The following is a 144,179-nucleotide window of genomic DNA, read 5'->3' on the forward strand; positions in this document are numbered from 1 at the left end:
AAAAAAAAAACACGAGGAAATTACTCTTACTGTCATTTTAAAAAGATCACTCTGGCTAAGACGAAAAGCCTAGCTTGCAGGAGAGTAAGAATGGAAGAAGAGAACCCGTTAAGACAATATTGCAGTTATCCGGGAAGACGACATGGGCAAGACAGATTTCTCTGAACTTCCCTGAAAGCCTGTTCTAAAACTCCACTTTTCTGAATCAGTAAGAGTATTTAATAAGACAGCAGTCTCTGACCACAAGATGAAAGAAGAAATGGCCTTTTGCACTACAGCTGCAGAGCAAGCCGTCAGATTTAATAAACTGCATTTACCTGAAGAGCAGAAGGGAAGTGTCTGGATAGAAGCAGAGATTAGCTTTTTAAAGGGCTTATTCCCTCCTCCTCTAGCCCCCTCCAATTGACTTGGGCATGGTTAAAGTGGATGAGGCCAAATATTATGGATTCTGTTGGTTGCCTTGGCAATAGCTCATTCCAGCTTTTCCAAAGTTGAGGAAATCCTCTTCCAAGATGGAAAAGCAACCCTTGAAATATTTGGGTAAGATACAAACTGTTAGAAAATCATTGGGAAAGCTTTTAAAGTGTAATGGAAGGGAAAACTTGCCCCTTCTAGTTCTGCTGATTTCTTTTTGGATGTCAAAACAGGTAGCCCTGAGCATTTCCCCCTTAGGTATTCTCTCCAGGGGCCTTGCCTCACAGGCAGACTCTGGGCAGTGAGCAATGAAGAGGGTGCCCACCCACTTCACCACCCTGATTCTCAAAGCATAAAAATAGGCCCTACCTGTCAGCCTAAAAAAAAAAAACAGTTGTCATCAAGTCAGCCTAGATTCCCTCAGTAGTGCAAATGGTGAATGTGCTTGCTGCTAACCAAAAGGTTAGAAGTTCAGGTCTACCCGGAGGTGCCTGCAAAGAAAGGCCTGGTGATCTACTTCTGAAAAATCAGCAATTGAAAACTCTAAGGAGCACAGTCCTACTGTGACACACATGTGGTCACCATGAGTGAGAGTCAGCAACTGGTTTAGTTGTTGTTGTTATTGTTTTGGTTTACTTGTCAGCCTAGGAGTTACCCCACTGTAGCCTGGAGTGGGGAGGATGTTAGTTAGCATCCTGCCTCTTATCATCAGGAGCAGACCAAACCCATGCCTTGCTGCCTGTAGACTTAGGATGTGTCAAGACAGACCACCATAACAAATAACAAATATTTGAGACCCTATCATTATGGGACGATTACTGTACTAAGTGCCGTAGATACAGCAGTAAACACAACTACGTGTCTGCACTCATGGAGCTTACCCTCCAGTAGGAGGGACCCACACAGAAAAAGTTCCCCAGAAATGATCTGGCACCCACCCTTCTTATCAACCCCACTCCTCTCTTCAGATGGAGCCACCCTATCATGATGGCCTTGTGCCTCTGTGGGGTTGTATCCTGATCCTCACATCCCCAGACACTGTTTGCCCAGAACCAGAATACTAGTACCCACCTGACTTCCAACCTCTCCCTCCACGGGGCCTCCCTGCTGGGTTTAATCTCCAGAGTACTAGTACTAGTCCAGCTCCCTTTTGAGTTTTCCAAGCTCTTTGGCTCACCTGGCTGCCACTTGAACTAGTCCAGCCCACCAGTTTCTGCCTGGCTGTGATGAAGCTGAAGGCCAAGTATACTTCCTGCTTGAGCCTAAATTGAAACAGTTCTGGTCCTTGACGCTAGGCCTTCTACCTCTTTTTGTTTTCCCCTTAGCTGTTTTTTCAAAAAGACAATTTGTCTAGAATTTTCTTTCTCAACAATATCTCTCTTTTTCCTAGGGTAGCGTATCTCAATCCTGACTACACATTAGAATCGCCTGAAGAATGTTATAAAAATACTGATGATTTTACCCTACCCTAGGCTAAACGAGGAGCCCTGGTAGCAAAGTGGTTAAGCATTCGGCTGCTAACAAAAAGGCTGGCAGTTCGAATCCACCTTTGTAAACCCTATGAGGCAGTTCTACTGTTCCATAGGGTCCCTAGGAGTCGGAATTGACTCCACAGCAATGGGTTTAGGTTTTCTGTTTGTTTGTTTAGGCTAATTTAATCAAATGGTTGGGGGTGGGCCCAAGCATCTGCATTTTTAAAAGCTCACTGGGGGATCTAATGTGCAGCCAGGCTTGAGAGCCACTTCGCTAGGAGACTGTATCCAGTTGGAGTGAGTGAAGGGGAAGGGCTGGCAGGAATGCTGCGGTCAAGATTGCAAAGATGGGTAAGAACAGTCAGTGGGCCAAAAGTCAGCCAGGAAAATAAACTACAGCCTGATTTCCCCCAGTGGAAACACACATTGCCACTGCTTTGCTCCATTAGGGATTTCTTTTTGGCAAAGTTTTTTTTGTAGAAACTAGAGTCTGAAGACTCATTGAGTTCTATCCTTGGAAGCTCTAACAGAGGAGCAGAGCTGTCCTCTGCGATCTAGGCCAGAGTCCTCATGGACCAGGAAGCTCCAGAAGGTCCATGCAAAGAGTGGGAAAGAGGGAAGAGGAGTATTCTCCTCCCTCCCCTACTTTACCCAAACTTCACCAGCCAGATCAGGGGCTACTACCTAGAGAGCAATGGGGTCACTGATGTCTCAGCTGGATTTTAGAGGCAGAATGACCTCAGTGGTCAGGTAATACAGGCATTAGCAAACCTGGCTGCACATTAAAAATTTTAAAGACCAGAAACGAGAAAAAAAAACAATTCCCAATTCATACCCAGACTAAATGAAACAACAAATTTGGAGTAAAGGCCAAGCAACCGTGCATTTTAACAGCATGCCAGGTGATTCTAATGTGTAATAAGATTTGAAAAACACTTCTAGTCTAATCATCTCATTTTGCAAATGACAAAACCAAGACCCAGTGAATTAGAGAATAGAAGGTGTTAGTTAGGCTGGTATATTAGTTGTGTAGGAAGAAATCAAATCTGATCCTTACCTCACACCATACACCAAAATAAATTCCACTTTGATTCTAAAATGTAAAAAGCTTAATTGTTTAAAAAAAAAAAAGAGAGAGAAAGAAAGGCAATGTACAGGAATATTTATTGGTTAAAAAACATATAAAGAAATGCTCAACCTCTTTAGTTAGGAAAAAAATGTGAATTCAAGCAACACTGAGCTATACTGTTCTACATAATATATAAACAGGATACTAAAAAGATGAGTGCCAGGTGATGTAGGTGAGACAGACACTCATAAACTCTGTGCTTTTCCTTTGTGAGTTGTCTGTTCATGTGCTCTCATACATTGCTGGTGGGAATATTCATTGTAAAGCTTTTTGGGAAGCAATTTGAAAGTAGTTATCAAAAGCTTTGAAAATATTCTAGCAAGAGAATGTATTTTGGAATTAAACCAACCTGTATTTCATCCCAATTTTGCCACTTCATAACTGTGTAACTCTCTGGGCATTTTTTCATCAAAATATAAACAATAATACAAATCTTGTGGAATTGCTATAAGAATTAAATTATAGGGTGGAGCCAACATGGCACTATAGGCAGAAGCACCACTCCATTCTCCACTACAAAAACCTGAAAAACTAAGTAAAACAGTGACAAATGTCAATCCTGGAACCCAGAGTGTCAAATGAAGAGATAAAGAACTCAATTAAGCACCAAATGGAATGAAAAACTGACAGAAAACAGAGTGAGGAGAGAAATGGAGCAGAGGTCCCATACCAGCTAATGCAGCACAGATTTGCCATCTTGGACTCCTGTTGGAGATCTGCAGACAGGAAATACAGGAAAGCAACTCCATGGAACTCTCAGCAGGAGACAGTGCACCCGGTAACCAGCATTACATACTTTCCCATGCCCCATCCTTCTTCCCTCTGCTCAGCTTCCACTGCTTCCTGGTGGGCTGCTGTTGCTTGTTTGGGGGGCACCCGGCTCTGTGCTGCTTGGATTCACAATGCCCACACCAGCCGTCTCCTTCAGTGTCATTTCTTTGTTGCTGGTGTTGCTTTTTTCAGCTTCTTTTGGTTTTTCCCTCTCTCTCACCTCCTCACCTTCCTTTCTCTCAAACACCTGGATCTGTTGGCCATCCCTGCTTCTTCTTGACAGGCTGTGAAGTGACACTTTGCTGAGGAGCTGCTTACCTGGTATGTGATGCCACACTGGTGGGATCCCTGGGGCCTTTTTTTCTTTGTTTTCTTCATTTCTCAGTTTCTCTTCTCTCTCATCTTTATTCCTGACCCCTGAATACTGGCACTGTGTGCCATCTCCACCCATTCTAGCCAGGCTGTACCTTGAGGTTTGGGAGCCACTTCCCTGGTCTGTGCAGCTGCATCAGTGGGATCCCTGGGAGCACTTCTTTTTTTTCTTTTATTTTTTCCTTTCTCGGTTTTCCTGTCTTTCTCTACTTTCCTCCTTTTCCTGTCTCCTGAATACCTGGTGCTATGTGCCATCTCTGCAACATCTAGACAGGCTGTGCTCCAAGGCCTCAGAGCCACTTCCCTGGTTGCTAGTGAGATCCCTGGTGGCATTTCTTTCTTTCTTTTTTCTAATTAACTAATTAATATTTTTCTTTTCTCTTTTTCATCTTTCATTTTTGTTTTTCTTCATTTCTCAGTTTCTCATCTCTCTCTACTTTCCTTCTTTTCCTGTCCTCTGAATATCTAGTGCTGTGTGCCATCTTCACCTCTTCTAGACAGGTTGTGCCCCGGGACCTGGGAGCCACTTCTATGGCCGCTGGTGGGATCCCTGGGGGCATTTCTTATTTATTTATTTATTTTCTCTTTTTCTTTTTGTTTTTCTTCATTTCTGGGTTTCTTGTCTCTCCACTACTATGGCAGGCTACCTCAGCACTTTTATTTTTTTTGCTCCTGTTTCTCTCTCCTCTTTTTCTTCTTTCCTATACCAACATAGCTCCACACATCAAAACCTCTGCCCCCCCATCCTGCCTATCTGCACCTTGCACTGAACATTGCACCTCTCAGCAGCACAGGCATGGCCTACCAGTACCTGCCCTGCACTGACCCCCAGCTCACCCTGTCAGCCCCAGTACCTGGCACAAACAACCTGTCCCAGGCCCTCTCCTTGATCTGGGCCTGTCCTGTTGTGCCATCACTAAGTGACTAGCCCTGCCTATTACACAAGAAGTTGAAAAGGATCATCCTCACAGATGAACAAACAATAAAGAATGCACAGCCCATCTGCTCAGAAAAAAACAAAAAAGCAGGATGAAACAAACATCTACAATCAATAAATGAAGAAAATTATCACTGAATATCCCAAAGACAGTAGATAATATGAAAAAATATAGAAAACAGTACAGAATGGTTCTAGTAGGCACCCAAAATAAAACAACAAATACTTTCCAGTAGAAGAAAAGGCACTGGAAGTACCTGATAGGAAATTCAAATCTCTAATATTCAGAGCTATTCAAGAGTGGAAGCAAAAAACAGACAAAAATGAGGAAAAAATAGACAAATTCATGGAAAAGGCAGAGAAAACAATGGAATAATTCAGGAAAGTAATACAGGAACAAAATGTCAAAATAAATTCTCAACTAGAAATCACACAAAAACAACAATTAGAAATCCAGAAGATAAACAACAAGATTTCAGAAATAGACAGTGTCATAGAAAGTCTGAGGAGCAGGTTTGAAACAATGGAAGACAGGATAAGTGACGTTGAAGACAAATACTTGGACACTGCTTTGTTTGAGGAAATACCAGAAAAAAGAATGAACAAAAATGAAGAGACCCTGAGAATGATGTGGGTGGGATACAATCAAAAGTAAAAATAGCAAGTGATCAGAGTTCCAAAACAGGGGCAGAAAATGGAAAACTCAGAGAGGATCATTGAAGAATTGGTGACAGAAAACTTCCCTAATATCATGAAAGATGAAAAGCTGACCCTCCAAAAAACTGAATGAATACCATACAGGATAGACCCAAAAGGAAAATCTCTAAGGCATATCATAATCAGACTCACTAAAATCAAAGAAAAAGAAAGAATCCTGAAAGCAGTTTGAGAAAAACAAAAAGTCACATACAGAGGAGAAACAATAAGACTAAGCTCTGATTATTCAGCAGAAACCATGCAGGCAAGAAGGCAATGGGATGACATATATAAAGCCTTGAAAGAAAAATATTGCCAACCAAGAATAATATATCCTGCAAAACTCTCATTCAAATTATGATGATGAAATTAAGACATTTCCAGATAAACAGAAATTAAGGGAATATGTAAAAACCAAACCAAACTTACAAGAATTATTAAATGGGGTCCATCGGTCTGAGAACAAACAACATCAGACCACAGCCTGAAGCTAGGAAACAATATTATACCAGCCAGATACCAACCTAGGAAATGAACTCTCAAGGACTATACAGAAATCAAAAGAATCACAACAGGGAACCAGAGAGGTTAATCTGTAAGTGACAATATTAGAACAATAAAAGAGGGAATAAACTGTGTATGTATAGAACTTTCTAATGGAGAAGAAGGCAAGGCGATACCAGGTAATAACAGACTGGTTCAAACCTAAGAAGACAAGGGTAAATTTCAAGGTAATCGCAGAGAAAATTAACAAACCTACTTGTCAAAATAAAGAAGAAAAACATAAAGTCTCAGCAAAAACAAAATCTAGAAAAACAAAGAAAAAAAATCCACAAACAAAAATAATTCTGCACAGGAGAGTAAGAGGAACAAAGAAAACATCAGCACCACACACACACACACACAAAAGGCACTACAAAATGACACCAATAAACTCACACCTATCAATAATTACACTGAATATAAATGGTCTAAATGCACCCATAAAGAGACAGAGTGACACAACAGATTTGAAAAAAAAAAAAAAGGATCCATCAATATGCTGTCTACAAGAGACACCTTAGAAACGAAGATGTACATTTATTAAAAATCAAAGGATGGAAAAAATATACCAAGCAAACAGCTATCCAAAAAAGAGCAGGAGGGACAATACTAATCTCAGATAAAATAGACTTTAAAACAAAATCTACCATAAAAGACAAAGAAGGGCACAATATAATGATTAAAGGGATGATCCATCATGAAGATATAACCACAATAAACATCTATGCACCCAATGAAAGGACTCCAAAACACATAAACTCTAACAGCACTGAAAAGAGAAATTGTCAGTTCCACAATAATAGCAGGAGAGTTCAACACACCACTCTCAGTAAAGGTCAGAACATCTAGAAAGAAACTCAGCGAAGATAAAGAAGAGCTAAAGGGCACAATCAGCCAACTTGACCTCATAGACATGTATAGAACACTCCACCCAACAGCTGCAAGGTACACATGCTTTTCCAATGCACATGGAACATTCTCCAGAATAGACCACATCTTAGGCCACAGAGCAACCCCACCAATCCAAAACATTGAGATAACACAAAGTATTTTCTCTGATCACAACACCATCAAGGTAGAAATTAACAGGAAGAGCAACAACAAAAAAAAATCAGTTACATGGAAACTGAATAATACCCTACTTAAAAACAACTGGGTAATAGATGAAATCAGAGAGAGAATCAAAAAATTCCTAGAATCAAACGAGAATGAAAACACATCATACCAAAACCTTTGGGACACAGCAAAGGGAGTCCTCAGAGGTCCATTTACAGCAATAGATGCACACATCAAAAAAGAAGAAAGGGACCAAATGAAAACATTAGTGACACAACTTGAACAAACTCAAAGAGAACAGTAAAAGAAGTCCACAGCCACCAGAAGAAAGGAAATAATAAAGATTAGAGCAGAAATAAATGAAATAGACATTAGAAAAACAATACAAAGAATCAACAAAACCAAAAGTTGGTTCTTTGAAAGGAACAACAAAATTGACAAATCACTGGCCAAACTGGCAAAAGAAAAACAGGAGAGGATACAAATAACCCAAATAAGAAATAAAATGGGGGACATTACAACAGACTCAACTGACATAAAAAGGATCATAACAGTGTATTATGAAAAAGTATACTCCAACAAATTTGAAAACCTAGAGAAAATGGACAGATCTCTAGAAATACACCACCTACCCAAACTAACACAAAATGGTGTTGAAAATCTGAACAGACCCATAACAAGAGAAGAGATTGAATAGGTAAAAAAAAAAAACTCCCAAGAAAAAAAAGCCCTGGCCCAGATGGCTTCACTGTAGAATTCTATCAAACATTCAGAGAAGAGCATATACCAGTACTACTCAAACTATTTCAGGACATAGAAAAGGAAGTGATACTTCTGAATTCATTCTATGAAGCTAACATGACCCTGATGCCAGAATCAGACAAAGACACCACAAAAAAAGATTACAGACCAATATCTCTCATAAATATATATGCAAAAATTCTCAACAAAATTTTAAACAATAGAATTCAGCATCATATCAAAAAAATAATACACCACAACCAAGTAGGATTCACACCAGGTATGCGAGGATGGTTCACTATTAGAAAATTAATCAACGTAATCCACCACATAAATAAAAGGGGAGAAAAGAATCACATTATCATCTCAATCAACGCAGAAAAGGCATTCAACAAAGTCCAACACCCGTTCCTCCTAAAAATTCTTAATAAAATAGGTATAGAAGGGAAATTTCTCAACATAATAAAGGCATCTATGCAAAACCAACAGTCAACAACATTTTTAATGGAGAGAGGCTGAAATCATTCCCCTTAAGAACATGAACAAGACAAGCATACCCTTTATCACCACTCTTATTTAACATTGTGCTGGAAGTCCTAGCTAGAGCAATCAGGCAAGAAGAAAAGGGGGGGGGGCATCCAAATTGCTCATGAAGAAGTAAAACCGTCCCTATTTGCAGATGATATGGTCCTATTCATAGAAAACCCAAAAGAATCCACAAGAAAACTACTGGAACTAATAGAAAGATTCAGCAGAGTTGCAAGATACAAGATAAACATACAAAAATCAGTTGGATTCCTATACACCAATAAAGAGAATGATGAAAAGGAAATCAGGAAAACAATACCATTTATAATAGCCCCTAAAAAAGTAAAATACTTGGGAATAAATTTAACCTGGGATGTAAAAGACCTATACAAAGAAAACTACAAAACACTACTACAAGAAACCCAAAGAGATCTACATAAATGGAAAAACACACCATGCTCATGGATAGGTAGACTCAACATTGTGAAAATGACAATTCTACCCAAAGCAATTTATAAATACAATGCAATCCTGATCCAAATATCAACAAAATTCTTTAAAAGAGATGGAAAAACTAATCATTAACTTTCTATGGAAAGCGGAGAAGCCCCAAATAGGTAAAGCACTACTGAAGAAGAATAAAGTAGGAGAACTTGCACTAACTGACATCAGAAAGTACAGTAGTCAAAACAGCCTGGTACCGATACAATGACAGATACTTTGACCAATGGAACAGAATTGAGAACCCAGATGTAAATCCATCCACCTACAGTCACCTGAACTTCGGCAAGGGCCCAAAGTCCATCAAAAGGGGAAAACAGTCTTTTTAACAAATGGTGCTGGCGGAACTGGATGTCCATCTGCAAAAAATGAAACAGGAACCATACCTCATACCACATACAAAAACTAATTCAAAATGGATCAAAGACCTAAATATAAGATAGATCACAGAAGAAAAAATAGGATCAGCACTAGAAGCCCTAATACATGGCATGAACAGGATACAAAACATAACCAACAACACACAAACTCCAGAAGATAAGCTAGATAGCTGAGATCTTCTAAAAATTAAACACTTATGCTCATCAAAAGAGTTCACCAAAAGAGTAAAAAGAGAACCCATAGGCTGGGAAAAAAAATTTGGCTACTACAAATCAGACAAAGATCTAATCTCTAAAATCTACAGGAAAATCTAACACCTCTACAACAAAAACACAAATAATCCAATTAAAAAATTGGCAAAGGAAACGAACAGACACTTCACACCAAAGAAGACATTTGAGGAAATGCTCTCAATCACTAGCCATTAGAGAAATACAAATCAAAACTATAGTGAGATACCATCTCATCCCGGCATTACTGGCACGAATCAAAAAAACAGGAAATAACAAATGTTGGATAGGCTGCAGGGAGGTTGGAATTCTTAAGCACTGCTTGTGGGAACGTAAAATGATACAACCATTTTGGAAAATGATATGGCGCTTCCTTAGAAAGCTAGAAATGGAAATCTCACATGATCCATCAATCCCACTCCTAGAAATATATAAAAAAATATATATATATCCTAGAGAAATAAGAGCCATCACACCAGTAGACTTATGCACACCCATGTTCATTGCAGCATTGTTCACAACAGCAAAAAGATGGAAACAAGCTAGATGCCCATCAACATATGAATGGATAAACAAACTATGGTACATACACACAGTGGAGTAATATGCAATGATAAAGAACAATGATGAATCTGTGAAGCATCTTATAACGTGGATGAATCTGGAGGGCATTATGCTGAGTAAAATAAGTCAATCACAAAAAAGCCAAATATTGTATGAGACCACTACTGTAAAATCTTATGAAAAGGTTTACCCACAAAAAGAAACAATCTTTGATGATTATGAGGGAGGGCTTGGGTGGGGATGGAAAAACAGTAAATAGACAATAGAGAAGTGGTAACTTTGGTGAAGGGTAAGACAGTACACAATACTAGGGAAGTCAGCACAACTTGTACAAGGCAAGGTGATGGAAGCTCCATAGACACATACAAATTCCCTGAGGCACCGAATTGCTGGGCTGAGGGCTGTGTGGACCATAGTCTCGGGGAACATCTAGCTCAATTGGCATAACACAGTTTATAAAGAAAATATTCTACATTATACTTTGTTGAGTAGCATCTGGGGTCTTAAAAGCCTGTGACTGGCCATCTAGGATACTCCAGTGGTCTCACCCCCTTCAGGAGCAAGGAAAAATAAAGAAAACTAAAGATACAAAGGAAAGATTAGTCCAAAGGAGTAATGGACGACAACTACCACGGCCTCCACCAGACTAAGCCCAGTACAACTAGATGGTGTCCGACTACCATCACTGACTTCTCTGACGGGGATCACAATAGAGGGTCCAGGACAGAGGTGGAGAAAAATGTAGAACAAAATTCTAACTCAAAAAGAAAGACCAGGCTTGCTGGCCTGACAGATACTGGAGAAACCCTGAGAGTATGGCCCCCAGACACCCTTTCAGATCAGTAATGAAGGCATTCCTGAGGTTCACCCTTCAGCCAAAGATTGGACAGACCCATAAAACAAAAAGAGACTAAAGGGGCACGCCAGCCCAGGGGCAAGGATTAGAAGGCAGGAGGGAACAGGAAAGCTGTAGTAGGGAACACAAGGTCGAGAAGGGAGAGTGTTGACATGTCGTGGTGTTGTTAACCAATGTCAAAAAACAGTATGTGTACTAACTGTTTAATGAGAAACTAGTTTGTTCTATAAACCTTCATCTAAAGTACAATAAGAAATTAAAAAAATAAAATATAATAATTAAAAAAATAAAATATAATAATAAAAAAGTAAAAAAAAAAAAAAAAAAGAGAGAAATCTCCTATCTTCAAAATAAAATATGGTAATATTTTGGACTTGATATGACAGGTCTAGATATTCAATGATGTGAATATATTGCTGAAATTGGGCTATTTGAACCTGCTGTTTGAAATCACTGGAATGTTCTTTAACAGCACGATCAGTGTCAGGAAGCAATGTGGTGATCTCACTCTTCATCTGAAAGCCCATAAGATCTTCTTTCCCCGTGATAGTTAACACACCTCAGTACCCCAAGCCAGCCTTGTATTCACTGCCCATTTCTTCACTCAAGACAGTAAAAAGGCAAGGTAATGCTAGTCACAGTTTTTATTGTTCTTTCAACACTGAATCAAGTTCAAGCGGCATTATACTTGACTCTTAACTGTTCTCAACGAATAAAAATACGTATATTGGCAAAAAAAAAGAATGAAATTATATAATGAATATATAGTGTCTGGCTCATAAATAGTAAGTGCTTACTAAGTAGCTGCCATTTTTATCGTTTTCATTCGTAAACCCCTCTTTTGGTATTCTATGCTAAGGGAATAGCTTGAAACGTGAAAAAAGTTTTATGATCAAAGATATTTACTGCTGTACTACTCATAAAGTTGAAAAAAAGAAAAGAAATGCCCAACCATAGAAGAATAGCTAAAGAAAGTGGCAAAAAAGCCAAACCCACTGCTGTCAAGTCGATTCCCCATGGCAGCCCTACAGGACAGAGCAGAACTGCCCCTAGAGCTTCCAAGGAGCGCCTGGCGGATTCCAGCCGCTGCAGCCGCAGGTCTTAACCACCACACCACCAGGTTTCCGAAGAAAGTACGGTAGGATAAAATATTTCTAAAACTCAATTTCCGCTGAGTGGATTCTAAGTCATGGTGGTCTCATGTGTGTTAGAGTAGAATTACGTTCCATAAGGTTTTCAAAGACTGATTTTTTGGAACTAAATGGCCAGGACTTTCTTCCAAGGCACCTCTGGTTGGACTCAAACCTCCATCCTTAGCAGCCAAGTGTGTTAACCATTTGCAACATCCAGGGACTCCAGGATAAAATCTAAAGCACCCATTAAAACTGATGACTGCAAAGTGTTCGCTACACTACAGGAAAATACTCCTGTAATAAGAGCAATTTTTTTTTTTTTTTAATAAGAGCAGGACACACAAAAATCATACACATTGTATGGGCTCAGTCAAGTTAAAAAAATGACATAGGCATAATATTAAAAGATAATACTCCAAAATATTAGCCATTTTATGAATTTTTTCATTCTCTGTTTTTTCCAAGCAACCATGAGTTTGCACGTTTTCATAATCAGGCAAAATTAAAGTCTATTATTTTTAAAACATGCAGCTCCAGTTGCCTACAGTGATAACCTTTCTTTGGCATGGTGGCCGAGTGGTGACTGAAAACCTCTTTCCCAGGGCTGGACCTTCTCCCCCCGCTGGGCCTGCGCTCCCCACAGACAGGTAAGGTGGGCTCACACCCCAGGCTGTCTGTCAGCTTTCTTTGGATGGTTTACAACCATGCTGCCCCCTGAAAACGCCCAAATATTTTTTCATCAGTTGGCTCCCTCAAAGATGGAAGCCCACATTTTCTGCCCTGCAGCCTATGTTAGCTTTGTTTTGGTTTCTTGAGAAAAAGTGCAAGGATCCTGTCATGGATTGAATTGTGTCCCCCCAAAATATCTGTCACCTTAGAGAGGTTATGATTCCCAGTATTGTATGACTGTCTACCATTTTGCCATCTGATGTGATCTCCCTATGTGTCATAAATACTATCACTATGTTGTAATTAGATGGGTTAGTGGCAGTTTATTGATGAGATCTACAAGATTAGATAGTGTTTTAAGCCAATCTCTTTTGAGAGACATGGGGACCCCATACCACCAAGAAAGCAGTGCCAGGAGCAGAGTGCGTCCTTTGGACCTGAGGTTCCTGTGCAGAAATGCTCCTAGACCAAGGCAAGACTGATGCATCACAAGGACCTTCCTCCAGAGCTGACAGAGAGAGAAAGCCTTCCCCTGGAGCCAGTGCCCTGAATTCGGACTTCTAGCCTGCTGGACTGTGAGAGAATAAATTTCTCTTTGTTAAAGACATCCGCTGTGGTACTTCCATTACAGCAGCACTACATTTCAAAGGGCAGCTCAAGAAGACAAACTAAAGTATTATGATGACATGTGCAATGACCTGGAGATAGAAAACCAAAAGGGAAGAACATGCTCAGCATTTCTCAAACTGAAAGAACTGAAGAAAAAATTCAAGCCTTGGGTTGCAATACTGAAGGATTCTACAAGGAAAATATTAAACGATGCAGGAAGCCTCAAAAGAAGATGCAAGGAACACACAGAGTCACTAGACAAAAAATTGGTTGTCGTTCAACCATTTCAGGAGGTAACATATGATCAGGAATCCATGGTACTGAAGGAAGAAATCCAAATTGCACTGAAGGCACTGGAGAGAAACAAGGCTCCGGGAATTGACAGAATACCAATTGAGATGTTTCAACAAATGGATGCAGCGCTGCAAGAGCTCACTTGTCTATACCGAGAAACTTGGAAGACAGCTACCTGGCCAACCGACTAGAACAGATCCATATTTATGCCTATTCCCAAGAAAGGGGATCCAACTGAATGCAGAAATTATAGAAAAATATCATTAATATCACAGGCAAGCAAAATTTTGCCGAAGATCATTCAAAAGCGGTTGCAGCAGTATATCGACAGTGAACTGCCAGAAATTCCAGCTGGATTTAGAAGAGGATGTAGAACCAGGGATATCATTGCTGATGTCAGATGCATCCTGGCTGAAAGCAGAGAATACCAGAAAGATGTTTAGCTGTGTTTTATTGACTATGCTAAGGCATTTGACTGTGTGGATCATAACAAATTATGGATAACATTATGGAGAATGGGAATTCCAGAACACTTAATTGTGCTCATGTGAAATCAGTGCATGGATCAAGAGGCAGTCGTTCGAACAGAACAAGGGGATACCGCATGGTTTAAGGTCAGGAAAGGTGTGTGTCAGAGTTGTATCCTTCCACCACACTATTCAATCTCTATGCCGAGCAAATAATCTGAGAAGCTGGACTATATGAAGAAGAATGGGACATCAGGATTGGAGGAAGACTCATTAATGACCTGCATTATGCAGATGACACAACCTTGCTTGCTGAAAGTGAAGAGGACTTAAAGCACTTATTAATGAAGGTCAAAGACCACAGCCTTCAGTATGGATTACACTTTAACATAAAGAAAACAAAAATCTTTACAACTGGACCAGTAAGAAACAACATGATAAATGGAGAAAAGATTGAGGCTTTCACAAATTTCATTATACTTGGATCCACAATCAACACCCACGGAAGCAGCAGTCAAGAAATCAAAAGACACATCACATTCGGTAAATCAGCTGCAAAAGACCTCTTTAAAGTGTTAAAAAACAAAGATGTCACCTTGAGGACTAAGGTGTACCTGACCCAAGCCATGCTGTTTTCAATTGCCTCATATACATGTGAAAGCTGGACAATGAATAAGGAAGACTAAAGAATTGACGCCGTTGAATTGCTGTGTTGGCGAAGAATATTGACAATACCATGGGCTGCCAAAAGAACGAACAAGTCTGTCTTGGAAGAAGTGCAGCCAGAATGCTCCTTAGAAGCAAGGATGGAGAGACTATGTTTCATATTCTTTGGACATGTTATCAGGAGGGATCAGTCCCTGGAGAAGGACATCATGTTTGGTAAAATACAGGGTCAGCGAAAAAGAGGAAGACCTTCAATGAGATGGATTAACACCGTGGCCACAACAATAGGCTCAAGCATAGCAATAATTGTGAGGATGGCACAGGACTGAGCAGTGTTTCGTTCTGTTGTGCATGGAGTCGCCATGAGTTGGAACCCACTCAACAGCACCCAACAACAACAGCACTAGATGACTAAGACAGTGCCCATGGACACTAGGGCTGTCTCTGGTTTCCTAGCCTTAGAGGTACAGCTAGTAGACAGAAGTTTGATACCCCGAGACACAAGCAGAACTCCTGTCAATATGGCCATGTGCCCCATCCATTGTGCTGATAGTCTAATTAGTGTGATTAAGCGAAATGTCCAGCTAAAAATACCAACCCCTCCAGACAACAACAGTTGTCTGACCAGACATCAAGTACCCCAAAACTGAGATAACTCCTTGCATTGCCTTCTATCATGAACTGCACGTGATTGTTGTTGTTGTTAGGCGCTGTCAGGTCAGTTCCGACTCATAGAAACCCTATGTACAACAGAACAAAACACTGCCCCGTCCTGCACCATCCTCACAATCATTGCTATGTTTGAGCCTATTATTGCAGCCACTGCATCAATCCATCTTGTTGAGGGTCTTCTTTTTTTGCTGACCCTGCATGTGGTTAGGAAAGTGAATCACTCAGCCCCACAGAGTAAAAGAAGATCAGGAAAAGAGAAAAGAGGAACATTGTCTTCCCCCTACAACTCAATGTGTACAAATGAAAGCATAAACCAGGGTCAAAAGTTATTCAGTTCCATAAAAGCTGAATTTCTGCTTGGGGTGGAAGATCAGGGAATGACTTTTGCAGTTTATTAGTAATTTAACATGATCTTCACAATTACTGTCATAAATGAACAATACCTTTTCCCATGGTCTCAAGTCAAAAAGAAATGTGTCTGGACACCATGGGCATAAACGGGCATCCATCTTGGAAGACTCTGCACAAGATGGCCCCAGATTTTCAGCAATAGGCTGGTTGGACTTGCCAACGTGAGGGTGGGGGAAGGGGGAGTGAATGCTATGGCTGGACTTTTTCTTTTATCACTCTGGAAGGAGGGGGACTCCACTTCACATGAGGCTCTACAGCATTGGATTGGAACTCATTTTCCTACCAACTCCTATACATGTGTACACACTGTCTCAGGGTCACACTCGGGTTTGGAAGCTTGCTAACTATGACTTAAGAAAGTTTTTCCTTCCTCCTTCCCTCACTCCTTTCCTTCTTTGTCTTTTCTTTCTTTCCTTCCTTCCTTCTGCCTACTCTCTATCTTCCTTTCCTTTCCATTTCCCCTTCCTCCCATCATTCTTTTTCCTCTGTCTCTCTTCCTTTCCTTCCTTCTTAAGTGCTCTTTTGGTAAATATGAAAATCTATAATCTCCCTAGCCATGCTTCCTCCAAGACTTGTGTATACCATTGGAGGGAGAGCTCCTCTCACTTCTAGAGTCTTATGATTCACACAAGGTTGAGGTACCAGTTCGAAAGTTCTATCTACTTGCTTCCAAAGCTGTAGAGAAGGCTTTTGGCTTCTGAAGATTCCTAAATTTTGCCCTGTCTGTACTTTTTTATATGGCCAGACTCTATCTCATATTCTTTGGTTCAACCTGGGTAAGGAATGGAGCGGTCCATAGGACAAGGATTCTGTTTTATTTTTCAGTGGTTTCCTCACTACCTGAGAACTTTCTGTACCTATTGCGGTCCTTGTGTCCAGGAGGAACTGAGCAACAGGATGACACAATATATGCTCCAGCTAAGGTTTGGAACCCCACCTCAAGAGAAAAGCAAAATGAACATATAAACTACAGCCACCAAAAAGAGGAGAATTAGCTTATTTTCACAGTCCATTTCTTCTAGGAATGATTCTGCTTATTTTCAGAAAAGAAAATTATTCTTCTTGCCTTGAGCCCCACGCAGAATAACTTTCATTTAGGGGTGGGACCCTGGTTTTCCCTGAGAGCCCTCCTTCCAGAATCCACAGCCTCCTCCTGAACCCTACATTGGAGCTCGATATTTGGAGTATAGAAAATGGTTCTCTTTGAATCGAGAAACATGAAGCAAGGTACTTCATGGTGTGCTCAGGGCTCTTTTCCTGGCTTTAACTTATTCAACATTTTTATTAGTGACTTCCTGGAGGACACAGAAAATCATGAAATTATGATAGCCAATGTGGCAGAGAAAATCAAGGCTCACCAAATATTTCAGATATTCATATATATTCATGTATACTTCCCAGCCTCCCTTGAAGTTAGGTTGGAGCCATGAGGTCAATTCTGGCCAGTGGATTATGAGCAGGACTCTTCCTCCATCTTTTTCTTCCACTGCAGTGGTTAAGAGCTATGGCTGCTATCCAAAAGGCCTGCATTTGGAATTCGCCAGCCGCTCCTTGGAAACCCTATAGGGCAGTTCTACTCTGTCCTCTAGGGTCACCATGAGTCAGAATTGACTTGAAGGCAATCAGGTTTGTTTGTTTTTTGTTTGTTTGTTCAGCAGAGATCTTGGAGACCTGGCAACAGTATGGAAAAGGATCCACATTGAACTTGATATGAATAAGAAATAAACCTTTTTGTGTTAAGTCACTGAGATTTAGGGGTTTGTCTGTTGAGGCAGCTACTATTAATTGTGTCAGTAAACACAGCCAAATTTATTAATGCAATTTAGAAACAGTCTCTTGGCATAATGCTGAATTAGGATGAGGAGAGTTTTCAAGCAACAGTGGCTGTTAGCTAAAATGGAGGGAGGTACCGGGACCACCTTTTTGTCTTAGGTTTATCTGAGCTAGCAGTGAAACTGAGCTTACAGACACTACTCAGACAACATTGACGTTGACCAAAGGAGGTGGGAACAGCCCTATTTGTGATGATGTGTTGAAGTAGGAATTTCAGAAACACCTCTCAATGAAAACCTTGTTGTTGTTACCTGCCATTGAATCGGCCCTGATTCATGGCAACCGTATGCACAATGGAGTGAAACGCTACCCGGCTGCAGATCAGTTTGGTTGTGATCCATAGAGTTTTCATTGTCTGATTTTCAGAAGTAGATTGCCAGCTGTCTTAGGCTGGGTTCTCTAGAGAAGCAAACCAGTGAAGCGTCTATATACATATAGAGAGAGAGAGATTTATATCAAGGAAATGGCTCACATGGTTGTAGAGGCTGGAAAGTCCCACATCCGTGGGTTGGACTGGAGGCTTCTCCTGACTCACAAAGCAGCAGGGCCTTGTGAACCCAAGATCAGCAGTTCAGACAATAGGACTCTGGCTCACAGGCTGCAGAGGCTGACAAATCCCAAGATTAGCAGGTAAGCTACAAGCTCAAGTCCCAAAACCAGAGATCAGATGAAAAGTAGCCGGACAAGCAAAAGCCCTCGAGCCTTGCCAGAAAGTCCACCTATATTGTATGCAGGCCACACCCCCAAGGAAATTCACTTCCAACTGATTGGCTACTCATAGCAGATCCCATCATGGAGGTGATTACATTATTATACAACTGCCAAACTACATCATAACTGCCACTGAGAATCATGGCCCAGCCAAGTTGACACACAACCTTAATGATCACACCAGGCCTTTCTTCCTACTCTGGAAGTTCCACTGAAACCTATTCAGCATCACAGCAACATGCAAGCTTCCACTGACAGACACGTGGTAGCCATGCTTGAGGTACATTGACAGGGAATCGAACCCGGTCTCCCACATGGAAGGTGAGCATCCTACCACTGCACCACCAATGCCTCATAAATGAGAACTTTATCACCTACTTATTTATTGTGCTTTGGATTGCAGACTTCTGCCAGCCCCTAGGCAGTGTCCAGATAAGCAGGCTTTTCTTGCCAGAGGCATAGTGATTTCCTAGTCATGCAAAAGTGTGACATGGAAACTTTCCTACAAGAAGAAAAAGCAGAAAGTAGCTGCCTGCTCACCACTGACAATCTGCAGCTTTTTAGGAGAAAGGTGGAAACTCCCCCGCAACTGAAAGACTGGAGGTGGTTTTTATCTGATGCAGTAGTTACATAATACTGCCTCCCTTGCAAATTATATTGTCATAGCAATATTGGCAGCACTACCAAAAAAAAAAAAAAAAGAGGGAGAGAGCGAGAGAGTGCCTTCTCTCTGGCTCCAAGCTTGCCTCAGATGTGCCTTCTAGTAATCACGAAGAATACTTCAGGGGATTGCACCAGGGCTGGAGGCCCCTTCAGGAGGGACTGATATTAATCTACAGAGAGAATTAGTAAGTTGCAGCTTAGCCATATTTCCTTCTATACAAGGATTACTCACTTTTTGGAGGGGTGGTGAACCAATCTATTTAGAGCTAATTGCTTCAGTAGCAAAGTGAGCTCTAGGTGAAAAGAAGGAAAGGAACTTTCAAACAGCACAGTATCTCATAATTATGAAAAAAAAAAAAAAAAAAAATCCATGCCTCCAAGAAGGAAAATACTCAGAACCATCTTCTGCTCACCATACAGCTCTGGTATTTTATAATGCCTTCAGACTCGAAGTATGGAGAACTTTTGAAAAGTTAGCCAAAATGATGCCTAACATGACAGGACCAAGTGACAATTTAGTCAAAATGGGCTCTTCTTCTTTTGCTGTTCTGCCTGTACAGCTGCTAAAGCTTACTATTGTTACTTCCCAGTTACAATTGCTTGGACTCTGGCACATGGCAACACCACGTGTGTGTGTGTGTCAGAGTAGAACTGTGCTCCGTAGGGTTTTCAATGGCTGTGACTTTTCAGAAGCAGATGGCCTTTCTTCTGAGGTGCCTCTGGGTGGTCTCGAACCACCAACCTTTCAGTTAGCAGCCTAGTGTGTTAACCCTTTGCAGGAACTCCTTCATTACTTAAGGGAGACCCATTCTAAAGAGGCCTCAGTGGCCTCAGAACATTTCCCAGAAGAATAATACCCTGGTTTGTTCTAAGTAATGGTTGGAGTGTGTCACACGCACTGAGTTTTAGGCCTGGAGGCAGGTCCATACAGGGAGATCCTGACAGGGCTGTGGTTTGGAACAGCCATCCCAGGCAGCCTTATCCAGGTTCGCTGCTCGAGCCTCTGCCGCTGTCAGTTTGCCTTCTTATTTGGCAAGCAGGATGCCCAGCTGTCATTCTTTCCCCATCTCCAGTGCCTCCGGAAGCCTGAACAGTATCAGCTCACCAGTGGGGCAAGAAATGTTGTTCAGAAGTTTGCTTAGATTAGAGTGAGTTCAGACATGGTGAGGCCACAAAAATGTATTAAAATATATTGGCAGATGAAATGATATTCTATCTGGGGCTTGCTTGAAAATAATCGGTGCATGTACGTGTATGTGAGACAGGGGTGCGTAGTGGAGAGGAGGAGGGATGGAGGTTATAGATGAAAAATGATCACAAGAAGTTGATACTTGTTGAAGCTGGGCGATGGGTACATAGGAGCCATAATCTTACAGGAGGGCTGTGTGGATCACACAAGCTAATGTTTGCGAAGTACACAGTGCCTGGCATATCGTAGCAGGTAACCCAGTTGCCATGAAGTCGATTCCGACCCAGGAGCACCCCTGTGTGCAGAGGAGAACTGCTCCACAGGGTTGTCAGGTCTGTGAGCTTTCGGAGCAGATCGCCAGGGCTTTCTTCCAGGGGGCCTCTGGATTTGTTCAAACCTCCAATCTTTTGATTGGCAGCTGAGCGCTTAACTTTGTAGGCCACCCAGGGACTCCTCGCATACAGTTAAACAAACAAACAAAAAAAAAAACCCATTGCCATCAAGTCGATTCCAACACACAGTAACCCTATAGCACAGAGTAGAACACCCCACAGGGTGTGCACTTTGTACGGACTATCTTCTTTAATGAGCGCAACAACCCAATGATGCAGGTTCTATTAGAATAGCCATTTTACAGATGAGGAGACAGAAGCAGAGAGGGTTTGAGCACTTTGCCCAAGAAAAGGGTCCACGAGGAGTAGAAGTAGGAATGGAGTCCCGGCACTCTCACTCTAGAAGCCACCCGCCTAGCCACTGTGCTGTGCCACAATGTTTGCTCTGTGTCAGGCCGTGAGCAGAGCCATTTCCAGAGTTGGGTGAATGGTGAGGATGGCCCTGGGTGACCCCTGGGCTGTCTCTGGAAACTACCAACAAAAACTGCATTGTTTAGAAACAATTAACACTTATCCTCTTCTCTATACTTTTCTTAACCCCATTACTAAGGCAACTTTTTCTGGTCCCCACCATTCTGCTCTCTCTGTGTCTCTGTACAGTATGTGCTTCTTTCCTCTGCCTTTTTTCAACTTTCCATTGTGTCTCCCCCCTTGGCTCCTTCTTCCCTTTCAAGGTTTTATTTGCCGAATCCCCCTCCACTAGTAGCCCTGACTGAACTGAAGCCTGGTTATAAAGTCAGATTTCTCCATGATTCATTCAATTAGCACTCAGGAGACTGGCATTGAGCAAGGTGCTCAGCCTAGTGAGGCAGACAGAGGTTAATTCAACAATGGTTTGTTGAGCATCTACCATATGCCAGGTTCTTCTGGAGAAATTTGGCATGGAGCCTATGTGAACATAATACAGACAAAGCCCTTCCTCTCCCCGAGCTTCCGTTCAAATCAAGCAGCATGAGGTAAGGGTATGTCCTTTGAAGAAAGTAAAGCAGGAAATGTGATAGATTAGCCGGATAGATAGACCAATTAGATAGATTAGATGGATGAATGGATGGACAGACGGACAGACGGATGGATAACTGCTGTCAGATCAACTCAGACTTGTGGTGACCTTATGCACAACAGAACGAAACATTGCTGGGTCCTGCATCGTTCTCACGATCGCCAGCATGTTTGAGTACATCGCTGCAGCTATTGTGCCAGTCCACCTCACCAAGGGTCTCCCTTGCCCTCAATGGCCCTCTATGTCACCAAACATGATGTCCTCTTCCAGTGATTGATCCCTCCTGATGACGTGTGAGAGGAGACAGCCCTTTGGATGGCCTAAACAGCTGTAATTACTCTCCATTCCTTCCTCCCTGCTAGCATTATAACAAACCATTCAGCTTTGGAACAAACCATTGCACCTCTCCCTCTGAAGCCTAATCGTTTGTCTAAATAAGCAGCAGGGCTAGGGATACAATTCTGGGCTAATAATTCTGGGCTGGCACCCCCAGGTAATCAGACAGAAAGACTTGCATTGTACCCTGTGCAGTGAAATATACAACTGCTGGAATATAAAACTGGGTGGGGGAAGACCCTCGGGGTCCTTCATCCACACTGCAGAGAGAGGGGGCACCCGCAGAAGTTTTCCATTCCTCCCAGACAGCTTTTGAGCCAGGGAGCACTGCTTGTGATAGAACTTTTCCTGTTGTACGCTCTGTTGTCTTTGAGTAATTAAATGGCTTTCACTATTGCCAACACTGTAAGTCCCCCATGTGTACGACTTGATCAAGATAAATGCACATAACACCCATGGAGTGGTTGGCAACACAGAGTGGGATTCTTATCCCAGTACTCTGGTGGGTGCTTGGGATCTGGAGACAGCCTTTAAGTCAACCTGCATGTGCAACACAATGTGTCCAAAGCAAGTGAGTTAGACAATGTTCTGTTGTGATTCACAAGGTTTCCATTGGCTGATTTTTGGAAGTAGATTGCCAGCCAGACCTTTCTTCCTAGTCTGTCTTAGTCTGGAAGCTCCACTGAAACCTGTCCCTTATGGGTGACCCTGCTGATACTTGAAATATGGGCGGCATAGCTTCCAGCATCATAACAACATACAAGCCACCACAGTACAACAAACTGACAGATGGCGGACATGTGATAGTGGCAGGTAAACTGACGATTTTAATAAGTTTTGTTAAGTGCCCCTCGTGTGTTAGAAGCAAGAGGAGGGTGCTCCAGTAACACAAGGAAGCTGAGCTTAGACTTAAGGCACATGGAAGCAATGAGCAAAGGCCTGGAGTCGTGAAATAGGGTGGCAAACCAAAGGTGGTATTTCTGGAGCCAGGAGTGTAAGCAAGGAAGGGTGAAATTTGAAGCAAGGGCCGGGTCACAGAAAGCCTTGTCTGCAGTTATAAGAGGCCTGGACTTCAGGGCAGATTAACGAGTAAGCAAGGTAGGCACGGGCTTACTCGTGCATATTTACTAATCTGTAGTGAACAATTTCACATGGGTTTCACCCCATCCTTGATGTGGTGAAAAACAGGTGAAACTGCTCACTATAGATTAGTCAATATGCGTGAGGAAGCCCGTGCCTACCTTGCTTATTGGGGAACATGGCCCTTCCTGAACTCAATCAACCCTGTTGGCACCCATGTTTCCTAAATTTGCCTGATACAAATCACCTAGTGTGCTTGCTAAAAGCTGCTTTCCAAGTCCTGGGCCGCACCTACTGAATCAGAGTCTTCAGAGGACTTTGAATCAGGATTTTTGACAAGCTCTCAGCTGGTTCTTATGATCAAACAAGTTTGAAAACAGCCTGGGGATGATGTCAGGTAATGGAAACTCATTCCAGGCCAGTTCTTAACTTAATGTTTGTGTCCTGACCCCTGGAGGTGCCCCTTTGCAGAACTTTGTGACCTTGAACTTCCATAAGTGTGGGCATGGTGAGTGGGGCCCACAGGGGTCTATCTAGTGTTGCACCATCCCTGGGTGTGTGGCGCCTGCCATTGAGCAGTTTCTATTAATCGGGTGCGGCCCCACATCCTTCCTCAAGCACCGTGATGTGTTACTTAAAAGGTTAACAAGCCTGACTTGTATTTTTGACCTGATACTATGGTAAAGTTGTCTAAAAGAGGGGTGTCAGAAGTTTGGACGGGGTGCAATTACAGTGTTTGCCGTAGGCGCCATTTTCTGTAGATACGCCACTGGTCACAGCAGGTTAGCAGACACTGCTCAGTGGCCCCATGCGTCCAGGGCTGCTGTAATACGTGCCATAACCTAGTACCACCTCTGATGAGGGTTCATAGGTTGGCCTGGCCAGACTAATAGGCTGTGTGTGGACTTCATCACGTGAAGCACCTCTGCAAATCAGTACATTCCTGCAGGCAGAAATCAAACAGCAGACACAGAAGAAATGAAATTCTGTTTCTATTTTGGGGAGTTCCCGGATGGTGCAAACGGTTAACGTGCTCAGCTGCTAACCAAAAAGTTGGAGATTCAAGTCCACCCAGAGGTGCCTGGGAAGAAAGGCTTGGTGATCTACTTCCTAAAAATCAGCCACTGAAAACCCCGTGGGGCACAGTTCTACTCTGACGCACCGGGGCTGCCACGAGTCACAATCGACTTGACAGCCACTAAGTTGTTTGGGTCTTTTTGTTTCTCCTTTTCACTTTTCTTCCTCTTTTTATTTTACTAGGTTGTTAGGAAGGTTTGTGTTTGCAATGTGCAGTGGCTATAGACTGATCGAACATTGCAATAGTACAAAGGGTAGGAAGAAGAGAATGAATCCAGGAAGAGAGGCTGGCACAAGTACCATATCTGGCCAATAGAAATTTTTACGGGTTAAAAGATTATTTTTGCAGCCATTTGGTAAACTGTCACAAGACGTGCCTGGATGAAGAGACAAATAAGTATCTCCTCCTTCGAGAATTCTTAGGCATGCTGGCAAAATCTTCCTTACAGAAAGAGTGGTGAGATACCTGACAACACAAATCCCATACATGTGGTGCGAAAGTGGGCCAGGGATTAGGGTTCACAATACCAAATTAACCACCCACCCACTGCCATCGAGTCAATTCTCACTCATAGCGACCCTATACGACAGAGGAGAACTGCCCCATAGAGTTGCCAAGGAGCGCCTGATGGATTCGAACTGCTGACCTTTTGGTTAGCAGCTGTAGCACTTAACCACTACATCACCAGGATTTCCTAATACCAAATTAGTGTTCCTAAATCTTCCCTTGATGGAAAATGCTCTCTGTGCTGGGTATCTTAGCTTGGGACAGTTCACAAAGGATTAGTGAGAAATTCTATCGCAATTCATGGTTGATACAAAAAAAGGGGGAGGGGGAGAGGAGAGGAGAGGAGAGAAGAGAAAGGGGAGAGACAATGCCAAAAAATGAAAACTCATTTTAGCTCTTCTATTAAAGCCAGATGTATTTTAGGCCCTGTTTCTAGGCAACTGCATAATGGTAATATTCTTGAATCCTTTTTTTAAAGACTCACAACTGTCAGAGTCAGTAAAGGTCAGAAGGTAATTATAAAGTAATAAATATGACATAGGAGAGGTAGAATCACTCCAGCCCTGCTTGGGGAACAGTGACATTTTGCCTTTTGTATTCATTCTCAGAAACTCTAAGATGATCTTCCTTGGGGCATTTAGTCATGCCCCTTTGGCAAGACCAATGACCTAATCAAACTTGAACATGACATTGGCATTTAGCCTGACCATGCTATCATCACACCTATGGAATCACTGGGGATCAAATTCCTATAGTGTGCATAATCCCACCCCCACCCCACTAACTGCTGGGGGGGTTAACAAATACCTCAGACAATGTAGAATCAATAAGGAAATTTGTAACTAGAAATTGCCTTAGAGAGCAGTCTAACAGGCTCAGTGTCTAGATAAGGAACCTGAGACCCAGAGACGGGGGCAGCAAAGAGAGAGAAGGAAACTGAAATGTATTAAGTGCATTCCACGTGCTTTCTTTCTTAGTCACTGTGTGTGTGGCCGAGGGGAGAAGATGGAAATTAACATTTGAGTCCTCGACCTCTTCACTAGGCCCTTTATATACACTAATATTTGATTGTAATCATAATTGGGTGGGGGTATAGGTATCATTTTCATTGTGCAGAGGAGGAAACCAGAGTTTCAGGAGGTTAAGCATTTTCCTGGTTCCTCCACTTTCTGCCTACTAGACCTTGGAGTAAAAAGGAAAAAACAAACCCATTGCCACAGGGTCAATTCTGACTCACAGCGACCCTACAGGAGAGAACGGAACTGCCCCACAGGGTTTCCAAGGAGCAGCTGGTGGATTCAAACCACCATCCTTTTTGTTAACAGCCGACCACGTAACCATTGCATCACAGGGCTCCTTATTCAAAGAGCTCATCTGCTAACCAAAAGGTCAGCGGTTTAAATTCATCAGCTGTTCCTTGGAAACCCTATGGAGCAGTTCTACTCAGTCCTATAAGGCTGCTATGAGTCTGAACTGACTTGATAGGGTTTTTGGTATTTCCAGTCTGGGTCTATCAGGTGACCAAACTGAAAAATTATTTCAAGACTAATAAGTCCTAGCAATAAGCTTTCTCCTGTTACTTACTCGATGCTAGTATTTGGTTAGACATGGAAGATCCCTTGGGATAGGAGGACATAATAAGCGCTATACAAAATGCATTCAAATTGTGATGTCGGCAAAGAATGTTGAATATACCATGGACTGCCAGAAGAATGAACAAACTAGTCTTAGAAGAAATACAACCAGAATGCTTCCTTAGAAGTGAAGACAGTGAGACTTTGACTCGCTTACTTTGGATCTGTCATCAGGAAACACCAATCGTCAGAAAAGAACATCATGTTTGGTAGATGGTCAGAGAAAATGAGGGAAACCCTCAACCAGATGGGTTGACACAATACTCACAACAATGGACCAAAACATCATGAAAATGGTACAGGACTTGGCAACATTTTGTTCTGTTATAAAGTAGCCATGAGTTGGAGCAAACTGGACAGCAACTAACAACAACATACAAAGTCAGAGAGCACGGTAGGGCCAGGTGAAGAGTGAAGATAGGCAGAGCACTTCAGAGGACTGAATAGGCCTTGAAGGACCTGGATAGAATATAATAAAAGTAAAGCAGAGGGTCAACAAAGAGGAAGACCCTTAGCGAGATGAATGTCATGGTGGCTGGCAATGGGCTCAAACAGAGCAAGAATTGTGAGGATGGCACAGGATGGGGCAGTGTTTCGTTCTGCTGTACATAGGGTCGCTGTGAGTCGCCATCAACTTGACAGCACCTAACAGCGTCAACCGGGACGGGGGGGAGTGGATAAAGGAGTAGGGGAGGAGCTAGAACAGTGTGATAGGGAGGGATTCCTTTTCCTTGCAAGCCCCTTGGACTAATTTTTGAAAGAAAAAAAACATTAATAGCTACGTACTTTTAAGTTTTGTTACTAATTAAAACTTAGCATGGTTGGGAGTTTTGAATGAGGTGTTAAGTGCAAAGTATGCTAACTTGGGCAGGGGTGAGCCTTTTCCGATTCAAAATTAATGCCCTTACAAAAAATTAGGAGCAGAGGAATGTTTCATCCAGATGGTTTGGCTCTTTGCTATCTACATTTTGAAAAGACTTAAACTATTCTTCCAATGCTCTGCACAGTCGTACTAGGTGATGACTGTTGGCTTACTTATTTCCTGTTTAGATTTTCCTTTTCTCTCTGTCCAAACAACTTTTGGCCTGAAAGGCTGTAGTCAGTCCACGAAATTGAACTTGTGGCATGAAAAATGTGGGTAGTGATGGACACACCAGAGTGCAACAGGTGGTTTCACAGTCTGACGCCTTGTGATAAATTCTGTTCTCCTGCCATTTGGCTTGAACTCTGAGCTTGGTGATGGATTTTTTTTTACTTTTAAAGTGTAATATTGGGAGGATTTTTTTTTTTTTTAACTTTTATTGAGCTTCAAGTGAACGTTTACAAATCAAGTCAGACTGTCACATATAAGTTTATATACACCTTACTCCATACTCCCACTTGCTCTCCCCCTAATGAGTCAGCCCTTCCAGTCTCTCCTTTTGTGACAATTTTGCCAGCTTCCAACTCTCTCTATCCTCCCATCCCCCCTCCAGACAGGAGATGCCAACACAGTCTCAAGTGTCCACCTGATACAAATAGCTCACTCTTCATCAGCATCTCTCTCCTACCCACTGTCCAGTCCCTTCCATGTCTGATGAGCTGTCTTCGGGAATGGTTCCTGTCCTGGGCCAACAGAAGGTTTGGGGACCATGACTGCCGGGATTCCTCTAGTCTCAGTCAGACTATTAAGTATGGTCTTTTTATGAGAATTTGGGGTCTGCATCCCACTGATCTCCTGCTCCCTCAGGGGTTCTCTATTGTGCTCCCTGTCAGGGCAGTCATCAGTTGTGACCGGGCACCAACTAGTTCTTTTGGTCTCAGGATGATGTAAGTCTCTGGTTCATGTGGCCCTTTCTGTCTCTTGGGCTCATAGTTATCGTGTGACCTTGGTGTTCTTCATTTTCCTTTGATCCAGGTGGGTTGAGACCAATTGATGCTTCATAGATGGCCGCTTGTTAGCATTTAGGACCCCAGACGCCACTTTTCAAAGCGGGATGCAGAATGTTTTCATAATAGAATTATTTTGCCAATTGACTTAGAAGTCCCCTTAAACCATGGTCCCCAAACCCCCGCCCTTGCTCCGCTGACCTTTGAAGCATTCAGTTTATCCCGGAAACTTCTTTGCTTTTGGTCCAGTCCAGTTGAGCTGACCTACCATGTATTGAGTATTGGGTGACGGATATTTTGAGGTGTACACATTAACCATATCAAGATGAGGCTATGTTCCCCCAAGGATGGGGTGTCACTGGGGCTGCAGGAGAGCTCCAAAACTGCCTGATTACTGCTGCACAAAAGAAACCAGCCGGTTGGCTGAGAGCTGGTGCAATGGTTGGACAAAGGTTTTTGTTCCTGGTGGTGGAAGAAAAAGCCAGGAAAGTCAGCTTCCTGGGGCCACTCTCTTTGTCCTTTACAATAAAAAAAAACAAAAACAAAACAACTCTTCAGTATCCTAAAGGTGTACCACTTTGGCAGTGCACCCCAGAACACAAGTAGAAGCTGGCAGAGGTGGGTACCAGGTTAAAATACATTCACGCCACTGTTGTGTATATGAACACTTTCCAGTTTTATGAATTCTGGCAGTGTTCTTAAAAGAAGTAATCATTGCGTTCTCCCAGAGAGTTCAACTGTCTGGTAAAAGCAATAAAGATTAAAAAACACTTCAAAGTTTGTCTCATTATCCTGATAAGAGCTACAAGCCCAGATTTTAACCTCCCAAGTTTGATGTGTAACCTCTTTGCTTTTCTGTCTTGGTTTAGCTGCCGCATTTAACACAGTCACACTTACTAATCAAAAGCTGTAACTCAACATTTTCTCCGCCTGAAGCTGCTGCTGTTTTATCCCAGAAGCCTTTAGGGGTACGACGGTGGACAAAGGAAGTACGTTTTTCATAGTAGATTCAGTCAACAAATTCAACCAATATTTTCTGACCGCCTATTATGTGCCAGGAGCCCTGGTGGTACAGTGGTTAAGCATTTGGCTGCTAATCAAAAGGTCAGCAGTTTGAATCCACCAGCCAGTCCTTGGAAACCCTACGGGGAAGTTCTACTTTGTCCCATAGGGTCGCTGTGAGTTGGAATCGACTTAATGGCAGCGGGTTTGTTTGTTTGTTTTTGGTACTATGTGCCAGATACCTCTCAAGGCATTTGGAAAAAAGCAATGAAAGAGACTATTTTAAAAAAAACAACATAGGAACTGTCACTTTTGATTTATGTAATTCAAATCTGATCTTAGGTAGAACACATCACTTAAAGAGAAATAACTGTATACAGGAAAATCGTCTTGGCAATTGTGCTTGGCTGTACAAGACGCAGCTCTTTTCCAGAGCATCCAGAGCTGCTAGCTCACCCTGTAGCAGAATTACGTTAACTGGAACACTGCTGTTATTGAAACTTTCCCCAAAATGCTGTAGCTTATGCTCAAAGAATGGTTTATCTACCATGCAAGATTTACTCAAAGATTTACCATACTTCAAAAAATTAGGTTGGACTGTCAAGAAATATGCAAAAAAAAAAAAAAATCGAACTTGATTTCTTTTGAAAAAAGTATTTAAATCCTTATGTATGCCTCAATTTAGTGGGTGGAGGACAAGCCGACGATGGTAGAGCACTGACCCCGCTCACCGCAGCTCTCTATGTGGCCATTCGTTTGGGAGTATTACAACGAACTTTGTGGTTTGAAAGAACCAATGTTGCTCTAAAAAGTAAACAATTTATTTCCATTTTCAGCCACAGGTACTTCTTTCTTTTATTTTTATGAGAAGTATGAATCCATTCCTGCCCACTTCCAAACAATACACTACTGTATTATTTGCTTGTTCTTCTAGTTATTTATAGCCTAGAAAATTTTTCAACTTGTAACAACTTCTTGTGGATTTAATATAAGATGGTTATCAATGGAATACTTCTCTAACATAAAATACTGTAACAAAACACTTCCATTTTGAGTACAGGCAGTCCCCAGGTTACGAACAAGATCCATTCCTAAACCTGTCTGAGGAGGAACAGGTACATATGGTTCTTATTTAGCATCAGTTAGTCAAATGTAATTATTCTGATTACAGAAGTAAAAAAAAAAAAGTCAAAAGTCCCAGTTTGCAATTCATACATGTGTCAATGATTTATTTAGCCAGGGGACCAACAGGATGACAAAGATAGTTTAAAAGAGAACATAAGAAACACACAGAGTCAATGGGGAAAAAAGAATACTATAATGAGATTGCAAAGACAGACACAAAACTGATTATGAGGCAAGAAGAGCACAATTCTTGGAATATCAATCTTCTCTAATATCTAACTTTACAGGTTTGAGTCCTAATCAACAGTAAGTAGTAAGTCAAATTACCTATTGGGGTGTCCGAGTTACCTTACTCTAGAGCAGGGGTCGACAAGCTTTTTCTATATAAGACTAGATTGTAAATATTTTAGGCGATATAAGCCATGTGGTTGCTTTTGCAATTACTCAACTCTGCTGTTACAGTGTGAAAACAACCATAGGCTATACTTAATGAATGAGCAGGGCTGGCTGTGTTCCAATAAAACTTTATTTACATAAACAGTAGCCAGATTTGACCCACAGGATATAGTCTGCTTTATTTCCAAGGTTTGGGTAATTTTTAAACAGTACCCAGACCTTCAAACTATAAATCCTACGCTTTCTCTTCACTACACAAGAGAGCTTACTTTTCTATCTCTCTGAGGTTCACTCAGTCTTCAGACTTTAGAAAAGAAACAAATAAGGCTCTTTTAAAGAAAAAATAAGCGTGTTTCTCAATATTTCTCAGTCCTTGGCTTGCTTTAATGGGGAGAAATATTCTGTGAACCACCTTCCCTCTGCCTAGAGGAATTCTAAACAGAACCAGTGGGAAGACTAATGCTGATGTGAAAAACATAATGACAGACACTTTCAAGTGATGGAGGAACACTCATTTGCAAGCATGGTCATGACAATATCACAGTGACTCAAGGGGATGAAATGCATGTACCACTTACAGGTCCTTCAGCACTCTTACTTCAAGAACCATTGACCTGCAAGATCCAAAACCAGAGAGATCCTGGTGAATAGCAGATTCATTCCTGAATCTAGAAAAGGACTGATCTCTTACTCTGCCATTCTACCTACGTCCACGTAGGGAATGGCCCTGGCCAGAGTTTTCCTCTTCCAAGTACATTTAAAAAAATGTACAATCAAGGCCCTAAGATCTATCCAATAGGGCACAGGCAAAATGATTTTGGTCTAGGAAGTTCACTGTAGAAGTTACTAGGTGCCCACAGAAGCCACTAAAAAGTTCAATAATGTACCTAGGAAAAATGCACAGGCTTCCTGGTGAAGCCACCGGGGTGAAATGGTTATAAAATGTACCATAACTCAGGAAACTAAAGGTAATAAGCCAGTGACTGTAATTTCATTTTCCAAATAGATCTGACAAAAACAGACTTTGGTTTCAAAGCAGATCTTATACCTTCCTTCCTCGTAACAGAAGAACTGATTATTTCTTGATATCACATAACTGAACAGAATTCTTGCCTATTCTTCACAGCAAAGGGACCTGCATTCACCCCATTCAAAAGTTATTTAATCCAAATCATTACCCCTCACTCCCTGACTCATAGTGACCCTATAGGACACAGAAGACCTGCCCCATAGGGTTTCCAATGAGCGGCTGGTGAATTAAAACTGCTGGCCTTTTGGTTAGTGGCCAAGCTCTTAACCACTACGCCACCAGGGCTCCATCCAAAGGATTTATATTAAAAAAAGAAAGGTGACAAGCTGAAAACGGTCCTTTTTAATGCAGTGGAAATTATTCTCTCTCTCTCAACATTCTGACTTACCTTGACTCCTTCTGAGTTAGAGTTAAGATACAGGCTCGGTATATAGGCCTGTATTGAGCTCATGTATTTTCATCCATAACTGGTGCCTGCCAGAGAGCCAAAGGCTAAAAATATATTCCTTGTAGGACCAGGTTTTAATTCAAACATTTATTGTACACTACTGTGGGCTAAATACTGTGATAGATTTTGAACTTAGGAAGTTACAAGTCTATCGGGAAAATGTAGGAAGTGCTTTAGGCACAAGTAATTTGTGCTTGACTATTAAAGGCTGGTGGTTTGAACCACCCAGTGGCACTGTGGAAGAAAAGAAAACCCTCTAGTTCTATCCTGTAACGCGTGGGGACCCCAGGGGTCACAGTCAGCCCAGCAGCAATGGTTCTGGTTTTTGATCTGGTGCTCTATGTACTAAGTGTCCTATATGCCACAGGTTTATGCCGTATTAGTAAATGCTACAGAGGGCAGTCTGAGGCAGAGTAGGTGGGGCAGATGAGGCAGTGATTCAGACCACTGGGGTAAATCGAGCTGAGTGTTGATAGTTTCAGAAATGGTTAACACACCAAGGAAGAAGCCAGAAAGGCATAATAGCTCTGCTTCATTTTATAACATTCAAATCAAGTCTAAAAATTAAATGCCAATTGAAGCAGTTAGGCTGAAAAAGGCTACATACTGTATGGTTACAACTATACCACACTCTGGAAAACGCAAAACTGGAGAAACAAGTGGTTGCTGGAGGTTTAGGGTGTTAGGGGAAGAGATGAATAGGCAGGACACGGGGCATTTTTAGGGCAGTGAAACTATTCTGTAAGCTACTATAATGGTGGGCACATGGTATTAAGTATTTGGCAAAACTCAGTAGGACAGTACAACATAGTGAACCCGAGTGTAAACTATGTATTCTAGTTAATAATATATCAATATTAGCTCGATTACAACAAACATACCACACTAACCCATGACATTAATAAGAGAAACGGTACACAGGGGTGTAATGGTTAAGATCGTGTGTCCACTTGTCTGGGCCACGGTTCTCGGTGGTTTGGCCGTTGCAATGTAGCCTGGCAGTTACGTAATGATGTAATCAACTCCATGATAGATCTACTCTGAGCAGCCAGTCAGTTAAAAGGGAGTTTCCTGGGGGAGAGGGGAGTGTGGCCTGTCTCCAGTATATAAATGGATGTTCCAGTTAGACTCTTGTTCTAGATCCTGCAACCAGCTCATCATCATCTGACCTCTGGTTCTTGGGACTTGAGCTAGCAGCTTACCTGCCGATCTTGGGATCCATCAGCCTCTGCAGCCTGTGAGCGAGCAGCCTGCTGTCTTACCTACCCACCTTGGGATTCATTGGCCTCCACATCCTGTGAGCTAGCAGCTTGCCATCTGACTTGCCAATCATAAGCCCCTGCAGCTACATGAGTCAGGAGAGTTCTCCAGCCTGATACCTGACCCACGGACTTGGGACTTGCCAGCCTCTACAACCAGGTGAGCTATTTCCTTTAGATAAACCTCTCTATATATATACAGGCTTCATTGGTTTTGCTTCTCTAGAGAACCCAGCTTAAGACAAGAGAGTAGAGGTGGCTTATGCGAACTCTGTACTTTATATACAATTTTTCGGTAAACCTAAAACTGCTCTAAAAAGTAATGCAAAAAAAATAAATAAATAACAAATAATACATCTCAGATAAAAGATAAGCAAATGGGAGTCAAAAAGGAAAAAAGAATAAGGTATCTATTAGGTGATTTATTACTAACAATTCTTGTAGAAATGATACTCCTTGGTGTAAAGAGCCTTCTGGTCAACTCCTAAGTTGCTTCTGGTAGATTGAAGTAAATTGTCTTTTAACCCTCCATTCCTATTCTGTTATAGCTGCATTTATTTGTATATCTGCTGGTGATCGTGCTTTCCTCCTGCCAGCTGGTTTTCTAATTTTTCAGTTTCTAGAAATTTATAAACAAGAGAATCTGATAAAAATAACTTGGTAACATGTGATGTGTTGACACATTAAAAGAAGCTGGTTGCTGCCTAACCAAGATTATATTCCTAAATATTTCTCTAATGGGAAATTTAATTAAAGTTTCTGTGTAGTACTTGAACATCTTATTGTGGCTTACATTTAAAATAAAGTTTTATATGCTATTTTTATGCTATTTTTAGGGATGCACATACATAATTTTTATTTACAGAGTGACAACAATTATCTTACAATTTAATAAGCCATTGAACAAACTCTCATCCAAAATATACTTTACCACAAAATTTCTGGTAGTTTAAAGTAAGGAAAAACAATTGTAAAGAGATGTATAAAAAGAAGAAAAAGATGGGAAAACACATAGTGAGTCTAAGGCTCACAATTTTCAAGTGAAATGTAATTGTTCTAATAAACGCTGAATGACCATTTCAGAGACCATATGGATCGTCATACAGTACTTAAATAACTGGTAAGAAAAATAGGAAAGCTGTCTTTTAAGACAATATCTTTACAGTGAAAGTTAGGCAAAGGGTTATGGAAATTCTTAGAATGGTTCACTTAAAAAACAAATTCAATAGTTCTGAATTACTACGTAATTACAGGTTGACTTTATCTGTGAAAACCAAATACGATATTAAGTTTTAGCATATAACCAACAATTACATAGAGTACTGTACCAAAAGATGCCTTTCTTGATGGCAAAATGACTAATATAAACTAAAATTACATAGCACTGAAAGGGAGCCCACCATTTTTTCCCTTCATTTAAATCAACTGTCAAGAAGAAAAATGTTGGGAGTTATAGAAGAAAACAAATGAGCCATCATAATAAAGGAGACGTGAGATTCTGTCAGTAAAAAAAGAAAAAAAACTAGCCTCTCTCGAAAAATTAAGAAATCTTTAGTTAAAAAAAAAAATTCTCACAGGAAATAAAGTTATCCTAGAAGGAGCCCTGGTGACTCAGTGGTTAAGCACTTGGCTGCCAACAGAAAGGTTGGCAGTTCAAACCCAGCAGCCACTCTGCACGAGAAAGATTTAACAGTCTGCTCCCATAAACATTACAGCCTTGGAAACCCTATGGGGGCAGTTCTCCTGTCCCCACTATGAGTTGGAACTGACTTGATGGCAACAGGTTTTAAGTTATCCTCAAAGCAATGGTTACCACAGTGGCTTTAAAACATCTCTGCAAATTCTGTGATTCACCTCCCAGGAACTGGCGTGCCCGAGTTCGTGCCTCACTTTAATGAAAATGAGTAGAATTGATGCTGTATGATTTCTAGGACTAGGTTACAAAAAGGACACAGCTTCTGCCTGGTGTTTTTTATCTCGGGACACTTGCCTTTAGAATCCAGCCACCATGTTATAAGAAAGCCCACGTGTGGCCCCTGCAAAACCTCCAGCCAACATCAGCATCAACTGCCAGACATGGGAGCAAAAGAGCCTTCAGAAGACCCAGCACCTGGCCTTTGAGTGGCAGCACCCGGTTTAGACACTGTGGCGTAGACAAGCCATCCCTGCCATGCCCCCTCTGAATTCCTGACCCACAGAAACTGTCCAAGGTAAAGAAAGATTGTTGTTTTAAGTTACTAAGTTTTAGAGTAATTTTTTTTGTAGTAACAGACAACACAGTTGCCTAAGTACACATGTATAAAAGAAAAGGAATGATTTTTTTAAAACCAAAAAAATAAACTTTTTACAAATCAATTGCAGAGTACACCTTCCATTTAATGAGTTCAGCAGGTTTTATTTAAGTAATGCAATTGAACTTCATTAATTGAACTTCCCTAATTTGAAATCTGAAACAATTCTGACTACACTTTAGTGTTTAGGCTGAACGTCATCATAGCTCTGGAAACACGAGCTTAGGTAATCTGTGCGAAAAAAGAGAGAGGGTACTGAAGTTAATTAAAAAACCAATTGTTCTGAAGGACTCTAGGAGTATAGCACTCTCCACAAAGAAGGCACTCAACAGTTAACTAAATGCCAAGTGAACGTCAGGAGCCTCAAATTCTTCCTAATCACTTTTTACTGATTAGTTTAAAAGTACATTTATTTGTACATGTAGAAACTGACGAATAAGTATATATTCTGCTCTGTATATCCTCAACAACAAAAAATAAGTTACAAAAAAATTTTTAAAGGTATCTTTATTTGGCAAATTGGTCAGTTTAGCTCAAGCAAATTATTTGTGTACATGCTTTATCTTTTATTAATGAAAGGTGATATTTCCTAATATCTTTTCCCTGAGGGCATTCCTTGGTCTTGTTCATGTCTCTATTCCCCAATGGGCTTAACACAATGTCTTATATTAGGTACAGTACTTGACAAATATTTGCAAAAATGATCAAACTATTATGTACTTGAAGCTAACTCAAGGGTCTTAAATTAACCTGGTTTTTACTAATTTATCCTGATCTTCCTCACAATTAATCTAAGTTCATATTTTACTATATTTCAAAGAGCATACTGTGTACACCTTTCCTATCTTTTATGAATTATACTAAAGATAAGAATACAAATATTTTCTATAACCCACCACCAAAGTAAATGATAATCTGTGGCACTCAAAATCATTCCCAAATTTCTGGGACTAAAGCAAACCGTGCTACAATTCCACCTTATTTAAGAGAATGGCGCCCCCCGGGGCTATGAAATGTGGTGGCCAGCTCATTTCTTCTGGCTCAGAACAGAGAAAACCCAACTCATCAGAACATTTCCATTCTGCTTCAGGTGGACATTATAAATCAGCATTATTTTTGAAGGATTAAAAAGACCATACTGCTTAGAAGAGAAAGGAATGAAGACGTAGGGCTTTTAGTTTATTCCTCCAGTTAGAACAGAGATCAAATTTCATTTACAGTATATAATCCCTATACTTTTCAATGAACTAAAATTTTAAAATATTTCTATATGAGAATAATAACTGTCTCTGAAATTAAGCAGTTCATCGAGCAATTAAGTCCTTTTTATTTTTTTTTTTTGGTCCATACCTATTCATGTTCCATTGCTTTTACATATAAGCCATACTTCCTCCAGTCTGGGCTCTAGTACCAGATCTTCTAATTAGCTGTATGGACCTAGACAAGCCATTTTAGATCCCTGCCTTCATCCAGACCAAATAGGGAACAATCATACCTTTTTAAAACCTACGTTATTGGTAAGTAGGCATAAGATTTACAAGAAAACATTTTGCTAAAGTTGCTAAACAGTCATAGATGGTTTTCTAATATTTGGTTGACATTTTATAATTGAACCAAAGTAAAGATTGCATACTTTCAGAACTACAAAATCTAGTAGTTATACAAGGTGAATTAAAATAGTAAAGCTGGTTATAATGAAAACCCATTCATTCGTGTTCTCATTTAATTACATTAAGAAATAATAATTATAAAAATAGGTAATGTTTCATGAAAATATTCCTATTTATTCTATCTTAGGATTTCTTGCTTATATCAATGGACTGTCTGGCATCGGCCACTGCATCGGGTACTCGAACGGTCATATTGTCCATAGCCTTTGTCAAACAGATTTGGCAGCCCAACCGTGATCTGTATGAAAAGGGGGGAAGGCATGTTTAGTAAGAGGCAGACATTATTCACAAGGCAATGCAGCTGTTTAGGACATTTTTATATTTTCTTACCAACAAACCAACCCATTGGCTGGTGACTTGATTCCGGTGACTCCTAGCAACCCTACAGGACAGAGAGAACTACCCCACAGAGTTTCCAAGGAATGCCTGGTGGATCTGAACTGCCAACCTTTTGGTTAGCAGCCATTGCACTTAACCACTATGCCACCAGGGTTTCCAAAAGCAGTCGGGAATTTATTTAGTTTTTAAATTTTCATTAAGTTGAAACAGATACACTGAACCTTATCACAACTATGTAAAACAAAGAACCTTGCATACCAGTTCCATTTTAGCCTTTAGTTTCTATCATCCACTAATCTCTTCATCAAAAGCTACTGCTCTTTCCGGTGAAATGGCTGACAAGCAATGAAGACACTCAAAAGGTACAACAAACAATGGAGAAAAGAACTGAGATTAGCATGCCCCAAAAATTCATTAATGAATTTCTAGATAATTAAAACCATACAGACATTAAAAAATGAAAAGACAAGGCAAAGACTGGGAGAAAATATTTGTGAAACATATCTGATAAAGGACTTGTATCCAAAATACAACAAAAAACTCTTAAAACTCAACAATAAGAAAACAAGCACACCAATTTTTAAATGGGCAGAAGATGTAAATATGCACTTCACCAAAGAAGAGATACAGGTGACAAATAATCATATGAAAAGATGCTCAACGTCACAGGTCACTAGAGAATTATAAACTGAAACGAGATACCATCAGAGAACTATTAGCATGGCTAAAATCCAAGTTACTGACAACGCCAAATGTTGGAAAGGATATAGAGCAACAGGAAATCTCATTCATAACTGGTGGGAATGCAAAATGGTTGAGCCACCTTGGAAGACAGTCTGGCAGTCTCTTACAAAGCTAAATATAGGCTAATCATATGATTCAGCAACTGAGCTCCTAAGGTATTTATCCAAATGAGTTGAAAACTTATGGCCACATAAAAATTTGCTCACAAATGTTTCATTATTAGCAAACTTGGAAGCAATCAAGATGTCCTTCAACAGCTGAATGGATAAACTGTGGTACCTTCAGACAATGCAGTGCTATTCAGTGGTATGAAGAAGTGAGCTATCAAGCCACAGAAAGACTTGGAAGATCCTTAAGTGTGTATTGCTAGGTGAAGAAGCTAGTCTGAAAAGGCTACATACTGTACGATTCTAACTACATGGCATTCTGGAAAAGGCAAGACCATAGAGACAGTGAAAAGATCAGCGGTTGCCGGACAGATGGGGGATGAATAAGTGGAACACAGGGCATGTGAAGGCAGAAACTATTCTATACGATATTGTAAAGGTAGACACGTAACATTTATTTTATGCATTTGTCAAAATCCATGTTGTCACCGTTAGGTGCCGTCCAGTTGGTTCCAACTCATAGTGACTGCACATACAACAGAACAAACTGTACACAGAACTGTACCAAACTGTAGAAAGAAGTGTACAAAGAACTATACAAAGGATGAATCCTAGTGTAAACTATGGACTTTGGTTAATAACAATGTATCAGTATTAGTTCATCAATTGTAACAGAGGTATCATACTACCATAAGATGTTAATAGTAGGGGATACACAGCAACTGTGTACTTTCTGTGCAATTTTTCTGTAAACCTAAAAACTGTTCTAAAAAATAGTCTATTTAAGATAAAAAACCATGCAGACTATAAAAGAAAGCTATACTTTCTGAAGCCTCTGAAACAAGAAATCTGAAATACATTTAAGAAATAGATACCATAAATCATCAATTTGAAGATGCATATTTTTTCCCACATTTTTAGTGTCACTAAAATCAAGATTCATCTTAAAATCAATGGCATCTTACAGTCACTGCTATGCTGTCAGATCTGAGGAAAAAGCACTTCCTTCTGGCCAGAGAGATGGTATTTAGGACAAGCTTTGAAAGATGGGTAGGATTTGATATTTAATAGAAGATAAAGAAGAAAGGCATTTGAGGCAAAGGTAATATGACATAAGAAAGTTCAAGACACCCCTGAGGAAAGACAGATCCGCAATTCAGGACAAGGATAGGGGTAGGTCGAAAAGTGGCCAGAGCCACAGACAGCTTTCAACACCGATTATGGAGTTTAGGTTTTAACTGGTGAGCAATGAGGGACCCCTGGGAAGTTCTGGAGTAAAGAGGCAAATTTAACCATAGGAAATACTGATCGCTGATAGAGAAAAACTCCCTCTCACCAATAGTTTCTATTTTTTGAATTAAAAACATCCCTGGCAATATTCAATTATGCATTAAGTTCAATCTGCAAACAGAAAATGCGACAGGCCAATTTTGACAAATTCATTAGGATTGTAGTGAGCGCTTAGGGAGACTGTTGGTTACACTTGGTGTTCCTATAAAGATAAGTAAGATAATGCTAGTCTTAAAGAACTTTGAATCTAGCAAAGGAAACAGAGATGGAAACAAATTATCAGTGCAACAAGGCAGAATATAATAAATGTAGTGACAGAAGAATAAGAAGTGCATCATGGGAATACAGAGGGTGCTCTTGCTTGCTCTATGTCCCAAGAAGACAAGGCGGAGTGCTCTGTGGCTGTTTTCTTACTTTCCTGCTTCCTCTTAGTTCTTAAAGGTCTCGGCTCTAAGGTCTACCCCGTTTATAAAGCTAGTTGCTACAGAGTCAACTCTGACTCATGGGGAGCCCAGATGATCGGAGGAGAACTGTGCTTCACAGGGTTTTCAGTGACTGACTTTTCCAAAGGAGATCACTTGGCCTTTCTTCTGAGGTGCCTCTGGGTGGACCTGAACTTCCTACCTTTCAGTTAGCAGCCAAGAGCATTACCCATTTGTACCACCCAGGGACTACACCCAGTGTATAAGGTATCTTATATCTATCAAGAAGGACATAGCAACTGTTCCCTGATTTCAAACCATTAGTCCCACAATATTCTGATACTTGTACAAACCTTGAAGACATGTTCTCACATCACCCTTGCTGTATATATCTGCAAACATACTCAACACTGAGTTTACTTTACTTCCAAGATTTGGTTTTCAATTTAGAAACGCAGCTTGAAACAGTAAAAAACCAAGTGCTTTGGGGCCCAACATAACAGAATTCAAATCAAGGCTCTGTCACCCACTAGCTGCGGAGCTGGGACAAATCTCTAACTAAACCTTCATTTCTTGTCATCGCTGTTGTCGTTAGTTGCTGTCGAGTCAATTCCAACTCATGGTGACCTCCTGCGTGCAGAGCAGAACTGCTCTATAGGGTTTTCAAGGCTGTGACCTTTCAGAAGATCACCAGGCCTTACTTCTGAGGTGCCTCGGGGTGGTTTTGAACCACCAACCTTTTAGTTAGTAGTCCAGTGCTTAACTATTTGTGCCACTCAGGGACTCCTTTTCATCTATAAAGTGGTAATAATACCGCCTAACCCCTGACAGTCAGAAATAATCCTTGTTAGGTGCCTAGGCATTATAGTAGTAGGTACTTGACCTATAAACGGATATTATTGTAGTTATAATACTAATGGCTACTATTTAATGAATGCATTCTCTACCAGACACCGTCCTAAGAGATTCATACATGTTTATTCATTAGCTCCATACAACAGCCCTATGAGATGGAGACTATTATTATCCTCATCTTACAGATAAAGAACCTGAGGCTTCCATGTAAGTTATTCATGGAAATTGGTGGCAGGGAGCAACGACAATCAGAATTGCAGATAATTCCAGAATCTCTCTTTCTGACAAGCATTCATTCTAGAAACAGTTGGTGACTCCCTGTTGTGAATCTGGCACTATGCTAAGCATCAGAGACACAACTTTGAAATAAGGCATGGCCCCTACTCTCAGAAAACTTATAATTTCACAGGAAAAAAGGAGACAAGTAACCACCATGATAGATGTATCATCAATCCATCAAAAATCAAGGTTAAGTGCATGTGACGGTTAAGGCTGTGTGTTAACTTGGCTGGGCCATGATTCTCAGTGGTTTGGCAGTTTATGACGTAGTCTGGTAGCTATGTAATGGTGTAATCATCTGCATAACGAGAGCCGATACAATGTTATCACCTCCATGATGAGATCCATTATGAGCCACCTAAGACACCTGGTACTTAGAGTGGTTTTAAGGCAGTACACCCTTTAAATGATAATGTTTTATCATAAAAATTAAAGATATTTACATAGCACAACTTTAAACTTAACTAAATATATGAGCTAAAAGACTGAATTTTCTTACTCATTTTTGAACTGTACGGTATTCTAGAAATAGGAGTTTACAGGCAGTTGCTAACTTTAAACAAAATTCTTTGCATTTCAAATATGTCAAAGTGCTTTGCAAATGCTACCTGTGAAAAGCATTATACACTCTCTTCCCTCACAAAGCACCTCTACTTAATTCTCTACTCTATAACTCTAAAAGCTACTGCCTACTCTCTATTATCCAGTTCCTAGCTCCCAAATTTTATTATCAATGTTCTTGGCTAGTTTATAGCACGCCTTTTATAGCTTATTAAATTCTTGCATCTCTTCTAACTGTGGGGCCCTGGTGGCATAACGGTTAAGCATTTGGCTGCTAACTAAAAGGTTGGTAGTTCGAATCCACCAGCTGCTCCTTGGAAACCCAATGGGGCAGGTCTACTCTGTCCTATAGGGTCGCTGTAAGTCAGAATCGACTCGACAGCAACGGGTTTAATTTCTTCAAACTGTAACTCCTCTTCTCCCTGTTTTCTTTTCCTTTTCACTTAGAATATTACCTGTTACATGCACCTACAAATTTTATCTGAATAAAAGGGCAAGCAGCTGGCTAAGATTTACCCATCCCACCCCATTAAGAGATGGGCCAGTTATCAGAACCAAATTAACACAGTCACTGAATATATTCCCCATGTGATGATCCTTTAGAAAGAAAGAGGGCGGAGATAGAGGATGTGGCACCTGAAGAGGTGAGGGACAACAGGCAGATGGCAGCTGTAATCTGCTTTGAAGTCTAAGAGAAGCTACCTTTCCCAGTTTCTCCTTCCAGGGTATCAGTCACATCTCTGCACCAAGAGGGAAAAGAACCACAAAAGGAAGAAAACGATTTTTCACCTTTAATAAAAATACCGATAACCTCAACATTTTTTGTGAGGATTAAATGAGACAGTTTGTGTCTCCCCAAATTGTGGCTACACAGTACACATGAAATAAACAAAGCTATTTTTTTCTTTTTTATTATTATTATTACAATTTTTAACTAAAAAAATTTCATCATCTTACCCTTGAAACAGTAAATTAACTACTTTCCTTGATTTCAACCAAAAGACTAAATTATTAAAAAATAATTTAATTAGGCATCACCTGATGTCACTTGCTATTGTAAACTATACCACTTTTAAGAGTAACTTTAATATACACGTATAAACAGAATTACTCAATTTAACATATTCTAATTAAGTTTAAGAATTCTGTTCTCTCAAGTAGATAAAACTTCTCACCCTAATTCTGTTCAGTTATCAAATCTGTCCTTCAAGAATTCTGTAAAAAGCATTATATTTAATCCCAACCCAAGTTAAATTGTGCTAAACATTAATTCTTAGAGTAAGGACAGACTAAATAAGATTTACTAGGATCTAAAACTTATGGTTTCAATAATTCCAATTAAATTTTTTACTCTTATGAAAGGTTTCATAAAGGTAGAAACAAAGAGAAAGAATAAGAAAATAAAGACAAATGCCATATACCGGTACTGAAAATGTGTCACTGTTACCTAAGCTGGGAAAACACTATTACATCCACGGCTCTAACTTCTGTCTTCCCAGATTATTAGTACCACTGAAGTAGCCCTACAACCTTACCTGTCTGTTAGTCCAAACGCCAGATCAAGCATGTCATTCTCTTCATCAGTGATTGCATCTAACTTCTCATATACATGATCTTCAAAGATGAGGTGACAGGTAGAGCAAGCCAAGGTTCCTTCACACGCACCTAGAAAAGCAACAAACAATGAACATCCTCCCTTCTATGTAAAACCCCAGTCAAACACAGCTCACCAAAGTTCATTTTTTAGAACCAGCCTTGGGAATACATAAATGATAGGACTTTATTTCTAAATAACAGTGAGAATCCCAGGGACAATCCCCCATATGCAGTTTGAAAGCACTTTGTTCATATTATTTCAAAAAGATTCTGGACTAGGTGCTGTAAAGGGAAACAAAAATATACAGTCCTAATATCAAAAAAAATAATAATAATAATATCAAAGACCTTACAAATTCATAATCTGAGACATGCATGCATATACAAACCAGTACATTTTTAAACTTAAATGGTAATAATTTATTTTATAGCTATTCAAGTTATTTACCTTTTCCTAAAGAGCTCAACACAATTAATGAAGCATGTGGTATACAAGAGGAACTAGAAAGCAACATGAACTACTTCATAAATAAAGTATTCTTCCCTCTCAATCTCTCTTATAATCAGGGCAGAATCAAATATGTCACTTAAAGCCACACTGATTTTAGGTAACGAATATTTCTGCTGCTCCATTTTTTAAAGTCGTTCATTTAACAGTTACTTGGCGAGTGCCTATGACGTGCCACGCACTGTGAAAAGGGAACTGAAAAGCCACACACTACAAGAAACCATGACAGAATCCACTCTGCAACAGCCCTGTCCCAAGGTGACCCAGCCTTCGCAGGAAACCCTCCTGACAAATCTACAGCACGTATGTCAGCCAACACACCAGCCAATTCACATCTGGCCCCTACTGAGCTCACATCTGTCACTCTGCAACTTCTACTTACGGACCCAACTCTACTCCACGGAGTCGAATCCTTTTTCTAACAATAACCTTTCTTATATTTGAGACTTCTTCCTCTCAAGGCTGAGCATCCCCAGTTCCTTCAAAATTTCCTTACATAACCCAGTCCTAAATCTCTTCCCTCATCTAGTTAGGCTTTCCTTAAAATATGACGTCCAGAAAATAAATCTGTATTCCAAGAGCAATGTGACAACACAGTACAGTGTAGAACTACGACCAATCATATTCTGGATTAGATTCTACTTTAAAAACAGATATTGTGGGGTTTTTTTTAAACAGTTTTTAAAAGCCATTATATGACTTCAAAGAACGTAAAGTCCTAGGAATAACTTCAGTTTGATATAGATTCTCTTTTAGCCAATAAACACTATATAAAAATGTGAAAAAAAAAAAACCATTGCCATCAATTCTGACTGACAGCATATTAAAAACTGGTAACATTAATTTTCTGCTGAATGGACTGTTTTAACACCATTTGTTCCTGCCTCATAATTTAAACAAGTGTTCCTCATATTTTACCATCTGAACAAACATTAAGAAAGAAAAGAGAGTCAATTCAAAGCAGGAGCAGGATTACAGCAGTGAGAAATCACACAGCAAAGTACCGGAGTTAAGGACGTGGGCTCTGGAGCCAGACTCCAAGCTTCGATCCCAGCTCTACCTTCTACTGTGTGATACTGAGCTACTTTACCCTTCATGCCTCAGTTTCCTCAACTATAAAACAGGGATGGTAACTGCACCAACCTCACATGGTAGTTGCAAGGATTATAAATAGGTATTTCACATATGGAATATATGTACTTGCAACCAGGAATGGTAATTAATAAGCACCATGTAAGTGCTGGCAATTATTTTTTATCAGTTGGCAGTTCTAAGAAATTTTAGAGCAATTCAGCTTTCTTTTAAATATGAGGAACTAAACCTAAGAAGTTAAATAAATGGACTATAGTTCTGCTGCTAGTTAGAGATGAGTTATGACTTCAGCCAAGTTTCCCAATGCAAAGACAACTAGCTCCTGCCACCGAATAATCTAATCGCCTTATTAAATATTTTAAAAATATGCATACACTCACACATACATACACACGCACACACATCCCAACTGGTATTTGAAGTGGCTTACTTTCTATTTTTGTGTAGATTTGAAATATTTCACACAAAAAAAGTGAATGTATGTATTTTAACTTAAAAGGGTGAGGAGGATTCCACTGCTTAAAAAAAAAAAAAAAAAAACTGAGTTTGAAAAACCACTGCAGTGAAAGGAGGACAGTATAACATGACCTTGGGGCCAAGGCTCTAGGCTCTAGATGGACCTACACACAGCTGTCTGCTTCGTCCTGGGTACGCCTCAAGGGCCTGCTTTCCTCTCCTCTGTACAAAGAGAGATTGAGGTAGATGATCTCTAAAGTCTTGTTTGGCTCTAATATTTTATGATTCCACAAAGAGGAATTACAATTCTTAATGGATTTGTTCACTAATATTCAAAAAATATATACTTGTCTCGATTTTTTATCAATACCCAATCCAGACAAACTCCAAACTAGAATGACAAATATGGGACAAAAATCAGACACTATGGGACAAAAATAAAAAAATTCAGCCTCCTTAAAAGCTAAGTAAAACAATCCTTAAAAAAATCTCAAGCAACTTTCTTAATTTAAAAGGCCCGCATTGCCCTTCAGCTTTTTGTGATTAAACAAATCCTGAGAACTGGATGCCTCGTGTAAAGGAAGATGCAGGGAAAACAAAACTCACAATCTAGGGTAGGACCAATTCGGTGGGAAGGGACGGGGGCAGGGTCAGGGAACAGTGAGGAATGGCGCTGGAGAGGCACATGGGAAGGAGCATGGTGGGTCTTCCATGCTCTGTTAAGGAGTTTGAACTTGTAAAGCCACTGTTCTCCACCTTGTTTCTGACAAGCTGTGTGGGTAACTCGCATGCTCAGGTGAGTAACTGTCTTCCACAGTGGGTTTCCATGGAGATGACATGGACACCTGTCACCATACCCGCCCCCCGCCCCCCAAATCCAGCTCCTGGAGAGATCATGGTTGTGAACCTCTGTAAAGGTTATGGGAGGCCAATAAAAGATTAGCAGAAAAGTGACATGGCACATTTTATTTTGGATAGATCTTACTGGTGGCTGTGTGTGGGAAAATGTATTTGAAATGAACAAGACAGAAGCAAGAGCCATGAGATTTCAACAAGGAGGGAAAGAGGGAAAGATCAGAAGCAGAGAGCCAAGGTGAGATCCCTCCTACAAGGGAAGTGAAAATAAGAATGGGCCAAAAAGTAGAGACAGAACCAAAAAGGTGCAGTGTCAGAAAAGCCAGGGGAAGAACAGAGTGTATACAATATGGTCTCAATTATCTTGGAAAGGAGAAAAAAAACACCTATGTCAATGAATCCCTGCAGAAAAATTTAGGACATTCCTTTTTATACTACCTGGTCAACTGAAATTAAGAGTTACTAGTATCCACGTTCCAGCTTTTCATATGCTTTAAACTCCCCCGCTCCCTCTTCCCTAGGAAAGTTTCATTCTTTTAACCTTCTCACAAAGGTCTTATTTTTATTCTCTAATAATTTTCATTACTCTTCTCAGGAACCTTGCCAATTGTTTCCACATCTTGCTTTAAGTTGCCAAGCTCAGAGCTGAAGAGAGTATTCTAGTAAGAATTTGACAAATGTTGGCTATACACTGAAGATTAACTTCTAGTTGCTACATTCTAGTTTCTAGTATACCTTCTAGTCCCATATTTATTCTTTAATTAAATGCACCACATTCATGATCCCTACTTATGGCCTCTTTCTGACTTTTTCTGTCACAAGTTGTCAACACGTTATGCTTTTCTTATTCTCTGTACTAGGAAGAAACTCAAATATAATAAAACTCTAAGACTCAGAATGAAATCAACCCAGCCTGTGCGAGATGACTAATACAGAATCAGAGAAACCAATAATGGTCCTACTAGTTTACAACAAGTACCGCTAAAAAAAAAAAAAAACTGCAGAAAAGATTTACAAGACCCAGTGGATTGCACTCAGTAAAAAAAAAAAATCTACCTATCTATCTATTTAATCCTGCAGACTTCATAATCAGACAATCTCAGTGTTTTTGGAGTTTGTTGTTTTATGAAAAATGGAAGACTTTTAGCAAATAGTGAAAACATGTCCCTGAAAAGGGCATTTAGGGAGAAAAAAGGCTCCTAAAAAAATAACATAAGATTTGTATATAGAGACAGCCTAAAACTGCATAAAGAACAAGAGGCTACTCAAGAAAAAAAAATGTTATTCCGTTTTGCTCCTCTTTTACCTCAAAGATTGGTGCCATTTTATGATGGCTATTTCCTCCAATGTATTAAAGGCTCCTGGTTTTGTGGTTACAGGCAGTCCTCAATTAATGAGCACCTGACTTTTTGTCTTTTTTGGCGTACAGTTCTATGAATGTTAACACATGTACAGATTTGGGTAATCACCACCACTATCAGGATACTGAACAGTTTCATCACCCCCCTAAAGTTCCCTTGTGTTTTGTTCCTTTGTAGTCACACACTCCCTCCCCGTCACTAACCCGTGGCGCCCACTCACCTGTGCTCCATCACTATGGCTTTGCTCTTCTGGAATGTCATATAATGGCTTCTTCCACTCAGCATAATGCCTCTGAGATTCATCCAAGTTGTTGCACGTATGCAGCGTACCCATAGCTCATTCCTTTTTATTGCTGACAAGTATTCCATCGTATGGATAACACCAGAGTCTGTTTCTAAAAACTGTGTAATGGTATCCATTGTGGTTTGAATTTGCACTTCCCTAAGGATCAATGATGCTAGACATCTTTTCATGTGCTTATCTATCATCTTTATATTCTATTTGGTGAAGTGGCTAAGTCTTTTTGCTCATTTTTTAATTGGGTAGTTTGTTTCTTCACTGTGGAGTTTTGAGAGGTCTTTACATACTCTGGTAGATACAAGTCCTGTGTCGAATATATGATTTGCAAATATTTTCTTCTAGCCTGTAGCTTGTCTTTTCATTCTTATAATACTGTCATTGACAGAACAAAGTTTTTCATTTTTATGAGATTCAATTTACAAATTTTTTCTTTTATTGATTGGGCTTTTAAAGTCACATTTGAATTTTTTTTTAATTGCTTTAGCTATCGTAGTTCATTTGCTTTTCCATTAAAAATTTTAGAATCAGGTTGTCTCTGCCTATAAAAAAAATCCTGTTGGTACTTTAATGGGAATTTATTAAATGTGTTTATCAATTTGGGTGGAACTGACATCTTTACTATGTTAAATCTTCCAATCCATAAATACCCTATGTCCCTCACTACTTAGGTCTTTGATTTCTTTCATCAGCATTTTGTAATTTTCAGGATATAGATCCTGTACTTATTTTTGCTAGATTCAGACACAAAATTTTCACTTTTGTAGTATAAAAGTTATTTGAAGAGAAATTTTGGTTTCCAATTATTCATTTTTAGTATAGCAAAATACAGTTGATTTTTGTGTGTTGATCTTGTATCCTGCAATCTTGTTACACTCACTTATTAGTTCTAGGAATTTAATTCCTAGATTACAATTTGATTGTGATTATCCATCTCATAATCACGTTGTTTCATTTCTTCCTTTTCGATCTGCATGCCTGTTAATCCCTCCACCCCACCCCATCCCACCCTAGCCAGCAATGAACTGGCTAGGACTCTGAGTATGATGTTTTAGGAGTGGTAAGAGCAGGCACCCTTGTCTTGTTCCTGATCTTAGGGGAAAGGCATTCCATCTTTCACCATTAAGTATAATGTTAATTGTAGGTTTTCTGTACACGTCCTTTATCAGCACCTGATTTTGCACAAGCAATGCCAAATCTGTCACTGTCTGCTTGTTTTCTATTAAAATATGGGACCTACCACCAATTCTATATCCCATTGACACAGGAAGTCCACATCCTTAATGGCTGTCTCTGCAGCTTCCAAAATCACTACACCCACAGCCCAAACTCCCAAAGGCTGTGGACAGTAATGAAGTAGATGTCATTCATGTTACATGTTATCTTCTAACTCCACTTTAGCATCACAGAATTCCCAAGCTCCTATCCACCATAAAATCTTCTGCACCAAGCATCAGAAATACATATATTCCTACTACCAGGCTGGGGTACCAAGTAGAGAAAGGAGTCCCTATATTGCACGTTATGTGTATATGTGTGTACACATGTGTGCGCACACGTGTGTGTAGGGAGGTGCGTATAAGAAGTTTAAAAAGCCAGTCTTGATCTGGGATTAGAAGTTGCAAGAGTTAGAAGTTACAATGCATTTTCTCATAGAAACTAAAGCCGTAGGTGATGATTAAGTTAGATAAATAAATAGGTTATAACATTATGGAAACGCATAACATCTTTAAGGGGAAACAAATTCCAAATGCCAGATAACCCATTGCCTTCGAGTCAATTCCAACTCAAAGCGACCCTATGTGACAAAGTGATTGCCCCACACAGTCTCCAAGGAGCAGGCGGATTCAAACTGCTGGCCTTTTGGTTAGCTGCTGTAACTCTTAACCACTGTGCCACCAGGGCACCAAAATGCCAAGTAGCTGACTAGAAAATGGATTCTAGGCACGAAACCTACTCACAAAGAGGGAGTGTTGTTTTTTATGCTTACCACATACAGAGGGAACAACCTTCCAAAACAAACAACAGGAGGTAACTTATAAAAGGAAAAAGAATACAAAAATAACAACAGAGCCTCCAATCTAAAACTGGTGGTTGATCAGAATATGGGTACACTAATACAATGACACAAAGCCCTGGTGGCACGGTGGTTAAGCATTCAGCTGCTAACCAAAAGGCTGGCAGTTTCAATCTACCAGCCGCTCCTGGGAAACCCTATGGGGCAGTTCTACTCTGTCCCATAGGGTCGCTATGAGTCAGAATCAAATCACTGGCAACAGGTTTGGCTTGGTTTTTGGTTTAGTATAATGATAAGGAGCCCTGGTGGTCCAATGGTTAAGTGTTGGGCTGCTAAACAAATGGTCAGGGGTTTAAAACCACCTAGCCACTCCACAGGAGAAAAGACCTGGTGATCTGCCCTCATAAAGAGTAAAGCACTGGGGCAGTTCTACTCTGTCATACAGGGTCACTAGGAGTCGGAATCAACTCAACAGCATACAACAACAACACAAATGATGATATATGTAGACGGATGGGAATTGAAAATGCAAACGTTATGCAATTTACACTTACATCTAGCCCCCGAGCAACACTGCTAGCAGTTTCTAGTGCCTTTATAAGTGGCTGGCTACATAAATGAACAAGAAAAAAAATGTATTTATATATACAGACACACACATTCACTCACATATGTAAACAAAGTGATCACATTTTATGACGGATGCATTCTCAAAGATTTTGAAAATTTTAAGTCTCATAATTCAGGAGTTATTTTGTCATTGGTGTTGTGGAGAATATACACAGCAAAACATACACTAATTCAACAGCTTCTACATGTACCATTTAGTGACAATGATTTCATTCTTCCAGTTATCCAACCATTCTCATCCTCCTTTTCTGAGTTGTTCCTCCCCACTAACATAAATTCACTGCCTCCTGAGGTTCCTATCTAATCTTTCTAGCTGCTGTTGTCACTTTGATCAAATATGTATAGTTCTTAAAAGCATAATGCTGAAGGCAGGCATTTTTTACTAGGTAAGCTAAACTACCATTTGGTTTAAGACTTCATGGAGTATTTCTGGTTTAAGGTTTAAAGGTTATCTCAGGGCAACAGTTTCAAGGGTTCACAGCTCCTGGAGTTGATGAGAATCTGAAATTCTGTTCTGCATTTCCCCCTTTTGATTTGAATTCTTCCACAGAATCTTTGACTAAAATGTTCGGTAATGGTAGTCGGGCACCATCCAGTTCTTCTGGTCTCGTAGCAAAGAAGGCACTTGTTCGTGAAAGCAATTAGCCACACATTCCGTATCCTCCTCCGATTCCTGACTCTCCTTCTCCTCCTGTTGCTCCAAGTGAATACAGACCAATTTTCATGCCTTGGATGGCCACCTGCAAGCTTTCAAGACCCCAGGTACTACACAATGAATTAGGAGGTAGAAGAGAAGCACTAAATATGTTATTAGGCCAATTAACTGGGCTGTCCCATGAAACCATGACTCTAAACCTCCAAATCAAGGAACCAAATCCCATGAAGTTTTTGGTTGTACATAAGCAGCCTCAGCAGCTTTTTTTTTTTTGTCACTGTTTTAAATATATCTATCATACAATTTCGCCAATTCAACTTTTTACAGGTGTACATGCAACCCTACCCTTAATCAACTTGAAATTTCCATCACCATTAACGTCCCCCCTTTTCCCCTCCCTCGCACTCCTGTTAACCACTAAGCTTTGTTCTCTACACATTTGTCTTTTCTTGTTCTTTTGTATAAGTAATGTCCTATAATATTTATCCTTTTGTGGTTGACTTATTTCAGTCAGCATAGTATCTTCTAGATCTATCCATGTTGTAGCATGTATCAAGACTTCATTTCTGCTACTGGCTGAGTAGTATTCCTTTGTATGTATACAGTCTATTTTGTTCAAACATTCACCTGTTGATGGGCATTTAGGTTGTTTCCACCTTTTGGCCACCGTAAATAGTGCTGCAATGAACATCCATGTATAAGTCTCTGTTTGAGTCTCTGCTTTCAAGTCTTTTGGGTACATACATACGTAGGAGCGGAAGTGCTGGATCATATGGTAGTTCTATTTTTAGTTTTTTGAGAAACTGCCACACTATTTTCCGCAACAGCTGTACAATTTTGCACTCCCACCAGCAGTGGGTAAAGGGCTCCAAATTTCCACACCCTCACTGACATTTGTCATTTTCTGTTTTTTTTTTTTTTTTCTTAGCCATCTTGTGGGAGTGAAATGGTTATCTCACTATGGTTTTGATCTGCATCTCTCTGATGGCTAACGATGTATTATTTATATTATAGAACAATATCATTAATATCACACACAAGCAAAATTTTGCTGAAGATCATTCAAAAATGGCTGCAGCAGTATATTGACAGGGAAATACCAGAAATTCAGGCCTGTTTCAGAAGAGGACATGGAACCAGGGATATCACTGCTGATGTCAGATGGATCCTGGCTGAAAGCAGAGAATACAAGAAGAATGTTTACCTGTATTTTATTGACTATGCAGAGGCATTTGACTGTGTGGATCATAACAAATTATGGATAACACTGCGAAGAATGGGAATTCCAGAACACTTAATTGTGCTCATGAGGAACCTTTACATAGGTCAAGAGGCAGTCCTTCGGACAGAACGAGGGGATACTGATTGGTTTAAAGTCAGGAAAGGTGTGCGTCAGGGTTGTATTCTTTCACCATACCTATTCAATCTGTATGCTGAGCAAATAATATGAGAAGCTGGACTACATGAAGAAGAACAGGGCATCAGGATTGGAGGAAGACTCATTAACAACCGGCATTACACGGATGACACAACCTTGCTCACTGAAAGTGAAAAGGACTTGAAGCACTTACTAATGAAGATCAGAGACCACAGCTTTCAGTATGGATTGCACCTCAACATAAAGAAAACAAAAATCCTCACAACTAGACCAATGAGCAACATCATGATAAAGGGAGAAAAGACTGAAGTTGTCAAGCATTTCATTTTACTTGGATCCACAGTCAACAGCCATGGAAGCAGCAGTTAAGGCATTAAAAGACACATTGCATTGGGTAAATCTGCTGCACAGGACCTCTTCAAAGTGTTGAAGAGCAAAGATGTCACCCTGAAGGCTAAGGTGCGCCTGACCCAAGCCATGGTATTTTCAATCACATCATATGCATGTGAAAGCTGGACTATGAATAAGGAAGACTGAAGAAGAGTTGACGACTTTGAATTGTGGTGTTGGCAAAGAATATTGAATATACCATGGACTGCCAAAACAACAAACAAATCTGTCTTAGGAGAAGTACAACCAGAATGCTCCTTAGAAGCAAGGATGGTAAGACTGCATCTTACATACTTTGGATGTGTTGTCCGGAGGGATCAGTCCCTGGAGAAGGACATCGTGCTTGGCCAAGTACAGGGTCAGTGGAAAAAAGGAAGACTCTCAATGAGGTTGGACTGACACAGTGGCTGCAATAACGAGCTCAAACATAACAACAATTGTGAGGATGGCGCAGGACTGGGCAGTGTTTCGTTCTGTTGTGCATAGGGTCGCTATGAGTCGGAACCGATTCGATGGCACCTAACAACAACAATGGCTAATGATGCTGAGCATCTTTTCATGTGTTTGGTCTCTATTTGAATGTCCTCTTGGGAGAAATGTCTATTCAAGTCCTTTGCCTATTTTATGATTGGGTTGTCTTTTTGTTGTTAGGTTGTTCAGGTTTTATACATTATTTTGATCATCAGATTATTGTTGGATATGTGGTTTCCGAAGGTATTTTCCCAGTCAGTAGCCTGTCTTTTCACTTTTTTGGTGAAAAGGTCTATTGATGAACAAAAGTTTTTAATTTTTATGAAGTTCCATTTATTTATTTTTTCTTTTGCCATTTGGACTTTTGTTATACTAGATAATCCATTGTTAAAAGCTAGGCCTGACAGTCAAGAGTTCCCTTCCTAATGAACAAAATGTCAAGTAGGGAGATAGATTCTTGTAGCACGTAAATCCATAATCTTCCTATCATGTTTTTGTTTTAAAATATACTGAGATAGAACAAACATTTGCAGTAAAACTTCTTCCATCACTATCTCCCCTTTCAGCCAAAAATATGTCATGTCTTAGCGCAGACCAAAATCTGACTTAGGAGCACATTAAAGCTACAAGCAGATTGGCTCTTGGTGCCAGCATGCCATCCATCACCCTTGCTTGGTTATACAACAATTTTCATACCTTATATACCTTGTTATTATTGTTGCACACTGCCAAGTTGATTTTCTACTCACAGTGACCCTATGTGATAGAGCAGAACTGGCCCATAGGGTTTTCTAGGCTGTAACCTTTACGGGAACAGATGGTCAGGCCTTTCTCCCATGGAGCTGCCAGGTGGGTTCTTTCGGTTAGCATTCAAGCATTTAACCATTTTGTCAGCACTCTGGCTAATGATTCAGAGTGCTTTCTCCTAAATTAACAGTAATACCTATCATGATGGGTTTTTAGCTTTTATTACATCTAACTTCTCTTCCCAAATAACTGATTTTCAGATGTGTTTTTCAGCATTAGCACTTAATGGATGTCTGGCTCAAAATATTATAAGTTTTAAAAATGAATTCAAATTACATCCACAATTTAAAATACCAGCACCACAGTCAACAAAACCACCTGGACATTTAGAAGTCTATAAACAGCACAATTCGCCTGATACTGACAAAAGAGAGCAGGTATTTGTTTACCAGCTAAATGGACATCACCAGGTAACAAAGTAGAATCTACAATTCACACAGCCTGTCAGCTTGAAATTATACAATTCTTGACAAAGCCTTTGGTTGCCACATTACTTTTGATTTTGCTAGAGTAAAAATCTTAATAGTATTATCTGTTGCCACTGAGTTGACTCCAACTCACAGCGACCCGGTATGACAGAGCAGCACTGACTTCTGGGGTGTCCGAGGCTGTCCGTCTTTATGGGAACAGACTGCCACATTTCTCTGGCACAGAGCAGCACTGACTTCTGGGGTGTCCGAGGCTGTCCGTCTTTATGGGAGCAGACTGCCACATTTCTCTGGCACAGAGCAGCGCTGACTTCTGGGGTGTCCAAGGCTGTCCATCCTTATGGAAGCAGACTGCCACGTTTCTCTTGCACAGAGCAGCACTGACTTACCGGGTGTCCGAGGCTGTCCGTCTTTATGGAAGCAGACTGTCATGTTTCTCTGGCACAGAGCAGCACTGACTTACGGGGTGTCCGAGGCTGTCCGTCTTTATGGAAGCAGACTGCCACATTTCTCTGGCACAGAGCAGCACTGACTTCTGGGGTGTCCGAGGCTGTCCATCTTTATGGAAGCAGACTGCCACGTTTCTCTGGCACAGAGCAGCACTGACTTCTGGGGTGTCCGAGGCTGTCCGTCTTTATGGAAGCAGACTGTCATGTTTCTCTGGCACAGAGCAGCACTGACTTACCGGGTGTCCGAGGCTGTCCGTCTTTATGGAAACAGACTGCCACGTTTCTCTGGCACAGAGCAGCACTGACTTCTGGGGTGTCCAAGGCTGTCCGTCTTTATGGAAGCAGACTGCCACATTTCTCTGGCACGGAGCAGCACTGACTTCTGGGGTGTCTGAGGCTGTCCGTCTTTATGGAAGCAGACTGCCACATTTCTCTGGCACAGAGCAGCACTGACTTCTGGGGTGTCTGAGGCTGTCCGTCTTTATGGAAGCAGACTGCCACGTTTCTCTTGCACAGAGCAGCACTGACTTACCGGGTGTCCGAGGCTGTCCGTCTTTATGGAAGCAGATTGCCACGTTTCTCTGGCACAGAGCAGCACTGACTTCTGGGGTGTCCGAGGCTGTCCGTCTTTATGGAAGCAGACTGCCACATTTCTCTGGCACAGAGCAGCACTGACTTACCGGGTGTCCGAGGCTGTCCGTCTTTATGGAAGCAGACTGCCACGTTTCTCTTGCACAGAGCAGCACTGACTTACCGGGTGTCCGAGGCTGTCCGTCTTTATGGAAGCAGATTGCCACGTTTCTCTGGCACAGAGCAGCAGTGACTTCTGGGGTGTCCGAGGCTGTCCGTCTTTATGGAAGCAGACTGCCACATTTCTCTGGCACAGAGCAGCGCTGACTTCTGGGGTGTCCGAGGCTGTCCGTCTTTATGGAAGCAGACTGCCACGTTTCTCTTGCACAGAGCAGCACTGACTTAAGGGGTGTCCGAGGCTGTCCGTCTTTATGGGAACAGGCTGCCACGTTTCTCTTGCACAGAGCGGTGCTGACTTACGGGGTGTCCGAGGCTGTCCGTCTTTATGGAAGCAGGCTGCCACGTTTCTCTTGCACAGAGCAGCACTGACTTACCGGGTGTCTGAGGCTGTCCGTCTTTATGGAAGCAGACTGCCACATTTCTCTGGCACAGAGCAGCACTGACTTACCGGGTGTCTGAGGCTGTCCGTCTTTATGGAAGCAGACTGCCACGTTTCTCTTGCACAGAGCAGCACTGACTTACCGGGTGTCTGAGGCTGTCCGTCTTTATGGAAGCAGACTGCCACATTTCTCTGGCACAGAGCAGCACTGACTTCTGGGGTGTCTGAGGCTGTCCGTCTTTATGGAAGCAGACTGCCACGTTTCTCTTGCACAGAGCAGCACTGACTTACCGGGTGTCTGAGGCTGTCCGTCTTTATGGAAGCAGACTGCCACATTTCTCTGGCACAGAGCAGCACTGACTTCTGGGGTGTCTGAGGCTGTCCGTCTTTATGGAAGCAGACTGCCACGTTTCTCTTGCACAGAGCAGCACTGACTTACCGGGTGTCTGAGGCTGTCCGTCTTTATGGAAGCAGACTGCCACATTTCTCTGGCACAGAGCAGCACTGACTTCTGGGGTGTCTGAGGCTGTCCGTCTTTATGGAAGCAGACTGCCACGTTTCTCTTGCACAGAGCAGCACTGACTTACCGGGTGTCCGAGGCTGTCCGTCTTTATGGAAGCAGATTGCCACGTTTCTCTGGCACAGAGCAGCACTGACTTCTGGGGTGTCCGAGGCTGTCCGTCTTTATGGAAGCAGACTGCCACATTTCTCTGGCACAGAGCAGCGCTGACTTCTGGGGTGTCCGAGGCTGTCCGTCTTTATGGAAGCAGACTGCCACGTTTCTCTTGCACAGAGCAGCACTGACTTAAGGGGTGTCCGAGGCTGTCCGTCTTTATGGGAACAGGCTGCCACGTTTCTCTTGCACAGAGCGGTGCTGACTTACGGGGTGTCCGAGGCTGTCCGTCTTTATGGAAGCAGGCTGCCACGTTTTTCTGGCACAGAGCAGCACTGACTTACTGGGTGTCCAAGGCTGTCCGTCTTTATGGAAGCAGGCTGCCACGTTTCTCTTGCACAGAGCAGCACTGACTTACAGGGTTTCCGAGGCTGTCCGTCTTTATGGAAGCAGACTGTCATGTTTCTCTGGCACAGAGCAGCACTGACTTACGGGGTGTCCGAGGCTGTCCGTCTTTATGGAAGCAGACTGCCACGTTTTTCTGGCACAGAGCAGCTGACGGGTTTGAGCCACCAACCCTTCTGTTAGCAGCTGAGGGCTTAACCCACTGCACCACCAGGGTTCCTTAACAGTGTTAATCTGCATGATTTTAAATTTGTGTAATTTAAAATCACTTTAACTGTAAAAGCATAGTGGTTACAAGTTCGGCTGCTAACCAAAAAAGGCCGGTCGTTTGAATCAACCAGGTGCTCCTTGGAAACCCTAGGGGGCAATTCTACTCCGTTTTACAGGGTCGCTGTGAGTCAGAATAGACTCAATGGCAATGGGTTTGGTCTTTTTTGGTAAGGCACAATTACTGACAAATTTCAAGGTTGGTGATTAATCAAACCTTCTCCTGGATCGAGTTTTCTGTTTTTAACCAGAATTATTTTTACATTATTTACAGAAATAATGACATTAGGCTTTTGCTTAAATCTTCAGAAATTCTTGCCGTGCACTTAAAGAGAGTTAGGTATCTACAAACTATTGCTTCTTTCTTTCCATGTAATTTGAGGATCCCCAACAGGAAAAGAGAGTTGCTTGTGTGTGTGTGTACGTGTATCTGAGATTAAGATCATTTTGTAAAGTATTATTATACTGACAAGACAGGTTGTCCATCCTACCAATCCCCACACCTAACCCATTCCTCTTCTCCAGACAAAAATCTAGAGAATATACCTGCATGAGACTATTATATACAAAAATGTGAAATATGTATAAAACATAAAATCTAAGTTTCTAGAATAAAGATTAATCTAGCACAGTCAGAAATAAATTATACCAACAGCAGGTTGATATAAATATTATCAGGATCTCCTAATTTGAATGATGTCTCTCAAAACAGACATATGAAATAGGTAACACAGAAGGAAAAAAAGAAAATCTGAGATAGTTCCCTAAAAAAAAAACAAACAAAACACTAAGCCCATTGCCGACAAGTTGATTCCAATTCATAGCAACCCCAAAGGACAGAGTAGACTGCTCTACAGGGTTTCCAAACAGCGCCTAGTGGATTTGAACTGCCGACCTTTTGGTTAGCAGCCGTAGTTCTTAAACACTACACCATGAGGGTTTCCCAGACAGACAACTAAAACTAGGCAAGTTTAATCACGGAGATGCAACTGCCCCCTAGTGACAGAATATCAGAATACACGCTGAAAATCTGAAGGCCCCTGCATCACTCAAAACATTTTTATTGACATATTAGAAATAAAAATGTTTAAAAATTTGTATTGTTTCAAAAATATACATTCATTCTTTTTCACTCATGTATTCACTCACTGCTTCACTTCATATACAATGAGAAATCAAACAGGAATGATTTTACCCTCATTCCAATCCATACGGAAAAAGATGAACAAGTAGTTATAAACTGCAGTCATCTTAACAATTATAGGTGTGCTTGGGGCTGACTTAGTAATAAGTACACAGAAAAATAAACAAATAGAAAAAAGCAGTTAAATCATACCAAAAAGGAAAAATAATAATATACCACATGGCTCAGCTATCAGTAGTATTTACAGAGAGCTATAATTTAAAAAAAAGAGGCGGAGCCCAGATAACAGAATAGACAGATGCTTCCGGAGAGCCCTCTTTACAACAAAGACCCAAAAAAAACAAGTGAAACGAGTATCTTTCTGACAAGCTGGGAGCCCTGAGCTTCAAAGGCAAGCTTAGAAAACGAACTGAGGGGCAGGGGAAAAAAGGGACCGTTCAGAAGCAGAGAGGAGTTACTGAACCTGAATCACAGGGAGCCCTCAGGCACCATTCCCAGAAGGGCGGCAGCGGTGAGCTGGTACAAGCGTTAGGTCGCAGTTTCCTCAGGGAGAAGCAGCCAACCACACAGCCTACCTCACACCTCTGGAACCTGAGAAGAACAGAACTCTCGGCAAAAGCCAAGTACTTGCGTATATTATGCCACAACCTCCCACCCCCAAGCTGGCTTCAGCGGCTGAATTCCCTGGGCCTGAGATAGGCACTACTGAGCACCTAGAGCCATCCTCCAGGCCTTGGGGAAGGAAAAAATTTGCAATTGGGGAAAAGCATAATTTCCCAGCTCCACTAAACAGGGGCGCTCAGGACAGAAGCGGCTCCTGACCAGGCATAAATCGTCTGTGGACCTTGAGCACCTTCCCCTTCTGCATGGGCCTGTGTGGGCCTATTTCGGGAGAATAGGCCCTTGTTGGCAGACTCCAGCAGTTTCACATGTTCAGTAGAGAGGTGGGTGTTTGATGTTTCACATTGCTTTGCCTATTAAAAAAGGTCCTCACCTACCCGCATCAGGGAACTAGGGAATGGAAGCTCCACTCAGATCACCCAGCCACCTGCGACAGGGGTCCAAAGATAACTGGTGCCTCCCAGTCCTTACAACCAAAAATTCTGGGTGCCCGTGGTCCCTGTGCAGAACCCACCCACCTGCACGCTCTAGGGAACAGGGATGCGCTTTCCTCAGAGACCCTCGGAGGTCGGTTCACAGCCCCCGCCTCGTTCAGAGCATGACCCCCTGCTGCAATCAGATACGGGTATATACGCCCATTACCCCTGCCCCGCTAAGACTGCAGGACAGAGCCTGTACCACACACTTGATGATCAGCTCCCTGGAAACCTGAGCTGAATTCATACAAGAAAACTGAATGGCCTCCTAGAATGATACACCGGATAACAGCTCTAGCCAGCTGGAGACAGGACACCAGAGCTCCAAAGGCGGAAATAATCAAGCTAGCTCACTCAACAACCCACAGGGGCATACCAAACAAAACAAAGCAAGCAGCTACGACACAGAAAGCAAGCATAAACTAATACAATAACTTATACACGGCTCAGAGACAACAGTCAATATCAAGTCACATAAAGAAACAGACCATGATCACCTCAACAGCCTCTCAAAACAAAGAATCCAGGGATCTTCTAGACGAAAGTGCATTCCTGGAATTACCAGATGCAGAAGACAAAAGTTTAATATACAGAACCCTTCAAGACATCAGGAAGGTAATGAGGCAATACGCAGAACATGCCAAGGAACACATAGAAAAAGCAACTGAAGAAATTAGAAAGATTATTCAGGAACATAAGGAAAAATTTAATAAGCTGGGAAAATCCACAGACAGCAATAAAAAATTCAGAAGATTAACAATAAAATTACAGAGGTAGACAACTCAATAGAAAGTCAGAGGGGCAGAATTGAGCAAGTAGAAGCCAGAATTTCTGAACTCGAAGATAAATCACTTGGGACTAATACATTTGAAGAAAAATCAGATAAAAGAATTTAAAAAAATGAAGAAAACTTAAGAATCATGTGGAACTCTTATCAAGAGAAATAACCTACGAGTGATTGCAGTACCAGAACAGGGAGGGAGAACAGAAAATACACAGAGAATTGCTGAAGATTTGTTGGCAGAAAACTTCCCTGATATCATGAAAGATGAGAAGATATCCATCCAAAATGCTCACTGAACTCTACATAAGGTAGATCTGAAAAGAAAGTCACCAAGACATACTATAATCAAACTTGCCAAAACCAAAGATAAAGAGAATTTAAGAGCAGCAAGGGATAAATGAAAAGCCACCTACAAAGGAGAGTCAATAAGAATAAGCTTGACCACTTGGCAGAAACCATACAGGAAAGAAGACAGTGGGATAATATATTTAAAAATTGAAGGAAAAAAAACTGCCTGCCGAGAAACATATATCCACCAGAACTGTCACTTAAATAAGGTGAAATTAAGACACTTCCAGAAAAACACAAGTTTAGGGAATTCATAAAAACCATACCAAAACTTAAAAAAATACTAAAGGGATTTCCTTGGTAGAAAATCAACACTATCAGGTATCAATCCTAGACTAGAACACTGGGCAGAGCAATCAGAATTCAACCCAGGCAGGGAAATAAAAAAAAAAAAACAAAGCAAGATTATTAAAAAAAAAAACTCTCAAACAGGGTAACAGCAATGTTATTATATAAAAGAAAACAACATTAAAATAATAAAGAGGAACTAAGAAATGTAATCATACACCTTCCACATAGCGAGGAAGATAAGGCAATACAAAGAAATAAAAGTTAGTTTTAAATTTAGAAAAATAGGGTTAAGTATAAGGTAACCACAAAGGAAACAAACTATCCTACTCATCAAATTAAATTACAAGAAAAAATAGAGACTCAGCAGAAACAAAATCAACAACAACAAATATGAGGAAAGCACAATATATAAACAAAATCTATTCAGTAGATACAAGAGGAAAAAAGAAACTTCCAACAACACGCAAAAAAAGACATCAAAATGATGGCACTAAATTCATACCTATCCATAATTACCCTGATTGTATATGGACTAAATGCACCAATAGAGAGACAGAGAGTGGCAGAATGGATTAAAAAAAAATCCAACTATGTGCTGCCTACAAGAGACACACCTTAGACTTAGAGACACAAACTAAAGCTCAAATGATGGAAAAAAATATATCAAGCAAACAACAATCAGAAAAGAACAGGAGGACCGGCGGGGCCAAGATGGCTGACTAAGCAGACGCTACCTCGGATCTCTCTTGCAACAAAGACTCAGAAAAACAAGTGCATCAATCACATACATGACGATCTACGAACTCTGACCATCAAACACAGATCTAAAGAGTTGACCTGAGTGACAGAGACTCAGCCAGCGCAAGCAGGCTACACACTGACGGGGCTAACAAGAGAACGAACAACCACAGGGAAGCAGCGACTATTTTCGGAGCCTGGAGCCCAGCGTCCCAGTCAGAAAACCTTGGCACCAGGCTTTGGACTGGGTGCTGGAGGGCTGAGCACAGCATCCTGAGACAGCGCAAACACAGGGCACAGCCCTAGCCCCCTAAAGTGACCCCGGGGGGAACCCAGCCAGTGCACGCAGGCAGCGCAGCGAAGCGGCTGACAGGAGCAGAAGTCACCGGGAGGCAGCAACTGGTTTTGGAGCCGGGAGTGTGGCGTCCCAGCCGGGGAAACTTGGCACTGGGCTTTGGACGGTGAGTGGAGGAACTGACCATGGCTTCTGAGACAGAGCAAGCACAGGACGCGGGCCTGACCCTCGGGGGCAATCTCTACCCAGCCAGCGCACACAGTCGACGCACCTTTCGGGAATCTCAGATAAAACAGTCATCCCAAGCAAAATAAGTAACTTTGCCTATATTCCTCGGTGCTACTCTCTCCTACCTATCTGATCCCTCCCCTCCCCTTCCCAGGCGGCTTCATTAACACTGGGTATTTCCTGGGCCAGAGAGTGAAGTGCTCTGTGTGTGGGGGGGGTGTCTTTGTTTCTTTTGCCTTTTCCTAACCCATTCTCCTGGCCTGAGAGAAGCAGCTACAAAAAACTCAGGGACGAAGAACCCTTCCCTGACCTCCCGAAATTGGACTAAAAATACAGAACCAGCCCCGGCCAAGTATTTGTGATCCACAGTCTTAGGCTTTCATTCCTACAGGGAACAAGGTGGCTATTATAATGAAAAGGCAATTCTGACAGTGATCTGACTGTAATTGTTTTAGCTGATTCCTGAAAAGACAAGTTTCCCAGGTCTGATATCTCTGCGTATTCAACAGAGCTCTCACTGACCCACAACGGGGAACTGAGGGCTGAAGCTCCACCCAAACCACCTAACCTCCTGCCATAGGGGTCTGAGGATAGTGACATCTACCAATCTGTAGAGGTACATGCACTGGGTGCCTAAGGTACAGATGCAGAGCCCACCCACCAAAGTGCTTTAGGAATAGAGATGCACCTACCTCACTGGCACTTGGGGGAAGCCTGTCACCATCCTGCCCCCCACTGGAATGTGATCCCCTGCTACTACTAGAATCTGGTGCACACAACTATCACCACTACTCCTCTAAGTGAATAGGTGACAGTCTACCTCACACACATGGTGACCCAAAATCAGATTCTACTCAAGAATAGTGAATGGACTCTTAGGCTTATACTTCTGGTAACAGCCCAAACCAGCTGGTAAGAGGACATAAGTGATTCAAAGCCTACAATAATCAAGACAGCGCAATCTAGTAGCCCATCTACATATATTGAAAGAAAACTAAACAAGATCAGACTCAGTGAGCAAATATAAAACAAATCATTACAATATCTTATAGATGGCTCGGAGACAACAGTCGATATCAAACCACATAAAGAAGCAGACCATGATTGCTCCTACAACTCCCCAAATTAAAGAATCAAAATCTTTCCCAATGAAGATACAATCCTGGAATTGCCAGATGCGGAATATAAAAACCTAATTTACAGAATGCTTCAAGACATCAGGGATGACCTCAGAAATGAAATAAGGCAAACTGCAGAAAAAGCCAAGGAACACACTGATAAAGCAGTGGAAGAAATCAAAAAGATTATTCAAGAAAATAGTAGAAAAATTAATAAGCTGCAAGAATCCGTAGAGAGACAGCATTCAGAAATCCAAAAGATTAACAGTAAAATTACAGAATTAGACAACTCAGTAGGAGGTCAGAGGAGCAGAATCGAGCAATTGGAATGCAGAGTGGGGGAGATGGAGGATAAGGCAATTGACACCAATATAGTTGACGAAAAACCAGATAAAAGAATTTAAAAAAATGAAGAACCCTAAGAATCCTGTGGGACTCTAGCAAGAAGAAAAACTTGTGTGTGATAGGAGTCCCAGAACAGGGAAGGATAACAGAAAATACAGAGAGAATAGCTGAAGATCTGTTGGCAGAAAACTTCCCTGACATCATGAAAACGAAAGGATATCTATCCAAGATGCTCATCGAACCCCATATAAGGTTGATTCAAAGAGAAAATCACCAAGGCATATTATCATCAAACTTGCCAAAACCAAAGATGAAGAGAAAATTTTAAAAGCAGCCAGGGATAAAAGAAAGGTCTCCTACAAAAGAAGAATCAATAAGAATAAGTTCAGACTACTGTTTTTACTCAGCAGAAACCATGCAGTCAAGAAGGCAATGGGATGACATATACAGAGTGCTAAAGGAGAAAAACTGCCAGCCAAGGATCATTTATCCAGCAAAACTCTCTCTCAAATATGAAGGTAAAATTAAAACATTTACAGAAAAACACAAGCTTAGAGAATTTCCAAAAACCAAAACAAAGCTACAAGAAATACTAAAGGAAATTGTTTGGTCATAAAATCAAAAACATCAGAAAACAACACAACACAAAGACACAGAGCAGAACATCCTGATAACAACTCAAATAAGGAAATCACAAAAACACATTGATTATTTTCAAAAGGAAAAAATGCTCAAAACAGGGAATCATTGAAGTCATTATGTAAAAGATCACAATAATCAAAAAGAGGGACTGAATACAGGAGGCACAGAACTGCCATATGGAGAGGAAAACAAGGCGATAAAGGACGATACGACTTAGGTTTTAACTTAGAAAAATAGGGGCAAATATTAAGGTAACCACTAAGAGGTCTAACAATTCCATAACTCAAAATAAAAACCAAGAAAAACATAATGACTCATCAAACATAAATTTGACTACTATGAAAATGAGGAACACACAATTTACAAAGAAAAACGTCTCAGCACAAAAAAGTAAGTGGAAAATGAAATTGTCAACAACATACACAAAAAGGCATCAAAATGACAGCACTAAACACATTCTTATCTATAATTACGCTGAACGTAAATGGACTAAATGCACCAATAAAGAGACAGAGAGTCTCAGACTGGATAAAGAAACACGATCTGTCTATACGCTGCCTACAAGAGACACACCTTAGACTTAGAGACATAAACAAACTAAAACTTAAAGGATGGAAAAAAATATATCAAGCAAACGACAATCAAAAAAGAGCAGGAGTAGCAATATTAATTTCTGACAAAATAGACTTCAAAGTTAAATCCACCACAAAGGATAAAGAAGGACACTAATAATGATTAAAGGGACAAATTACCAGGAAGATATAACCATATTAAATATTTACGCACCCAATGACAGGGCTGCAAGATACATAAAACAAACTTTAACAGAACTGAAAAGTGAGATAGACACCTCCACAATTATAGTAGGAGACTTCAACACACTGCTTTCGGAGAAGGATAGGACTTCCAGTAAGAAGTTCAATGGAGACACGGAAGATCTAACTGCTACAATCATCCAACTTGACCTCATAAACTTATACAGAACACTCCACCCAACAGCTGCAAAGTATACTTTTTTTTCTAGTGCACATGGAACATTCTCTAGAATAGATCACATATTAGGTCATAAAACAAACCTTTGCAGAATCCAAAACATCGAAATATTACAAAGCATCTTCTCAGACCACAAGGCCATAAAAAAGGAAATCAATAACAGAAAAATCAGGGAAAAGAAATCAAATACTTGGAAACTGAACAATACCCTGCTCAGAAAAGACTGGGTTATAGAAGACACTAAGGAGGGAATAAATAAATTCATAGAATGCAACAAGAATGAAAACACTTCCTATCAAAACCTCTGGGACACAGCAAAAGCATTGACCAGAGGTCAATTTATATCGATACATGCACACATACAAAAAGAAGAAAGAGCCAAAATCAGAGACCTGTCCCTACAACTTAAACAAATAGAAAGTGAGCAACAAAAGAATCCATCAGGCACCAGAAGAAAACAAATAATAAAAATTAGAGATGAACTAAATGAATTAGAGAACAGAAAAACAATTGAAAGAATTAACAAAGCCAAAAGCTGGTTCTTTGAAAAAATTAACAAAATTGATAAACCATTGGCCAGACTGACTAAAGAAATACAGGAAAGGAAACAAATAACCTGAATAAGAAATGAGATGGGCCATATCACTAAAGACCCAACTGAAATTAAGAGACTCATATCAGATTATTATGAAAAAATGTACTCTAATGAATTTCCAAACCTAGAAGAAATGGATGAATTCCTAGAAAAACACAACCTACCTAAACTAACACATTCAGAAGTAGAACAACTAAACAGACCCGTAACAAAAAAAGAGATTGATATGGTAATCAAAAAACCCCCAACAAAAAAAAGCCCTGGCCCGGATGGCTTCACTGCAGAGTTCTACCAAACTTTCAGAGAAGAGCTAACACTACCACTACTACAGCTATTTCAAAGCACAGAAAATGACGGAAGACTACCTAACTAATTCTATGAAGCCACCATATCCCTGATACCAAAATCAGGTAAAGACATCACAAAAAAAAAAGAAAATTACACACCTATATCTCTCATGAACATAGATGCAAAAATCCTCAACGAAATTCTAGCCAATAGAATTCAACAACATATTAAAAAATTAATCCACCACAACCAAGTGGGATTTATACCAGGTATGCAAGCTTGGTTTAATATCAGAAAAACCATTAAGGTAATCCACCATATAAATAAAACAAAAGACAAAAACCACATGATCTTATGAATTGATGCAGAAAAGGCATTTGACAAAGTCCAACACCCATCCATAATAAAAACTCTCAGCAAAATAGGAATTGAAGGAAAATTTCTCAACATAATAAAGGGCATCTATACAAAACCAACAGCCAACATCATTCTAAATGGAGAGAGCCTGAAGGCATTTCCCTTCAGAACGGGAACCAGACAAGGATGCCCTTTATCACCGCTCTTATTCAACATTGTGCTAGAGGTCCTAGCCAGAGCAATTAGGCTAGACAAAGAAATAAAGAGCATCCGGATTGGTAAGGAAGAAGTAAAAGTATCTCTATTTGCAGATGACATGATCTTATACACAGAAAACCCTAAGGAATCCTCCAGAAAACTACTGAAACTAATAGAAGAGTTTGGCAGAGTCTCAGGTTACATGAAGAACATACAAAAATCACTTGGATTCCTCTACATCAACAAAAAGAACATCGAAGAGGAAATAACCAAATCAATACCATTCACAGTAGCCCCCAAGAAGATAAAATACTTAGGAATAAATCTTACCAAAGATGTAAAAGACCTATACAAACAAAACTACAAAGCACTACTACAAGAAACGAAAAAGGACATACTTAAGTGGAAAAACATACCTTGCTCATGGATAGGAAGACTTAACATAGTAAAAATGTCTATTCTACCAAAAGCCATCTATACATACAATGCACTTCCGATCCAAAATCCAATGTCATTTTTTAATGTGATGGAGAAACAAATCACCAACTTCGTATGGAAGGGAAAGAAGCCCCGGATAAGTAAAGCATTACTGAAAAAGAAGAAAGTGGGAGGCCTCACTCTACCTAATTTTAGAACATATTATACAGCCACAGTAGTCAAAACAGCCTGGTATTGGTACAACAACAGGCACATAGACCAGTGGAACAGAATTGAGAACCCAGATATAAATCCATCCACATGTGAGCAGCTGAGATTTGACAAAGGCCCAGTGTCAGTTAATTGGGGAAAAGATAGTCTTTTTAACAAATGGTGCTGGCATAACTGGATATCCATTTGCAAAAAAATGAAACAAGACCCATACCTCACACCATGCACAAAAACTAACTCCAAGTGGATCAAAGACCTAAATATAAAGACTAAAATGATAAAGATCATGGAAGGAAAAATAGGGACAACCTTAGGAGCCCTAAAACAAGGCATAAACAGAATACAAAACATTACCAAAAGTGACGAAGAGAAACCAGGTAACTGGGAGCTCCTAAAAATCAAACACCTATGCTCATCTAAAGACTTCACCAAAAGACTAAAAAGACCACCTACAGATTGGGAAAAAATTTTCAGCTATGACATCTCCGACCAGCGCCTGATCTCTAAAATCTTTATGATTCTGTTAAAACTCAACCACAAAAAGACAAACAACCCAATCAAAAAGTGGGCAAAGGATATGAACACGCACTTCACTAAAGAAGATATTCAGGTGCCTAACAGACACATGTGAAAATGTTTTCGATCATTAGCCATTAGAGAAATGCAAATTAAAACTACGATGAGATTCCATCTCACTCCAACAAGGCTGGCATTAATCCAAAAAACACAAAATAATAAATGTTGGAGAGGCTGTGGAGAGATTGGAACTCTTATACACTGCCGGTGGAAATGCAAAATGGTACAACCACTTTGGAAATCTATCTGGTGTTTTTGTAAAAAGTTAGAAATAGAACTACCATACAACCCAGAAATCCCACTTCTCGGAATATACCCTAGAGAAATAAGAGCCTTTACACGAACAGATATATGCACATCCATGTTTATTGTAGCACTGTTTACAACAGCAAAAAGCTGGAAGCAACCAAGGTGTCCATCAATGGATGAATGGTTAAATAAATCATGGTACATTCACACAATGGAATACTACGCATCGATAAAGAACAGTGACGAATCTGTGCAACATTTCATAACATGGAGGAACCTGGAAGGCATTATGCTGAGTGAAACTAGTCAGATACAAAAGGACAAATACTGTATAAGACCGCTATTACAAGTTCTTGAGAAACAGTATAAACTGAGAAGAACACATTCTTTTGTGGTTACGAGAAGGGGGAGGGAGGGAGGGTGGGAGAGGGTTATTTACTGATTAGTTAGTAGATAAGAACTACTTTAGGTGAACTGAAGGACAATACTCAATACAGGGAAGGTCAATACTCAATACAGGAAAGGTCAGCTCAACTGGACTGGACCAAAACAAAGAAGTTTCCTGAATAAACTGAACACTTCGAAGGTCAGCAGAGCAAGGGCGGGGGTTTGGGGACTATGGCTTCAGGGGACATCTAAGTCAATTGGCATAATAAACTCTATTATGAAAACATTCTGCATCCCACTTTGAACTGTGGCGTCTGGGGTCTCAAAAGCTAAAAAGCCGCCATCTAAGATGCATCAATTGGTCTCAACCCATCTGGATCAAAGGAGAATGAAGAACACCAAGGTCACACGGTAACTAGGAGCCTGAGACAGAAAGGGCCACGTGAACTAGAGACTTACATCATCCTGAGACCAGAAGAACTAGATGGTGCCCGGCCACAACCGATAACTGCCCTGACAGGGAACACAACAGAGAGCTCCTGAGGGAGCAGGAGAACAGTGGTATGCAGACCCCAAATTCTCATAAAAAGACCAGACTTAATGGTCTGACTGAGACTAGAAGAATCCCGGCAGTCATGATCCCCAAACCTTCTGTTGGCCCAGGACAGGAACCATTCCCGAAGACTACTACTCAGACATTGAAGGGACTGGACAATGGGCTGGAAAGAGATGCTGATGAGGAGTGAGCTACTTGTATCATGTGGACACTTGAGACTGTATTGGCATCTCCTGTCTGGAGGGGAGATGGGAGAGCAGAGAGGGTTAGACACTGGCAAAACGGTCACGAAAGGAGAGACTGGAGGAAGGGAGCGGGATGACTCATTAGGGGGAGAGTGGATGGGAGTATGTAGTAAGGTGTATATAAGCTTTTGTGTGACAGACTGACTTGATTTGTAAACTTTCCCTTAAAGGACAATAAAAATTATTTAAAAAAAAAAAAAGAACAGGAGTGGCAATATTAATTTCTGACAAAAAAGACTTTAAAAGTAAGACATCAAAAAGGATAAGGAAGGACACTATATAATAATTAAAGGGACGATACACCAAGAAGATATAACCATATTAAATATTTATGCACCCAATGACAGGGCTGCACGATACATAAAACAAACTCTATCAGCATTGAAAAGTGAGATAGACAGCTCCACAATAATAGCAGAAAACTTCAGAACACCACTCTCAGTGAAGGACAGGACATCTAGAAAGAAGTTCAATAAAGACATGGAAGATCTAAATGCCACAATCAACCAAGTTGACCTCATAGGCATATACAGAACACTCCACTCAACAGCAGCAAAGTATACTTTCTTTTCTGGTGCACATGGAACATTCTCTAGAATAGACCACATATTAGGTCATAAAACGAGCCTTAGCAGAATCCAAAACATTGAAATATTACAAAGCATCTTCTCTGACCATAAGGCCATAAAAGTGGAAACGAACAACAGGAAAAGCAGGGAAAAGAAATCAAACACTTGGAAACTGAACAATATCCTGCTCAAAAAAGACTGGATTATAGAAGACATTAAGGAGGGAATAAAGAAATTCAGAGAATCCAATGAGAATGAAACCACTTCCTATCAGAACCTTTGGGACACAGCAAAAAAACAGTGCTCAGAGGCCTATTTGTATCAATAAATGCACACATACAAAAAAAAAGAAAGGGCCAAAATCAAAGAATTATCCCTACAACTTGAACAAAAGAGAGCAACAAAAGAAACCTACAGGCAGCAGAAGAAAACAAATAATAAAAATTAGAGCTGAACTAAATGAAACAGAAAACAGAATAACAACTGAAAGAATTAACAAGACCAAAAGCCGTTTTTTTGAAAAAATCAACAAAGCTGATAAACCACTGGGCAAATGGACAAAAGAAAAACAGGAAAGGAAGCAAATAACCCGGATAAGAAATAAGATGGGTGATATTACAACAGAACCAACTGAAATTAAAAGAATCGTTATCAGATTACTATGAAAAACTATACTTAAAACAAATTTGAAAACCTACAAGAAATGGATGATTTCCAAGAAACACACTACCTACCTAAACTAACACAAACAGAGGTAAAACTAAATAGACCCATAACAAAAGAAGAGATTGAAAAGGTAATCAAAAAACTCCCAACAAAAAAAAGCCCTGGTCCAGACAGCTTCACTGGAGAGTTCCACCAAACTTTCAGAGAAGAATTAACACCACTACTACTATATGTATTTCAGAGCATAGAAAAGGATGGAATACTACCAAACTCATTCTATGAAGCCACCATATCCCTGATACCAAACCAGGCAAAGACACCACAAGAAAATTATAGATCTATATCCCTCATGAACATAGATGCAAAAATCCTCAACAAAATTCTAGCCAATAGAATTCAAAAACACGTCAAAAAAATAATTCACCATGACCAAGTGGGATTTATACCAGGTATGCAGGGATGGTTCAACATTAGAAAAACAATTAATGTAATCCACCACATCAATAAAACAAAAGACAAGAATCACATGACTTTATCAACTGATGCAGAAATGGCATTTGACAAAGTTCGACACCCATTTAGGATAAAAACTCTCAGCAAAATAGGAACAGAAGGAAAATTGCTCAACAAAATAAAGGGCATTTATACAAAGCCAACAGCCAACATCACCCTAAATGGAGAGAGCCTGAAAGCATTCCCACTGAGATAAAGGATGCCCTTTATCACCGCTCTTATCCAACACTGTGTTGGAGATCCTAGCCAGAGCAATTAAGCTAGATAAAGAAATAAATCGCATCCAGATTGGTAAGGAAGAAGTAAAATTATCTCTATTTGCAGATGACATGATCTTATACACAGAAATCCCTAAGGAATCCTCCAGAAAACTACTGTAACTAACAGAAGAGTTCAGCAGAGTATTGGGATACAAGATAAACATACAAAAATCAGTTGGATTCCTCTACACCAACAAAAAGAACATCGAAGAGGAAATCACCAAATCAATGCCATTTACAGTAGCCCCCAAGCAGATAAAATACTTAGGAGTAAATCCAACCAGAAATGTAAAAGACTTATACAAAGAAAACTACAGTACACTTCTGCAAGAGACTAAAGATACTTACATAAGTGGAAAGACATACCTTGCTCATGGACAAGAAGACTTAACATTATAAAAATGTCTATTCTACTCAAAAGCGATCTATACATTTAATGAAATTCCAATCCAAATCCCAAGGACATTCTTTAATGAGATGGAGAAACAAATCACCAACCTCATATGGAAGGGAAAGAGGCCCCGGATAAATAAGGCATTACTGAAAAAGAAGAACAAAGTGGGAGACCTTACTTCACCTGATTTTAGAACAAAGTGGGAGGCCTTACTTTACCTGATTTTAGAACGTATTACACTGCCACAGTAGTCAACAGAGCCTGGTACTGGTACAACAACAGATACATGGACCAATGGAACAGAATTCAGAATTCAAACATAAAGCCATTCACATATGAGCATCTGATACTTGACAAAGGCCCCAAAACAGTTAAATGGGGAAAAGACAAATGGTGCTGGCATAACTGGATATCCATCTGCAAAAAAGTGAAACAAGATCCATATCTCACTCCACGCAGAAAAGCGAGCTCAAAATGGATCAAAGACCTAAATATAAAATCTAAATGATAAAGATCATGGAAGAAAAAATAGGGACGTTAGGAGCCCTAATACATGGCATAAACAGTATACAAAACATTATTAAGAACGCAGAAGAAAAACTGGATAACTAGGAGCTCCTAAAAATCAAACACCTATGCTCATCCAAAGACTTCACCAAAGAGTAGAAAGACTACCTACAGACTAGGAAAAAGTTTTCATCTATGACATTTCTGATCAGCCCCTGATCTCTAAAATTTACATGATACTGGAAAAACTGAACTACAAAAAGACAAATAACCCAATTAAAAAATGGGCAAAAGATATAAACACACACTTCACTAAAGAAGACATTCAGGTAGCTAACAGATATATGAAGATATGTTCACGATCATTAGCCAGTAGAGAAATGCAGATCAAAACCACAATGAGATTTCATCTCACTCCAAAAAACACAAAATCATAAATGTTGGAGAGGCTCTGGAGAGATTGGAACACTTCTCTACTGCTGGTGGGAATGTAAAATGGTACAACCACTTTGGAAATTGATTTGGCGCTTCCTTAAAAAGCTAGAAATAGAACTACCATACCACCCAGCAATCCCACTCCTTGGAATACATCCTAGAGAAATAAGAGCCTTTACACGAACCGATATATGCACACCCATGTTTACTGCAGCACTGTTTACAATAGCAAAAAGATGGAGGCAACCAAGGTGCCCATCAACGGATGAACGGATAAATTATGGTATATTCACACAATGGAATACTACGCATCGATAAAGAACAGTGAGGCATCTGTGAAACATTTCGTAACATGGAGGAATCTGGAAGGCATTATGCTGAGTGAAATTAGTTGCAAAAGGACAAATACTGTATAAGACCACTATTATAAGAGCTTCAGAAATAGTTTAAACTGAGAAGAAAACATTCTTTTGTGGTTATGAGAGCGGGGAGTGAGGGAGGATGGGAGGGGGCATTCACTAATTAGGCAGTAGATAAGAACTACTTTAGGTGAAGGGAAAGACAGCACACAATACAGGGGAGGTCAAAACAATTGGACTAAACCAAAAGCAAAGAAGTTTCCTGAATAAACTGAACGCTTCGAAGGCCAGCATAGCCAGGGTGGGGGTTTGGGGACCATGGTTTAAGGGGACATCTAAGTCAATTGGCATAATAAAATCTATTAAGAAAACATTCTGCATCTCACTTTGAAGAGTGGCATCTGGGGTCTTAAACGCTAGCAAGCAGCCATCTAAGATGCATCCATTGGTCTCGACCCACCTGGATTAAAGGAGAACGAAGAACACCAAGGACACAAGGTAATTACAAGCCCAAGAGACAGAAAGGGCCACATGAACCAGAGACTACATCATCCTGAGACCAGAAGAACTAGATGGTGCCCGGCTATAACCGATGACTGCCCTGACAGGGAACACAACAGAGAACTCCTGAGGGAGCAGGAGAGCAGTGGGATATAGACCTCAAATTCTCATAAGACCAGACTTAATGGTCTGATTGAAACTGGAAGGACCCTGGTGGTCATGGCCCCCAGACCTTCTGTTGGCCCAGGACAGGAACCATTCCCGAAGTCAACTCTTCAGACATGGATTGGCCTGGACAATGGGTTGGAGAGGGATGCTGGTGAGTAGTGGGTCTTGGATCAGGTGGACACTTGAGACTGTGTTGGCATCTACTGCCTAGAGGGGAGATGAGAGGGTGGAGGGGGTTAGAAGCTGGCGAAATGGACAAGAAAAGAGAGTGGAGGGAGAGAGTAGGCTGTCTCAGTAGGGCGAGAGTAATTGGGAGTATGTAGCAAGGCGTATATGGGTTTTTGTGTGAGAGGCTGATTTGATTTGTAAACACCCACTTAAAGCACGATAAAAATTATAAAAAAAAAAAAGCTTCAACAAAAATAGGCAAGCTACAATAGATGCGGAACTGCAAGAATATGCAACATAATAAATGTTTTATTTAAATGGAAAACTCTATAGGGTATATGCATTGTTTTACGTAATAAGTGTCATTTTTTTTTTTAATGGACAGTACATTTTAAAGTTCAAAGCTTTACATCTATCACTTAACTATGTACATTTGGATACGCTTATACATGTGTAAGAGTGTATTAAAATTACTGAACAAGAAAACTAATGAATGATAAATAGGACAAAGCCAAAGTTCAGAAAGAAATTAATCTCTAGTTAAATTTTTTCTGCTTATCTGATGCTCTTAAATATTTACCAAAATTTCCTCATTATGAAAACCCTAGAGTTCTTAAGATAGTTACTTGCTGCTACATTAATTTTAAATACCGTCACTGTGAACCTTACTCAAACTAGGAATTATACGTCCAATTCCCACTTCAGCATCTCTCTTAACTTTTTGTAAGATGCCAGCCAAACTAGCTGAAGCCTCAGCAGACTCTGTCCCAGCTTCACTTTTTTATGTGGCTCTTAGAAGGCAGAAAACTTATGACTCCAAACCAATACTCAACACTTCTCAGCCAGTCTAATCACCACCTATAAAGTTACATATTGTTTGCTTCCCACTTAACTGTCAAAATGTTGCTTCAATTTAATTGAATTACCTGACTCTCCCTTCCGATGAAGGTAATGCCCATGCCCATGCCCATTCGAGAGCTTTCAAAGTGCACGCACATTCCTGCTGGCTTGACTGATGTTTTCCTAGGCACTCTGGTATATTATTTGTCAATGGCTCCTATCTTTAAATCAAAGTAACCTCTATGCTGGATATGCTGTAAATTCTGTTCTGAACACTGTTAAAAGAGAGGCTGCCTCCTTCCCCATCTCATTCTGCAAAGATGGTTAAAACGGGAGCTTTGCCACAGCCATGGCACCTTGCTAAAGGTTTAAGACTAACAAAAAAAAAAAAAAATTTTTTTTTTTTTTTTTTTTTCTGACAGTAGGATTATTCATGATTCTTACATGCCATGGGAGAAAATGGTTTTTCTCACCTCCTCAAGCACACCAATCAAAAATGGAAAATGCTAACTTCTTAATAGAGGCTATCATGGATTGAATTGTGTCCCCCCAAAAATATGTGTCAACTTGGTTAGGCCATGATTCCCAGTATTGTATGGTTGTCCTCCATTTTGTGACTGTAATTTTATGTTAAGAGGATTAGGGTGGAATTGTAACACCACCCTTACTCAAGTCACCTTCCTGATCTAATGTAAAGAGAGTTTCCCTGGGGTGTGGCCCGCACCACCTTTTAGCTCTTAAGAGATAAAAGGAAAGCGAAGCAAGCAGAGAGTTGGGGATGTCATACCACCAAGAAAGCAGCACCCGGAGCAGAGCCCATCCTTTGGACCTGGAGTCCCTGCGCCTGAGAAGCTCCTCAACCGGGGGGAAATTGAGGACAGGAATCTTCCCCCAGAACCGACAGAGAGAGAAAGCCTTCCCCTGGAGCTGACACCCTGAATTTGGACTTGAAACCTACTAGACTGTGAGAGAATAAATTTCTCTTTGTTAAAAGCACCCACTTGTGGTATTTCTGTTACAGCAGCACTAGATAACTAAGGCAGAGACAATCCAACATCCAACGGAAATCAAAGTTTTGGGGATTAAAGTTCAAATAAGGCATCTGAAACTAAGTGAACGACCTGCCTGATGAAAATGCAAAACAAGTAACCCTAAGCCCTTATAACGCAATACACTATTGGCATTGTGAACACAGCTGCCCAATCATACCTTATGGACTCCCACAGCATTATTCAACATGACAGACTGTCCCAACAGAAAACTGTCCACGCACCGTGACAGATCCTAGCGCCATCGAGGGGCTATCTTCTGAATGCCAAGGAACATCTCCACACGGCTTCCTTTAGTTCTCTGAACTTCTGTTTACCTGATTTGACACTTTGTCTGGTACGTCCACACCTGGCCTCCTCAGGGGCAGTTTCTATTGCCTGCTTTTTTCCTTGATTATAGGCCATACTTTCCCGTTCCTTTGCATGTCTCATAGTTTTTTTGGTCAAAAACCAGACATTTTAAATAATGTGGCAACTCAAAATGCAATTCACCCCCCCTCCCTTAAGTCTGTTGTTGTTGCTGTTTTCTTCTCCAGTGGCTTCCCTAGTGATTGTGCTGGGCCGATTCTCTGACGTCTGCATTCACTGTAGCGTGTGGCCACTGAAGCCTCTGCTCAGTTAGCTCAGTGGTCAGCTAATGACTGGGCAGAGATTTTTTTTAATGCTTTGAACCAGTAAGTCTGCCACCCTTTGCTGAGGGGCCCGTGTGTGATGGGGCACGCCTTCAACATTTGCGCAGTTCATACATTTGTCTCAGCCTTCGCTTCCTGCTTGCCTCAAGGTCAGCCAGAGGGGCCCTCTCAAGTCTCCTGGGCGTGCACACAGTCCTCAACATGTGCATGACTTTCTAGATCTCCAAGACTATGTCAGAGCATTTCAAAGCCCACTAAGGGCATCTCCATCCCCAAATTTTCCTTTTAAATTTTTGGCCAGGCTCTTATTTGCCTAAACTGGTAGTGCAGCTTCACACAGCTACAACGTTACCAAACAGGTGATTATTTTAGAAAAACTGAGGCTAGAGCTTTTCTTACAGAGCTAGCTCGGGTCAGGTCAAATAACAACTCTCTGTGAATGGAGTTTTTCTACAAAGGTACAAATCAGGTCAAAAAGTGACCATGTTCTGGGGATGGGACTTTTTGAGGAGCTCAAACCTAGTCAGTCCCCTGCAGTGGCTGCAAGACTGCTGGTTTTCAAGGCTATTGTGGCACTGGGGAGAGAGGGATGGGAGTAGGCCAAGCTAAAACACAAGCCCTACTGTTCTTACCAAAGTAGGTGTTGTGCTAAGCACTTTAATTCTGTAACCTCATTTAATCTTTAACAACCCCACACGGTCAGAAATATCATAACCCCATTTTACAGAAGTAGAAACTGAGATATAAAGATGTTAAGCTTCTTGTTCCAGGTCACATGGCTACTAAGTGAGACAGTTGGTTTATAAGCCACAATCTGTCTGATTCCAAAGTCTACTCTCAATTACTGTGCTATGTACCGCCCTTCATTTCTGAAAGAAAAATTCAGAGTAACCAAAATTTAGTTGAAAGAGTAGCTGAATTAATGCCACTAAATTTTACATGTAAAAATCATTGAGATGGCAAAAGTTTTGTTGTATGTATTTCACCGCAATGAAAAAAGAAAGGGACGAAGTTGCAGAAGTGAGAAAAAATACAGTTAATATGAACTCATGTGAGGGAGGACAACTACTTACAAATTTTATAAGATATACACACATATATATATGAACTATTATCAATAATTTCTTCCACTACATTAGTGGTTCTTAACCACAGTATGGACCTGAATCTTGTGGAGCTTTGTAAAAAATAATACCTGCACAACCCCCTTTCCTCTCTCTTTACACTGTCTGGGGATGGAACACAGACGTCCATACTTTTAAAAGTTCTGCAGTGATTCTGCAACTCAATCCGAGCCAAGAGTTACTGCACTAGACTATAAAACTCCTTCAGGGTAGGGCTGTATCAACTATCTCATCATCGAATTGCTGGAACAGGTGTTCACACAGGAAGGACACTTCTTATAGAGTAAATGGCATAAAGGAAGAAGAAGATTGGGAGTTAGACTGAGGTTTTAATCTTAGCCCTTGCTAGATGTATGATCCAGGGCAAATTAATGTCTGAGCCTTAGTTTCTTCATCTACAAAATGGAGGTTAAAAAAAATAAAAACACTAGCTCTCAGGGTTGTTACAACAAATAACATACACTGAAATGTAATATACACTCAAATGGTAGTTGTTATAATCACCCTGAAATGGACAAAGAAAGATATTAGATTTAGTAACTCAGCAAATATTACCAAGTGCCAATTCTGGGAAGTTACTTGAGTGACTAGTCTTTTAAGTGTCCACAATCTAATAGGGGAGAGGGACAGTCTCTCTAATAAGGAAAACGATGATGAGCATTAACATAAAAAAACCAAACCAAATCTGTTGCCATTGAGTCAATTCCAGCTCATAGTGACCCGATAAGATGGAGTAAAAGTGTCCCATAGGGTTTCCAAGGAGTGGCTGATGGATTCGAACTGCCAATCTTTTAGTTAGCAGTCAAGCTCTTTACCACTCTTTACCACCACTAGAGAGGTATATTTAATATATCGTGGGACAACGGAGACAGGAGCAATTAATTCTGATCTGGAAAGAGTTCTTAAATGTGTGATGTGCCTTAAAAGAAGCATAGCCAGATATGCTCCCTGGACATGACGCTAGACCAGGGGTATTTCAACTTGCTAGCATGTGCCAAAATTATATTAAGCACTTGTTAAAACACACATGCTGGGCCCTACCCCAGTTACTGATTCAGTAGGTCTGGGGTAGGTTCTGAGAATTTGCATTTGTCAGGTGATGCTGCTGGTTAGGGGACCCCTCTCTGAGAACCATGGTGCATGAGCAAGGCTGACAGGTGATATACAAGGTATGCCTGATGAGCTGTAAGATGGCAGCTGCTGGAACTTTATGTGCCGTGAAGAAACACGGTGGGAGAAAAGTCTAGAAATACTTTTTATATAAAAGATTTCCTTCTATCATAAGAGGTAGATAAATTACCTCAGGATAAAATTCCTAGAAAGGTAAGCTAAGCTTCAATATTAAATTAAAGCTACTTAATTCCCCCTCTGTGATATGATGTTTATTATTCCTAACCTGCACCTACCTTTCAGCCAAACTCCCTACGCCAGCTTTGCTTCATACGGGTAAATAGTAAACCAATCAGAGCAACAGATTTTTGGCCACAGAGCTATTTAAAAATACAAAGAATAGGAGTATAGTGTTACTCCCTCACTCCTTATGAGAATTTTACACTAAAATATACTGAATTTTAATATTTTACTTAGCACGCAATAAGTTAAAATCCTACCCCAGAAAAAGAAAATTGAGGCCTAGTCAGTAATTTCACTTTTAAATTTTAAGGAATGTTCCATACTCACCAAATCCATCAATATCTAGATTATTTTCAACCACAACATCCAGCAGAGAGTCACCAACTTCTCCTTTGGCTGTTAACGTTTCACCGTCACGGTTTATGAAGTGGACTGTTACTTTATCTTCTGAGCTGGAAAAGAGAATATTTTCAGTAATTTCAAAAGATAATTTAAAATAATCTTTTTAAGGATCTGAAAGGTCAAAGAAACGATGTGGTGGTTTTGTTTTCGGGGTTTTTTTTTTACAGTCTTTTTCTTTCCAAAGTTTACTTGGGAAGAGGATGCCACGTATCAAATTCATATTGACCCACTTACCAGGTGAGAACATTTTTATCCAGTAGGTCATTATCAAGTCCCCCTGCTGCTCTGGAGTATTTATCTTCACAGTAGTGCACCAGTCACGTGAAGACATTTAGCAGTCATTATCCCTCATGAAGTCTATTTTGTTCTCAGCCAAGGCTTCCAACCAGTTCATTCTTGATCAATCCCCTGCTAAAAATCTGCATTTCCACTCTGGATATACTGAATCAGAACTACATTTTAATAAGAGCCCCCGTAAGATCACCCGGGGGGATTCTTACTACCAGCAGCGTTAGCATCACCTGGCAACTGGTCAGAAAAGCAAATTCTCAGCAGGGAACTTGTTAGAAATGCAAATTATCAGCAGGGGTTTGAACCAGAACGAGCCACTCTGAAGGCCTGATTCTCACAAGGTTCTCTGGAAAAACAATGTCTCTATAAATGTGTCCTTTAAGGGACTGGAGTTGTGGTGGACATTAAAAAAGCAAATCATTCTACTAATAGGGATCATTCTGCTATCAATAGGGCAATTACAGGGCTGGTGCCTGACAGGGTAACCGCTGCTGAGAGGGAGGAAGGAGTTTGATAGGTTTATGAACATCTGATTTTGGTCCACATCGTGTAGCCTAAAATAGAAAAGGTTTTTGTATGTTTTAATCTGTGGAAAAGCAAATAAAACAAAATACCTCCTTACATGTTTTATCATCAGATGCTATATTGTCTATCAGCTAGCTCACTTAAATATCTTTTCCTTCTCACAAACATCACACCAAAATTTGTGGAAAGAAATTATACAAGCAGCTACATCTCTATTCTCCACCACTCGTCATTTTAATCTTCACCCCATTGGAAAAATGTACTTCAGCTTAAATGAATAATTGTAATTTCCACTACTGCCAGTACATGGTAATAGTCCACCAAAGAAGGCTTTTGTTTAATGTAAGAGAAATCTAAAATTAAAGAATTTCAGAGCTATAAATTATCTTGAAAGTTATCAAGTCCAATTATCTCATTTCACAGATGAGAAAACTAAGGCTCCTATTAGACAAGCCCTCTGAATTTTCAAAGCTGAAAAAAAGAGGGTTGTACTAATTAAAAATTAACAAAAGTGTTGGGGGGGAGCCCTGGTGGCACAGTGGTTACACGCTCAGCTGCTAATTGGAAGGTCGGCTGTTCAAACCCACCAGCTGCTCCACGGGAGAAAGATGCGACTGTCTGCTTCTGTAAAGATGTACAGCCTTGGAAACCCAGGGCAGTTCTCTGTCCTAGAGGGTCGCTCTGAGTCAGAATTGGCTGGACAGAAATGGGTTTGGTTTTTTTCGTGTGGCCATGCACGTGTTTTTCGTGTGTGTGTGCGTGCGCGTGTGCGCGTGTGTGTGTGTGACCCTCGAAAGGGCCTATGCTCTCCAAATCCTTTTTTGTAACAAAAATACTTGAAATACGGGCATTCCCAAACATTACTCATGATTTTCAACTAGACAAGTGCCATTTTTTCAAGATAGAATGGTTGAGAATGAAGATACTCTGGAGGCAGGGAGACCACTTTGGAGGTTATTAAAAGGGCACCAACTAGGCAAAGATGCAGAAGATTAACAACTTAAGAGACATTCAGGAGACAGAATTAAACGGTTTTGGTGACCATCTAGGTAAGGCTGATAGAGAGAAAATGAAATAACTTTTGGGATTTCCAGCTTGGGCAGTTAGGTGGTACAGTTCAAGCTAGGGTTAATAAAGGAGAACATTTCTGTTATAGGGTTGTACAATGTATGCAAAATACCTTAAAACACAGCAGAGCTCAACAACGTTGATTAATAACTTTCATTTAAAGCCCAAGGCCTCTTGCTGCTGAGAAGCCTGAGCTGCTACTATGTATTCGTGTTTTTGCCAGTTGCCCTTGAGTCCCTTCTATCTCATGGCAACCCCATGTGCTCCACAGTTTTCAATGCCTGATTTTTTTTAGAAGTCACCAGGCCTTTCTTCTGAGGTGCCTCGGGGTGATCTCGAACTTCCAACCGTTTAGTTAGCAGCCCAAGGGCATTAACCATTTCTACCACCCAGGAGCTCTATATTAAAGTTTATGGCCCTAGAAAAAAACTGCAGGGTAAAAGCAACAATAGGTTTACCACAGAATAGGAGAAGGAGAAATAAAAGCAGAAAGGTTATTCTGCAGTCATAAGCATGGGACATAAAAGTCAGAAGACAGATTCTAGCTCAAATTCTGGCATATTCTGAAGGCACTGGGTGGGTTTTTCTCATTAGATAACCATGGGAAGCCACTTACTTACTTACAGGTACAATGGGGATAACAGTAACTTCGCCAAGCTGCCGTAAGAATTAAAGGAGACAAAGTTTGTGGAAATTGTCCTTAAAGCATTACACACATGCAGTTTACCTCAGTAGCTTTAACCCTTCACCGTTAACAATTAGGAACCCCTGAACGGTGCACACAGTTAAGCGCTCAGCTACTAACTAAAGGGTTGGCAGTTGAACCCACAAAGTCCCTCGGAAGAAAGGCCTGGCGATCTGCGTCTGAAAAGTCACAGCCATGAAAACCCTATGGAGTGCAGTTCTCCACAACACACGGGGGTCACCAGGAGTCAGAATCAACTAAACGCAAATGGCTTGGTCTTTGGTGTTAATAATTGGTATTGGTGGGTTTCAAAGTTTTATTTTCCCCCATTCTAACAACTAGCAAAAAATTTTTTGCTGTTCCCAAGAAGGATAAGATTTTATGTACTAGGAAATAAATACGATCCTTCTAAATCCTCTCTCATCATCAATCAATCAGCAATCATTGCAAAGAACTACTTTCTTCACTTATTATCCCTTACAGCGTTTATCCAGCCCTGCCACAGGAGACACTTAACAAAGCTGTCAGGGGTTGCTGGGGGAAAGTTCTTAAGTTTCTAATGGAAGGAAAGTTCTAGCTGCTGATGCCTCGCCTCCCTCCTCTTTTTATTATATAGGGTAGCCTGTGGGCATTCAGCCAATAAAAGGGCCCTACTTCCACAGCCACCTTAACTCTTCAAAATGATTCACTCAACTACGGGGTAAAAAATTATCAACTATTGTTATCCTATGCTATGGAGTCGTTTTCGACCCAGAAACCAAACCAAACCTGTTGCCACTGAGTAAATTCCAACTTACTGTTACCCTATATGACAGCAGAACTGCTCCATAGGGTTTCCTAGGCTGTAATCTTTATGGGAACAGATCGCCAGGTCTTTTCTCCCATGGAGTAACTGGTGGGTTCCAACCACCAATGTTTTGGTTAGCAACTCAGCACTTAACCACTATGCCACCGGGGCTCCTCTGTCAACTATTAGGCAATCAAAAAAACAAAAACTTCTTGAGTTTTAGTCCTAGTTTTGCTAACTACTTAATGTGTATATTTTATTCCCATTTGCCTACCTCACAGGACTGTCTTAAAAAAGAGTCACGTAAAACACATGAAAGCCCTTTGCAACCTAAAACACTACAAGATATAAAGTATTGTGTCTGGGTATTTTGGAGTATAAGTAGTATTTCTGACTTTCAATTACTGATCATTCATCTAAATGTTAAACTTCAAAGTCGGAACAACAACTTCTAAAACTGCGCTGTCCGCATGTGGCTACTGAGTACCTGAGACTGGTTAGGGTAACCGGGAAACTGGGAGAGCTCTGGTGGTGCAGTGGTTAAGAACTCAGGCTGCTAACCAAGAGGCTGGCAGTTTGAACCCATCAGCCACTCCCTGGAAGCCCTATGGGGCAGTTCTACTCTGTCCTGTAGGGTCACTATGAGCCAGAATCGACTCGACAGTGATGGGTAGGGCAACCGGGAAACTGAACCTTTAATTTTACGTGACTGTAATCACTTCAAATAGCTACACGTGGCTAGTGGCTACCATATTGGACAACACAGGTCTCGGATACGAGCTGGAAGGACTAGTTGTAGCTCTGAAGTCTGTCATATGAAGTACAGGCCATCAGAAGACACTGTGACAATAATGGGGAAAGCAGGTTTATGAGGGAATGGAACAGAGGAGCTTCCCTGTAAGACAACTTAACATATCCCAATATAAACTTAATAAAAATGGGGGGGACAATTCCCATTTACATAATCATTTACGTGTCCCTTAAGTACTAGTTACACAAACATGCTCTATGTATGTCCCAATTTATACACAACTTTTCAAAAATACACCCACTGTATAAAGCAAGGCATGCACAGAGAGGTGGGTCAAAGGCAGGAAAAACTAAAAAAAAGCAAACCCGTTGCTGTGGAGTCGATTCCAACTCATAGCGACCCTACAGAACAGAGCAGAACTACCCCAATCGGTTTCCAAGGAGCACCTGGTGGACTCAAACCGCTGACCTTCTGGTTAGCAGCCGTAGCTCTTAACCACTATGCCACCAGGGTTTCCAAGGCAGGAAAGTGCAATGTAAATACCAATTGCCATTGAGTTGATTCTGATTCATGTGTTGCAGAATAGAACCGCACTCCGTAAGGTTTTCAAGGCTGTGACCTTCCAGAAGCAGCCCCTTTGAGGCACAGCCTCTGGGTGTGTTAGAACTGCCAACCTTCCCATAAGTCGAGGGCTCAACCATTTGCACCACCTAGGGACTCCTGCAAGAGAAATAAGGACAAATAAATCATGCTTGCCCTCTTCATTATCTATCTCCCTCACAGTTCATGCAACAAAAATTCATTGAGCACCTTCTAAATAATAAGGAGGCAAAGATGAATAAATCCTAGGCCATATTCTCGAAGACCTTATCAAGCAGAACCTAGAAAGACAACATACAAATCCAACACCCCGCCCCCCCCGCCCCGTTCTTGCTTCCTGCTCCGTTACAGCATGGAGTCAAAGGTGTGCTCAGAGATCTGGGTTATATAAGTCTCCACCAGGTTGCTATACTTAAAGTTATAAGGAGAAATTTTTTTTCATTATACCTAATGGGATTTTGTCTTTGAAAAATACACTCAATAATATAAAACTCCCACATATTTTTGCGGACATCTTCCACATCTCTTTCAACATTTAATAAAAAAAGAACTCTTTAACATTGTGTGCACATGAAGCTGCTAACAGGTATCTTGCCAGGCACACCACGAAGCGCTTTATATTACCTCCACTTTTAAATAACCTTGTAAGGTATACACTATTGTTGTTGTTATTTAATAAAAAAAGAAAACTCAACGTGGTGTGCACACGAAGCTGCTGCTAACAGGTATCTTGCCAGGCACGCCACGAAGCACTTTATCTGTATTATCCCCATTTTTAAATAACCCTGTGAGGTATACACTACTGTTATTGGTGGAATTTGGACAAGCGCCCAAGTCCAGTTTGAAAGCCTGGCTCGCCAAAGCCATCGCAGACGTTTTTAACCTTATACCGATTACAAGAGAGAAGCAGAGGGGACGGAGTGTATTCTAAACGGATCTTGCCCCGACCAAGAACTCGGGCAGAGTGTTCGCAACAGCAGGAACAAGAAGCGGTAAGGCGCCCGGACACCACGAGGGGCATCTGATGAAGGTCACCGCAGGGTCAGGGCGAAGCTAACGTGAGACCCCGTCATCGCCACCTGGAGAACAAGCGGCAGCAAAGGGCTCGGCTTTCCTGAGGGTACGGGACGCGCTGGGAAAGGGAGATCCGGCGTCTCTGGGGGCTCAAAAGGAAACTGCCGTGTGAAAGGGAGAGACGGCTACAGTACGCAGCGCCGAGACGGAAACAGACGGGCAAATGGCGGCCCTTCCGGATGTCCGTGTCGTCGACAAGAGGAGCCCAGGTACGGCCAACGGAACGTAAAACGGAGCTGAGGGCGCAGGGCCAGCACCCGGCGAGAGACCACCCCCTTCAGGCGCGCGCGCCCTGGCTCGCGCCTCACCTGCTCCGCGCCGGCGCAGACACGCTCAGCGGCCGGCTCGTGCCCGCGCGGCCGCCGCCAGGTCCCCGGCTGCCCGGGAGCGCCCCAGCTCCGGTGCGGGTCCCTGCGAGGAGCAGCCACCGGAGGGCAGAGCCGCCGAGAGCCCCTGAAGCGGCCCGCAGGAGCCGGGCGCCCCCCGCGGCGGCCATAGCCCGCGGCTCGGGAAACTACCGGGTACGACGCACGCCACCGAGCAGCGGCCGCGAGAGGCCGCGGCAAGACCGCGCGGACGCGCTGCGCCGGCGCCTGACGCCAGAGGCCGCGGCGGGGGCGCGTGGGGCTGCGGGGTCGGCGTGACGGGCCTGCGCGCGTCCTGCTGCGCCTGGCGCGCCGAGGGCCCCGCGCTGCTTCTGGCGACCTATAAATCTGTTAGCGCCCCAAGTGCAGCCCCTCCCCGAGCCTGTCCCACGCCTCCTGGCGGGTTGGCTTTTACAGGGCGGGACTAAGCGCTTTGTGTATGTAACTACTGACCGCAAAGGAATCCTGTCTTTTTTGGCGTCCAGAGCTGCCAGGCAGGAACAGTAAGTTTTAAAAGATAGGTGGTCTGACGGAAAGATACACCAACACGACGTCCAGTTATCTAAACCACTTTGTTCTACCCTTTTATCCGCACTTCTTTCCTCCGCGTTAAAATAAACGAATTAGGAGATTCCGTTGTCTTGGAAATAAACTTAGGACAAAAAGGAATTCTTGTCAAAGATAGTAGCTAGAAAATTTTTGAAATTTCAGAATAATTATGGCTGTAAAATTATAAATGATTATACTAATAAAACTGGGAATGCCAGAGAAGGCAGGTAATAATCCTAGGCCTCGGCTGTCAAATACATGTTAGTTGAATACGTGGAATCCGTGAGACTTAACAGGAAGTTTTTTAATGAACTGAAATTTTTAAAAGTCTTTTACAAAAACCAGAAGGATGACTTTTAAAATACACTTTATCATGGTTAATGTGGTAGAAAGAGCATGGGCTTTGAGGTCAGAAACAGTGTTCAAATCCAAGGTCCACCACTTACGAGTTCTGAGACCTTGGATAAATGATTCTCTTAGTGTATCAGAGTTTCCATAACTCCTAAAACACTGATAAGATGTCACATCCCTCAGGGTCATTCTGAGAGACAACTAACGTAGGACGCAGTGCGTCACAAACGATGAATTATAGCTCTTTCCTGGCCTCCCTCAGTAAGAATATTCTTAAAGATGCTAAAGGCCAAAGTCAAGTGGATGTTACAAATATGCTGAACACAACAAAAGATTATTTAAAGAATATTTAGAGCAGGAATAGACCTAAGTCAAGTCTCTCTAGAGGACGCATGGTGTGCACTGAACCTGATGGCAGAAAGTCAGCAATCATTCAGCTCCTAAATTGCCTCAGTCTTATGATAAAGAGAAAGGGCACGACAAACTCTGACAAGTAATTCTGAAGAGAAGGTTGTAAAAGAATAGTTAACTTTTTTCTTTTTAAGTAATGAGATCAAGTCTCCAAGATCAGATAAATTAATGGTATGAAGCAAACTGAAAAAATTTTCAGATGTTCCCTCTCCTTTCAACCCTCCTATAGCAACCCAGCTTCAACTAGGTTGTGGCACTGACAGTTTTATGCTTTGTAGGGTTGTAATTGTTGCTGTGTGCCATCCAGTCAATTCCCACTCATGGCAACTCAATGTTGAAGAATAGAACTGCCCCTCGGAGCCCTGGTGCCACACTGGTTAAGAGCTCGGCTGCTAACCAAAAGATGAGCAGTTTGAATACACCAGCTCCTTGGAAGCCCTACAGCCAGTTCTACTCTGTCCTATGGGGTCACTGTGAATCGGAATTGACTCTGCAGCAAAGGGTTATTTAAGGGTTATAAAGTTTCCTATAGGGTTTCCTATAGGGTTGAAGCCCTGGTGGTACAGTGGTTAAGAGCTCAGCTGCTAACCAAAAGATTGGCAGTTCAAATCCACCAGCCACTCCTTGGAAACCCTATGGGGCAGTTCTACTCTGTCCTATGGGGTCACTATGAGTTGGAATCTACTCAATAGCAACGGTTATGGGGTTTCCTGAGCTGTAATCTTTACAGGAGTGGATCACCAGGTCTTTTCTCCCATGGAGTGGCTGGTGGGTTCAAACTGCTAACCTTTCAGTTAGCAGCATAGCACTTAACCATTGAGCCACCAGGGCTCCTTTGTAGGGTAGTCCTTTCTAGACTAGAGTAGTTGTTAATATACATAGTTTTGTCTTAATTGCCCCCACAGTACCAGGTCCAGGACCTTGAACATATCTAGGCTTCAAGAAATATTTGTGAATAAATTAATGTTGTCATATAACTCCCATTAGTTATCAGAATTTATGAACTATGTACATGAAAATTAAAGATGGAAAAAATGTTCTTCAGATTTTCAAAGCTGGGGTAAGGGTTAATTCCAAAGATGACAGATACCCATATTCAGCAGATTTCCAAAGAGGATTTATAAACATATTTGTAAACATAAAAAAACAAGATGGAATTTCTGCAGACAAGCTTTTGCTTATGTATATTCTCTGTCAATAAAACTTCCATCACCACGTCTTTTACTTCTGTCAAAATCTGTCCATATTTTAAACTCATCTCAAATTCCATCTTTCTCTATTCATCCCAAGGAAAGATCATCCCTCCCTCTGCTAAACTCCTAATAACTTTGTTTAATTCTTGTAAAACATACTGTATCAGTTGCTTCAAATGAGATAATGTTTGTAGAAGTGCTTTGTAAACTATAAAGTGCAATAAAAATTCAGATTCTATATTTATTGAGCACCCATTCTGAGCTTCACAGTACTGTGTGCTTCATCATACATACTTCTTGTAGCTCTTCTGACTGGAGTTTCCAAAGAATGAGGATACTGTCCCTGTCTTACATCCCCAGTGCCCAGCATAGTGCCTGTCACAGAACCTAAACCAAACCCACTGCCATCGAGTTGAATCTGACTCATTGCGACCCTACAGGACAGAGAAGAACTGCCGCACAGGCTTTCCAAGGCTGTGATCTTTATGGAAGCAGACAGCCACATCTTTCTCCTGAGAAATGCATGGAGGGTGCTAACCACTGACATTTCAGTTAACAGCCGAGCACTTTAACCACTATGCCACCAGGGCTTCTTGCCTGTCACATTTTAATACATTTTTGTTGGGAACTCTGTTGGAGCCCTGGTGGCACAGCAGTTAAGAGGTACTGCTGCTAACCAGAAGGTTGTCAGTTTGAATCCACCACTCCCTCCTTGGAAACCCTATAGGGCAGTTCTATTCTGTCCTATAGGGTCACTATGAGTTGGGATCAACTCAACAGCAATGGGTTTGGTTTTTGGTGTTAGGAACTTTTACAATATTTGATTTAATTATCATGACAACTTTGTAGATACTCATGCCTTTGATAAATAAATATTGACATTAGCAATGTGTACACTACTATGCTAGTGCTGTAGATACAATGGTGAACAAAACGTTTTACAGATGAGGAAGCAGCTGAGCTGCAGAGTGGTTGTTACTTTCTTAGGGTAAGTTGTAGATCCAGAATTCAAATCTAGGTCTTCTTGGTCTTAGGTCTGGGGCATAAGCACAAGAAATTATCATTTAATTATTACTAGTGTGTTTAATGCGTAAGATTCTACATGATTCATGTAATTTAAGGATAATGTCAGGAGACGATCATTGTCTAAATAATAATAAAAAAAGTATGAAATTAGAACTATGTGGACTTCATCCCAAGGAGCCCTGGTGGTGCAGTGGTTAAAGCACTCAGCTGCTAACCAATAGGTCTGTAGTTTGAACCCCCCCAGCTGTTCGAGGGAGAAAGATGTGATGGTCTGCTTGCAAAGATTTACAGCTTTGGAAACCCTATGGGGCAGCTTTACTCTGCCCTATAGGGTTGAAGAGTTTTGGGTGAACAGTAGTTAAAGAGTTTGGCTGCTAACCAAAAGATTGGCAGTTCAAATCCTGCAGTCACTCCCTGGAAACCCTATGGGGCAGTTCTACTCTGTCTTATAGGATTGCTGTGAATCAGAATTGACTCAACAGCATCGGGTTTGGTTTGGTTTGGGGTTGGACTTTATCCCAGGAAATTATTCATGCCATTCCCAGGTGATCTATAAGAAGGCTGATGATATTAGTGAGGTTCCTAAATTTAAACTAAAGATGTAATTGATACGTAAATAAATTTGGTTGCTCTGGCTGAAGTCTTGTCTTGCTCGAAGACATCCTCCATTCTACCAGTAGGCTGATCCTATTAAAATATCGACATGATCAAATAACTTCCTTGATGAAAATCCTTGAATGACATTCTGTCATCTATAGGATAAAAGCAAACTGCTCAGCTGAACATACAAAGGTCCAAAGGAGGGCGAGGCCAAGATGGCATAGTAGTCAAAGACTTCCTGTGGTCCCTCTTAGAACGAAGACCCAAAAAAACAAGTGAATTGATTGTATATGACAATCTAGGAGCCCTGAACATCAAAGACAAAGTTGAGGAGTCGGACTGAGCAGCAGAGGGAGAGAGAGACAGTTCAGAAGCAGCGACGATTTGCCAGACCTCACCTAGCTAGCACCCTGCAGGCTGGATCAGCCAGCACACATGGGCTGAGGCAAGCAGTAGTGATTAGAATGCGTTTTCCACATTGGGAGAAACCAAGGGGTAGAGAGTCTCCTCAAGCCTCTGGAACCAGGGAGAAGCAGATCTGAATCAACAAAAGATAAGTACAAGCATCTAACCTACCAGGCAGATCAAAAAAACCCTTTCCCTGTTTGGGATGTAACTCTTTCCCATTTACCTGACCCCTCCCTGCTCTGCTCCAGGTCCAATCTGGCTTCAGTGATTGCTGCACTCCCTGGGCCAGAAGTCATGTACCCTGAGCCATTCTCCAAGCTTTGGAGAGGGAACAAATTAACAAGCAGGAAAAGTAATCTGCCAGCTCCCCTAAGCCAGGAACTCAGGGCAGGCACAGTCCCTTTGCGTAGGCACAGGCATAAGGGGATCCATGGATTTTAAATGTCTTTCACCCCTGCATACACCTGTGTAGTGGGCCCAGTTCAACAGCATAAGCCCTCATTAGCACAGGACAACAGGCTATATACTTGAAACCTATTTTCAACATCAGTAGCTGTAAGGGGGAGTGGCAGATTTGTGACATTTGACACCACCCTGCCCATTAAGCAGAGTCCTCACCCACATCAGGAGTCTGGGGACTGATGGCTCCACCGACTCCACCTAGCCACTCATGACGGGTCCAAGAATAACTGGTGCCTCCCAGTCCTTAGAGCCAGCAGCATTGGGTGCCCAAAGTCCGACTGCAAAACCCACCCACCTACATGCTCTAGGGAACAAGAATACACCTTCCACCCTGACACTCAGAGGCAGCCATTAGCCACCTGCCTTGCTCAGCATATAACCCTCTACTGTAGCCTATGCCTACTTCAATCATTCCTTCCTGTCTAGAACTGTAGGTGAAATCCTGCACCACACACTTTGTGACTGATGACCTGGACACCTAAGCTGAATTCACACAAGTAAACAGACTCCTGAGCTCACATACCTAGTAACAGCTTTAACCACCTGATGATAGGATGTGCGAGCTTCAAACATGCCAGTAATTGAAGTAGCTCACATGACCAGCCTATTCGGGTATATCAAAACAAAACAAAACAAGAAGCTAGGACACAGTAAGCAAACACAAAACAAATGTAATAACTTACCAATTGGCTCGGAGACAAAAGTCAATATCAAATCACATAAAGAGGCAGACCATGATGGCTTCAGCAAGCTCCCAAAACAAAGAACCAACAAACCTCCTGGAGGAAGAGAATTTCTTGGAATTACCGGAGGTACAATTCAAAAGATTAATACACAGAGCTCTTCAGGAGATCAGGCAAAAACACAGAACAAGCCAAGGAACACACAGACAAAGCAAATGAGGAACTTAAGAAAGTTATACAAGAGTATAATGACAAATTTAATAGGCTGGAAGAATTCATAGAGAGACAGCAAACTGAAATCAAAAAGATTAACAATAAAATTTCAGAATTAGACACCTCAATAGAAAGTCATAGCAGAATTGAGGCAATGGGAATCAGAATTAGTGAGACTGAAGATAAAGCACTTGAGAGCAAGTTATTTGAGAAAAAAATCAGATAAGAGAATTTAAAAAAATGAAGAAACCCTAAGAATTTTGTGGGACTCTATCAAGAATAATAACCTACAAGTGATTTGAGTACCACAACAGGGAGTGATAACAGAAACTACAGAGAGAGTTGTTGAAATTTGTTGATGGAAAACTTCCCTGATATCATGAAAGATGAGAAGATATCTATCCAAGAAGCTCATCGATCCCCACATAAGGTAGATCCCAAAAGAAAGTCACCAAGACATATTATAATCAAACTTGCCAAAACCAAAGATAAAGAATTTTAAGAGCAACTAGGGATAAATGAAAAGTCATCTACAAAGGAGAGTCAGTAAGACTAAGCTCTGACTACTCAGCAGAAACCATGCAGGCAAAAAGGCAATGGGGTGACATATATAAAGCCTTGAAGGAAAAAAATTGCCGGCCAAGAATTATATATCCAGCAAAACTGTCTCTCAAATATGATGGCAAAATTAAAGCATTTCCAGATAAACAGAAGTTTAGGGAATTTATAAAAAACCAAACTGAAATTACAAGAAATATTAAAGGAAGGTCTCTGGTTAGAAAATAACATCAGATAACAACCCAGGACTAGAAAACAGAACAACCAGGTATCAACCCAGATAGGGAAGTCACAAAAATAAAAGCTAAAACACTGAAAATAGGGAAACAGAGATGTCAATATGTAAAAGATGACAACCTTAAAAAAAAAAAGGGACCAAATAATACAGTCATAGAACTTTCACATGGAGAGGAAGTCAAGGCAATATCAAGAAATAAAAGATTGGTTTAGACTTAGAAAAATAGAGGTAAATATTAAGGTAACCACAAAGGAAACTAACAATCCTACACATCAAAATAAAGAACAAGAAAAATATAAAGACTCAGCAAATACAAAATCAACAACAATGAAAAGAAAATACGTAAAGAAAAAGGACTCAGCACAAAAATTAAGTGAAACAAACTGTCAACAACACACACACACACACACACAAAACATCAAAATGACAGCACTAAACACATACCTTTTAGCTCAGTAATGAAGTCACTCCTGAGGTTCACCCTTCATCCAAAGATGAGACAGGGCCATAAAACAAAACGAGACTAAAGGGGCACACCAGCCCGGGCACAAGGACTAGAAGGCAGGAGGAGAGAGGAAAACTGGTAATAGGGAACCCAAGGTGGAGAAGGGAGAGTGTTGACATGTCACTGGGTTGTTAACCAATGTCGTAAGACAACATGTGTACTAACTGTTTAATGAGAAGCTAGTTCTGTAAACCTTCACCTAAAGTACAATTCACAAAAAAGATATGGACTCAAAATATACCCTACATTAATCTTGACTCATTCACATAATAAAGATAACTCATTCCCAAATCAAATTATAACCATAGGCATAGAGATTAGGATTTGCAACACATGTTTGGGGGGACATATTCAATCCATAACAACCTGGAAGTTCCACTGAGACCTGTCCATTATGGGTGACCCCTGCTGATACTTGAAATGCTGGTGGCATAGTTTCTGGCATCATAGCAACACGAAATTCTTCACAGTAAGTAAGACAAACTGACAGATGGGTGATGACTAATGGAAATAAACCCAATCAATTTTTGTTGGTTTAAAAATGTTTTATTTCAAGTTCCAGCCAATACAGCACTATAGACAGAAGTACCACACCGTCCCTCCACAGCAAAGACCTGAAAAACTAAGTAAAACAGAGACAAATGTCAATCCTTGAACCCTAAGTGTCAAATGAAGAGATAAAGAAGTCAGCCAAGCACCGAATGGAATAAGAAACTGACAGAGAACAGAGAGCGAGGAGAGATACATGTGGAGGCCCCCATCAGCTAATGCGGCAGGGATTCGCCACCTTAGACTCCTGTCAGAGATCGCCAGACAGGGACTACAGGAAAGAAACTTACACAGCTCCCAGAAGAAGATGGAACACTCAGTAACCAGCGATATACACTTTTCCACCCCCCATCCTTTTCCCCCCTGCTCAACCTCCCCTGCTTCATAGTTGGCTGTTGTCACTCAGCTGGCCGAGAAGTGCAGGGTCCATACCTCTTGGATTCGCCCCACCCACATTGGAGATCAGCAGACAGGGAGTATGAGAAAGCAGCTTACAGGAGCCCCCAGCAGCAGACAGAGCACCCAGTAACCAGCAATATATGCTTTCCCACTCCGCATGCTTCTCCCCCCGATGCTCAGCCTCCTCTGCTTCCCTTCGGTCAGAATCAGTTGGCCAAAAGACACTGTCTTCAGCACCTTGCTGCTTGGGTTTGCCCCGCCCACACAGGTTGGCTCCCAGAGTGCCATTTGTTGCTTTTTTCCACTTATTTTGGGTTTTTTTTTTTTTTTTTTTTTGCCTCTCACCACCTCCCCCTCCTTTCTCTCAAACACCTGGCTCCATTGCCATCTTTGCTTCTTCTTGAAAGGCTGTGTAGCACCGCTCAACTGGGGAACAGCTTCCCTGGCCTGCTGCCACGCTGGTGGACTCCCCAGGGCTTTTTTGTTTTGTTTTGTTTGCTTCTAGCCGGGCTTTACTACGTGTCTTGGGAGACATTTCCCTGGTCCGAGCAGCTGCACTGGCGGGATCCCTAGGGGTATTTTTTTTTTTCTTTTTGTCTTTCTTCATTTCTCAGTTTCTCGTGTCTCTATATTTGCCTTCTTTTCCTGTCTCCTGAATACCTGGTGCTGTGTGACATCTCTACCCGCTTTAGCCGGGCTGTATTGCGCAGCCTTGGAGCCACTTCCCTCGTCTTCACAGCTATACCGGTGGGATCCCTAGAGGAATTTTTTTTCCTAATTTTTATTTATTTGTTATCATTTTTTTAAACTTTTTCTTTTTTTTCCCCTTTTGTTTTTCTCCATTTCTCTGTTTCTCATCTCATCACTTCAACGGCAAGCTCCCTTAGCACTTTTTGTTTGTCTGTTTGTTTTTGGCTATTCTTTCTCTCTCGTCTCTCCTCTCCTCTCCTCTTTCCCATACCTATCTAACTCCACACATCACAACCTACCCCCTTCTACCTGCCTATCTACACTGTGCACTGAACATCACACCCCCAAGCAGCACAGACCCAGCCTACCAGGACCTGCCCTGCACTGATTCCCAGCCTACCCTGTTGGCCCTAGTACGTGCCACAACCTATCCCAGCCCCTCCCCTTCAGCTGGACCTGCCCTGTTGTACCATAGCTGAGCAACTGGCCCTGCCCATTGAACAAGGAGGTGAAAACTATTGTGTCCACAGATGAGCATACCACCTGCCTGCACAGACATAACCAAATAAAACAAAAAGCATGACGAAACAAACAAATCTACAATCAATAAATGAAGAAAATAACTACTGAATGTCCTGAAGACAACAGATAATATCAAAACATATAAAAAACAGGACAGGATGGTTCTAGTAGGCATCGAAAATAAAAGACCAGATGGCTTTCCAGTAGAAGAAAAGGTACTAGAACTACCTGACAGGGAATTCAGATCTCTAATATTCAGAACTATCCAGGATTTGAAGCAAAAAGCAGACAAAAATGAGGAAAAGATAGACAAATTCATGCAAATACAGACAAAAAAAATGGAAGAACTCAGGAAAATAATACAGGAACAAAATGCCAAAATAAATTCACAACTAGAAATCTTACAAAAACAACAATTAGAAATCCAAAAAATAAACAACAAATCTCAGAAATGGGCAGTGTCATAGAAGCACTGAGGAGCAGACTTGAAATGATGGAAGACAGGATCAGCAAAGTTGAAGGCAAACACTTGGATACAACTCTGTTTGAGGAAAAATCAGAAAAAAAGAAGAAACCCTGAGAATTATGTGGGATATGATCAAAAGCAAAAATTTGCAAGTGATCGGAGTTTCAGAACAGGGGGAGAAAACGGAAAACACAGAGAGGATCATTGAAGTATTACTGACAGAAAACTCCCCTAATATCATCAAAGATAAAAAGCTGACCATCCAAGAAGCTCAAAGAACCTCGTATAAGATAGACCCCAAAAGAAAATTACCAATGTATATCATAATCACACTCGCTAAAACCAAAGACAAAGAATCCTGAAAGCAGCTCGAGAAAAAAAAATGTCACATACAGAGGAGAAATAATAAGACTAAGCTCTGATTTATTTGGCAGAAACCATGCAGGCAAGAAGGCAATGGGATGACATATATAAAACCTTGAAAGAAAAAACTTGCCAAGCAAGCATAATGTATGTTGTAAAACTCTCATTCAAATATGATGGTGTAGTTAGGACATTTCCAGATAAACAGGAATTAAGGGAATATGTAAAAACCAAACCAAACGTACAAGAATTAGTAAATGGAGTCCTTCGATCTGAGAACAAACAACATCAGACCGCAGCCTGAAGCTAGGACACAATATTGCACCAGGCAGATACCAGCCAAGGAAATGAACTCTCCAGGACTATCCAAAATCAAAAGAATTACAACAGGGAACCAGAGAGTCTAATCTGTAAATGACAACAATGTCAGAACAATAAAAGGGGAAGTAAAAGGTGTAGGTATCGAAGTTTTTAATGGAGAGGAAGACAAGGTGATACTGAGTAATAATAAACTGGTTCAAACTAGGAAGATAAGGGTAAACTTCAAGGTAACCACAAAGAAAGTTAACAAACCAACTCATTAAAATAAGGAAGAAAAACATAAAGTTTCAGTAGAAACAAAATCTACAAAAGAAATGAAAAAAAAATCCACAAACAAAAGGAATTCAGCGCAGGAAAGTAAGAGGAATAAAGAAAAAGTTAGCACCACAAAAAAAAGCACTACAAAATGACAGCAATAAACTTACACCTATCAACTATCAAACTGAATGTAATGTAAATGGCCTAAATGCATGCATAAAGAGACAGAGAGTGACAGAATGAATTAAAAAACAGGATCCATCAATATGCTGTCTACAAGAGACACAGCTTAGAAACAAAGTCGTAAATTTATTAAAAATCAAAACCAAAAAACCAAACTAAACCCAGCGCTGTTGACTCGACTCAGACTCATAGTGACCCTATAGGACAGAGTAGAACTGCCCCATGGAGTTTCCAAGGAGTGCCTGGCAGATTCGAACTGCTGACCCTTTAGTTAGCAGCTGTAGCACTTAACCACTACGCCACCAGGGTTTCCTTAAAATCAAAGGATGGAAAAAAATAGCTTCATATTTTATTTGCCAAATTTGCAGAAATAGGAATCTTTGGTTTTATATTTATAGATATTTATGGGTAAGAAAATTACAGAATACATTATCATCCTGAGTGGTAAACACTTTACTTATGCTATGGCCAGTGCAGTGGCAGTAGATGACCCCTCTGCCCAGGACACTTGAGAGAGAAACTAATTCTTCCATTCACACCATTCCCTTCTGAATACACATTTGGTAGCTGAGCTGGCAACACTGGGAATGTAACTTTTCAAGAACCATAATGATATTTTTCTTGTAGTTGCAGAATACATTTCCCATGGTGGAAATTAAATTCCGAAGCTAGCCCCCAAAGCCTATTTTTACCTCAAACCAAGCTAAAATATGATGGAACTAAGGAAATCAGGAAAAGAAACACAGAGTAACAATAATAGGTGTGTTAACCCAGAGAAAATTTTAACATACCTTATGAATTATATGGCCTATATAAGAACATCTAAACATCATTCATAGCCTTATAAATATTCCACAATCATTGAATAACAGAATTGGGGAGGCAATAGCAATCACAAACTTAAACACCTGCGGGGGTCAGGGAGGAAATATAAACCAGAGTAATGAGCTAAGTCTGAGAAAAATCACCTCCCAGAAGCGTAGTGTAACTTTCTTACATTAGGGGAGTAAATATGGAACAATACAAACGTGCAAGCTAAGGAAGATATATTTTTAACCTGATATTCCAAAAAATAGGATTTGAAAAATAAAAAAAATATTGATGTTTACTTCTATAACTAGTTAATTTTTTGAAGTTTAGAACCAGAAAGCAACAACTTTTTGGGGGGCATCAAGATGTCAATGTCATGCCTTTACATGTCATTTCAATGAGTAGCCCAGAATTCAACCTCAAACTTTTTAACTGGAAAAAATTTGTCATGTAACTCAATTTTATACTGGAGAAGAGCTATTCTAAACTGTAAGTACTTCAAAAAATGCATAGAAACTTTCCATAACCTGTTATGTTTATAGAATTCTGACATTTTAATGTTGGCACATTTTGTTTTCAGTATCATATTGCACTGCAGTTCAGTAACACACATCAAAAAAAACAAAAACCAAACCCGTTGCCATCGAGTCGATGCTAACTCACAGCGACCCTATAGGACCTAAGGTTTCCAAGGAGCAGCTGGTGGATTCCAACTGCTGACCTTTTGGTTAGCAGCCGTAGCTCTTTAACCACTGTGCCACCAGGGGTCCATAACAGACATTTGTAGATCTTTATTCACACTACCACTATTGACTGAGAAAGGTGAACTACACAATGTTAAATTCATTTTCATTAATTTTAAGTCAGAGGAAATGATTTGAAATTTCTTCAACTTTACAATTTTAGAAATGTAGCACAGGCTATATTTTAATTTGGGAATTTGGGCTAGACTATTTCTTCCAAAAAAGTTTCCAAATGATCCAGTTTCACCAGGGATGAGAAAATCACCCAGTGCATTTATACACTTATGTGTGAAGGTCCTAGCAGAGACATAGTCAGCTTTGTGCTTGAGTCATAGGAGTGATTAGACTTTCTTGCCAATAACTCAAAAGTTTTCTTCAGCTTCAGGACTGGACTAAGTCATCCCAAATATTCATAGAATAGCAAACTAGGATAAACCAATCCATCGGTGGATAAAGTCAGTGAAATACATAGTTTATGATACTAATTATTCATTTATGACATGTTTCCTTGTGTTTTTTTAGTACAAAAGGTGTAATAAATGGACTTAAGTGCCATGTCCTTGCAAAACATTGCTACATTGGTTTGGTTTATGAGTTTTCTACTCTTGCTGTAACAAATTTATTATGTTACAGTTCTGTAGGTCAGAAGTCTGACACGAATGTCACAAGGCTAAAGTGAAGTGGTTATCAGCGCTATGTTCCTTTCAACTGGCTCTAAGGGAGAATCTGTTTCCTTGCCTTTTCTAGTTTCTGGAGGCTGCCTACATATCCTGGTCTTACTCCCTCTATCTTCAAAATGAGCAACGGTGGGTCAAACCCTTCATATGCAACTCTTTGGCCCTTCTTTCATCATCATACTTGTCTCTGACCACAGCCAGGAAAGGCTCCCTGCTTTTAAGGACTCAGCATGTGCCATCATTAGTTTGGGCCCATCCTGATAATCCAGGTCTCTACCTTTAATCACATCTCGAAAAGCCCTTTTGTTGTATAAAAGAACATATTCCCTGGTTCCAAGGATTAGGTTGTGGACATCTGTTGGGGCCATTATTCTTCCTCTCATAATTGGGTTTAACTCTTGCAAGGTCAGCATTAATACTGGCCATTAGAGGGTACTTCCCATCGTCACTCTAACTTTCTGTGCTGATTTTGACCACTGTGCGTTAGTTTTCCAGACTTTCCTCAACATACAAAAATGATGTGTGTAGTGCCAACCATGGGTACCACATCCAAACATTCTACAGTCACGTGAAATTTCTCACTAAGAAAAGAATAAATATATAAGCTAACATTCATTGAATGGTTACTTTGTCCCAGGCAGTCTTCTAGGTACTTTATATCTCTTGACTAATCTTCACAATAACCCTATGAAGTGGGTATCAGTACCATTATCATTTTACAGGTGACTAAAAAAAAAACGACGGCACTGGGTATGGGGTTTAAACTGAGGCTCAGTTTATATTTAAGTCAAATGAGGTTTAGGTGTTACCAAAAGAAATTATTTCAGATATACATTTTATACATAATACATTTAAACATTTTATAGGATTAAAACACAGCAGATATGTATTTTATATAGTACAAAAAATTCTGCTGATACGTGTGTGTGAGAGAAAGAGTTTAATTGACTCAATATCAATAGGAATTTCCTCCAGTTCTGTTTTTCATTTTGTTTATGCCATTTTTGCTATAGGACATCTGTTAGAGATATTAGCTGTGTATTATTTTGCCTTTGGAGTTTATTAATATGCAGTAATTAGTTTGGAGTTCTCAATATGCACACTACACCATAACCCAACAAATAAAGGGAATTCAGTTAAACAATGCTGTGGGAGAGTTCAAGGCCAATTCTCCTCTGGTATGCAGCATTTGATCTCTTTAGATTAAAAGACTAACTACAGAGCAATTGCCAAATTTCCTTGAACCTGGCTGACGCAAAACTTAAGGTTACAGAGAAATATTTTTGCTCTGTTTCAATGTCAGTTGCTGGTCTTGAGAATTTCTAAATATGAGTCAACTTCAAAGCTTCAGACTTGAGGGCTGCTTTGAAATTTTTTTTTTTTTTTGGTCTAATTTAATTGAAGAATCCATTTATACCAAAGCTTACCTTAAATTTTGACTACCATTTCAATTTCAATTAAAATTACTCTGTATATCAATTTTCTTTATCAGACTATTAAAAAATCTAAAATTTGACAGCACACTGTGTTAATAAAGCTGTGGGAAAACAGGCATTATGATACATTGCTAGCTGGCGTGCAAAATGGTTCAACTTTTATTGAGGGCAATATAGTAATATTTCTAGAAATTATAAATTCATTTACACTTTAATTCAGGAATCCCACTTCTGGGGATTTCTTCTGCATGTAATACAAAATGATGTCTGTACAGTGTTACTTACATTCAGCATTGTCTGTAATAGCAAAATATTAGGAAAGCCCTTCAATTATCCTTCAATAAGAGATTAGTTAAATAAACTAAGCCCCTACCCTGCAATTGAATAATATGCAGCTAGTAAAAAAATAATAGAGAAAAAAAAAAACTCTCTGTGTCCTGATGTATGGTAGTTTCCAGGACATATTGTTAAGTAACAAGAAAAGCAAAGTGTGTAACAGTGAATATAATGCGTTATCTTTTATGTAAGAAAAGGGGAAGATAAGAATATGCATATTCATATTACTATGCATAGATAAGCACTGGAAGAATAAATGAAAAAGTAATGAATGGAGGTTGGGGCAATGGGGTACACAAGGGAAGGAAGCAAGACTTCTTAATGTGCAATTTGTTACAATGTTTTGACTTTTGAACAATATAAGTACATTACCTACTCAAAACAAAAATAAGTAAATAAAGCTGTCAAAATAAAAATGCTTATGTTGCTCACAGATTTTTCTAAGCCTGTAGTAGAGTCCCTCCAATGGGCTCAAACATCCTGACCTAGATCGATTGCTATCCCTGCTCCTACCTACAGCCAACTCCTTACTTGTGCCCCTGATTCCATCCCTCCTTCCTCTCCCAAGAACGGTACCTCTTCAATTGTCCCCCTCTCTCCCCCGCCCCATCAACTTTTCCTCTTTATTGGATTATTCCCTTCCGCTTACAAACTATCATAAGGCTCCCCGGGGTCCCCAAGTGAAACGCTGTAGAAACACTGTGGATGGTCTAGGCTGAACACAAAGGCCCAAAGATTTGCAGAGGAAAACTTGGAGCAAGTGGGAATATGGTAAGGCAGGAAGCCTTGCCCCATGAGGCTACCAGGCAGGACCAGTGTGTGTTGGAACAATTTCTGGGCTGTTCCAGGAATGAAAAAAGCACCAACCTTGAACTCCAAGTGTGGAAACACCACTATGAGGCTAGCAGTGAGTGATAATGGAATCCTGCCCAGCCGCATGAGCACACTTCCCTGGTTCCTCACTCCCCCATTCTCAGAGATGAACATTTTACAACCTCTCTCCTCTGAACTCCAGTATCCTCCCCCCTTCTCACTCTCAGCTGGTGCTCTTGCTTCTTGTTTCATGGACAAAATAAAGCCATAAGAAGAAAATTTCCTCATTACGATAGTCTCATTTGCTAGCCTATCCGGATCTGTGCCCATGTACTCTTCTATCCCCGATCCTATCTAAAGCCAACACTTCACTTACGTCCTTTATTCCATCTTCCCTTCTCTCAAGAATTTACCCCTTCATTTGTTTTGCTCTCGCTCCTGCATCATCAATTTTTTCTGTCTTTATTACATCATTCCCTTCAGTTTATGGACAAACTGTAGTATCTACCTTCTTTGAAAAAAAAAAATAGTCCCTTGATTTCACATACTCCCCCCAGACATTGCCCCACTTCTCTCCTATTCTTTGCAGTATAAACCCTTGAAAACTTTTTCTGTACTCATCTCTACTCCCTCAATTCCCATTGTTTTAAATATCTTTTAAGTGCTAATGGCTACCAAATTTATATCCTCAATTGCTAATCAGTCCCCAAATTCCAGACTCACGACTATGGCTTAGTCAACATCTCCACTTGGATGTCTACTGAAAAACTAAACCAAATCCGTTGCCGTCAAGTTGATTCCAACCTATAGCTACCCTACAGGACTGAGTAAAACTGCCCCATAGGGTGTCCAAGGAGCGGCTGGTGGATTCGAAGTGCCGACTTTTTGGTTAGCAGCCAATCTCTTAACCACTGCTCCGCTGTGGCTCCCTTGGATGTCTTATAACCAAAAAAAAAAAAAGGCCAAACCAGTTCCCATCAAGTCAATTCTGACTCATGGCAACCCCATCTGTGCAGAGAGGAACTGCTCCGTAGGGTTTTCAAGGCTGTGACTTTTCAAAAGCAGATCACCAGGCCTTTCTTCCAGGACATCTCTGGGTGGGTTTGAACCACTAACCTTTCTGCTGGAACTGGACTGCTTAACAATTTGCACCACCTGAGGGCTGGATATCTAATAGGTACCTCAAACTTAACATTCTCAGCACTGCACTCTTGATTTCTGCCTTCATTTGGTTTTTCCCAAAAGCAGAGCCTGAGATAAGCATGTGGATACAGGTAGTTTATTTGAAAGGAAGCACACATGAGGAAGTAGGAGAAGTGAGACAGGGAAGAGAGAACAGTTTATAAAGTTATGTTAATTAGCAGCTTACCACTATGAGCAATTGGGGCTCCATCCTGCTGAGGACCCTCTGAATGACCATATGGAACATGCCATAGATTGTCCCACTAAAGAACAGAGAGGGTGAGGAATTTATGCATCAGATCTCATTCTCCATTGAGTGACAGTTGCTGTATCTTCAAAAAGCAGAATTTATCCAACCTTTTTCCGCTAATTCAAACTGCTACCATGATCATTTAACTAGGACTACTGCAACATCATTTTAAGCACTATCCCCAGCCTGTCTGCCAAATGACAGCCAGAGTAATCATTGTAGAATCACTGAGGGATGTGGTGGTTAAGATTGTGTGTCATCTTGGCTGGGCCATGATTCTCAGTGTTTTGGCATTCATATAATGTTGTGATCACTTCCCCATTGAGATTTGATATGCCATCCCCCCCTCTGTGATGGAATCTGCTGTGAAATCAGTTGAGGAGTTTCCCTGGGCATGTGGTCGCATCCAAATATAAGCGGAGATTCTGGAAAGGCTTGGGGGCTTTTGCTCATTCTGGATCTTGCAGCTGGCTCATGTTCGTCTCACCTCCGGTTCTTGGGACTTGCACTAGCAGCTTACCTGAGGTCTTGCCTGCCAATCCTGGGATTCATTGATTTTTGCAGCATGTGCACAAGAGCCCTGCTCTCCAACCTGCCAATCTTGGATTCACCAGCCGTATGGCTATGTGAATCAAGAGAAGCCTCTATTCTGATCCATGGACTTGGGCCTTTCCAGCCTCTACAACCACGTGAACCATTTCCTTGATATAAATCTGTCTCCCTATATATACTTATATGTTTTACTGGTTTTGTTTCTCTAGAGAACCCAGCCTAAAACAAGGGGCATTCTACAAAATACCTGACCAGCATCCCTCAAAACCGTCAAGATCATCAAAAAGAGGAAAAGCCTGAGAAACTGTCACAGCCAAGAGGAGCCCAAGGAAAAAATGATAATTAACATAGTATCCTTAATGAGATCCTAGAACATTAAGTAAAAACTAGGGAAATCTGAATAAAATATGGTCTTCAGCTAATTTTTTAAAAGGAAGAAAGAAAGGAGGACCCAAGAAGTAGACGCACACATGTATGGTCAACTGATTTTTGACAAAACATACAAGGCAATTTAGTGGAGAGAGGATAGCCTTTTCTACAAATGGATCTAGAACAACTGAACATCCTTTTGGGAGGAAAAAAAATCAACCTTGATTCTTCACACCATACATTAAAAACCAACTGAAATGTATCATAGGCCTAAAAAGAAAAGCTAAAACTATAAACGTTTTATAATAAAACACAAGGAAAAAAAATCTTTGTGACTTTGGAATAAATTTTTTAAAAGACACTGTTAAGAAAATGAAAAGGAGGCGGGGCCAAGATGGTGGAGTCAGTTGCCCCCTTCTTGCTCTGCACTGGGTGTGGGCTGGCTTCAGAAATTGCTGTGTCTCCTGGGCCAGAAGTAGGACCTGTCACATTCCCTGAGCCATTCTCCTGGCCTTGGTGAGGGGACAAATTAACAAATAGGTAAAAGTAATCTGCAGGCTCCCCTAAACCAGGAACTCAGGGCAGAAACAAGTGATTGGAGTACCAGAACAAGGAGGGATAACAGAAACTACAGAGAGAATTGTTGAACTTTATTGGTGGAAAACCTCCCTGATATCATGAAAGATGAGAAGATATCCACCCAAGAAGCTCATAGAACCCCACACAAGGTAGACCCTAAAAGAAAGTCACTAAGACATATTATAATCACACTTTCCAAAACCAGAGATAAAGAGAGAATTTTAAGAGCAGTTAGGGATAAACGAAAAGTCGTATACAAGGGAGAGTCAATAAGACTAAACTCCGACTACTTAGCAGAAACCATGCAGGCAAGAAGGCAGTGGGATGATATGTATAAAGCCTTGAGGGAAAAAAATTGCCAGTCAAGAATTATATATCCAGCAAAACAGTCTCTCAAATATGATGGTAAACTTAGGACTCTTGCATATAAACAGAAGTTTAGGGAATTTGTAAAAACCAAACCAAAATTACAAGGAATACTAAAGGGAAACCTCCAATTAGAAAACCAATAACATCAGATAACAACCCAAGACTAGAACACAGGACAGAGCAAACAGATATCAACCCAGATAGGGAAACCCTGGTGGCATAGTGGTTAAGTGCTATGGCTGCTAACCAAGAGGTTGGCAGTTCAAATCCGCCAGGCGCTCCTTGGAAACTCTATGGTGCAGTTCTACTCTGTCCTATAGGGTCACTATGAGTTGGAATCGACTCAACGGCAGTGAGTGGGTAGGGAAATCACAAAAATAAATCAGAGCTAAAACACTGAAAATAGGGAAACAGAGACATCATTATGTAAAAGTTGACAAAATTAAAACAAAAAAGGAGTACTAAAAAATGTAGTCACAGATCTTTCACATGGAGAGGAAGTCAAGACAATATAAAGAAATAAAAGATTGGTGTAAACATAGAAAAATAGAGGTAAATATTTGGATAACCACTAAGGAAACTAAAAATCCTACACATCAAAATTTAAAAAAAAAAATAAATAAAGACTCAGCAAATACAAAAGCAACAACAATGAAAAGGATGAAAAGAAAATAAATACATAAAGAGAAATAACTCAGCACAGAAAATTACGTGAAACAAGGAAACTGTCAATAACACACACACACACACACACAAAGACGTAATTACACTGAATGTAAATGGACTAAATGTACCGATAAACAGACAGAGAGTGGCAGAATGGATTAAAAAAAAAACACAATCCATCTATACACTGGTACAAGAGACACGCCTTAGACTTAAAGACACAAACTAAAACTCAAAGGATGGAAAAAAAATATATCAAGCAAACAACAATCAAAAAAGAGCAGGAGTGGCGATATTAATTTCTTGCAAAATAGACTTTAAAGTAAAATCCACCACAAACATTAAGGAAGGACACTATATAATGATTAAAGGTCAATACACTAGGAGGACATAACCATATTAAATATTTACATACCCAATGACAGGGCTCCAAAATACATAAAGCAAACTCTAATAGCATTGAAAAGTGAGATAGACAGCTCCACCATAATAGTAAGAGAATTCAACACAACACTGTTCGTGAAGAGCAGAACATCCAGAAAGAAGCTCAATAAAGACATGGAAGATCTAAATGCCACAATCAACCAACCTGATGTCATAGGCATATACAGAACACTACCCAACAGCAGCCAAGCATACTTTCTTTTCCAATGCACATGGAACGTTCTCCAGGATAGACCACATATTAGAACATAAAGCAAGCCTTAGCAAAACCCAAAGCATCGAAATATTACAAAGTATCTTTTCTAACCATAAAGCCATGAAAGTAGAAATCAATAACAGAAAAAGAAAGGAAAAAAAGCAAACACATGGAAACTGAACACCTTGATCATAAACTACTGGGTTATATAAGAAATTAAGGGCGGAATAAAGAAATTCATAGGATCAAATGAAAATGAAAACACATCCTACCAGAGCCTTTGGGACACAGCAAAAGCAGTGCTCAGAGGTAAATTTATAGCAGTAAATGCACACATCCAAAAAGAAGAAAGGCCCAGAATTAAAGCATTAACCCTACAACTCAAATAGAGAGCAGCAAAAGAAGCTCTTGGGTACCAAAAGAAAGCAAATAATAAAAATTAGAACAGAATTAAATAAAATAAAGAATAGAAAACAATCAAAAGAGTTAACAAGACCAAAAGCTGGTTCTTTGAAGATTCACGAAATTGATAAAATTGGCCAAACCGACAAAAATAAAACAGGAGAGGAAGCAAATAGCCCGAATAAGAAAAGAGACAGACGATATCACAAAAAGACCCAACTGAAATTAAAAGGATGAAAAATTGTACTCTAACAAATTTGAAAACTTAGAGGAAATGGGCATATTTCTAGAAACTCACTACCTACCTAAACTAACACAGAGGCAGAACAACTAAATAAACCCACAAAAAAGAAGAGATTGAAAAGGTAATTAAAAAACTCCCAACAAAAAAAAAGCCCTGGCCCAGACAGCATCGCTGGAGAATTCTACCAACTTTCAGAGAACAGTTAACATCACCATTACTAAAGGTATTTCAGAGCATAGAAAAGGATGGAATACCCCCAAACTCACTCTATGAAGCCAGCATAACCCTGATACCAAAACCAGGTAAAGATACCACAAAAAAAGAAAATTACAGACCAATATCCCTCATGAACATGGATGCAAAAATCCTCAACAAAATTCTAGCCAATAGAATTCAACAACATATCAAAAAAATAATTCACCATGACCAAGTGGGATTCATACCATGTATGCAAGGATGGTTCAACATTAGAAAAACAATCAATGTAGTCAATCACATAAATAAAAGACAAGAACCACATGATCTTTATCAATTGACGCAGAAAAGATATTTGACAAAGTCCAACTCCCATTCGTGATAAAAACTCTCAGCAAAATAGGAATAGAAGGGAAATTTCTCAACATAATAAAAGACACTTATACAAAGCCAATAGCCAACATCATCCTAAATGGAGACAGTCCAAAATGATTCTCCTTGAGAACAGGAACCAGACAAAGGTGCCCTTTATCACCAGTAGTATTCAACACTGTGCTTGAGGTCCTACCCAGAGCAATTAGGCTAAGAAAAGAAATAAAGGGCATCCATACTGGTAAAAAAAGAACTAAAAGTATCTCTATTTGCAGATGATATGATCTTACACACAGAAAACCCCAAAGAATCTACAAGAAAACTACTGGAACTAATAGAAGAGTTCAGCAAAGTATAAAGATACAAGATAAACATACAATAAGTGGAAAAACATACCTTGCTTGTGGATAGGAAGACTCAACATTATGAAAATGTCTATTCTACCCAAAGTGATCTATAGATACAATGCAATCCCAATCCAAATTCCAATGGCATTTTTAATGAGATGGAGAAACAAATCACCAACTTCGTATGCAAAGGGAAGAGGCCTCAAATAAGTAAAGCATTACTGAAGAAGAACAAAGTGGGAGGCCTCACACTACCTGATTTTAGAACCTATTATACTACCACAGTAGTCAAAGCAGCCTGGTACGGGCCAAGATGGCTGACTAGGTAGACGCTACCTCGGATCCCTCTTGCAACGAAGACTTGGAAAAACAAGTGAATCGATCACATACATGACAATCTACGAACCCTGAACAACAAACACAGATTTACAGAGTTGACCTGAGTAACAGAGACGGAGAACGAACAACTACAGGGAAGCAGCGACTGTTTTCGGAGCCTGGAGCCAGGGTCCCAGTCAGGTAACCTTGGCACCGGGCTCAGGACTGGGGGCAGGGGAGCTGAACACAACATCTTGTGACGGCGCAAACACGGGGCATGCCCTACCCCCCTGAACTGACCCCGGGAGGGGGCCCGGCCGGTCTGCGCAGGTGGCATGGCCAAGCGGCTGGTGGGAGGAGAAGTCCCCAGGAGGCAGTGACTGGTTTTGGAGCCGGGAATGCAGCGTCCCAGCTGAGGAACCTTGATGCTGGGCTTTGGACTGGCAGCAGAGGAACTGACCGTGGCTTCTGTGGGCCTGACCCTTGGGGGTAATCTCTACACAGCCAGCACACATAAGCGACACACCCCTCGGGAATCTCAGATAAAATAGTCATCCCAAGCAAGATAAGCAACTTTGGCTATATTCTGGGGTCTTCCTCTCTCCTGTTTTTCTGAACCCTCCCCTCCCCTTCCCAGGCGGCTTCATTAACATTGGAATTTCCTGAGCCAGAGGGAGAACAGCTCCGGCTCCATGGCTTTTCTTTTCCCTTTTTTTTTTTTTTTTTTGGTCTTTTCCTAACCCATTCTTCCGGCCTGAGAGAAGCAACCACAAAAAACCCAGGGACCAAAAATCTTTCCCTAATTGGACTAAAAACACAGAACCAGCTCCAGCCAAGCGTATATGACCCATATCTCGGGCTTTCATCCCTACAGGGAACAAGGTGGCTATTGTAATGCAAACGCATTTCAGATAGGGATCTGACTGCACTTTTTTTAGCATATTTACTGGAAAAACAAGTTTCCCAGGTCTGACATCTCTGCTTATTCAACAGAGCCCTAACTGACCCACAACAGGGAACTGAGGGCTGAAGCTCCCCCCAGACCACCTAGCCTCCTGCCTTATGGGTCTAAGGAGGGTGACACCTAAAATCTGTAGAGGTACTTGCATTGCGGGCCTAAGGTACAGCTGCAGAGCCCTCCCACCAAGGTGCTTTAGGAATAGAGACACACCTACCTCACTGACACTTGGGGGAAGCCTGTCAGCATCCTGCCCCCCCAGAGTGTGAACCTCAGCTGCTAATAGAACCTGGTGCACACAACTATCACCACTACTTCTCAAGGTGGATAGGTATTAGGGTGCAGCACACACTTGATGACCCCAAATCAGATTCTACTCAAGAATAGTGAATAGACTCAGGCATATATATCTGGCAACAGCCCAAACCAGCTTGCAATAGGTCATAAGTAAGTCAAGGGCTACAACAATCAAGACAGCACAATCTAGTAGCCCACCTACATATATTGAAAGAAAACAAAACAAGATAAGACTCAGTGAGCAAATATAGAATAAATCACTACAATATCTTAGTGATGGCTGGGAGACAGCAGTCAATATCAAACCACATAAAGAAGTAGACCATGACAGCTTCTACAACCCCCCAAACAAAAGAATCAAAATCTTTCCCAAATGAAGATTCAATCCTGGAATTATCAGATACAGAATATAAAAAACTAATTTACAGAATGCTTCAAGACCTCAGGGATGACCTCAGAAATGAAATAAGGCAAACTGCAGAAAAAGCCAAGGAACACACTGTTAAAACAGTTGAAGAACTCAAAAATATTATTCAAGAACATAGTGGAAAAATTAATAAGTTGCAAGAATCCATAGAGAGACAGCATGCAGAAATCCAAAATATTAACAATAAAAGTACAGAATTAGACAATGAAATAGGAAGTCAGAGGAGCAGACTCAAGCAATTAGAATGCAGAGTGGGAAATCTGGAGGACCAGGGAATTAACACCAACATAGCTGAAAAAAAATCAGATAAAGGAATTTAAAAAAATGAAGAAACCCTAAGAATCATGTGGGACTCTATCGAGAAGGATAACTTGCATGTGATTGGAGTCCCAGAATAGGGAGGGATAACAGAAAACACAGAGAGAATAGTTGAAGATCTGCTGACAGAAAACTTTCCTGACATCATGAAAGACAAAAGGATATCTATCCAAGATGCTCATCGAACCCCATTTCAGATTGATCCAAAAAGAAAAACACCAAGACATATTATCATCAAACTTGCCAAAACCAAAGATAAAGAGAAAATTTTAAAACCAGCCACGGAGAAAAGAAAGGTCTCCTTCAAGGGAGAATCAATAAGAATAAGTTCAGACTACTCAGCAGAAACCATGCAGGAAAGAAGGCAATGGGATGACATATACAGAGCACTGAAGGAGAAAAACTGCCAGCCAAGGATCATATATGCAGCAAAACTCTCTCTGAAATATGAAGGTGAAATTAAGATATTTACAGATAAACACAAGCTTAGAGAATTTGCAAAAACCAAACCAAAGCTACAAGAAATACTAAAGGAAATTGTTTGGTCAGAAAACCAATAATATCAGATACCAGCACAACACAAGGTCACAGAACAGAACGTCCTGATATCAACTCAAATAGGGAAATCGCAAAAACAAATTAAGATTAATTAAAAAAATGCGCAAAACAGGGAATCATTGAAGACAATATGTAAAAGATCACAATAATCAAAAAGAGGGACTAAATACAGGTGGCATAGAACTGCCATATGAAGAGGGATAAAAAGGCGATATAGGACAATACAAGTTAGGTTTTTACTTAGAAAAATAGGGGTAAATATTAAGGTAACCACAAAGAGGTATAACAACTCCATAACTCAAAATAAAAACCAAGAAAAACGTAACGACTCAGCAAACATAAAGCCAAATACTATGAAAATGAGGATCTCACAATTTACAAAGAAAAATGTCTCAGCACAAAAAAGTAAGTGGAAAAATGAAGTTGTCAACAACACACATAAAAAGGCATCAAAGTGACAACAATAAACACTTATCTATAATTACGCTGAATGTAAATGGACTAAATGCACCAATAAAGAGACAGAGAGTCTCAGACTGGATAAAGAAACACGATCCGTCTATATGCTGCCTACAAGAGACACACCTTAGACTTAGAGACACAAACAAACTAAAACTCAAAGGATGGAAAAAAATATATCAAGCAAACAATAAGCAAAAGAGAAGAGGAGTAGCAATATTAATTTCTGACAAAATAGACTTTAAACTTAAATCCACCACAAAGGATAAAGAAGGACACTACATAATGATAAAAGGGACAATTGACCAGGAAGATATAACCATATAAAATATTTATGCACCCAATGACAGGGCTGCAAAATACATAAATCAAATTTTAACAGAACTGAAAAGTGAGATAGACACCTCCACAATTATAGTAGGAGACTTCAACACACCACTTTCGGAGGACAGGACATCAGTAAGAAGCTCAACAGAGACACGGAAGACCTAATTACAACCATCAACCAACTTGACCTCATTGATTTATACAGAACTCTCCACCCAACTGCTGCAAAGTATACTTTTTTTTCTAGCGCACATGGAACATTCTCTAGAATAGACCACATATTAGGTCATAAAACAAACCTTTGCAGAGTCCAAAACATCGAAATATTACAAAGCATCTTCTCAGACCACAAGGCCGTAAAAGTGGAAATCAATAACAGAAAAATTAGGGAAAAGAAATCAAATACTTGGAAACTGAACAATACCCTCCTGAAAAAAGACTGGGTTATAGAAGACATTAAGGAGGGAATAAGGAAATTCATAATGCAACAAGAATGAAAATACTTCATATCAAAACCTCTGGGACACAGCAATGCTTAGAGGCCAATTTATATCGATAAATGCACACATACAAAAGAAGAAAGAGCCAAAATCAGAGAACTGTCCCTACAACTTGAACAAATAGAAAGTGAGCAACAAAAGAATCCATCAGGCACCAGAAGAAAACAAATAATAAAAATTAGAGCTGAACTAAATGAATTAGAGAACAGAAAACCATTGAAAGAATTAACAAAGCCAAAAGCTAGTTCTTTGAAAAAATTAACAAAATTGATAAACCATTGGCTAGACTGACTAAAGAAATACAGGAAAGGAAACAAATAACTCGAATAAGAAACGAGAAGGGCCACATCACAACAGACCCAACTGAAATTAAAAGAATCATATCAGATTATTACGAAAAGTTGTTTTCTAACAAATTTGCAAATCTAGAAGAAATGGATGAATTCCTGGAAAAACACTACCTACCTAAACTAACACATTCAGAAGTAGAACAACTAAATAGACCCATAACAAAAAAAGAGATTGAAACGGTAATCAAAAAACTCCCAACAAAAAAAAGCCCTGGCCCAGATGGCTATACTGCAGAGTTCTATCAAACTTTCAGAGAAGACTTAACACCACTACTACTAAAGGTATTTCAAAGCATAGAAAATGACGGAATACTACCTAACTCATTCTATGAAGCCAGCATCTCCCTGATACCAAAACCAGGTAAAGACATCACAAAAAAAGAAAATTACAGACCTATATCCCTCATGAATATAGATGCAAAAACCCTCAACAAAATTCTAGCCAACAGAATTCAACAACGTATCAAAAAAATAATTCACCACGACCAAGTGGGATTTATACCAGGTATGCAAGGCTGGTTTAATATTAGAAAAATCGTTAATGTAATCCACCATATAAATAAAACAAAAGACAAAAACCACATGATCTTATCAATTGATGCAGAAAAGGCGTTTGACAAAGTCCAACACCCATTTAGGATAAAAACTCTCACCAAAATAGGAATTGAAGGAAAATTCCTCAACATAATAAAGGGCATCTATACAAAGCCAACAGCCAACATCACTCTAAATGGAGAGAGCCTGAAAACATTTCCCTTGAGAACGGGAGCCAGACAAGGATGCCCTTTATCACCGCTCTTATTCAACATTGTGCTAGAAGTCCTAGCCAGAGCAATTAGGCTAGACAAAGAAATAAAGGGCATCCGGATTGGCAAGGAGGAAGTAAAATTATCTCTATTTGCAGATGACATGATCTTATACACAGAAAACCCTAAGGAATCCTCCAGAAAACTACTGAAACTAATAGAAGAGTTTGGCAGAGTCTCAGGTTACATGAAGAACATACAAAAATCACTTGGATTCCTCTACATCAACAAAAAGAACATCGAAGAGGAAATAACCAAATCAATACCATTCACAGTAGCCCCCAAGAAGATAAAATACTTAGGAATAAATCTTACCAAAGATGTAAAAGACCTATACAAACAAAACTACAAAGCACTACTACAAGAAACGAAAAAGGACATACTTAAGTGGAAAAACATACCTTGCTCATGGATAGGAAGACTTAACATAGTAAAAATGTCTATTCTACCAAAAGCCATCTATACATACAATGCACTTCCGATCCAAAATCCAATGTCATTTTTTAATGTGATGGAGAAACAAATCACCAACTTCATATGGAAGGGAAAGAAGCCTCGGGTAAGCAAAGCATTACTGAAAAAGAAGAAGAAAGTGGGAGGCCTCACTCTACCTGATTTCAGAACCTATTATACAGCCACAGTAGTCAAAACAGCCTGGTACTGGTACAACAACTGTTGTATAGACCAGTGGAACAGAATTGAGAACCCAGATATAAATCCATCCACATGTGAGCAGCTAATATTTGACAAAGCCCCAGTGTCAGTTAATTGGGGAAAAGATAGTCTTTTTAACAAATGGTGCTGGCATAACTGGATATCCATTTGCAAAAAAATGAAACAGGACCCATACCTCACACCATGCACAAAAACTAACTCCAAGTGGATCAAAGACCTAAACATAAAGACTAAAATGATAAAGATCATGGAAGAAAAAATAGGGACAACCTTAGGAGCCCTAAAACAAGGCATAAACAGAATACAAAACGTTACCAAAAATGACGAAGAGAAACCAGATAACTGGGAGCTCCTAAAAATCAAACACCTGTGCTCATCTAAAGACTTCACCAAAAGACTAAAAAGACAACCTACAGACTGGGAAAGAATTTTCAGCTATGACATCTCCGACCAGCGCCTGATCTCTAAAATCTATATGATTCTGTTAAAACTCAACCACAAAAAGACAAACAACCCAATCAAGATGTGGGCAAAGGATATGAACACACTCTTCACTAAAGAAGATATTCAGGCAGCTAACAGATACATGAGAAAATGCTCTCGATCATTAGCCATTAGAGAAATGCAAATTAAAACTACGATGAGATTCCATCTCACTCCAACAAGGCTGGAATTAATCCAAAAAACACAAAATAATAAATGTTGGAGAGGCTGTGGAGAGATTGGAACTCTTATACACTGCTGGTGAGAATGTAAAATGGTACAACCACTTTAGAAATCCATCTGGCGTTATCTTAAACAGTTAGAAATAGAACTACCATACAACCCAGAAATCCCACTCCTCGGAATATACCCTAGAGAAATAAGAGCCTTCACACAAACAGATATATGCACACCCATGTTTATTGCAGCTCTGTTTACAATAGCAAAAAGCTGGAAGCAACCAATGTGTCCATCAACGGATGAATGGGTAAATAAATTGTGGTATATTCACACAATGGAATACTACGCATCAATAAAGAACAGTGACGAATCTGTGAAACATTCCATAACATGGAGGAACCTGGAAGGCATTATGCTGAGCGAAATTAGCCAGAGGCAAAAGGACAAATATTGTATAAGACCACTATTATAAGATCTTGAGAAATAGTATAAACTGAGAAGAACACATACTTTTGTGGTTACGAGGGGGGGAGGGAGGGAGGGAGGGAGAGGGTTTTTTACTGATGAATTAGTAGATAAGAACTGTTTTAGGTGAAGGGAAGGACGACACTCAATACATGGAAGGTCAGCTCAATTGGACTGGACCAAAAGCAAAGAAGTTTCTGGGATAAACTGAATGCTTGAAAGGTCAGCGGAGCAAGGGCGGGGGTTTGGGGACCATGGTTTAAAGGGACTTCTAAGTCAATTGGCAAAATAATTCTATTATGAAAACATTTTGCATCCCACTTTGAAATGTGGCGTCTGGGGTCTTAAATGCTAACAAGCGGCCATCTAAGATGCATCAGTTGGTCTCAACCCACCTGGAGCAAAGGAGAATGAAGAACAGCAAGGTCACACGACAACTAGGAGCCCAAAGGCAGAAAGGGCCACATGAACCAGAGACCTACACCATCCTGAGACCAGAAGAACTAGTTGGTGCCCGGACACAATCGATGACTGCCCTGACAGGGAGCACAACAGAGAACCCCTGAGGGAGCAGGAGATCAGTGGGATGCAGACCCCAAATTCTCCAAAAAACACCATACTTAATAGTCTGACTGAGATTAGAGGAATCCCGGCGGTCATGGTCCCCAAACCTTCTGTTGACACAGGACAGGAACCATCCCCGAAGACAACTCATCAGACATGAAAGGGACTGGACAGTGGGTAGGAGAGAGATGCTGATGAAGATTGAGCTACTTGTATCAGGTGGACACTTGAGACTGTGTTGGCATCTCCTGTCTGGAGGGGGGATGGGAGGGTAGAGAGGGTTGGAAGCTGGCAAAATTGTCACAAAAGGAGAGACTGGAAGGGCGGACTCATTAGGGGGAGAGCAAGTGGGAGTACAGAGTAAGATGTATATAAACTTATATGTGATAGTCTGACTTGATTTGTAAACGTTCACTTGAAGATCAATAAAAGTTAAAAAAAAAAAAAAAAAACAGCCTGGTACTGGTACAACAACAGACACATGGGCCAATGGAACAGAATTGAGAATCCAGACATAAATCCATCCACATATGAGCAGCTGATATTTGACACAGGCTCAAAGTCAGTTAAATGGGGAAAAGAAAGCCTCTAACAAATGGTGCTGGCATAACTGGATATCCATCTGCAAAAAAATGAAACAAGACCCATACCTCACACCATGCACAAAAACTAACTCAACATAGATCAAAGACCTAAATATAAAATCTAAAATGATAAAGATCATGGAAGGAAAAATAGGAACAACCATAGGAGCCCTAATACATTGGATAAACAGAATATAAACCATTACTAACAATGTACAAACAGCAGAAGAAAAACTAGATAACAGGGAGCTCCTAAAAATCAAACGCTTGTTCTAGTCCAACAACTTCACCAAAACAGTAAAAAGACAAACAACAGACTGGGAAAAATTTTTTGGCTGCAACATCCAATTGGCGTCTAATCTCTAAAATCTACAAGATACTGCAAAACCTCAACAACAAAAAGACAAATGACCCAATTAAAAAATGGGCATAAGGATATGAACAGGCACGTCACCAAAGAAGACATTCAGGTGGCTAACAGATACATGAGGAAATCCTCACAATCATTAGCTGTTAGAGAAATGCAAATCGAAACTGCAATGAGATACCATCTTATCCCAACAAGGCTAGCATTAATCCAAAAAACACAAAATAATAAATGTCGTAGAGGTTGCAGAGAAACTAGAACACTTATACACTGCTGGTGGGAATGTAAAATGGTACAACCACTTTGGAAATCAATTTGGGGCTTCCTTAAAAAGCTAGAAATAGAACTACCATATGATCCAACAATCCCACTCCTTGGAATATATCCTAGAGAAATAAGAACCCTCACATTAATAAATATGTGCATACCCGTGTTCATTGCAGCACTGTTTACAGTAGCGAAAAGGTGGAAACAATCCAGGTGCCCATTAAGGGATGAATGGATAAACAAATTATGGTATATTCACACAACGGAACATTATGCAACAATAAAGAACAAAGATGAATCCGTGAAACATCTCACAACATGGATGAATCTGGAAGACTGAATGAAATTAGTCGCAAAAGGACAAATATTGTATGAGACCACTATTATATGAACTCAAGAAAAGGTTTAAACACAGGAGAAAACATTCTTTGATGGTTACAAGGGGGATGAGGTAGAGAGAGGAGTATTCACTAACTAGATAGTAGACAAGATTTATTTTAGATGAAGGGAAGGACAACACACAATACAGGGGAAGTCAGCACAACTGAACTAAACCAAAAGCTAAAAAGTTTCCTGAATACAACCAAACATTTTGAGGGACAGAGTAGCAGGGGCTGGGGTCTGGGGAACATGGTTTCAGGAGACATCTAGGTCAATTGGCATAACAAAGTTTATTAAGAAAATGTTCTGCATCCCACTTTGGTGAATGGCATCTGGGGGTCCTAAAAGCTAGCAAGGGGCCATCTAAGATGCATCAGTTGGTCCCAGCCCACCTGGAGCAAAGGAGAATGAAGAACATCAGAGGCATAAGGATACTATGAGCCCAAAAGACAGAAAGGCCCATGTAAACCAAAGACTCCATCAGCCGGCGACTAGAAGAACCAAATGGTGCCTGGCTACCACCAATGACTTCCCTGATAGAGAACAAAACAGAGAGTCCCTGACAGAGTGGGAAAAAAGTGGGATGCAGAACTCAAATCCTAGTAATAGGAACAGACTTGACGGTTTGACTGAGACTGGAGGGAACCCAGAAGACATGGGCCCTGGACTCTGTTAGCCCAGAAGGAAAACCGTTCCAGAAGCCAACTCTTCAGACACAGATTAGACTGGACTATAAGACATAAAATGATACTGGTGAGCGGTGTGCTTCTTTGCTCAAGTAGATACATGCTACTGAATGGGCACCTCCTGTCTGGAGGCGAGTTGAGAAGGCAGAAGGGGACAGGAGCTGGTCGAATGGACATAGGAAACACAGGGTGGAGAGGAGGACTGCGCTGTCACATGGTAGGGAGAGCAACTAGGGTCACGTAACAATGCGTGTGTGAGTTTTTGTATGAGAAACTGACTTGAATCGTAAACTTTCACTTAAAGCACAATAAAAAAAGAAAACAAAAAGCCAACTCACACACTGGGAAAAAATATTCACCATACGTATATCTAATAAAAGATTTATATCCAGAATATAAAGAAGTCTTACAACTCAATAATAAAAAGAAATCTAATTTAAAAATGAGCAAAAAAAAATTTTTTTTTTTTTTTTGAGAAAACACTTCACAAAAGCGGATATAGGAATTGCCAATAAGCACTTGAAAAGATTTTCAACATCGTTAGTCATCAGGACAAATATGTGGCAATCTGCTTCCATAACGATTTACAGCCTTGGAAACCCTGTGGGCTGTTCTACTCTGTCCTATAGGGTTGCTATGAGTCAGAATCAACTCGACAGAAACAGTTGATATGTCTCAGAATTCCATCCTAGGTATTCACTCAAGAGAAAAGCAAGCGTATGTTCACACAAAGACTTGTGCATGAATGTTTGTAACATCTTTATTTGGAGCAGCTACTTCATTTCTTTGTTCCCCTTTAGAGTAAAACTCCTCAAAATAGTTATGTACCCTCTGTCTTCCATTTCACTCCTCCCATCCTCTCTTTAACCCATTAAAATTTGACTTTCACTTTGACACTGAATGGCACTTGTCAAAGTCATCAATGTCTTCCACATAGCTAAATGTTACTGTCAATATTCAGTCCTCATCTCACTTGACCCATCAGCAGCATTTGACACGTCAATTACTCTTCTAGAAATGCTTTCTTCCCTTGTCTTCAAGGACAACTTTCTTTGTTCTGCTCCCAGCTTGCTGACTGCTCCTTCTCTGTCTCCTTTGCTGGTTCTTCCTCATGTCCCCAACTCTAAATTTTGGAGTGCCCCAGGGGTCAATCTTCAAACCTTCTCTTTTCTCTATTTCTGCTTGGTCCCTGTGGGATCTAATCCAGGCTCCTGGCTTCAAAATGTATCTATATGCTGCTGTTGCAAAAATTTATATCTCCTGCTCAAGCCTACCCTGAACACCAAATCTGATCTTCAACTGCCTACTCAACATCTCCACTTAGATATCTAATAACCAAAAATCAAACCAGTTGCTGTTGAGTTGATTCTAACTCATAGCAACCCTGTAGGACAGAGTAGAACTGCCCCATAGGGTTTCTAAGGAGCAACTGGTAGATTCAAACTGCCAACCTTTTGGTCAGCAGCCGAGCTCTTAAGCACTGCACCAACAGGGCTCCTAGGCATCTTAAATTAAAATGTTCAAAATGGGATTACTGATTTCTACATCGTCCCCCGGCAAAGAAACTATTTTCTCCCATGGTCTTTCCCATCTCAATTAATGGCAACTCCATCCTCTGATTTTCTTAGGCTAAGAATCTTGCCATTATCCTTGAGGCCTCCCTTTCTCTCTTATCCCACACCTAATCAATTCGTCAACAAATCCTGTCAATTCTGTCTTTGTTGTTAGTTGACGTCTAGTCGATTCTGACTCATGGCAACCCCATGTGTGTAGAGTAGAACTGCTCCATAGGGTTTTCAAGGTCGTGACCTTTTGGAAGCAGATGATCAGGCCTTTCTCCTGAGGTGTCTTTGGATGGGTTTAAACACCCTTTGAGCTAGTGGTGGAGTGCTTAGCCTTCTGAACCACCCAGGGACTCCCAGTTCTATTCTTAGGATATATTAAAATCAAACCACTTCTTACCCTCCATCTGCTACCACCCTGGTCCAAGCCGCCATCATTTCTTGCTGGATTATTGCAACAACCTTCTATTTTATCTCTCTGCTTCTGCATTTGCTCTCTATAATCTCTAGTGAACGCTACAGCCAATACGATCTTATAAAAAAGTAAGGCACACGTGTCACTCCTCTGTTCGAAATAATCTAATGGCTTCTCATCTCACTCAATGCAAAAGTAAAGTTCTTACAATGCCTGACAAGGCCCCACACGATCTGGCTCTCTTCTACCTCTATGGCCTCATTTTCTACCCCTCTTCCACTTACCTGTTCTTTTCTAGCCACATTGGCCTTCTACCTCAGGGTATTTTCACTTGCTGTTCATTCTGTCTAAAATACTTTCCCCCAGATAGCCACATGCTTCACCCCCACACTTTATTTACATGTCTTTTCAAATGTGTGGTGCAGTGAATTACTTAATATGGCCCTTCTAGCTATGCTCTTGTGACTCCCACCAAATGATTGGATAGGACTATGCGAATAAGGTGCTTGTGGCCCACTATCTTAGGCTAGGTTTTTCAGGGAAGCAAAACCAGTAAAGTGTATAAATATACATGTATAGACAGAATGATATTAAGAAAATGGCTTACTCGATTCTAAAGGCTGGAATGTGGATCAGGATGGAGGCTTCTCTTGATTCACGTAGCTGCAGGGGCTAGCAAACCCAAGTTGAGCAAGTCAGACAGCAGGGCTCTGGCTCACAGGCTGAGAAGACCAAGGAGTCCCAAGAGCAGTGGGCAAGATGGCAAGTAAGCTACTAGCTCAAATCCCAAGAACTGGGGATCAGATGAACAGGAGCCAGCTGCAGGATCCAGTGGACAGCAAAAGCCCACAAGCTTTGCCAGAAAGCCCACTTATTTTGGATGCAGGCCATACCCCCAAGGAAACTCCCTTTCAACTGATAGGCTACTCACAGAAGATGCCATCAACGGGATATCAAATCTTACCATGGAGGTGATCACATCATTATATGACTGCCAAACTACATTGCAACTGCCAAACCACTAAGAATCATGACCCAGCCAAGTTGACATATGACCTTAACCATCATACCTACCAAGGGAATTAGACAGCTTGCTAACAATGCAAATAAGGTGCATGAAACACTTGTAGGAGGTGGGACTATGCAAATAAGGTATATGGAACCCTAATGAGGGGATTGGTCAGTTTTGCCATCCCAGAGGCTAGCAAAGGGGACCTCACTACGACCAAGAAGGAAACCCAGGAGTGGAGTGTGTCCTTTGGACAAAGGGTCCCTGTGCTGAGAAACTCCTAGACCCAGGAGACAGAGAGAGCTGCAGTACGAGAGATGGCATGAGATGATGAGAAGCCGTGGCAAGCACGGCAGAGTCCAGCGGCAGAGGAACAGCAGCAGCAGAAGCAGGAGACTGGTTCAAGACAGCCCCGTGGGCTTCCCTGCCAACAGAGCGAGGTGGCTAGAGTGGGCATGCAGACCCATGGAGTGACAGAGCTGAGTGCCTTTGGGCAGGAGGCTTGCTGGTGAAGTGGGGTACCTCCAGGAGCTTGTTGGTGGAGCTAGGCTCATGGATCCACACAGCGAGAGAGCCAAGAGCCTTTGGACAACAGGCTTGCTGGTGGAGTAAGGTGGTTCTGGCGTCTTACTGATGGAGCTAGGTCGAACGCGAAGGTCCAGGCCAAGGGCGAGGGCCCAGGCAAAGCACAAGGACCTAGGTCAAGCATGAGAGTCCAAGCCTAGTGCCAGAGGCCAGGCCTAAGCAGGGCCCCGCAGCAGAGGCCTGCCTACAGGCATGGCCAGAGAAGAAGCTGTCCTGATGGAAGAGCTGAATCCTGAATTGGAACTCGTTGCTTTCCTAATAACTGTGAGTGTGGTCTGTGAGTTCGATGTGGCCACTGTGAAGAATTATCCAACCCAGTAGAGAAGTAGAGAGTGCTGTGGGAGGGATGGCTCATAGGAATCAGATTTGGGCTGATGATGATGATTCTTCTCTCTCACCCTGAAGTTAGAGGAGGTCTGATGCCACCATGCCATTTTCACAAGATGTCACTTTATCAGTGAGGCCTTTCCAAATCATAAGATAGCAACTCCCCGCTCCCTATCTCCCTTCCCTTTACTATTCTCTATAACAAAAACCAAAACCAAACCCATTGCCCTCGAGTCAATTCTGAGTCACAGCACTTATCAAAAAGGAGCCCTGGTGGCACAGTGGTTAAGTGCTCGGCTGCTAACTGTAGGGGCAGCAGTTAGAACCCACCAGCTGCTCCGCAGGAGTAAGATGTGGCAGTCTGCTTCCATAAAGCTTTACAGCCCTGGAAACCCCACGGGACAGTTATATCCTGTCCTATAGGATTGCTATGAGTCAGGATCAACTTGACAGCAACAGGTTTGTTTTGTTTTTGTTTTACAGCACTTATCGTTCAACCATTTCAGGAAGTAGCATATGATCAAGAACCAATGGTATTGAAAGAAGTCCAAGCTTCACTGAAGGCATTTCGCACAAAACAAGGCTGCAGGAATTGACAGAATGCCAATTGAGATGTTTCAACAAGCAACGTCATGATAAACAAAGAAGAGATTGAAGTTGTCAAGGATTTCTTTTTACTTGGATCCACAATCAACACCCATGGGAGAAGCAGTCAGGAAATCAGACAACATATTGCATTGGGCAAATCTGCTGCAAAAGACTTCTTTAAAGTATTAAAAAAACAAAGATATCAACTTGAGGACTAACGTGCGCCTGACCCAAGCCATGGTATTGTCAACTGCCTCATATGCATGCTAAAGCTCCAGAATGAATAAGGAAGACCAAAGAAGAATCTATGCCTTTGAATTATGGTGTTGGCAAAGAATATCAAATATACCGTGGACTGCCAGGAGAATGCAACAAATCTGTCTTGGTGAGACTTTGTCTCATATACTTTGGACATATTATTAGGAAGGACCAGTCCCTGGAGAAGGACATCACGATTGTTAAAGTAGAAGGTCAGCAAAAAAAGGAAGACCCTCAACAAGATGGGTTGACACAGTGGCTGCAACAATAAGCTACAACACAGCAGCCATTGTGAGGACGGTACAGGACCGAGGAGTGTTTTGTTGTGTTGTACACAGAGTTGCTATAAACCAGAACCAACCCGAAGGCATTCAACACAACCGAAATGCTCCTTAGAAGCAATGATAGTGAGACTTGGTCTTCCTTACTTTGGATCATCAGGAAAGAGCAATTGTTACCAAAGGGCATCATGTTTGGTAGAGGGTCAAGGGAAACCTTCAACGAGACGGATTGACACGATACTCTCAGCGATAAGCTCAAACATATCAAAGATCATGGAGACAGTGCAGGACCAGACAACGTGTTGTTCTGTTACACATAATGTCACCGTGAGTCGGAGCCATCTCCATGGGAACTAACAGCAACCACAACAGGAATTCAATAGGTATTAATTGAAAGACTAAATAAGCTAAAGAAATTCATCCCTGGACTTCAGAGTACGAAAACCTGAAACAGCCAGAAGTACGACCCAGGTGTCAGGAACCTGCAGATAACCCAGGGGCCAAAGTTCCTCGAGATAAGTGAGGAGACAGATTGGAGAACTGTGTGCACAGTGTGTTCACTCAGACCCAAGGCTGAGGTCCGTTCCTGTGGTTCTAATAAAGGTAAATTTTATGATAGAAAGGCATTCTAGAAAGGCAACTCGTGCATACTGATATCGCAATTAAGGATCAGTAGAAATGAATGGAAGGCTCCAGTTTCCAAAAGTCCCCCCCGAGCCAAAGTCGAGTTAATTAATCACTTTTAGAGGAAACTAGAACTTTCCTCCAAGAAAGAAAATGTGTCCAGGAGGTATGATTAAAAAAGAAAAAGAAAGAAAAAAAAAAACAATTTAAACTCCTTGTGTCCAGGAACAGAACAGAGATCTTGACGCAGTCAAAATTAAGTACAATTTTAGGGGAGGATGTGTTGGTTTACCCACCTGATTTGAAGATTGCAAAGTGGTAATGGGGAATTCCAGGCAGCACAGGTCATTTTTGTCCACTAGATGGGGCCAGAGTAGAAAGGCAGTGCAGTCTCTGGCAGATTGCAAAACCACACGCACAGACACACACGCAAAAAACAAATCCATTGCCAGTGAGTCGATTCTGACTCACAACAACCCTATAGGACAGAGTAGAACCGCCCCAAAGAGCTTCCAAGGAGCCGACCTTTCGGTCAGCACCCAAGCTCTTAACCACTGTGCCACCAGAGCTCCACAATTCCACACAAAGAGCTATTCAAATTTGGAATCCATTGCGGATTTAGGACCGTAACAGCTCATCAGGCAGTCAGTGTTCACTCCAGTCAGCTGGGGCGATGGGGTGGTGGGAAGTGAATTTGAAAATGAACTACTGAAGTAAACAGCAGGGCAAACAAAGGAATGTGCAATGGTAGTTTTTGTCAGGTAGAACTGCGCCATAGGATTTACTAGACTGTAATCTTTATGGGTGCAGTTTGCCAGGTCTTTCTCGAGAGCAGCTGGGTGAGTTTGAACTGCCAAATTTGGGTTAGCGGCCAAACATTTAACAGTTGAGCCACCAGGATTCCTTACAGGCAATGGAAAGAACAGCAAATTGGATTTGAATCCGAACACCAAGGCTTCATCTTGGCAAATTTGCAGAACTTTGAACTTTTGGAACTGAGGTGGGTTGAAGGTGGATCGTGGGACTCTCTGGATTTAGAGATAAAAGATTAACAATTATATTTAAATTAAAGCCACGAGGCTATGGTTTTATGGTGAACAAGTGCATATTAGAAGAGAAAAAAATTACAAAAGAGAAGGCTTGTAATTCCCCAAATACCTTTAACTGATAAATAATTAGATTGCATGATTAAAATTTTTGCAAAATTTCATAATTGTGATGCTAATTGTCTTAGTTATCTGTGCTGCTATAATAGAAATACCACAAGTGGATGTCTTTAACAAACAGAAATTTATTCTCTCACAATCTAGGAGGCTAGAAGTTCAAATTCAGGGTGCCAGCTCCCAGGGAAGGCTTTTTCTCTCTGTTGGTTCTGAGGGAAGGTTCCTGTCATCAATCTTTCCCTAGGAGCTTCGCAGTGCAGTGACCCCAGGTCCAAAAGACATGCTCCATTCCCAGGGCTTCTTTCTCTTTGGTAGTATGATGTCCCTATCTCTCTGCTCCCTTCTCTCTCCTTTTATCTCTTGTAAGATCAAAGGTGATGCAGGCCACATCCCAGGGAATCTCCCCTTACAGGGCTGTGACCTGAGTAAGGATGTTGTATCCCACCCTAATCCTCTTTAACATAACCTTATCTTGCCTCGGGGGCCTGGTGGCACATTGGTAAACGTCACTAACCAAAAGGTCGGCAGTTCGAATCCATCAGCCACTGCTTGGCAAACCCTGTGGGGCAGTTCTATGCTGTCCTATAGGGTTGCTACGAGTCAGAATCTACTCAACAGCAACAGATAACCTCGCCTTGTTAACCACAGGCAGAGATTAGGATTTATAACACATAGGAAAATTATATCAAATCACAAAATGGAGGACAACTACACAATACTGGGAATCATGGCCTAGCCAAATTGACACATATTTTGGAGGGGGACACAGTTCAATCCATGACATTCCACCCTTTGACCCCCCAAAATTCATGCCCATGCCACATGTAAAACACATTCACCCCATCATATCATCCCAAAAGTCTTAAATCAACTCCAAGTCCAAAATCTCCTGGGGCAAAATTCCTCTTCATCTGTGAAATCTAGAATACAAGGTATCAGCTTCCAAAGTGTAATGATGGAACAAGCACAAGCTGGACATTTCCATTACAAACGGGAGAAACTGAACGGCAAGAAGGAATATCAGGCACCAAGTAAGTAGGCAGAACACATTACATTAGCTCTCAAGGTTTGAAAATAATCCTCTGTTCTCTGAGACATTTGACAATGGTCCTGCCCTCCAGATTTTGCATGTTGGCCACACTCTGGATTCTTACAGAGGCTGCTCTGCCCTGGGCTTCAGCTCCATCCTGCAGGTTCACTGGGACAGTAACTCTGCTCCCTTGGATTTGGGCAGCCCTATTCTCCTGGTTGGTCTCAGTAGCATCCCTACTCCCCTCAGCCTTGGCAGGCTCCATTCTTTTGCCCCTTGGGCATGGCAGTCCCCTGCCCCCTCAGCTTTGGGCAGTGGATCCGTCCCTGTCCGGCTGGCACTTATAAAGGCAGCCCCACACTCAGAACCAAGTTGGCAAAGATCTGACTCTGAAACCTAGGAGTCTGTGGCCCCACCTTTTGAGACCCCAGAGGCTGTAGCCCTATCCTTTGAGGTTGAGGCAGCTCTACTTCCTGAGTTCCTTGTGTCTTCAGCTTCTGCTTCCTGGTTCCTTGGTTTTTCAGGCCCTCGGGCCCGTGGGCTGGCCCAGCACCCGCTCTGCTCTGGCAAGTGTTCCCAAGTCCATTCGAATCCACCACCCACTGCTTGGAGACCCTATGGGGCAGCTCTACTCTGTCCTGCAGGGTCACTATGAGTCTAGATGGCAATGGGTTTGGTTTTTTGGCTTTAGGTGGTGCAAGAGGTTAATGCGCTCAACTGCTAACCAAAAGGTTGATGGTTCAAGTTCACCCAGAAGTGCCTCAGAAGAAAGGCCTGGAAGAAGGATCTACTTCTGAAAAATCAGCCATTGAAAACCCTATAGAGTGCAGTTCTACTCTGACACCCATGGGGTCGCCGTGAGTCAGGTCTACTTGACAGCAACTGGTGATCTCCTTCTAAGTCAGTGCCTCGGTTCCCTCTGCTTTAAACAACTTGTGGCATCTCTGGCTCATTCTTCTTGCTCAGGCTGCAGTGGAGCCTCCCCTCCCTTCCCGGTGAGCACAGGCCCTCGGGCCGCGCCTAGTCCCAGCACTTTGTTTATTTCCTTCACAAGCTGATCACCATCTGTGATTATTTACTGCTTGGTTTACGTGTTTGTTGTCTGTTTTCCCCACCAGAATGTAATCTCTGTAAGGGCAGGGGTCTAACCTGTCCTGTTCTCCACCTTATCCTCAGCACCTGGCAACAGTCCAGCACACAGTAAGTATTCAGTCAATGTTAATTGAATGAATTAACTGATATTTTGAGTTGTTTGAAGTGCCAGGGATGATATTAGTATTTTTTTGCATCCATTTGCTCATTTACTTCTCATGAAATAAACTCTTACTAAGGAAAAGCTAAAGCTTACAGAGGTTACAAGATTTGTCAAAGGTCACCCTGCAAAGGCAAAATTTGAAACAAGGTCTTTCTGATTCCAAAATCTCTGCTCTCACCCAGGCAACTTTCAGATAGAAAGAAAAATTTTGTAAAACAAGCTATAGTTTGTATTATACTAAAGTTTTCAGAAGGACTTCAGGGAAAAAAGGAAGTACAAGAAAATCGGCTGTGGCCCTAATTTTTGTGACTGTTATGGCATTTACTCAAGGGTCAGGTGTTCTCCAAATTTCAGAATTAAATGTGCTTTTTCATATTTTATTCTGATATTTTATTTCTAATATTTTAAAGAAGGATCAGACACAAGACCCTTCTTTAAGATAAGAGGCACTGTCTCTTCTCATTCTTCCTTCTCCTTTTCTTCTTTCTTTGTTCACAGCTCTTGCTTCCTTTCAACTCACTGTCTCCTTTCTTCTCTCTTTGGGAACACTCCAAACAAAAACAAAGAGTTAGAACCAAGTTATTGTACTACGACAAGAAAGAAGATCTGGTGTTGGATAATTATAAGATAGGCAATTTCAAAGACAGAAGGGTGTTAAAAGTTATGGGAAGTAACTAAACAGGATACTCAAAAATCCAGAGCACCCATAAAGAAAGATCTAGGAAACCAGAAATATGTGTGCATATGTGAGTGGGAGATGGATATTAAGAACTGAAGGAGAACAAAACGAAACAATAAAGACCCATATATAAAACAAATGCAGTGCTGTGAAAAGGAGAAGCAGTTTGTTATATTAGTACTGAGAACAAAAAATGATTCAAATTTTGCCATTCTTTTAATAATATGACTGTCACAATTAAGATTAAACCTAACAAGAGACGAGAAACCAAAGACCCGGCTTCAAATCTCAAGTTTTCAGACATAATATTATTCTATTTGTGTCTCTTAGCACCACTACAAAAAGTGACTCATATGTGGAAGGTCCAGAAAGGAACTACATTATAGTCCATTCAGACAATCACCCTAACATACTCCAGACGGTTCTCCAACGAGTGAGAAGTGGCCGACACACAGAAACCCTATTCACAGCGGCACAGAAGCTCCCCGGGGGGCAGCTGGATACCTGCCTCACAGTGTGCCAGAAACTGGGGCGACATGAACATTCTGCAATTTGAAGGCAGTTGGTTACTTGCCTCACAGTGTGCCAGAAACAGGGGCGACATGAACATTCTGCACTTTGAAGGCAGTTGGTTACTTGCCTCACAGTGTGCCAGAAACTGGGGCGACATGAACATTCTGCACTTTGAAGGCAGTTGGATACTTGCCTCACAGTGTGCCAGAAACAGGGGTGACATGAACATTCTGCACTTTGAAGGCAGTTGGTTACTTGCCTCACAGTGTGCCAGAAACAGGGGTGACATGAACATTCCGCACTTTGAAGGCAGTTGGTTACTTGCCTGACAGTGTGCCAGAAACGGGTGACATGAACATTCTGCACTTTGAAGGCAGTTGGTTACTTGCCTCACAGTGTGCCAGAAACAGGGGCGACATGAACATTCTGCACTTTGAAGGCAGTTGGTTACTTGCCTCACAGTGTGCCAGAAACAGGGGCAACATGAACATTCTGCACTTTGAAGGCAGTTGGTTACTTGCCTCACAGTGTGCCAGAAACAGGGGCGACATGAACATTCTGCACTTTGAAGGCAGTTGGTTACTTGCCTCACACTGTGCCAGAAACAGGGGCGACATGAACATTCTGCACTTTGAAGGCAGTTGGTTACTTGCCCCACAGTGTGCCAGAAATACGGGCAACATGAACATTCCGCACTTTGAAGGCAGTTGGTTACTTGCCTCACAGTGTGTCAGAAACAGGGGTAACATGAACATTCCGCACTTTGAAGGCAGTTGGTTACTTGCCTCACCGTGTGCCAGAAACAGGGGTGACATGAACATTCCGCACTTTGAAGGCAGTTGGTTACTTGCCTCACAGTGTGTCAGAAACAGGGGTAACATGAACATTCTGCACTTTGAAGGCAGTTGGTTACTTGCCTCACAGAGTGCCAGACACAGGGGTGACAAGAACATTCTGCACTTTGAAGGCAGTTGGTTACTTGCCTCACAGTGTGCCAGAAAGAGGGGCGACATGAACATTCTGCACTTTGAAGGCAGTTGGTTACTTGCCTCACAGTGTGCCAGAAACAGGGGTGACATGAACATTCCGCACTTTGAAGGCAGTTGGTTACTTGCCTCACAGTGTGCCAGAAACAGGGGTGACATGAACATTCCGCACTTTGAAGGCAGTTGGTTACTTGCCTCACAGTGTGCCAGATACAGGGGTGACATGAACATTCTGCACTTTGAAGGCAGTTGGTTACTTGCCTCACAGTGTGTCAGAAACAGGGGTGACATGAACATTCCGCACTTTGAAGGCAGTTGGTTACTTGCCTCACAGTGTGCCAGACACAGGGGTGACATGAACACTCTGCACTTTGAAGGCAGTTGGTTACTTGCCTCACACTGTGTCAGAAACAGGGGTAACATGAACATTCTGCACTTTGAAGGCAGTTGGTTACTTGCCTCACACTGTGTCAGAAACAGGGGTGACATGAACATTCCGCACTTTGAAGGCAGTTGGTTACTTGCCTCACAGTGTGTCAGAAACAGGGGTAACATGAACATTCTGCGTTTTGAAGGCAGTTGGTTACTTGCCTCACAGTGTGCCAGAAACAGGGGTGACATGAACATTCTGAACTTTGAAGGCAGTTGGTTACTTGCCTCACAGTGTGCCAGATACAAGGGCGACATGAACATTCTGCACTTTGAAGGCAGTTGGTTACTTGCCTCACAGTGTGCCAGACACAGGGGTGACATGAACTTTCCGCACTTTGAAGGCAGTTGGTTACTTGCCTCACAGTGTGCCAGACACAAGGGCGACATGAACATTCTGCACTTTGAAGGCAGTTGGTTACTTGCTTCACAGTGTGCCAGAAACAGGGGCAACATGAACATTCTGCACTTTGAAGGCAGTTGGTTACTTGCCTCACAGTGTGCCAGGTACAAGGGCGACATGAACATTCTGCACTTAGAAGGCAGTTGGTTACTTGCCTCACAGTGTGCCAGAAACAGGGGCGACATGAACATTCGGCACTTTGAAGGCAGTTGGTAACTTGCCTCACAGTGTGTCAGAAACAGGGGTAACATGAACATTCTCCACTTTGAAGGCAGTTGGTTACTTGCCTCACACTGTGTCAGAAACAGGGGCGACATGAACATTCTGCACATTGAAGGCAGTTGGTTACTTGCCTCACAGTGTGCCAGAAACAGGGGCGACATGAACATTCCGCACTTTGAAGGCAGTTGGTTACTTGCCTCACAGTGTGCCAGAAACGGATGACATGAACATTCCGCACTTTGAAGGCAGTTGGTTACTTGCCTCACAGTGTGCCAGAAACGGGTGACATGAACATTCTGCACTTTGAAGGCAGTTGGTTACTTGCCTCACAGTGTGCCAGAAACAGGGGCGAAATGAACATTCTGCACTTTGAAGGCAGTTGGTTACTTGCCTCACCGTGTGCCAGAAACAGGGGCAACATGAACATTCTGCACTTTGAAGGCAGTTGGTTACTTGCCTCACAGTGTGCCAGAAACAGGGGCGACATGAACATTCTGCACTTTGAAGGCAGTTGGTTACTTGCCTGACAGTGTGCCAGAAACAGGGGCGACATGAACATTCTGCACTTTGAAGGCAGTTCGTTACTTGCCTCACAGTGTGCCAGAAACAGGGGTGACATGAACATTCCGCACTTTGAAGGCAGTTGGTTACTTGCCTCACAGTGTGCCAGAAACAGGGGTGACATGAACATTCTGCACTTTGAAGGCAGTTGGTTACTTGCCTCAGAGTGTGCCAGAAACAGGGGTGACATGAACATTCTGCACTTTGAAGGCAGTTGGTTACTTGCCTCAGAGTGTGTCAGAAACAGGGGTGACATGAACATTCCGCACTTTGAAGGCAGTTGGTTACTTGCCTCACAGTGTGCTAGAAACAGAGGTGACATGAACATTCTACACTTTGAAGGCAGTTGATTACTTGCCTCACAGTGTGTCAGAAACAGGGGTAACATGAACATTCTGCACTTTGAAGGCAGTTGGTTACGTGCCTCACAGTGTGCCAGAAACAGGGGTGACATGAACATTCCGCACTTTGAAGGCAGTTGGTTACTTGCCTCACAGTGTGCCAGATACAAGGGCGACATGAACATTCTGCACTTTGAAGGCAGTTGGTTACTTGCCTCAAAGTGTGCCAGAAACAGGGGCAACATGAACATTCTGCACTTTGAAGGCAGTTGGTTACTTGCCTCACAGTGTGCCAGAAACAGGGGCAACATGAACATTCTGTACTTTGAAGGCAGTTGGTTACTTGCCTCACAGTGTGTCAGAAACAGGGGCAACATGAACATTCGGCACTTTGAAGGCAGTTGGTTACTTGCCTCACAGTGTGTCAGAAACAGGGGTAACATGAACATTCTCCACTTTGAAGGCAGTTGGTTACTTGCCTCACAGTGTGTCAGAAACAGGGGCGACATGAACATTCTGCACATTGAAGGCAGTTGGTTACTTGCCTTACAGTGTGCCAGAAACAGGGGCGACATGAACATTCCGCACTTTGAAGGCAGTTGGTTACTTGCCTTACAGTGTGCCAGAAACAGGGGCGACATGAACATTCCGCACTTTGAAGGCAGTTGGTTACTTGCCTCACACTGTGCCAGAAAGAGGAGAGAGATGAACATTCTGCATTTTGAAGGCAGTTGGTTACTTGCCTCACAGTGTGCCAGAAAGAGGGGCGACATGAACATTCTGCACTTTGAAGGCAGTTGGTTACTTGCCTCACAGTGTGCCAGAAACAGGGGCAACATGAACATTCTGCACTTTGAAGGCAGTTGGTTACTTGCCTCACAGTGTGTCAGAAACAGGGGTAACATGAACATTCCACACTTTGAAGGCAGTTGGTTACTTGCCTCACAGTGTGCCAGAAACAGGGGCAACAGAACATTCTGCACTTTGAAGGCAGTTCGTAACTTGCCTCAGAGTGTGCCAGAAACAGGGGTCACATGAACATTCTGCACGTTGATGGCAGTTGGTTACTTGCCTCTCAGTGTGCCAGAAACAGGGGCAACATGACCATTCTGCACTTTGAAGGCAGTTGGTTACTTGCCTCACAGTGTGACAGAAACAGGGGCAACATGAACATTCTGCACTTAGAAGGCAGTTGGTTACTTGCCTCACAGTGTGCCAGAAACAGGGGCGACATGAACATTCGGCACTTTGAAGGCAGTTGGTAACTTGCCTCACAGTGTGTCAGAAACAGGGGTAACATGAACATTCTCCACTTTGAAGGCAGTTGGTTACTTGCCTCACACTGTGTCAGAAACAGGGGCGACATGAACATTCTGCACATTGAAGGCAGTTGGTTACTTGCCTCACAGTGTGCCAGAAACAGGGGCGACATGAACATTCCGCACTTTGAAGGCAGTTGGTTACTTGCCTCACAGTGTGCCAGAAACGGGTGACATGAACATTCTGCACTTTGAAGGCAGTTGGTTACTTGCCTCACAGTGTGCCAGAAACAGGGGCGAAATGAACATTCCGCACTTTGAAGGCAGTTGGTTACTTGCCTCACCGTATGCCAGAAACAGGGGCAACATGAACATTCTGCACTTTGAAGGCAGTTGGTTACTTGCCTCACAGTGTGCCAGAAACAGGGGCGACATGAACATTCTGCACTTTGAAGGCAGTTGGTTACTTGCCTGACAGTGTGCCAGAAACAGGGGCGACATGAACATTCTGCACTTTGAAGGCAGTTCGTTACTTGCCTCACAGTGTGCCAGAAACAGGGGTGACATGAACATTCCGCACTTTGAAGGCAGTTGGTTACTTGCCTCACAGTGTGCCAGAAACAGGGGTGACATGAACATTCTGCACTTTGAAGGCAGTTGGTTACTTGCCTCAGAGTGTGCCAGAAACAGGGGTGACATGAACATTCTGCACTTTGAAGGCAGTTGGTTACTTGCCTCAGAGTGTGTCAGAAACAGGGGTGACATGAACATTCCGCACTTTGAAGACGGTTACTTGCCTCACAGTGTGCTAGAAACAGAGGTGACATGAACATTCTACACTTTGAAGGCAGTTGATTACTTGCCTCACAGTGTGTCAGAAACAGGGGTAACATGAACATTCTGCACTTTGAAGGCAGTTGGTTACTTGCCTCACAGTGTGCCAGATACAAGGGCGACATGAACATTCTGCACTTTGAAGGCAATTGGTTACTTGCCTCACAGTGTGCCAGAAACAGGGGTGACATGAACATTCTGCACTTTGAAGGCAGTTGGTTACTTGCCTCACAGTGTGCCAGAAACAGGGGTGACATGAACATTCCGCACTTTGAAGGCAGTTGGTTACTTGCCTCACAGTGTGTCAGAAACAGGGGTAACATAAACATTCTGCACTTTGAAGGCAGTTGGTTACTTGCCTCACAGTGTGCCAGAAACAGGGGTGACATGAACATTCTGCACTTTGAAGGCAGTTGGTTACTTGCCTCACAGTGTGCTAGAAACAGGGGTGACATGAACATTCTGCACTTTGAAGGCAGTTGGTTACTTGCCTCACAGTGTGTCAGAAACAGGGGTGACATGAACATTCTGCACTTTGAAGGCAGTTGGTTACTTGCCTCACAGTGTGCCAGGTACAAGGGCGACATGAACATTCTGCACTTAGAAGGCAGTTGGTTACTTGCCTCACAGTGTGCCAGAAACAGGGGCGACATGAACATTCGGCACTTTGAAGGCAGTTGGTAACTTGCCTCACAGTGTGTCAGAAACAGGGGTAACATGAACATTCTCCACTTTGAAGGCAGTTGGTTACTTGCCTCACACTGTGTCAGAAACAGGGGCGACATGAACATTCTGCACATTGAAGGCAGTTGGTTACTTGCCTCACAGTGTGCCAGAAACAGGGGCGACATGAACATTCCGCACTTTGAAGGCAGTTGGTTACTTGCCTCACAGTGTGCCAGAAACGGATGACATGAACATTCCGCACTTTGAAGGCAGTTGGTTACTTGCCTCACAGTGTGCCAGAAACGGGTGACATGAACATTCTGCACTTTGAAGGCAGTTGGTTACTTGCCTCACAGTGTGCCAGAAACAGGGGCGAAATGAACATTCTGCACTTTGAAGGCAGTTGGTTACTTGCCTCACCGTGTGCCAGAAACAGGGGCAACATGAACATTCTGCACTTTGAAGGCAGTTGGTTACTTGCCTCACAGTGTGCCAGAAACAGGGGCGACATGAACATTCTGCACTTTGAAGGCAGTTGGTTACTTGCCTGACAGTGTGCCAGAAACAGGGGCGACATGAACATTCTGCACTTTGAAGGCAGTTCGTTACTTGCCTCACAGTGTGCCAGAAACAGGGGTGACATGAACATTCCGCACTTTGAAGGCAGTTGGTTACTTGCCTCACAGTGTGCCAGAAACAGGGGTGACATGAACATTCTGCACTTTGAAGGCAGTTGGTTACTTGCCTCAGAGTGTGCCAGAAACAGGGGTGACATGAACATTCTGCACTTTGAAGGCAGTTGGTTACTTGCCTCACAGTGTGCCAGAAACAGGGGTGACATGAACATTCCGCACTTTGAAGGCAGTTGGTTACTTGCCTCACAGTGTGCCAGATACAAGGGCGACATGAACATTCTGCACTTTGAAGGCAGTTGGTTACTTGCCTCAAAGTGTGCCAGAAACAGGGGCAACATGAACATTCTGCACTTTGAAGGCAGTTGGTTACTTGCCTCACAGTGTGCCAGAAACAGGGGCAACATGAACATTCTGTACTTTGAAGGCAGTTGGTTACTTGCCTCACAGTGTGTCAGAAACAGGGGCAACATGAACATTCGGCACTTTGAAGGCAGTTGGTTACTTGCCTCACAGTGTGTCAGAAACAGGGGTAACATGAACATTCTCCACTTTGAAGGCAGTTGGTTACTTGCCTCACAGTGTGTCAGAAACAGGGGCGACATGAACATTCTGCACATTGAAGGCAGTTGGTTACTTGCCTTACAGTGTGCCAGAAACAGGGGCGACATGAACATTCCGCACTTTGAAGGCAGTTGGTTACTTGCCTTACAGTGTGCCAGAAACAGGGGCGACATGAACATTCCGCACTTTGAAGGCAGTTGGTTACTTGCCTCACACTGTGCCAGAAAGAGGAGCGAGATGAACATTCTGCATTTTGAAGGCAGTTGGTTACTTGCCTCACAGTGTGCCAGAAAGAGGGGCGACATGAACATTCTGCACTTTGAAGGCAGTTGGTTACTTGCCTCACAGTGTGCCAGAAACAGGGGCAACATGAACATTCTGCACTTTGAAGGCAGTTGGTTACTTGCCTCACAGTGTTTCAGAAACAGGGGTAACATGAACATTCCACACTTTGAAGGCAGTTGGTTACTTGCCTCACAGTGTGCCAGAAACAGGGGCAACAGGAACATTCTGCACTTTGAAGGCAGTTCGTTACTTGCCTCACAGTGTGCCAGAAACAGGGGTCACATGAACATTCTGCACGTTGATGGCAGTTGGTTACTTGCCTCTCAGTGTGCCAGAAACAGGGGCAACATGACCATTCTGCACTTTGAAGGCAGTTGGTTACTTGCCTCACAGTGTGACAGAAACAGGGGCAACATGAACATTCTGCACTTTGAAGGCAGTTGGTTACTTGCCTCACAGTGTGCCAGGTACAAGGGCGACATGAACATTCTGCACTTAGAAGGCAGTTGGTTACTTGCCTCACAGTGTGCCAGAAACAGGGGCGACATGAACATTCGGCACTTTGAAGGCAGTTGGTAACTTGCCTCACAGTGTGTCAGAAACAGGGGTAACATGAACATTCTCCACTTTGAAGGCAGTTGGTTACTTGCCTCACACTGTGTCAGAAACAGGGGCGACATGAACATTCTGCACATTGAAGGCAGTTGGTTACTTGCCTCACAGTGTGCCAGAAACAGGGGCGACATGAACATTCCGCACTTTGAAGGCAGTTGGTTACTTGCCTCACAGTGTGCCAGAAACGGATGACATGAACATTCCGCACTTTGAAGGCAGTTGGTTACTTGCCTCACAGTGTGCCAGAAACGGGTGACATGAACATTCTGCACTTTGAAGGCAGTTGGTTACTTGCCTCACAGTGTGCCAGAAACAGGGGCGAAATGAACATTCTGCACTTTGAAGGCAGTTGGTTACTTGCCTCACCGTATGCCAGAAACAGGGGCGACATGAACATTCTGCACTTTGAAGGCAGTTGGTTACTTGCCTGACAGTGTGCCAGAAACAGGGGCGACATGAACATTCTGCACTTTGAAGGCAGTTCGTTACTTGCCTCACAGTGTGCCAGAAACAGGGGTGACATGAACATTCCGCACTTTGAAGGCAGTTGGTTACTTGCCTCACAGTGTGCCAGAAACAGGGGTGACATGAACATTCTGCACTTTGAAGGCAGTTGGTTACTTGCCTCAGAGTGTGCCAGAAACAGGGGTGACATGAACATTCTGCACTTTGAAGGCAGTTGGTTACTTGCCTCAGAGTGTGTCAGAAACAGGGGTGACATGAACATTCCGCACTTTGAAGACAGTTGGTTACTTGCCTCACAGTGTGCTAGAAACAGAGGTGACATGAACATTCTACACTTTGAAGGCAGTTGATTACTTGCCTCACAGTGTGTCAGAAACAGGGTAACATGAACATTCTGCACTTTGAAGGCAGTTGGTTACTTGCCTCACAGTGTGCCAGATACAAGGGCGACATGAACATTCTGCACTTTGAAGGCAGTTGGTTACTTGCCTCAAAGTGTGCCAGAAACAGGGGCAACATGAACATTCTGCACTTTGAAGGCAGTTGGTTACTTGCCTCACAGTGTGCCAGAAACAGGGGCAACATGAACATTCTGTACTTTGAAGGCAGTTGGTTACTTGCCTCACAGTGTGTCAGAAACAGGGGCAACATGAACATTCGGCACTTTGAAGGCAGTTGGTTACTTGCCTCACAGTGTGTCAGAAACAGGGGTAACATGAACATTCTCCACTTTGAAGGCAGTTGGTTACTTGCCTCACAGTGTGTCAGAAACAGGGGCGACATGAACATTCTGCACATTGAAGGCAGTTGGTTACTTGCCTTACAGTGTGCCAGAAACAGGGGCGACATGAACATTCCGCACTTTGAAGGCAGTTGGTTACTTGCCTTACAGTGTGCCAGAAACAGGGGCGACATGAACATTCCGCACTTTGAAGGCAGTTGGTTACTTGCCTCACACTGTGCCAGAAAGAGGAGCGAGATGAACATTCTGCATTTTGAAGGCAGTTGGTTACTTGCCTCACAGTGTGCCAGAAAGAGGGGCGACATGAACATTCTGCACTTTGAAGGCAGTTGGTTACTTGCCTCACAGTGTGCCAGAAACAGGGGCAACATGAACATTCTGCACTTTGAAGGCAGTTGGTTACTTGCCTCACAGTGTGTCAGAAACAGGGGTAACATGAACATTCCACACTTTGAAGGCAGTTGGTTACTTGCCTCACAGTGTGCCAGAAACAGGGGCAACAGGAACATTCTGCACTTTGAAGGCAGTTCGTTACTTGCCTCACAGTGTGCCGGAAACAGGGGTCACATGAACATTCTGCACGTTGATGGCAGTTGGTTACTTGCCTCTCAGTGTGCCAGAAACAGGGGCAACATGACCATTCTGCACTTTGAAGGCAGTTGGTTACTTGCCTCACAGTGTGACAGAAACAGGGGCAACATGACCATTCTGCACTTTGAAGGCAGTTGGTTACTTGCCTCACAGTGTGACAGAAACAGGGGCAACATGAACATTCTGCACTTTGAAGGCAGTTGGTTACTTGCCTCACAGTGTGCCAGAAACAGGGGTGACATGAACATTCTGCACTTTGAAGGCAGTTGGTTACTTGCCTCACAGTGTGCCAGAAACAGGGGTGACATGAACATTCCGCACTTTGAAGGCAGTTGGTTACTTGCCTCACAGTGTGTCAGAAACAGGGGTAACATGAACATTCTGCACTTTGAAGGCAGTTGGTTACTTGCCTCACAGTGTGCCAGAAACAGGGGTGACATGAACATTCTGCACTTTGAAGGCAGTTGGTTACTTGCCTCACAGTGTGCTAGAAACAGGGGTGACATGAACATTCTGCACTTTGAAGGCAGTTGGTTACTTGCCTCACAGTGTGTCAGAAACAGGGGTGACATGAACATTCTGCACTTTGAAGGCAGTTGGTTACTTGCCTCACAGTGTGCCAGGTACAAGGGCGACATGAACATTCTGCACTTAGAAGGCAGTTGGTTACTTGCCTCACAGTGTGCCAGAAACAGGGGCGACATGAACATTCGGCACTTTGAAGGCAGTTGGTAACTTGCCTCACAGTGTGTCAGAAACAGGGGTAACATGAACATTCTCCACTTTGAAGGCAGTTGGTTACTTGCCTCACACTGTGTCAGAAACAGGGGCGACATGAACATTCTGCACATTGAAGGCAGTTGGTTACTTGCCTCACAGTGTGCCAGAAACAGGGGCGACATGAACATTCCGCACTTTGAAGGCAGTTGGTTACTTGCCTCACAGTGTGCCAGAAACGGAGGACATGAACATTCCGCACTTTGAAGGCAGTTGGTTACTTGCCTCACCGTGTGCCAGAAACAGGGGCAACATGAACATTCTGCACTTTGAAGGCAGTTGGTTACTTGCCTCACAGTGTGCCAGAAACAGGGGTGACATGAACATTCTGCACTTTGAAGGCAGTTGGTTACTTGCCTCAGAGTGTGTCAGAAACAGGGGTGACATGAACATTCCGCACTTTGAAGGCAGTTGGTTACTTGCCTCACAGTGTGCTAGAAACAGAGGTGACATGAACATTCTACACTTTGAAGGCAGTTGATTACTTGCCTCACAGTGTGTCAGAAACAGGGGTAACATGAACATTCTGCACTTTGAAGGCAGTTGGTTACTTGCCTCACAGTGTGCCAGAAACAGGGGTGACATGAACATTCCGCACTTTGAAGGCAGTTGGTTACTTGCCTCACAGTGTGCCAGATACAAGGGCGACATGAACATTCTGCACTTTGAAGGCAGTTGGTTACTTGCCTCAAAGTGTGCCAGAAACAGGGGCAACATGAACATTCTGCACTTTGAAGGCAGTTGGTTACTTGCCTCACAGTGTGCCAGAAACAGGGGCAACATGAACATTCTGTACTTTGAAGGCAGTTGGTTACTTGCCTCACAGTGTGTCAGAAACAGGGGCAACATGAACATTCGGCACTTTGAAGGCAGTTGGTTACTTGCCTCACAGTGTGTCAGAAACAGGGGTAACATGAACATTCTCCACTTTGAAGGCAGTTGGTTACTTGCCTCACAGTGTGTCAGAAACAGGGGCGACATGAACATTCTGCACATTGAAGGCAGTTGGTTACTTGCCTTACAGTGTGCCAGAAACAGGGGCGACATGAACATTCCGCACTTTGAAGGCAGTTGGTTACTTGCCTTACAGTGTGCCAGAAACAGGGGCGACATGAACATTCCGCACTTTGAAGGCAGTTGGTTACTTGCCTCACACTGTGCCAGAAAGAGGAGCGAGATGAACATTCTGCATTTTGAAGGCAGTTGGTTACTTGCCTCACAGTGTGCCAGAAAGAGGGGCGACATGAACATTCTGCACTTTGAAGGCAGTTGGTTACTTGCCTCACAGTGTGCCAGAAACAGGGGCAACATGAACATTCTGCACTTTGAAGGCAGTTGGTTACTTGCCTCACAGTGTGTCAGAAACAGGGGTAACATGAACATTCCACACTTTGAAGGCAGTTGGTTACTTGCCTCACAGTGTGCCAGAAACAGGGGCAACAGGAACATTCTGCACTTTGAAGGCAGTTCGTTACTTGCCTCACAGTGTGCCAGAAACAGGGGTCACATGAACATTCTGCACGTTGATGGCAGTTGGTTACTTGCCTCTCAGTGTGCCAGAAACAGGGGCAACATGACCATTCTGCACTTTGAAGGCAGTTGGTTACTTGCCTCACAGTGTGACAGAAACAGGGGCAACATGAACATTCTGCACTTTGAAGGCAGTTGGTTACTTGCCTCACAGTGTGCCAGGTACAAGGGCGACATGAACATTCTGCACTTAGAAGGCAGTTGGTTACTTGCCTCACAGTGTGCCAGAAACAGGGGCGACATGAACATTCGGCACTTTGAAGGCAGTTGGTAACTTGCCTCACAGTGTGTCAGAAACAGGGGTAACATGAACATTCTCCACTTTGAAGGCAGTTGGTTACTTGCCTCACACTGTGTCAGAAACAGGGGCGACATGAACATTCTGCACATTGAAGGCAGTTGGTTACTTGCCTCACAGTGTGCCAGAAACAGGGGCGACATGAACATTCCGCACTTTGAAGGCAGTTGGTTACTTGCCTCACAGTGTGCCAGAAACGGATGACATGAACATTCCGCACTTTGAAGGCAGTTGGTTACTTGCCTCACAGTGTGCCAGAAACGGGTGACATGAACATTCTGCACTTTGAAGGCAGTTGGTTACTTGCCTCACAGTGTGCCAGAAACAGGGGCGAAATGAACATTCTGCACTTTGAAGGCAGTTGGTTACTTGCCTCACCGTATGCCAGAAACAGGGGCGACATGAACATTCTGCACTTTGAAGGCAGTTGGTTACTTGCCTGACAGTGTGCCAGAAACAGGGGCGACATGAACATTCTGCACTTTGAAGGCAGTTCGTTACTTGCCTCACAGTGTGCCAGAAACAGGGGTGACATGAACATTCCGCACTTTGAAGGCAGTTGGTTACTTGCCTCACAGTGTGCCAGAAACAGGGGTGACATGAACATTCTGCACTTTGAAGGCAGTTGGTTACTTGCCTCAGAGTGTGCCAGAAACAGGGGTGACATGAACATTCTGCACTTTGAAGGCAGTTGGTTACTTGCCTCACAGTGTGTCAGAAACAGGGGTAACATGAACATTCTCCACTTTGAAGGCAGTTGGTTACTTGCCTCACACTGTGTCAGAAACAGGGGCGACATGAACATTCTGCACATTGAAGGCAGTTGGTTACTTGCCTCACAGTGTGCCAGAAACAGGGGCGACATGAACATTCCGCACTTTGAAGGCAGTTGGTTACTTGCCTCACAGTGTGCCAGAAACGGAGGACATGAACATTCCGCACTTTGAAGGCAGTTGGTTACTTGCCTCACCGTGTGCCAGAAACAGGGGCAACATGAACATTCTGCACTTTGAAGGCAGTTGGTTACTTGCCTCACAGTGTGCCAGAAACAGGGGTGACATGAACATTCTGCACTTTGAAGGCAGTTGGTTACTTGCCTCAGAGTGTGTCAGAAACAGGGGTGACATGAACATTCCGCACTTTGAAGGCAGTTGGTTACTTGCCTCACAGTGTGCTAGAAACAGAGGTGACATGAACATTCTACACTTTGAAGGCAGTTGATTACTTGCCTCACAGTGTGTCAGAAACAGGGGTAACATGAACATTCTGCACTTTGAAGGCAGTTGGTTACTTGCCTCACAGTGTGCCAGAAACAGGGGTGACATGAACATTCCGCACTTTGAAGGCAGTTGGTTACTTGCCTCACAGTGTGCCAGATACAAGGGCGACATGAACATTCTGCACTTTGAAGGCAGTTGGTTACTTGCCTCAAAGTGTGCCAGAAACAGGGGCAACATGAACATTCTGCACTTTGAAGGCAGTTGGTTACTTGCCTCACAGTGTGCCAGAAACAGGGGCAACATGAACATTCTGTACTTTGAAGGCAGTTGGTTACTTGCCTCACAGTGTGTCAGAAACAGGGGCAACATGAACATTCGGCACTTTGAAGGCAGTTGGTTACTTGCCTCACAGTGTGTCAGAAACAGGGGTAACATGAACATTCTCCACTTTGAAGGCAGTTGGTTACTTGCCTCACAGTGTGTCAGAAACAGGGGCGACATGAACATTCTGCACATTGAAGGCAGTTGGTTACTTGCCTTACAGTGTGCCAGAAACAGGGGCGACATGAACATTCCGCACTTTGAAGGCAGTTGGTTACTTGCCTTACAGTGTGCCAGAAACAGGGGCGACATGAACATTCCGCACTTTGAAGGCAGTTGGTTACTTGCCTCACACTGTGCCAGAAAGAGGAGCGAGATGAACATTCTGCATTTTGAAGGCAGTTGGTTACTTGCCTCACAGTGTGCCAGAAAGAGGGGCGACATGAACATTCTGCACTTTGAAGGCAGTTGGTTACTTGCCTCACAGTGTGCCAGAAACAGGGGCAACATGAACATTCTGCACTTTGAAGGCAGTTGGTTACTTGCCTCACAGTGTGTCAGAAACAGGGGTAACATGAACATTCCACACTTTGAAGGCAGTTGGTTACTTGCCTCACAGTGTGCCAGAAACAGGGGCAACAGGAACATTCTGCACTTTGAAGGCAGTTCGTTACTTGCCTCACAGTGTGCCAGAAACAGGGGTCACATGAACATTCTGCACGTTGATGGCAGTTGGTTACTTGCCTCTCAGTGTGCCAGAAACAGGGGCAACATGACCATTCTGCACTTTGAAGGCAGTTGGTTACTTGCCTCACAGTGTGACAGAAACAGGGGCAACATGAACATTCTGCACTTTGAAGGCAGTTGGTTACTTGCCTCACAGTGTGCCAGGTACAAGGGCGACATGAACATTCTGCACTTAGAAGGCAGTTGGTTACTTGCCTCACAGTGTGCCAGAAACAGGGGCGACATGAACATTCGGCACTTTGAAGGCAGTTGGTAACTTGCCTCACAGTGTGTCAGAAACAGGGGCGACATGAACATTCTGCACTTTGAAGGCAGTTGGTTACTTGCCTCACAGTGTGCCAGAAACAGGGGTGACATGAACATTCCGCACTTTGAAGGCAGTTGGTTACTTGCCTCACAGTGTGCCAGATACAAGGGCGACATGAACATTCTGCACTTTGAAGGCAGTTGGTTACTTGCCTCAAAGTGTGCCAGAAACAGGGGCAACATGAACATTCTGCACTTTGAAGGCAGTTGGTTACTTGCCTCACAGTGTGCCAGAAACAGGGGCAACATGAACATTCTGTACTTTGAAGGCAGTTGGTTACTTGCCTCACAGTGTGTCAGAAACAGGGGCAACATGAACATTCGGCACTTTGAAGGCAGTTGGTTACTTGCCTCACAGTGTGTCAGAAACAGGGGTAACATGAACATTCTCCACTTTGAAGGCAGTTGGTTACTTGCCTCACAGTGTGTCAGAAACAGGGGCGACATGAACATTCTGCACATTGAAGGCAGTTGGTTACTTGCCTTACAGTGTGCCAGAAACAGGGGCGACATGAACATTCCGCACTTTGAAGGCAGTTGGTTACTTGCCTTACAGTGTGCCAGAAACAGGGGCGACATGAACATTCCGCACTTTGAAGGCAGTTGGTTACTTGCCTCACACTGTGCCAGAAAGAGGAGCGAGATGAACATTCTGCATTTTGAAGGCAGTTGGTTACTTGCCTCACAGTGTGCCAGAAAGAGGGGCGACATGAACATTCTGCACTTTGAAGGCAGTTGGTTACTTGCCTCACAGTGTGCCAGAAACAGGGGCAACATGAACATTCTGCACTTTGAAGGCAGTTGGTTACTTGCCTCACAGTGTTTCAGAAACAGGGGTAACATGAACATTCCACACTTTGAAGGCAGTTGGTTACTTGCCTCACAGTGTGCCAGAAACAGGGGCAACAGGAACATTCTGCACTTTGAAGGCAGTTCGTTACTTGCCTCACAGTGTGCCAGA

At 41.7% G+C, this 144,179-nt stretch overlaps 1 protein-coding gene across 3 annotated transcripts; it reads right to left on the reverse strand.

The window, feature by feature from the left end:
• Positions 1-34,523: 34,523 nt before the first annotated feature.
• FDX1 (ferredoxin 1) lies at positions 34,524-86,578 on the reverse strand. 3 transcript variants are annotated; one of them, XM_049889348.1, is made up of 5 exons: positions 86,179-86,248; positions 84,740-84,916; positions 80,015-80,139; positions 43,758-43,887; positions 34,524-37,863 (listed from the first exon to the last, which is right to left on the reverse strand). In XM_049889348.1, exons 2-5 carry the CDS (start codon positions 84,895-84,897, stop codon positions 37,749-37,751), a joined length of 528 nt encoding a protein of 175 aa, XP_049745305.1. In that variant the 5' UTR covers positions 84,898-84,916; positions 86,179-86,248; the 3' UTR covers positions 34,524-37,748. The 3 variants fall into 3 exon arrangements, with proteins under 3 accessions (XP_049745305.1, XP_049745304.1, XP_049745306.1); XM_049889347.1 differs by lacking the exon at positions 84,740-84,916 and having other exon boundaries at positions 34,526-37,863; positions 86,179-86,565; XM_049889349.1 differs by lacking the exons at positions 34,524-37,863; positions 84,740-84,916 and adding an exon at positions 38,520-42,962 and having other exon boundaries at positions 86,179-86,578.
• Between the last annotated feature and the right edge of the window lie 57,601 nt (positions 86,579-144,179).

This window comes from Elephas maximus, chromosome 7 (genome assembly GCF_024166365.1).
Source record: "Elephas maximus indicus isolate mEleMax1 chromosome 7, mEleMax1 primary haplotype, whole genome shotgun sequence".
Classification (NCBI taxonomy): Eukaryota; Metazoa; Chordata; class Mammalia; order Proboscidea; family Elephantidae; genus Elephas; species Elephas maximus.

Bases quoted from the DNA above. Each gene is read 5' to 3' on its own strand.
- FDX1 (XM_049889347.1), bottom strand. From the start codon at position 86,366: ATGGCCGCCGCGGGGGGCGCCCGGCTCCTGCGGGCCGCTTCAGGGGCT. The intron at 43,888-80,014 runs GTGAGTATGGAA...TTGCTTTTCTAG, and splicing joins TCTAGATATTGATGGATTTG to GTGCGTGTGAAGGAACCTTG. The intron at 37,864-43,757 runs GTAAGGTTGTAG...CTTTTCATACAG, and splicing joins GCGTTTGGACTAACAGACAG to ATCACGGTTGGGCTGCCAAA.